At 40.1% G+C, this 144,179-nt stretch overlaps 4 protein-coding genes across 4 annotated transcripts; all 4 read right to left on the reverse strand.

The window, feature by feature from the left end:
* Positions 1-47,235: 47,235 nt before the first annotated feature.
* pdrg1 (p53 and DNA-damage regulated 1) lies at positions 47,236-54,239 on the reverse strand. The gene is made up of 5 exons (XM_061070546.1): positions 54,161-54,239; positions 52,988-53,063; positions 52,511-52,585; positions 51,619-51,699; positions 47,236-48,641 (listed from the first exon to the last, which is right to left on the reverse strand). Exons 1-5 carry the CDS (start codon positions 54,230-54,232, stop codon positions 48,559-48,561), a joined length of 387 nt encoding a protein of 128 aa, XP_060926529.1. The 5' UTR covers positions 54,233-54,239; the 3' UTR covers positions 47,236-48,558.
* Positions 54,240-56,745: 2,506 nt separating this feature from the next.
* LOC133000109 (chemerin-like receptor 1) lies at positions 56,746-57,882 on the reverse strand. The gene has a single exon (XM_061069986.1). It carries the CDS (start codon positions 57,880-57,882, stop codon positions 56,746-56,748), a length of 1,137 nt encoding a protein of 378 aa, XP_060925969.1.
* Positions 57,883-66,353: 8,471 nt separating this feature from the next.
* LOC133000110 (uncharacterized) lies at positions 66,354-69,904 on the reverse strand. Its single transcript, XM_061069987.1, has 4 exons — positions 69,792-69,904; positions 69,428-69,515; positions 67,773-67,840; positions 66,354-67,692 (listed from the first exon to the last, which is right to left on the reverse strand). Exons 1-4 carry the CDS (start codon positions 69,902-69,904, stop codon positions 66,354-66,356), a joined length of 1,608 nt encoding a protein of 535 aa, XP_060925970.1.
* A 2,458-nt stretch (positions 69,905-72,362) lies between these two features.
* On the reverse strand, positions 72,363-96,843 carry aldh1l1 (aldehyde dehydrogenase 1 family, member L1). Its single transcript, XM_061070538.1, has 23 exons — positions 96,765-96,843; positions 95,071-95,209; positions 93,909-94,143; positions 93,661-93,826; positions 92,183-92,284; positions 91,288-91,377; positions 89,870-90,007; positions 80,940-81,065; positions 80,748-80,839; positions 79,824-79,971; positions 79,606-79,725; positions 78,227-78,354; positions 77,590-77,740; positions 77,362-77,432; positions 76,868-76,973; positions 76,667-76,754; positions 76,369-76,462; positions 76,187-76,286; positions 75,565-75,663; positions 74,096-74,261; positions 73,899-74,004; positions 73,592-73,791; positions 72,363-72,820 (listed from the first exon to the last, which is right to left on the reverse strand). Exons 2-23 carry the CDS (start codon positions 95,195-95,197, stop codon positions 72,765-72,767), a joined length of 2,709 nt encoding a protein of 902 aa, XP_060926521.1. The 5' UTR covers positions 95,198-95,209; positions 96,765-96,843; the 3' UTR covers positions 72,363-72,764.
* Positions 96,844-144,179: the final 47,336 nt, after the last annotated feature.

Raw genomic sequence — 144,179 nt, forward strand, 5'->3', positions numbered from 1 at the left:
ATACACAGGCTGGCCACAAGTTATTAAGACCTCAACAGTGTTTGTTTGATTCGCTGGAGAGTTTATGAGACACATATTTACACCCAGGAAAATTTGACACTGATTATTGTGAAGGGACATACCTTAATACTTTTAAGAATGCACAAAGGTTTCCTTGTTCAGTTTACAGCTTTAGTTCTCTGATAATTTATTTCATTCCAGACAAAGTTATTGAACACTGAATCGGTATTCGAACAAATCAAATGAATAGTTAAATAGTAGGTGTATTACTGCGGTGCCAAAAGACACAGTGAAAGCTTTTGGGTGCACCTAAATTATGTGCTGGTGCAAAAATTTGTCTGAACGGTGATACAAAAACATATAAAATACTTGTACATTTATTATATCAGTTATTTTTATGAACTAATTTTTTCCACACAGAATTAAATTATTTATCCTGGCAGCTCTATCCTGATCACCTGGGCACTGGAATGAGATGCAAGATGTTCAGTGATGCACATTCATCCAGTGTGGCTCAGGCTTTACTACAAGTAACTTTAAGTCATTTTGAAAGAAAGATCTTATTTTTTTTTTTAAATAGCTTGTCGATTTTTAATCAAAATTGCATTTCACTTGGAAGGTTGTTTGTATGGTGTGCATGTAGTGTATGACAACTGCTTCAGAGTGACATGGCGCTGTGGAGAACTGTTGGCCTGCCCCCTCACCTCCATCACCTGCGTTGTTAGCATAAGGAGGTTGATGATAACCAAGAAAGTCATAAAGTAGACCTAAACCACATTGTTCTGTGATGATACTATGGATATTATAAGATTTTATAAAGCTCCTCATGAGTCACTAGGCCGCAAAATGTAACCAGGTTGTGTAGTTAAATTTTAAATGAGTCGATGTTGGAATGCCCCATTAAGTTCCAACAGTTTGGTTAAAAAAATAGCGTGTGCGCACATGTATAAGGTGAGAACATGGGAGTCTGGCAGCTCTCATGGGCATGTAAGAGTTGAATCAACACATTTGACTGTTTGTGTAATGCCTCTATCTTTATCCTGACCCTGAGATGCCGTGTGGTTTGATATTTCACACCCTGCATAATGTGCGTGGTGCAAATGTGTGAGGAGAGGTGCAAAGTGATGTCAGTTCCATGCAGCTGGTCTGTTAAAAGTTGTTTTATAAAGCATGGCCTTAGTATTTTTATGGTCTGGAGCACATCCTTGTTCACTATTCTCTCACACTTTAATGTTTGATTGTTTTTATTTTTATCTAAAGACAGCCATACTCAAATATACATGGGCTGAACAAAAAGAGCCTTCAAATGTACTTTAACATTTCCTGTCATCTGCCAAAGTGACCTTGGGGGTGTTGATTTGCTTGGTGTATATCCTCTCATGTATTGACGTTGAGATAAGCAGACTTAGCAGTTTACTATGTTGTGTGTTTACGGCCTATTGGATCCAGCAGCAGTTTGTTAGTCAATCATTGTGTTCAATTGGTTTGGACTTTTCACAGAGGTTAACTATGGTTATTTCTGAGGCTGCAGCCTTTAGAGGTGTTTTACTGGACTCCATTACACTGAAATGTGTTTCCTATAAGCTGGTGGTCTTTAACCATCTTGTATCAAAAAATGCCTTAGGTCCAAAAACTAGAAACACCTCTCAGTATAATTCAGTCCAGCACTTGGCACAGCCTTTTAAAATGTGTTTTAAATCTTTTTCAACGAGAGGGGAATAAAGTTGCTATTTGTGAGCCACAGTCTTATTGATTTGGTTTGCATTAGACTACATATTTCATTAATTCAGAACAGAATCTAGAAGTCTAATGATCACTCAGCACCTGTTATTGTGTCTTTTTGTAGGCACACTGTCCCGTATGGTATGTCCAGTTACCAGGGTTCACTGCGTATGAGGCGCTCCGCTGGCACTGAGGAGCAGAGGAGGAGGAGGAGGAGGAGGAGGGACGTGGAGGCCCAGCGCTGCATGTGTGCACAGCGGAACGACTCTGACTGCAGCAGCTTCTGCATGATCAGGTAACTGTGCCACAGGAAAAGAACAAATGCAATCTTTATTAACAATTCCCAGGAGTATGTGAAATAACTATTGAGTGAGATGTGTTATAATTCAGTGCAGCAAACCATAACAGGAATACCTATTGCTGACAAAAGACTAGTGGCTTTAATCAATCATCAATCAAATTTTATTTGTATAGCCCATATTCACAAATCACAATTCGTCTCATAGGGCTTTAACATGGTGTGACATCCTCTGTCCTTAACCCTCAACAAGAGTAAGGAAAAACTACAAATAAAAACCCTTTTAACAGGTAAAAATATGTAGAAACCTCAGAGAGAGCCACATGTGAGGGATCCCTCTCCCAGGACGGCCAGAAGTGCAATGGATGTCAAGTGTAGGAAAACATTCTCAAGATTAAAGTTTTTAGCAGCATCGATGAGGGTAAACATTTTGAAGGATAACTTTAATACGGTATGTCAAGCAGTCCTGCTGCAATCATAGTCTCTGGTCAGCAGCCAGAAGGATCATGATCCGCCATCCCGATCAGAGGCCACTTTAGTCCACAGTCATTGACCACTACCGCTTATTAGGATCCACCATGGGCTGCCGCCTCGGTCCTGGTCCACCGCCATCCGATGCCAACGGGACAAAGGATCCGCCATTCCCTCTACGATCAGCCCGCACGATATAGAATCCGCCATACTGGATCCAGCATTGCAACCTCTGATGCGCAATCCACAAATCGTAATCCATGGTACGACCACAGAGGCCCTGGCTCTGCGTGAGATAAAGCAAAGGGATTCCGGGGATTGGGGATAGGGATGGAGAAGAAGAAAGAGAAGGGGGAAAGAGAAGCTCCGTGTGTCATCTTTAGTGTACATACATATGCTATATATATTTATAGCATATGTATGTCTACTAAATGGAATTTAGAATGGTTGTTTTCTTGACCCTAGAATCCCCCCTTTATATTAAAATGCTTTATATTTAAATATTTACATCAGGAACAGGTCCTCTCTACGGAGGCTGCCATGTTATTTACAGTCGTTCAAACTGAACAAACTTTCTGTTTGGAAGGGGAGGCTGAGGATTATTCAGCTGCAAGATGCACCTTCACCACTAGATGTCACTACATTTGACACACTAAACCTTTAACTTGTTGTGAATGATTGCTAATTGAGCCTCACCTGATCAGATGTGGCCATGGGTGCATACTATTATATTATATTACATTTTACAATTATGTTTATTTCTATTTGTTTCAGGCAGCAGAGACAACACCTAGAAGAACTCAAAATACACAAGAAGAGAGCACCTCTGCGCAGTGGTCCAACTATGAAACGAACGAACAGCATTTGAAGCGGCATTTCTGCAGACGGACATGTGTCTGTAGTGCGTTCAGTGACTCGTTGTCAGACTGATGGATGAAAAGCCACAAGAGCTGCTCGCACAAAAACTGAAAGGGATCAGGGATGCTAACAGACAGCTCTCTCTGCCTCTGCCTGTTTGACTGGTGCGGATGATGGTTTTCATTGTCCTGTCACAACTGAGGAGGGTTCACAAGGCCAGTTTGTGTCGGCAGTAAAAAGACTTTGGAAGGGCGTGTTGCTCACACATGTTTGTGCCACCCGGATGTCGAGGCAACTTCATGAGCTGCTGACATGTGACTCCACCATATCAACTAGTGTTGTTACAACATCACACAACACACATTTTACAAAACTGTTTACTCCACAGGGCAAACATTTAGCCTGCCTGTCTGTGTCAGCTTGCCGTCACTCCCAGTAACTCAGCATTATTTTAAAAATAATATACATGTGATGGTTTATTATTTTGGTTATAATGTGGCTCCATCTTGACTGGAGATATCTCATCTGCAGCATTTGGGTGAACTGGTTTTACCAGATTTTAGGAGGTAAACAAACTGGATGCAAAAATACTCATTTTACAGTATTTACTCAAATAAGCTGAATCTTTTGAAGGCTTGCATATATATGTGTTTAAATATAAATAGACTATGAATTATATTTTTGTACAATACTGATATGTACAATAAAGGTGTATAATAAGATGTTGTATATGGAATTAAATATGTGATCATGCTAATCACCAGTAATTTGTGTTAAAGAACCCAGTCAAGTAAAAAATAGTGCACCTTGCTATCCATAAAGGGTTTCATCTTATTTATCTTTTGTCTTTCAATGATTGGACAATGAAAACCTCAGGCTACAGAGCATGGGTTGTTGGAAGTTGAGCAATTCTGACTGATGAAGACTTCCCCAGAAAAAGAGCCACATGTGAATCACCTTCAGTCTCTGTTAAAAGGAAGGACAAGGATATCTGAAAGACTTTGTCCCACTTCTGGATTTATTTGATTAATCAAATTGTATTGGTATAGCCCATATTCACAAATCCCAATTTGTCTCATAGGGCTTTAACAAGGTGTAACATCCTCTGCCCTTACTTATTTAAGAGTATTTAAAATTCAGACCTAGGTTCCTTTTACATTCACATATAATTAATATCATGAATTTGGCAGGGAATATTTTTTGGAAGAATGAGGTTCATTTCCCCAGTGTGCGCTCAACGTAACTATGACACTCAAAGTTGTGTTTACCTTTGCTTTGTCACCTGTCTGTATCTATAGCCTCTATTTGTCCTGAATGATGCCAGCATGTGTTAAAACCACTCTAATAACATGACACACAATATGTAGATATGCAGGATAAAAGTAATGCATCCATGTCTTTATACTGTACAAATTTAAAACTATATTTTTAAAGTATACTTGCTTGCACTGCATTCAAACTGTTGGATGGAAATCAGCACACAACAGTGTATTGTATTGTATTTTGTATTTTGAGCACTTAAGGCAGATTTATACCACTGCTCTGGGGTTACTTTTGGTTGCAATCTGGAGAAATTTATAATCTTGATTCAAGCTACAGAGTGTCCCAAGGAATTGTGATCATATGTAACGTCTATGGCATTGTTCAGTAGTGATGCAGGAAGTATTGTGACTTTATGAAGGGAGTAAAGAAGAGTTTGCAGCCCCAGTCATTCAGTTAATTTTGGGCTTTTTTCCCTCAAATCATAAGAAAATGTTGCTTGTAGAGTTTCGGGCGATGTGACTGTGGCTACATCCACACTTTTACGTTTTCATTTAGAGACACATCAACTCTACGGATAAGCTTGGTGTCCTCATAACTTGGAGCCACCTAATCTGAGAAATTTGAAAAGGCTTTTTGCCCCTTGTAGCAGAGGAGCTGTTATTTGAGCAATTTGCGACAATTACTGCATCCAGCAGGAAGCGCAGTCCTTCCTGTTTACACTGGGATGTGCATGCCCAGTGTTCCTGGGTGGTCACATGATATGAATTTTCAGGTGTGTTAGTATGGACGGGGATTATATCTTATATGGAGCCAAAATGTGGACATGGATCGTTTTAGTATGAGAACACCATTTTCAATCGAAAACGTAGTGTTGATGTAACCTGGTTGTGTAGCACGTTGTAATGTCAAGAAGGCGCCAGTGTCCCATATTAGGAAAGAGCAAAGGTCAAGAGTGCATTCTACCAATGCTCTTTACACAAGAGAGGCTTCAAAATAAGGAAGAGAAGGAAATCCATGATCTCAAGGGACATTTTAGAGTTTTATTTAAGTTGTTGTACATGTGTTATGTACTTTTGAAGTCTGTTGTTAATATACTGCTTGCAGATATTAGGTTATCAGTGGTGAGAAGAATGATACTTTCCATCCGCCGCTGTGTGAGGCCCTGTTCTCTGAACAGAGGTCTGTGTAAGCTCTCAGAAAAAAAAAATCTGGATTTTGTTTATGCAGGATCACATGTACTAAGGATGTAATGAACTTCTCTATATCAACCACCGTCAGGTTCACTGAATGCATTTTTCATATAACCACAGAACATTTTGGGTCTAAACCAATCAAATGCTGAGATTGTTCAAATATATACCATTTATGGGTGTTGAGAAAGGAAAAGTAAAGCCCTCCTCTCGGTTCCAGCATTATAGAGGAGATGTAACCCTGAGAGCTAGGATCAGAGGTAAATCTCAGAGGAAGTTTATGCAGAGAACTGAACAATCTGAGGGAGAATATCTAAGAGGATTTAAGCAAGAATCACATCTAGTTTTAGCAAGGAATTATCTATTTTATTTTATCTTCTGTGCTTCACTTACATTGATATTTAATCTTTCATATATTTTATGACTTGTATTTGCTTGCAATGCTCAATAAAACAAAGTAGATCATTTTGATCTATTGAAACACAGACGCTTCTCATCTTTTGGGTCCTGTCACCTTCTTGATCTAGGTCTTCTTCAACAAGTTTTTGGTAAGGCTCCCTTACTAGCAGTTTTCTAGCAATGCTCCAATATGTTAAATATAATAATCTATGACCCACAAGAGACGAAATAGAGCTAGAATTGCCGGGGCAGGGGCTGTATCCAGGTTAAGCCTAGAGGGAGGGGAATGCCATAATTTTCAGAGAGGAGAAACAATCTCGGAAACACACACCAATGTTTAGTTGCCCAACCTAATTGGTAGAAACATTGTCAATTAACATAATCCATGACAGAATTGTCCTGACGTTCTGTCTGGCAGGAAGGTTGATCTCAGGTTTGTTGTTTCAGTTAAGCATGGCTGATCATTGTGCCCTGAGGAAACATCAGGCACTAAATTCTCATTTTCTATTGGTGATCATTCATGAAAACTTGCCAACTAGACTGATTCAAGATTGTCCCATGTAAATTCTCAAATACCCACTTTAAGTGGTTGTAGAGTTAGACCAGAAATGTTCAAATAACTATGATGAATTATATTATGTGAATATAAACAAAATCACTATTAGTTTGTGTTGTTCCTGATATTGGTATCCACTCAGAACCATCTTAACCCAAATAATATGTTAAGACACCTGGGAACTGCGTGAGTCAGCGGTGGATTAAATCGAATCAAGTTGAGCATTCTTGAGCTTTTTCATTATTTTTTCATCTTCTAAAAATGCTTGCGATGAGTCTCGCGTTTGAAGGTATAATGAAAATGGGATTGTTTGTTGTAAGGAATGTGCTGGAAAAAACACACATGCTCTTCAGTAAAACTACAAACAAAGTTGCATTGGAAATAGAATCTTAATCATTTTAGTCACGTTATGTCAGGGTAGCTTTTACAATCCGTCCTAAATATAATTCCGTTAGGTTTACACTCTACGCAAACTGCTGTTGTTCTGGAGACCTCCTTGATTTTTATGATATTCATTGGTATCCTGCCCTAACTGATGCTGAGCCTTTGCAGATACAGTACCATCAGGTACAGTATGATGGTCCCCTCCATCATCCATTACTACATAGGTTTTTGGCCATAGAGGAAATATCTATAATGAGAGTGATTGGTGATTGGCACGTGATCAAAGTTGAGGTACAAAATGCCCCACCTGGATAACACATGTTGTTGTATGTGTGAGAACATGAACAAGGATTCTATGATTTACCACATCAGTGATGTCGGGCAGGCCAAGAAATGGAAACCATCAGCTATAGTTTCATTGCTTATTCCTTTGGCAAGTTCTTTTGTATTCATAGTACAGTACATCAAACTGAAAGTGTTGCAACTGCCCCATGACAAGGAATTTTTTGACAGAAAACTATTAACGACCTAACTGTTCACATTGGTTTTGATTTCTGACCCAGACATGCTTGATGAACTGTGTTGCATGTGCAGCTGAACCAAATTTCACATCTGGACTCACAGAAGACACAAAGTCTAGTCTGCAGTTTAATCCTTTCCTACCCAAGGCTTTGCCATGGCCCCACTCTGACCTTTCTCTCTGCTACCACCGAGAGTTCTGGTACCGTCTGAACTGCTTTGCCCTGCGTGGTAGCAGCCTAAAAGCCGTAAAATGTGAAAAGACAGATGTTCTGTCATGAAACTATCTGTTACTAACTTTGAGGGAACAGTGCAGCTGATTTGATCCCAATTCAGAGAGGAACGTCTGCCTTTTAGTTTGTCCTTCTAAATCAAAAAGAAAACGTTTCATAATTTTTCTATTATTACCAGAGTATGTTTCCAAAGCAAGTTGCATCCCTTAAAACTAAATACAAACCAGAGGAAAAGAGGAGGTATGGCACACAGGCCACTTCATTGTTGCCTACATCTGCATGTGCCAAAAGCATTTGCTGACATTCAGTGCCAAAGGTTTGAGCTGTGTCAGTGTGACACAGATGAGCACGGAGTGAAGTTAAAGAAAAACACCCTCAGAATAATCTGACATGTAACTGATGAGTGGCCATGTGACCGCAGTCTGAACTGATTAACATAAGCATGTGAGTTATAATGAGTCTGTTTAACCCCTTGTAGACGAATGTCGCGAATTTGCCTCAAACACCATTCCGGTCTTTTTATCCCACTAATGCCTGATGTTGCAAATACTACACATACCATGAAGGTATTGGAAGTACTCTGCTTCCATCTAGTGGTCGGAGTGGAAAATACATACTAGCCCCTTGGTACTGTGCAGCAAAGTTATTTTGAGATATTAAGCTGTATTTGAAATACTGTGATGATGGAACAGCAATGATTGTACAGAAACATATGTGCTTATTCAATTTCAAGCAAAAGCAGCATCAGTATAATAATCTACATACCAGAGACCTGAAAATCTGTTAATCACGGTTATGTCCCATTATGCCTAATGTCGCTAATTTGCCTCATACCTAGATTTTATATCTATTGTATATGCTATATTGAAATCAACAATCTCCACTTAATTTAGCATCTGTATGACAGCCAAAAACACAAATATTATTTTTTTAATTATTGGAAATTAATTCAGGCAATAAGGGGATAATGGCTGCAGTGACAGAAAGAAGCTGGGAACTGCGCTTGTTGTTAATTGTTGTCCATGTGACAACAATTAACAACACAATTACATCACAATGCAACACAAGGCAATGCAGGCCAGAAACAGCTAACTAACCGAAAATCAATCAGACTCAAACATCTCTTACAGCCAACAGCTTGGGTCCTGGATATGTCACTTCTAATTCCTCTCTTGTTTGCTGTTATTTTTCTACAAGATCAACAGTAATGTTTTTTATCTTTTTTTAGCAGGTTCTCAACAGATTCCACAGTTTGTTAATGTCTACAGCAGTCCTAAGCAGTAGTAACACTCAATTATATTTTGCCATGCACGCCACTAGGTGATGATGGCCACCACCTGAAACACTACATACATAAAAAAATGAAATACCAACTGACAAACATGCAAGAAAATGGATTTGTGGAGCAGGAATGTTAAAGATGTCTTTCTTTTCTGTACATGATGTTCAAGCAACACCAGCAGTGTCAGGAGTAGTGCTTATAAAACCCATAAGAGTCTCAGTCTTTTAAACGGCCTTTAGGAATGATTTCATTGAAAACCTTAACAGGAAAATCAATTGGCTTTTTGAGGGCTTTAACATGCTCAAATTCTTACCAAAATTTGTGGTGAAAATGTACTTATTCTGGAGTAATTTTAAATGGCTATGGCAAAATTACTCAACGGGGTATTATGAAAAACGCAACTGGAAGCCCGCCATTTTGCATTTAGTGGCCATTTTGGCCATATTCCACATTTTTACTTTAAGGTAGTTGTACCAGGGCTTTCATAAGATTAATTTCAAATTTAGATGCGTGTCATCACAACAACATGGAGATACAAACTAACAAAAAGATAGATTTTTCTTCACACGGTTTGACTGTGGCGTCAAAGTATGATTACGAGCCATCAAAACACGATGTTCTGTATCTCGGGCATACATGGACCATGAATCCTTTGAGGCTAAGCCGTCAACAAGATCTCCAATCCTGCAGTGATCGTGTCAGTGGTCATAGATCAACGGAATCTCTGATGTCTTGCAAAGGTGACATCGCTCTCTCTCTCTTTCTCTCTCTCAGAATTGGGACATTTCCTCACACCGTGTAAACTTTGAGGTACGGCAGAGGTTTATCCTTCGCCAAAGGACATGATGTTGTCATAACTCCACTGTGCATTGTTCTATCACCACCAAACTTCTGTCTCATGATCAGAACAGCTCTATGTATCAATATTTCCTCAGGGTCATAGCGCCACCTATTGATCAGTGTGAAAATGAAATCGTTGTAATATTGTCCAATTGACACAAAATTACTCAAGCTACATCAAAGTCCCTACTTGAACAGATCTATTAGTCTGTATGTAATAATACTGATGGCGCCACCTACTGGCAACAGGAAATTAGCTTTGTTTTACAACTATCATTCAATTTACATAACATTTTCACAGTGTGATGTGCAATTGATAGTGTTGACCGTAATGAGCAATTTGCAGGCAAGGATCAACATCACCTGACGGACGCAGGAAGTGAAGGGTTTTTCCTTGCTTCAGTGCGCAAAACGCATGCACGCTTCAAAATGCATGTGCACGGGCCTGTTCAGTGCTGCTTTGCAGTCCTAGAAATTGTAGAAATTGTTATTTTTATATTTGTATTATTTTTTAGATGCTCTCAGCCAAATATACTTAAAAAATATCTAGTTAATAAAAGCCAAAGGCAGTTAAAGAGTTCAAGCCCAGTGTTTGTATATATAATTTAATTTACCTTTAATTTCTAAAGGTATGGCTAGGGTATGTGTTTTTGTCTCCCCACAGTCACCAAAGTGCCTGCGATTTTAATCATCTTGACCTTAATATCAAAAGTGCCTTGAGATAATGTTTATTGAGATTTGTTGCTATACAAATAAAATTGAATTGAATGGTTTGGGTTGCAGATATAATTAATTGTATTGTCTTTTATTTAAAGGTGTAACTAGAGTATGCTTTATAAGAATACATATATAACCAATATACTTCACTAGAAAGAAAAGACAAAGTAAAATGAAAGACAGCGCAGCAACTTCAATACACAAAACACTGAGAGCTGGCTTCTATGTTATGTCTATGTTGTATTAGGAGTCATAATAAATAGCCTTGCCACATTCACGAGTACTTGTGTTTTCCTGTGTGCAATCTAAGAAAGATGTATTCATAACTTGCCGCTCATCATCCAATCTGGGACTGATTTAGTTGTCTGCTGCCCAGGAGCCAGGCCGGCGCTATGGGATACTCCATCCAACACTCTGCTTTCCCACATCGAGCCAGCGGGGCCGTAGCAAGCCAATCACCTTAGTCTACCCTGACGTGCCTGTTTAAAAAACACACGCACACACACTCCAGGTAGTGTGCGTGTCAAGTGTTTGGAGGCGATACTGTAACAGCGAGGATATGTGCTTTGGCCTGGGGTTTAGAATATCGCCCCAAGAGAGGCTCAGGAGGTGTGTGTGTGTGTGTGTGTGATTGATCTGATGTACATGTATATATTTCTAAGTTTCTGTGACTATGAGAGAGTGAGCGCTGCATGTTTTCCAGCTTGTAACAGAAACAAAATTTAAATTTTGTATTGTACAATAACACAAATGGGCTGTTTTTAACATTACCTGCACTCATCAGTGATTTGTATGTCCTTCATTTAGGGTTTTTTCCAGATCAACCGCAGATAATATTGTAATGACAATTCATGACTTTCTGTAAAATTATTGGTTATCCTGTAATTTAAATACTTACTGAGATGAGGGAATGTGTGTGTATTTTAAAGCGGATTTGTATGTTTTTTGCAGCGTAATACAGAAGAAAACATATATGGAAACTTCTCAGGCATGATCTCTAGTGAAGATCAGTTTTGTTCTACTCAGGAAGCACAGTTCATACAATTTAAGTACATGTTACTGGTTTGTGTTTCCACCTGCAATCTCTTGTCGCAGTTGCAGGAACTCCATGTTGATGACCATCCTCCCTGCCCTGTTTTCAGACTTTGTCAGGGGGATAATAATGTAATTAGGTAATGAAAGACTGTACTCATACAGGACACACTGTGGTTGTTATCAGGCTTGGAATTCTGTGACTTTTGGCGTACGAAGGCCACTTGACTTTCTGGTAAGAAACTATCATCAAATATATCCTACACCTAATTTGTGTCTAACATGTTGTTTTCCTTAAAGCCATGAGATTCTGAAATATTACACATGACACTGGTTGTGGTTATATAATAGCAAAAATAGCTCAAACATTCAACTGTAAATTAATAATAAAATAGAGACATCTTGAGTGGAGGGGGATTGAGATGAGGGAGATGAGTGGAGGATGGCTGTCTGAGTGTGTCTTAGCAGCATGATAAGCAATAACCAAACAAGTGTAACCACATTGTAAACTGCTGTAGGGGTCTCAGAATATGTTACGTTAAGTGGTTCTAAAAAATAGCAGGGTTTGATTCAGCTAAGTTCTGAATAAATCAGCTATCAATTGCTAACAAGCTAACACTGCATGTAGGTAGTTCGGTTGTTGGTTATTTTTCTCTTTTTTTTTAATTCAGCCCTGGTGCTCAAAATCACAACCACTCCAAGCTGCAGGACTGCTGGTGTTCTACTTATGCTTTTAAAGTGACCTTGAGATTTCAACACATAAGACGACCTAAAGGTCATGGAGGTATACAAGGACTTTGTGGTCGTTACAGCCAGCCATGAAAGTCCTGCCCTTCTTTATATCACTATATACTATTACCGACGTGCCTAACAGCCCACTTCAGTGTTTTTTTTAGCCCCGCCAAGGAGGTTATGTTTTGAACCATGTCCGTTTGTTTCATGGTTTGTTTGAAAGCAAGATCATGCAAAACAATTAAACTTTTCTGATGAAAACTTTTCTGGAAAGGTGCTGTATTGGTCAGGACAGAACCCATTGCATATTACATCTGGATCAGAGGAAGATTTCTTTAGTTTCTTCGAGGCTGTCCTTCTCTAGCTGACCAAAAGTTTGACTACAGGAGTAAATCATGCAGGCATTTTATATGATGTGAGAAATCTTGCATATAACTACTCTATTTGCTTAGAAAGTTGACGCAGGTGTTTAACGATGGTAGGGCAGTTTGCTTTTTGCATTCGTACTAAAGATATTTCTTTACCCTCAAACTTGTATCCTTCAGCTGAGAATCCTTTTCAGACATTCCACAGTCCTGCTGATATTTGTTCTTAACCGAAAGCCTCAGCATGCTGTGTGCATGTTCTGCTGTGGACTGACACATGGGCTATGTGTGGAATGCACATGTTGTGTCGGAGACATTCTAGGATGTCTTCTAGGAAAGGTGAGGGTGACTTTTGTTGAGTCATGTGCTTCCACCAAAACCATAAAAGTATCTCCTGTATGTGTGGAATTCCTAGACCAAATGCATTTTGCGTGATGCCACTCGGTCAATCACATCTGTGAATTCCAATGATCATTTGAATAAAACCATAATGCTAGACATTATGATGCTCTGGACATTTGCCTAGACCTTTCTGAATTTTAAGTCATGGTGCGACGAGCAGCAAACATTTATCAGCTTTGACTCCCTCATCCTTTGAAAAGTTCTCCTTAGATTCAAAAAAATGTTTTTGTTCTTGCACCTGATATGGAAAAAATCATTTACATTCTCTTTTGTACAGTTTCTGATCAGAGATACATTTTCAGTGGGCTGATAATGGTCATCATTATCCGTCTTTATCTCCCCAGTGGCATTAGATCCAATTATGGGTTGTAGTTGTTGGTCCCTACACATGATATATCTTATATCAAATCAGATCCTGTGGTTTCAGCTCAGATCCTACAGACAGATTATCCTCAAACAAGTTTGGAAGGGCATTTCTGCGACATTGACCTCTCTCAAGTGCAGTAGTTAATCCTCACTCAATATGTAGCTGATGGGATGGACTTTTTCAACAGATTGAACCTTCTTATGCAACCTTTTTGCATTTTGGTCATAGGTTGTTTAAGATAGTTGGTATTTATACTCCACATTTGTTTTGATTGTTGACAGTGATGTGATGTTGATAAAAAGAGCCCTCAAAGAACACCTCAGACTTACTTGAACATCTAAAAATGTTTGTGTTTGTTTAGTTGGCTGAACTATACCTGTATTTATTTGACATTTTATTGAAACACTGCATTGGGGAAAAAGAAGAAATCATGTTAATGTTTTACACTTTTCAATCATTGCAGTTACATTATAGTCCCTAACTGGCCCTCATCCTAACACACAGTACCATAGTGTTCCATTCATCTCCACACAAATCTGATGAATTGTCATGTAAGAAGTTTTGATCTGTAACAAATGGCCTGCTAACTAGTATTGCTTGTATATTCTGCTATCACATATGTGTTCAGATGAGTTTTAAAGATATTCATCTCCTGAGTGTATATATAGTGGTGGACCACCAGATGAACTGTTGAGTTAGTCTCTGGGAAACCAAAGTTCTGTTTTCATGTACCAAATCATGAACTAAAAATGTGACCTAAAAAAGAGCAGGGGTGATCTTTTAAAAGAGGAGACTGCCTGTCTGACCTGAGAAATAAACTGCTATATATTGTGTACATTTCATGTTGATATAGGATGTCTGTTGAGAAGGTAGCTCATAAACTATAGGAATTTGCTTATTTTACGTTGTCCTCTTGTGATATTTCCCTGAGCAGATCCCATTTCCTTTCTGACATTTGAGTGTTTATAGGGTACCTGGGATACAGAATGACATTGTATTTAACCATCTTAGTTATTGTGAAAGGAGGACAACTTGTTTAGGCTGCATATTGATGCTTCAATATAAATCCTTCAGTTTAATTTGTCCTCAGAGACCTGAAACCTATTTTACTTAAAATAGATGCTTGTTGGAGACATTTTTAAAAGGGAGCATGAGAGCTTTTCCTCCACTCATGTGTGTACATTGAGAACATTGAGTCTGAAGTAGAGAAATCCCGTTTCCCACAAATATAATGTGTATTATTTCTAGTAATGCCTGGCCGATTGAGTCTGTGGGTTTAACTGTGTTATAAATGTGATATTTATTTTGTGGGTGGCTGACCATATAGCTATGAGATCAAGTGTCCAGAGCAGACTCATCCAAATAACACCACAACTGTGCATGATAAAATCTCCCCACTTTTTCCAATGTGGTAAAGCTGCCTCAAGCAACCTTTAAAGAATGCAGAGTTGTGACCTTTTGCCTCGAGGCAGGCAATGATTGTCAAACCAGTCGACTTCCAAGGGCGATGGAAAAATTCCAGCCAAACTTGTCACTCATGTTGAGAAGCAGTTAGCATCCATTGGCTGACACAAGTGTTGAGTTATTATCATGTGTTTTTCCACTAGGTTAGCAGATTGACTCTAAATACTGCCTTACATAAAGGCCTTATGCAAAGAATAAGCTGGTCAGAAGCATTAATCAGAGTTGATTGTTGTTAAGCCCAGCCTGTGGAGAGCACAACAAAGAAGGGAGGTCCACACATCAATCATTTAAATAAACAATGATTTATTGAAATCAACTTAAGCAAAGTGAATTTGACCACGGGCCCAGTCAAGGCCTGTATTCCATTCAAGTTTTACAGTGTACTGACCCTTTAATACTGAATCAAACTAACTAAAGGCCCACAGATCATCTATATTGATACATGCCAGTAAAAGATGGACTGAGACAAGGAATTTCCCCGAGATTACAATAATTTATTCAGCAAATGACAATTTCGACGATATTTAAAGCAGAACATTTTATCCATACAAGAAGCTTAAAATTGTAAAAATGCCATATATATACACCTAAATGTGTGTGTATATATATATAGAATACTTAACAGGGTACATCAACAATAGGAAAGGAGAGTGCTTAAGGGTGATTTGGCTGTGGCTGCTGACAGTGGGAGGACAAAGTTATACTGGGACGGAGTACGTTCACACACGTTCACATACACACACACAGAGAAAAACTTAAACAGAACAGCAATGGCCTTCAGCATCTCTCCTGGTTATAGCACTGCACGCAGCTGTCATAACCTGTTGCACCAGGGGTCACATGGAAAGGGACTGCATGCATAAACTCATGGCTTATATGGGAACCAAAGAAATTAGAAACCAGGAAGTAGGAGGTGCTAAAGGCCGATTTATACTTGGGTTTTACGCAGGCACGCTAGCACGCAAGACCCTTGCGTACCCCCTCTTGCGGCTTGCGTGCGTCCACCAATTTTTCTAACTATACGACAAAGCTACGCAAGCCTCACGCAGCCTGCAAGGCTGTGATTGGTCTGCTAACTACATCCTTTCCGGAGTCGCATTTCCGGTTTCATGCAGAAGAGATCCGAAAGTATGACCACTTGTATAACCCGTCACTGACTATGAAAAGGCTATGAGGAGCAGCAGTGGCGATGTAAATAAACAGTCGACGACGACTGCCACATACAAAGAAGGCGTCTCTAAGGCCGTCTTCGACAAAACTCGTTACTCCGCCTAGTGTCCTGGCAGGGAATTGCTTTGCAACACGCGCAACCCCTTGGGGAACCATAAACCAAAACGAGTCCGTCGATGCAACTGTGTGGCCAGCCGCAGTTGCAGCCGCAGTTGCAGTCGCAGTACTATAATTCGGCCTTAAGGCCTACCGATATCTACAGTAGCCCTTGAGGGACATTTCACTACCGGGTACACTGAGTATGTTTAATCAATAATCAGTAGTGAGGTGTAGTTGTTGGATGATGTGTAACTGCCTGGATGCCCACATTTCATTTTCCACCTCTTAACTTTGTCAAATCAGTTTCACAGTTTCACAAAAGCATTTTTTCTTCAAGCTCTCTTTACCTCAGGCAAGGAGGTTATGTTTTCAATGTTGTTTTCTGACTGTTACAAGGACTAGGCAAAAACTACTTAACTAATTTTATTAAAATTTGGAGAAAAGATGGGACAGGGGGCAAAGGCAAATAAGTTACTATTTTAAAGACAGAGGCAAATGCGGGGCATTCTTTCAAAAAAAAGAAAGAAAGTTTTTCACGTTTTCACCAATTTAACATAAAATTATTCATAGATCTTGATCAAATCAGGCATATTTAGGGGGCTGGTATCTATGAGTGTGTGCAATTTGTTGAAGCTTAAGGGGACTGTTGGGCTTTGGCAGAGGTATGTGCCCAACTGACTGGTGTTGTAATGGTGCAGATGCTGTATTCTATGAGCTGAGGTTGCACAATTAAACATTGTTTACTTCAACAAAGTGTGATAAAAGAGTTTGATGATGATGCTGATCACCTAGAGGCAAGAACTGTTCAACCTCAGAAAAACCTGACAAACAAAAGACTTATCGTTTATCCAGATGCAAGGGACTGCAATCTACTGATGTTCACGTTGATGATCTGAAGAAAGTTAGTTTGGAACCTTAAATGAAAGACATTGATAACAGACAGAGTTGCATATGGTATAAATATCAAATACTAAGCAGACTGATAAAAAAGTCACGGTACAATAGGAAGTGGACATTTGCTTTGCTAGCAACGTGAGATTCCAAAAGCTACATGAATAAACCATAGTGCCAGTTCTGAAACCGAATAGAAAGAAAGCCCAGACTGTAAGCAAACTCACTGAAAGTAAAACCAAAGTCATACGGTGGAAGATTTGGATCTGAACATAGACAGAGAAAGAGTCCTGCACATGGCATGAGATGTTTGGTCACAGTAATTCAGCAGAATACCTAGGATCGATCAATTTCTATTAGAAAAACTGTGCATAAATGTTCACAAGTCACATACATGTGAAAGTGATCAAACATTATGTGGTTAGGTTAACAAAATAGAAAACTTTCCTCACAAGGTCTCTTAATCTTGTCCTGTCTTGTTATTTCCATGAATTGTGTTTTGTTCATAGCTGGACTGAACACATCAAAAGAATAGAAGACCATATGGTTGATGCTGACTGTTATATCTAGGAAAAGACAGTGAATTTGAATCAAAGAACACTTGAAAAATGATGCTTTAAGTTAGTGCAGACTAATTAAATTGGTCCTGGAACCCACCATATTTAAATAGACTTTAAATATGTTCCGCCAGTAAATAATCAAGACTCTTAAGAAGGAACTAAAATAGATGTAAAGTCTGCAAACCCTGGAAAGAGTTGTTACAGAGATGCCCTAAGTGCTTTCAGTTGTCGATGTGAGCCAAGGCAACCATCAAATCGAGCTCTAGACTGTGTATCTTTAACAAGTAAGGGCAATGGTCAGAGGCTTTCCTTTAGGATTTAATCAGCGCTGAAGGTGTTTTGGAGGTGACTGTTCCAGCAACTGGAAGGTCTGGTTGAAGTCGTGAATATGCTAGATGACCTTCTGATGACAAGCCCATAGTAGCATGTGTGGAAAGGACAGGAGGAGGAGTAGGTGGAGAAGAAAAAAGAGATTATGGTGGATTTCAGGAGAAATAAGCCCCTACCTTCTCCAGTCTGCATTAGTGGGACTGATGTGGGAATTGTCCCATTGTACAAGTACCTGGGAGTGCATCTGGATAATGAACTGGAGCTGTCTAACGACACAGATGCTGCTTACAAGAAGGGCATGAGCGGCTCTACTTCCTGAGGAGGCTGTGGTATTTTAATGTCTGCAATAGGATGATATCTATCTGTCTGTCTGTCTCTTTACACAGAAAGAGAGTCAGGTTGATGAAGGGCAAAATGATGCAAACTCAAACTCAAAGCAATCAGCTAATCTGAGTTGGATGTTGAATACTGTTATTCAAAATCTCACAAAAACTTTTCAAAAGTGAGACAAGTGATGCTTGACAAAATTCTCATGACACATATAGTGGAAATGTGTTGAATGGTAGTGCCGCAGCAGACACACTGATGGTGCAGACACACAGGCGAGGGAGCTACACCAGTACAAAGACAGTGTGTTCCAGATGGTAAAGAAACCAGACTTTGTTTGAGTTTAAGGTAACTACATTGCTTTGTCCCATTTCCATTAAATTGTTTTACTTTAACCTTGGGCCGAGTAACAGAAGCTTCCTAACTTGCAGATCTTAACTGGTTGATATCCATCGTAATTAGATTTGGTTTCGTGGGGAAAAAAGCCACTTAAGATGAATAGTTCTGAGGTCAACCTAACTTAAGTGTATTAGACACGCTTCCTTTCTTCCCACAATCTTACATAAACTCTCCTAAGTTTAGAATAACACTTAAACTATCCAAACCTCAACATTTCCACAATTTAGCCGAGTCATTTAAGCCATATGGCTTCTCCTTTATTGCTTGACACAACCAAGGCAACATCAACAGGCAGGACCTATTGAGAGGCTAATGCAAATCCCAAATGTATTGCAGGCCCATGGTCATAATATCAAAGAGTTCAGGGGGGTAGTTTAGTCCCTCCTTTTTAGACATGGGTGTCCGCAAATTTCCATTTGTGTTTATTCTTTGAGTCTAAGTAAATCACTTTGGTATCCCTTAACACCTGCAAAAATACTTAATAAGTTTGCCTCAAGGCAAAAGAATCGGCAGCTCTTTCCAACCCAGCCTGCACCTCAGCGAGTGAAGTGGTGCACGATAAGTGAATTCAGCAGAACTCTGGCCTTTATTTGTATTAATCTACAATTTTTTCTGGTTATTATCTGGTTGTTTTGATTACACTTTTCAGAGAACTCTCCAACCAAGGAGGTGTTGCAGTGTGTTCATTAGCATTGTTTGACGGACACCGGTGGTTACATTCCATGACCCTTTGCTTGTTTACACTTTCACTGAACCACCATGCAAATCCTAGTCTGCCAGGAGATACACAACCAATTTATTATGCATTCCATCCAAGGGGTGGGCATTTCTGTGTTGAGTTTAGGTGGCAGAATTTACTGCAGCTAGCATGAGTTGAAGCAGTTTTTATAATACAAGAAATATTGGGAGCAAAGTCTGTGACACATTCTCCCTCTTTTATATTATAATTTTGGCTAGAAGCGCAATTGTTCAGCAGCCTGTGAGATGAGGACCTCCCTTCAGTCTGCACACAGCTTTCCCATTATTGTAAGTTTGACTCGAAAATTTGACCCAGCTGTGGTCTTTACATACAAGCCGCAGACTGGCAGAGAGTTGAACACACTGGAGGGTAGATAAAGGAAGTCAGACTCGGCTGACAGATGCTTAAACACTAACTTGATGCATGACACAGCCATTTTTACTACTCCGGACATTCAGACTCGAAGAATGTCTTAGTTTAAGACGATTCATAATTGTGTAAACTTTGAGATGACGTGGACCACCTACCATTACGTACCATCAATCACCTCAGCATCTGAGCTGACGTGAGCGGCAGTGTTGGGAATGTTTCCCTCGCAATCAAAAAGACTTATATGCATCTAGCTTCTCTTGCTCTTGAAGCATTCTTCAGATATCTCTATATAATCTTAAACTTGTACTAAATACTGTTGTGAGCGTTCCGAATGTGTTTTTTATTCTCAGAAAGTTCAAATTTGTTGAACTTTGACCTGACCTGAGCCATATCACTGTCAACCCCTTTGAACTGAGAGATGGATGGACATTTACGCACTGAATTTCCAGAACTATACGATGGCAAATTTGAAACTACATGCAGCTGCCACCGTAGTTACAGGAAAACAGCTTGAGGCTCTGGAGCATAATGTCCGCCTGCTGGAAACATTAGCATTGTAGATAAGGTGGCATGTTTAGCACAGCAATGAGCTAAGTCTCAAAAGGGGTAAATACTGCGCCAACAAATATGGATTCTTAAGCACATAACCACAGATTTCAGTCAGTTGCCTACATTTAAACAGGCCACTTCCTGTCACCTTGGACCACTCTCGTTCTCCCTATGCATGTTACTCCTGGTACAAGTCATCAACAGGCGTAATGTTGAAATCAATCTCTACGCACATGACACTGAATTGTACCTTTCTCTTAAACCCAATGAATTCTGACAACTAAACACTCAACAACTGCCTCTCAAATGCTGGATGGCCCAGAACTCTCTGCCACTAAACGTGAACAAGACTGAGGTTATGATTATTGGCCCTGGCTCAATAACACTTGTACAGCTAAACATCTGGCCTCTGCGTCCAAAATATGAATGAAAACTGCAAGAACCTTAAATTGTTTAGCAAACAAACATGTTAATGCAGTTGTCCAGTGATGTTTCTGCAACTCAGGCAACTCTCCCAGATCAGCTAAATTTGATCCAGGAGTAATCTTAAATAGTTGTTATAACAGGATATTTACCCAATTGCATTGATTATAATGCTGCAAGATGTTGGTTCCTCAAAGTTATTTGATAGGTCTTCAGGAAGGGACAGTCAAGGCAACTACATTTGTTTTCCATGACAATAAAGTATAGCTCAGGCAGCCAACATGAGCTGTGCTGCTCTAATCATGTGAGATGCCTCACTCTCTATAATGCACACACCTTCCAATTTGTTGCTCCGACAGGGTTAAAGATGTCTTCTCATCACTCCCTATTATATTATTATACTATAGTAATGAAGTTTGACGACAAACTCTAACTATGTTCTGCTGCTGCAATAAACATTTCAAAGAGAGAGTTTTCTGATTGAAATATGAGTAAAATAATCTAAACAGATGATTGACCATTGTTATGTCCCCACCCACGGGAACCCTGATTTGCCCCTCATAGAACAACAAAGTGCTGCTAATAGATGCACTGTATAAATGTGTGTGTGAATGTAAAAACTGTACTGTAAAGCGCCTTGAGTGGTCATCAAGACTACAAAAGCGCTATATAAATACAAAACCAAAACCATTACCACTGTGTGTACATAGTCCAGTAGTAAGTGGATTTGCCCCTCTATCCACACAGTTAATCAGGAGTTTGGGGATGTATAACTTCTACTCCGGAGCAGTAAAAATGATTATAGAGCTGGTGGGAGAAACAAGTAAGAAATTCTGTCAGGAGTTTCAGACATGTTTTTTGCAGTTAAGAACTGTTCTGCTGCTGCCGTGAATGGCATCATTACACCTCTCATATTTTTATGTATCCGCGCTCCCAGGTTGTTTAAATAGACACATCCCGTGTTTTATTTGTAATTAAAATGTTTTGATATGTGAAGAGGTGTCTAGACCTGTTCCTTGCTGTCTTGCATTCTCAAAGTCTGGACAAGCCAGATGTTTATTTTTGGAGAACAAGAAAGAAATTAATACATGTATATTAAATTCTTAGATGGAAGCATTAGGGAGGAGGACTACTACTGTCTTCCCTCATTTATCAGTAAGATCAAATTGGAATTAACAGTTCAACCTGAGCTAATCTTACTCTGCTTTCATATATACTACTTGATGTTCTGCAACATACAAGTATTGATAATAATTGGAACAAATAAGGAATGTAGTATTGATGTAATTTGTATAATAAACATTTTATTAATATTAATGTTCTTGTCTCATTAATCCAGTGTCTCCTTAATAATTTCCTTTATTTCCGTTTATTTTCCTTTATCTGTGCTCAACGAAACTCCTCTGGCTTTATGAGAGAGAGTGGAGTATCTTGTAGAAACAGCTGTTTGTCTCGTGCTCTCTCTTGCTGACTGTGCATTCCTTTGAAATCAGGACTGAAATTTTCTTGGCATCTGAACCCAAACTTGGAGTAAGTGTACAAACAAACGCGTTGTCATGTTGGTTGTTTGCAGGACAAATTGAATTTAATATAAATTTGATATTACTAGTACGCATAATACATTTTAACCATTAATGGTAAAACAAGGAAATATCTGCATGATTACTCTGACCATCTTCATTAATCAAGGTCATCATCTATCTGCACAACTCTTATAAGAATTAGTGTTTTGTAGTAGTGGAGATCATCACAAAGTCCAAAAACATCATGCCTAGAAGTGTGTTATCCAGACTCAAGTCAGACATGCCTATTATTTGACACTGGGACAGTACAAGCAGTCAAAGGACAACAAGCAGAGATAATGTACCAATGTTACAAATAAAAAATTGCAACGTTACAATAATATTAGTTTTTCTGGAAATATTAGATGTTGTCCATCCATTAGACATACCGATCATCTTTTGAGGGTCACGGGCGGGTCTGAGACAATCCAAGCTTTATTAAATCTGATTGAATCTAGTCCAATACCTCAACCTGGGTTTCCATCTGATTTGTTTTTCCAAGAGATACCACAAAAAGCTTTCATGAAAATAGATGTACCGACTATTTTGGAATTTGTTTCCACAGCTAAATCATAATATTTACTGAATACAGAGCATAAGTTGCACCTGAACTGGACCCCTTATAAAACGATCAATGTGTGGATGTGAAAAAGGGTTTTTAACAGCACCAGTCTGTCTGTATTTTTTTCATCATGCTTACATTCACATGCTGACATCTAACCATAAGACGAACTTTATGTGAGTTTACATGTTCAGCATTCAAAAGATGAGCATATTATGTTAATTGGCAACTCTAAATGACCTGCAGAGGTGTGAGTGAGGGGTTGTTTGTCTATATATATATCATCTCTGATGTATTAACCATGAAAATTATGGATGGATCTTATTTTCTAGAGTGGTAGGACTGAGACACCTTTCTACCTGTGTTTGGACACTCTTTCTGAAACTTCTGCTTACCTGAATTTTGTTGTTGCCTTGCTTGTCCACTGGATTTAAACCGTTTTTTTTAAGTTGACTGTGTAGCATTTACCTCTAATGGGCCAAATACTGGACTAGTTCTAGGTTCTGGGTTTTAAGGAGTGGGGTGAAAGCATAAATAATAAGCCAGAGATCAGGTACTTTAAATTCAAAGCCGGCACTTTACTGAACACACTTAACAAATAACATAATAAATAAAGTATATATCATAAACATAATAAACTTAATAAACATATACACACATAATTCAAACAATAAAGGAGGGGTTAGACGAGTGGAGCTCTTCACTCTTCTTCCCTGTATTCTCTTGTTCGGTGTGATAGTCTTTTCAAAATAAAGTTCCGTTCGAAATCCTTAATTAGTTCAATTCAAAAAAAAGAAAATGTTGATACTCCTACCACTCTGGCAGTGAGCAAAGTCCAATCCGGGCAGTGGCAGAAGTCCAGTCCAGGTGGAAAGGGATGGTTGATTCAGCCCTTACGACCGGAGTCCGCCGATCTTCTCGCTCGCCATCTTGTCTCGGTTGCATGTGTATCCTCCAACACACACACGTGTCTCCTCACAGGTTCCCTGATCGTGGAACCTCTTCAAGCATGTAAAGCACTTTTCAACAAACTCTGGGTATTGCTTTTAAGTCTTAACATATCTTTGTAACACATGGTTTTTAGCAGCCAAACATCTTCGCTCTCCTCTTTCCTTTTGTTTGTCCTTTTGCTTCTCTCGAGTCTCCTCCCTCACTTCCCTTTTATACTCTATTATGTGCCTCCCCTTCCTGCACCTCCACAGAGGGAAAATCTCTTAAAGGGGAAAGCACTCTCACCTGTCTTAAAGGGAAAGCGTTTTTAGTCAGAAGACTTTTAATATTTCTCCATTAAATGATCTTTAACATGGGTTTTAACTGACTTTAACCAGTTTTACTTATTTATTAATTTAATGGACTATTTATCTATCTATACATTTACAATACATTTTTATATTTATTTATATCACATTTATCTATATTGTAACTATTTAATGATTGATATTTAATGTGGACTATTTATTTATTTAGTATACATTGCAATGCATATTTATATATTTCAAGTATATCTATATTATCACTTTTATAATATGGGAGATATTAATATGGGTTACAACTGCTCCTAGGATCATTTACCCACCTAAAGAATAACCAGTTAGCTCTCAAAGTCATTACAACCACTCTAGGATTGTCAATCAATTCAACATACTGTTGCTGTACATGCATCTGAATCCAATTATTACCAAAGAAAAGCTTGGAATCTGCTCCATAATTAAACTTGACAATTCAGATACCTAGTGTTTCTGAGACTACATGTTCTTGTGCACCTACACTTTGATTGCATTCAAACCCCAATTTACCAGCTACTGAGAGTAAGTTAATACCACCCAGGTCCCATTTTTTTTGCCATTTGATACAAGGGACCGTAGCACAAAATGATGTATTTGGAAGATTTGCATGGCTCTACCTTGAGCAAGGATTTGATTTTGTGCAAGTTATTTGGCTAAAACCAGCTGTGAGTAGCATCTCTACAATTTTACATTAGACGCCATCTCATGACACTTGTTCAATTTAGTATGGCAGGCGATGGATTTTTATGAAAACTGGAAGAAGATTCCTCATCCCTGCCATAGACTGTACAAAGAAAATGTAGCTGTTATGTTTCAAGTTTACCAGCACCACAGGTGTTTTACCGCTGTATGTGCATGGGTGTATTTAGAAAGTGGGTGAAAAGTAACAAGTCCACCTGGGTGTCATCAATACAGACTGGTGGGCAGCTCCAATAACAAAAAAACTCACTACTGCAAAGCAATCTGACTATATATAGGGCAGGTGGCTCCCTGCAAACAAAACAGAACAGTATAAACAGTCCACATAAGGTTTGGTGTTCAGTATGATGTTTGATCTTCTTGATGTTCTTTTCAGTTTCAGTTCTGCAAAGCATCTTGAATATATTGAGAATAGCCTTTGGTCTACAGCCTCTTGAATAACTTTTAACTTTGCTCCTTAAAAGTGTTTAAGTGGCAAAACTGCAACAAAATTATCAGACTCTTCTTTTTCATGCTTTTTAGAGTGACAAACAATTTTAGGTTGAGGTTTCTTGGAAACGGTACTGTCATTTTTGTGGGTTTGGCACAATCTCAACCGTACCACATGAGTTTGTCAGGCAGACATTGTCTTCTAGTAATCAACAAAAAATGTAAGGAGTAATGAACCTGTGGGTGAGTAGGAGGATTTTGTATTGTCGATGCGTTGTGGGACGGGAAGCCAGTTGAGATTCTGGAGAATAGGGGTGATGTGGTCACGGGAGTGGGAGTGGGTGAGCAGGCAAGCAGCAGAGTTCTGGATGTGCTGTAGTTTATTAAGTATTTTGGATGATGTGCCCTAGAGAATGCTATTGCAATAGTCAATTCTAGAGGCGATAAAAGCATGGATCAGAGTTACAGCAGCAGAGGAGGAGAGTGAATGGCGGAGATGGGCTATGTTTTTAAGGTGGAAAAAGACAGTTCTGGTAATTTGGTTAACGTGATGGTCAAAAGAGAGCTTGCTGTCAAACAATACTTTGGGGATGCGGATGTGTGGAGAGGGAGAGAGAGTGGAGTTGTCGATGGTGAGGCAGAAGTGGTATCTGTTTTCAGTAAAGGATTTTGGACCGCTGATGATGATAACGTCTGATTCATGTCACTTTAATGTCACAGTTTCATTTTTTGCATCCAGGATTTAATGTCAGTGAGGCAGTTTGTCAGGGGGGATCAGTAGCAGTGGTGATGGATTTAGTGGAGATGTAGAGCTGGACGTCATCAGAGCAGCAATGAAAGAGGAGACCATGTTGACATATGATGTTACCTAGAGGGAGTTAGTAGAGGATGAACAGGAGAGGTCCAAGCACTGAACCATGGGGGACGCCTTGGGTCAGAGGAGCGGTGGAGAAGGGGCCGTTGTTAATACTGATGAACTGTTTGTGAGATATGAATTAAGCAAGAAGAGAGCAGTACCGATGATGTTGAGGGAGGATTTGAGGAGGGAAAGAAGAATTTTGTGGTTGATGGTATCCAAAGCTGCAGTGAGGTCGAGGAGAATGAGCATGTTGTAGAAACCTAAAATGCCACAGATAGATAACTGAGAGCAGGTCTAAGACAAGCCTGGACCGGCTCTAACTATAAGCTTTATTGTAATGGATGTTTTAAGCCTACTCTTAAACGTGACGCAAGTGGGAGATGATTCCACAGGAGAGGAGCTTGACAGCTGAAAGCTCTGGCTCCTACTCTACATTTGGAGACTTTAGGGAATACAAGTAAGCCTGAATTCTGGGCGCGCAACAAGATCCTGGTTAGGACAAAAACTGTATTTTCTTTGAGTATTTAGATTTTGAATTAGAGGAACATCTACACGATTTTATTGCTGCAGCCAATTCAGTTGCTGTGGACATTCTCTGCAATTTCTCCTGCCAGCGCCGTTGTGAATAGAACTGAACAGTCGTATCAGGCCATAATGTGAAATACCAGGAGCGGGTGAAAATGTGTGTGTGTGCTCCCATACAACGCACACAAACACAGAAGCCCCCGTGGCTCCGGCCCCACTCACTCGCTCAGAGCGACACATGCAGTGAGATCAGAGCTCGTTCACGTGAAGCCGGTAAGCACATTTTTTGAAGAACAGTGGAAACAGTGAAAACAGAGTTTCTCTGGTCCCAGCTGCTCAGTGATCAGAGCAGAAGCTGCAGTTGGTTTGTACCGAGCTGGAGTTTCTGTTTCCCCCTCCACTCTGACCTGATCAGTACATGTAGTAACTTAGTGTTTGTTTAATTCACTCCAGAGTTTATGAGGCTGCTTTTAAACATCAGGACAAATGACTCGTCAACATTTTGTTGCAATAACACGAGATGTGACACTCACAGTCAGGACTCAGTGTTAAAATGAGCGGAGCGACATGTAGACACATGATCGGACACCATTGAATAATAACTCAACAGCTGATTGTAAGTTTGTCATCTTAATCATCCCAATAAAAAATTGAACAAATGGCTGTGATCTAGTTCGTTTTGGAACAGTAAACTTACAAAAATGTTACTATGAACCTGAACTATAGTTAATTTTCAATTAAATGAACTGAACTTTCAACTAGTTCTTTTAAGTGTGAGCTGGTACAACCTTTCCCGTGTTTCTCTCTCCCCGTCCATCTTCTGTTCTTTCTGCTGCAGGACGTGTGTGTCGAAGGGGGTGTGGCTGGCTTCTCCTTCTCTGCAGCACAGAAGGCTCACCTACTGTCACTCAAAGTCATCATCCTCCCCATAACAACCTGGTCTTGACTCCACTGCTCTGCCAGATAATTCCGTCTAGTTCGGTAGTTACTCTGTGTGTTACTTGTTAATCTTCGATGCGCTTGTTTTTTGGATGTTCCTCACCAGTGTTTTTCTTCTCTGTTTTGACCCAGATATCCTGTGTGGCTTGCTACTCATCTACGTTTAGTCTTCCATGTGCTCGGCCCTCCTGCCTTTTAGGATTCCACCAGCCAGTCTGCTCTCTGCCTCCACTGCCTTAGTTTCTTAGTTGCTTTCTTTATTGAGAAATAAACTCCTTTATTTATCCTCACCGGTATTTTAGTCTCTGCTTTGGGGTCCAAGGTAAAACAAGACTACTTTCTTTTTAAAAAAAACTAATGAATGCAATAACCAACTTGTCAACATGCCTTATACGTCTATAAACCAATCATTGTTAATGTAGATACATTAGACTACAAAGAGCATAAACACAATTCAAAGCTGATAATGTGTTCACCAGGATACAATCGAGCTTTCACAGCTACAATTAGTTATTACAGAAGATAAACAACAGTAGCTGTATATGCTCATTAACTTTGGTCATTTCCCTGTTTGCATCCATCCTCTGCTGCCTTAATAATGCAGCTCCCCCACTGGTGCAGTATGAAGATAAATGAACACCCCAAAGCTGCAGAGGGTGAATAGATGTTTATGTAGCTGGAACCACTTCAATATCTTTGTACTCTGAGCTTCACCTCTTCCCCAACTTATAACACAAGCATCATGAGTATTTGTGCATGCTGAGCAGGTCTGTATTACAGTGTGTGTATTGAAGTGTGTGGGTTAATGTTGTGTTTGTGTGTTTGGATGTGTATGTGCATATATGTGAACACATTTCTTTCCCCAGAATGTTTCATAATTATCATGGCTCATCCCTCCGGCCTCCCACATATGCACGGGATCTACCGCTCCTGAAGAGCTTTACACTTCACATCCTGACTGTGCTCTGTGACTCTCTGTTATGCTCTTCAAATCTTTTCTCTCTCTTCTCTCAAGTTTGACTTGATTGTAACTCCCACCCCAGATTTCACCTTTTACCCTCAACCTTCAAAGTCACATCAGCTTTTCAGCACAATTATATACATCAACATAAATGTCCCCCAGAGGATGAAGACACATTAATCATATGGAGACACCACCAGAGGTTTCAGACCCATAGACAAATCTGAAGGAGACTCAAGGTCAGATTCAGTTCAAAAGACCCGCACACACGCATCAGGGAAGTGAAACGTTGATACAGACTGAAGAGTCACTGTCCACACAATATCTGAAGCTGTCTGATGTTTCCTTATGTTACGGAAGCTGTTTACCAATAAATCAGTGGGAATAATAAGCTATCCAAATGTGGCTGCAATCACAAGTCACTTGTCTCATGTGACCGTCCCCTCCCTTTCCACATCTGCCTGTTAGCACTGTCAAATATCCTACAGGGGAAAAAACAACAACCTCTGGGTTAGCGCCCTCCACATCAAAGATGACAAGTTATGAAGAGGCTTTGGATTGTGCAATCCCACAGTAAATTAATTTCTTGAGGCTGAAGTTAGTTATCCTGGAAAAGCGAACAAGAAGCAGGATAAACTTAGAAATGCAACCTCAATGGTCGCCAACCCGTCGATGCTGGAGTGCTTTTACTTTGAAAGGGGTTCGGGAAGTGGTGTGAATACGTTTGTGTCAAAGAAAGAGAAACATTGTGTTTCACAGAAGAATAAACAAAGAAAATGATCTTTCACCTGAGTTTAAATATTTATCTGATGAAATTATGTCACAAACATGTATTTTAAAATGTTAAAACCACTTTTTGTTTGCGTTTCAAAATAAAGCGCTCCATGGTCCGTTGACGGAATCCATTATTTTATTTAGTGTATTTTATTGTGATATATTTGCAGGCCCCGGAAGAGGCATGGCTTCATACTGTATAGTAATTGTATTTATTTGAGTACAGGGACTACTTTCATATGAGGAAATAGTCACATTTATGGCCATAATCAAGGCAAAGCACAACTGCCTTTCTTTGTGTATAGTTTTGATCGTACATTGAGCCTTAACAGAAATTGCAAAAAATATTAGGGTGGTAGATCTTGGCTTACGTTTGGAATTAAAAAGTGATCTTTGGCTTGAAAAGGTTGGTGATCGCTGCTCTACAACTAAGCCCGTCCCTTTTGGCCCTCTCGTCAAAGCTATGCATCCAAAACGCATGACACAACTCCGAGAAGCTGACTGGTCACTGCTTCAGCGTTTTATTTATTTGTAGCTCGTGAAGACTCATGACGACCATGCGCAGTGAAAGCAGTGGACAGGGGGCCAAACTAGTGCTGCAGGATATTAGGAAAACATGCGATATGCAATAACGTAAGTTTATTACCCAGACTGAGTTAACACATGTGTCTGATGTGTGTGTGTGTGTGTGTGTGTGTGTGTGTGTGAGAGAGAGAGACAGAGAGAGACAGAGAGAGAGAGAGAGAGAGAGAGAGAGAGAGAGAGAGAGAGAGAGAGAGAGAGAGAGAGAGAGAGAGAGAGAGAGAAGAGAGAGAGAGAGGGTAAAAGAGCGAGCGAGCGAGCTGGGCAGCTGATGAACTGATCTGATGAAAGATGTGGCTCATTGAAGAAAAGTATAGATCATTTGTGATGAACGTGATATTATGGTGGTAAACAAATAAACTTTTAAACAGTAGCGAGTCAGAGACGTCAGCTGAGAGAGACACACAGAGAGAGAGCAGCGCAGTCTGTGTGTGTCTGTGCGCTGTTACTTCACTTAGGTTCTGGAATCATAATCTATACAATTCTTTTATATAATCAACAGCTCATAGTGATGAATTTAACTCAGTCAGGACAAACACAGAAGAGTTTAATTGGAAGAGGCAGAGCGAGATTTGTCGGAGCAGCCTCACTCAAGTCTCTGTTCTAAAATTCTCTGTTTTCTCTCTTTTTTCTTTTTATTCTCTTGTTCCGAAAACGGAAAAACCTGTCACTGCTCTGAATGTCTTAAATGTATCATCTAGGGCAGCAGGGCTCCATCTGATTGGCCAAATATATTGACATGCATGGCCCATGGAACACCATTAATCACAGTTTTTCCCAGTGAAATCCACTTCTGAATGATTACTACGCTCAACAAAGCTGCTTTCAGACATGTACTGAGGAGGGTATGTCACTGTTATGAACCCGTCTGAGCAGAGAATCTTCTGCTTCATTGTAAACATGTGAAAAGCCAACTGCAGAGAAAGTCCGGACTCAATCCTCCGCAGATCCTCCACAAAGTCATGCAGGAAAACAGCTCAAGAAATGAACTACAAAAAAAGCTGGTCAGGCTGAATGAAGCATGTGGAAAAAAAATGTAAAGTGCATTAGCGGCCCTGAGGCTTTGAAAAGCACAATGTGTTACCCATTAATAAGCAGCAGTGGTCAAAGACTAACCACACATGTCACACGTCAGATGTTTACTCTCCATCTGCCTCAAAAGAAAAAACTAAAAAGAGCTAATCTGAGATATTATATTTTGTGGGTGTGGGTTTACATGCACTAAAACATGCACAGTTCTCATTTGGAATGCATCCAACCATGTGTGTTTCTTAAATCCTGCAGCAGCACAGGTGCTTGACCTTTTGTGGTTGGAAAATATGAGATTCGACGAGTTACGTAACAACATGAAAGTACATCTTGAACTGCTCAGGAATATTCTCTTGAATTGAATGTACCTTAAAAAACACATCTTTCAAACATGTCAAAAATAGTGAAACTGTATTTTCTGAAACAGAAGAGTAGATATAAATATATAACGGATTGGGTTTCAAGTAAAAAAAAAACACATAGATACACTTTATGAAAGTGTGTGACAATGGGTGCTATGAAGTGTTTTGAGTATTCATCAAGAAAGAAAAGTACTATATAAATGCAGAGCATTGAAAATACTAATGTGCTGCTAGTTGTAAACCTGTCTGTTTTGAACGGGCTGTTTGCTTGGCCTGTTGTGATGCTGGTGGCAGCTGTCTTTCTGAAACTTTAAAACTGACCTTCAAAATGTGCTGGGGTAAATAAAAACCAGCTGCTGTCCACAGAACCCTGACGCTGCACAACTGCTGCTGTTCACCTGGTTATTCAGAAGCTCAAGTCAGAACACAGAATCCCAAACTGGAGAATAAGTTGTCGTCTATTAATATTGAATTGTGAGTCCAAATTGCATCAAATTTGGCAGCCCCAGAGGATCACATTTGTCCCTGTTGCTGCTACTGAAGAGGACAAATGGCAAAATATAGGACTCAGGACTATTTGTGGGTCAACTCAATTGGGTGGTACATCTGGAGGTTGATAGCAGTTGATACCACCCAGCCAGGGGCTTGAGGAGCCATTCATCACCATGAACAACCTTGCAGAGTTATTGCACCAGCTTCTAGTAAGTCTACATGATGATCCTGTGTGTGTAAGCTCTCTGAGTATGCGGATGGATGTTGTCAATGATTCATTTTCTCCCCGTGTGAAATCGTGCTGAGTGAAGTGATGGAAGTATGTCGCGAGTCTAAGCTCTGATAACAAGGGCTGTGAGGTTCGTTCAGTACAGCCGCCATGGCTGAACCTGCTGACCTCCATAAGCACCCAGGTGTCACCAGCCTGGACGTGCACAACAACCACCACAACCTCAGCAGCTCAACTTTGGCGCTCACAGGGAAAAGATGCTGCCTTTTGGGCAGTTGCCCTTCACCTCAGAGAAGGCTATAACAAACCTGTGAGGAAAGGGAGCAAGAACAAGGGTTAAAAAAAAACATAGGTGCATTCTAACTATTGTGTATGGATTTTTCTATACTTAAATACTAAAAGGTACTTAACTTTTGAAATTGAAGCGACTCACAGTATGTAGAAGCTCAGGACGTGCCAGAGGATGGAAATGGAGATGGATTTTAATTTCATCAAATAACCCCGACCCCTGTCATATGCTGCATGTAACCTTCTTATTGAATATCACATATTAAAACCTATGACACAAACTGACACTTTACTGTGAAACAATACTAATGACTAATAACAATGCATTATTTCCTAAGTGGCAAAGCTGCTGCTCTGCAATGCTCCAATGATATCAAGGTTTCGGAACCTTCTGTCCAGGCTGTCCAGCAGGTCATCTAGATAAGGTCTCATTACCTAAACATGTCACATTGCTAGCCCAAACACAAGTACCAGTGTTTTTGACCAGGACCAGGGCATTTTTCTCCTCGTCTTCATGAGTGATGATAGGGCACAGGGTTATCCAGGTCATCATGAAACCATGCCAAGAATGAGCCATCTCCTGCATCATTGATTGTCCTCAGGCATGCCTCTGTTTCTGGAACCTAATAAAGGGACTAACAGAATGCTTAACATTTTTCCTGTTGGCAGTGAATACTGATTGAACAGACAAACAAGTCAAAATTTATTGTTTCTTACAATGTACCTCCCCTTTGATGGCCAGGTAATTAACATTTTCTCTCTGAAATATCATAGACATCATCTTGCAGATAGACTGCTTTGACAAGGTGGGAGGTAGAGCAGCAGAAACCATACAATGTATGCCCTTCATTGTCCATACATATATTAATACACAAGAATTAATTGAAAATATATGTATTTAATCCAGTTCAATCATTAGCTGTTACCCTCTCAAGTGGGTAATACTAGATATGCAGATCAAGCTGCCACGGAAACTTATGTGCTTTCTTCCACCTCTAGCCTGATAGCCACAGAGGTCTGAATGTCTCAGAGGATTAGTTCCTCAACCATTGTGGCCAAAATCGGATGTGTCTTTGTGATGGATAGATTAACTTGGATTTTCAAGCAGAAAAACATTGTGTGTGCTTGCATTCTGTATTATTCACATTCTGATATTTAAGTATTTTCATGCATTATGTTACTGTCAAAGGGTTCAGAGTCATTCCTAGCCGATGTAGTATAGTAAACATAGTACAGAATGTGATGCCCTAAACACTCGAATAACACAACCACATGTCGGTTACAATACACATAGGCACATTAGCTTTCTATTCACACTCCTCGGTTGTTCATTTTATTCTTTGTGCTAAAATAAAGGGATCTATTTCGTCTAGAGGAAAAGGCTAAACCTTTGGAATTGATTACGGTTGTCAGCTGATTGATCAGTGAGCTGCTCAAATACTACAGGTTAAAGGAGGTGTCAGCAGTTTATTTGGACCTCTATCCATCCTGAATGCACCAAATACTACATAGGCAATGAGTTGATAGTGAAGAAGCTGAAACCTCATTCAGAGGGAGTATCGGTGAAGGAGCGTTTGTTGCTGCTGTGAAGCTGCAGGAACCAGAAAAAGTAAAATTGTTCTAATGTGTCAGTTTGTTCTGAAGAACTGTTAAATACATATATACATACATGAAAGATACTGAAAAAGCACTGGCAGATGAAATAATCTCTGATCTGCAATAAAATATCTGACACCTCATACAAGAGAAGCACTTACAGTGAAGGTAATAATTATTTGATCCCTTACCGATTTTGTTAGTTTGCCCAATAACAAAGAAATGGACGGCCTAAAATTGTAATGGTAGGTTTATTGTAACCTTGAGGGACAGATTATCGAAACAAAATCCAGAAAATCACATCATATAAAAGTTATAAATTGATTTGCATTTGATTGTGTGAAATAACTATTTGATCCCCTAGCAAAACATTTCTTGGTGGAGAAACCGTTGTTTCTCCACCGTTGTTGGCAAGCAAAGAGGTCGGTGGGCAAACTTACTAAATAGAATTGAACTGTCCCAAGGTGTGCTGTACAGCCACAGACACCAACATTAGTAAATTGTAGGTGGCATTGCTTTGTTATTTTAAACAAAAGCTAATTCGGATCTCTCATAAATGTACTGTGCTTATAACACTTTTTATAGTCCTAACATCTGCTCCAAGAAGTACACATTCACCTATTCACACACACATTCTTACAGTGCAACAATATGCTGTGCTTATTACTCTTTCACGTAACCAAGTACATTTCAGCATTCAGAGTGGGGGAGCTGGGGATCAAACCACTGCCCAGACTCACCTATATTTAACCTGGGTATGTAAAAACCCAAAGTACAGTGAGGGTGTACGTTTCTAGACCGGCATGGTGTGGAGTAAAGACAACTTATGGGAAACATATGTATTCCCTATGGGTTTAATTATATGTGGCATGTTGAATTATACAATAAACTGAAGCGGTCTGTTTTATGTATAAATGTCTTTTCAAGTTTCATTGTATGGCTTCATACATTACATTACATGTCATGAGGTGGACGTTTTTATCCAAAGTGGCTTACAATTAGTGCATTTAATATATATGAGGGGCCATTTAGGGGTTCAGTATCTAAGGACAATTCGACATGCAGATGGGTAAGACTGAGGATCGAACTGCCGACCCCTCTAACCTTCAGCCAGAGCCGGCCAATGCCTATGAAGATGTAACAATCCTAAGATTACTGCTAGTTATGTCATACCAGAAGTTCAGTAGAGGATGGGACATCTGCCAGAATTCATGCAGATTTGGGAACGGATCGATTAGCTTCATGAGAGACATCTTGGACAAGCAACTGTCATCAAGGTAAGTAAAAGGTATTCGTATATATCTTTCAGTTCCAATGTGGGTGTGTGAGTGTGTGTGAGTGTGAGAAAGAATAACCCAAGCCTTACAGAATCCCACCCTGCGTCATTTATCAGAAATTTTAAAGCCAGCATTTGCAGTAAAATAAAGTCAAGCTGAGGACAGCCAGAGAGCACGGGGAAGTTATCCAACATGTTTAGTACAGCAGATTTAGCCGCGCTCCTAATCCCAAGATTGTCACTGAATAACCATCACAGAGTTGCTGAAGCTTCAAAAGATGATTTTGGAGTTTGACTAAAATGAAGAGTCACTAAAGGTAAAATTATTTTTCAAAGTATCAGTAACACAATGTGGGTAATTGTTTGCTGCACATCGACAAGCGCTGGCTCGTATCACCACCGAATCTCTTGACATGTCCGTCAGTGTCTGAGGAGTCACCGAGTGCGAGTGGGGGGGATGCTGAAGTTTCTAACATGACAGATGCGAAGATGAAATAAACAGAAAGAACACAAGTATGAAAAATCAATGCAGTATACATAGAATACACTGACAAAGGTGTCAACAGAGTTTGTGGTGATGAGACCTGAAGTCATTGTCTATGTGCTGTTGTCGAGGGAATTTCACCCAGACATATAACAAATGCTGTAAGAACTCACTGAATCATACACCACACATAAACAAGTACTTAGTTTTCACTTGCAAGGGAAGTCCGTACCTCTGAGAAAGGTCTCAGCCAACTTCAACGGTACTTCCTTAATGCAGGGTTTTTATTCACATAGCTCAGTATTACAACTAGGGTTGCAAAATTCCGGGAATTTTCAAAGTTGGAAACTTTCCATGGGAATTAACGGGAATTAACGGGAATAAACTGGAAATGTTGTGGGTAATTTATACTAACTGTATTCACCTTGTCATATACAGACATAAATATAAACATTTTGTTGTGTCATAGGCTGATTTGAGCCCTGAGGAAACTTTGGGCACTTGACTATATGCTTCTGCATCTTTGTGTCATTCTTAACATAGGTCTTTGCACAGTATTTGCAAATGTACACAGCCTTTTCTTCTACATTGGATGAGGTGAAATGTCTCCACACATGAGATACTGCACGTGGCATTGTTCTGTAGAATAAGATGAGAAAAAAGTTTGTAAAAAACACTAATGCAATGCCAGAGATATAAATAGTTAGCCAAACAATTGGAATCATCTGTAAACATATTTTACAATTGATGGATAAATGAATGGAAATAGGCTAGATGAACAGATGAACAATCCTCAATCAGCATGCTAATATATTTTTCCCCAGTAATATCATCGAAACTTACCTGAATAGTCCTGCACACTACAGCAGGCCTCAATAGCCCTGCTGTAGAGTGAAGGATGCAATATATTATTGATAACTGATCAGAAAATAGGGGTTAATTCAAACAGTGTTGCACAATGATGCATTGTATGAATTGTTAAAAAAAGTCAAATTAACAGTAAAATGCTTTGACTGATCATCAAGAGTTGTGCTATATAAGGGCAATAAAAGCAAGTTGTTTCATCTTGGAGAACCCTAAAAGAAAAGGTGAGTGAGTGTGGATTGATTTAATGAGTGTGTTGTAGCAGCCTTTTCCCAGACCGGCAGAATCAGTACATTTCCACTGAAGAACTTGAAGTAACTGTTAAAATGAACATGAACTTATTTCATCACAGATGTAAAGTGCATTTATGAAACCATTAGGTAATGTATTTTTGCATAGGCAAGAAAAATATTAGTAAGGACTGAAATGTTACTTTCAAGTGTCTTCTCCCTCACACATGGCTGTAATTTAAAAAGAACATATACAATGGCCGTAATAACAATGTTAGATGAGGCATGGACTAACACCATGTTACAGTAGAGGTGCAGAAATTAATGTCATGCTTGAATGAAGATGAAAAGTAAGGAAAACATTTCTGTCTTCCAGTTAGTGCTTCGTAATCTCAGCACTCCAGGAAGCTTTGGCTTCAAGTGACCGTGCAGAGCTGTTGTACTACTGCTGTATTACGTCTAATTAACACATCATATTTGAAGATTGGTTAATGATCCTATGCAAGGACAAGTTTCCAGCACCACAAAAAAAAAAACCTCAACTGACACAGGGGAACATAAAGTATATAGTGGCTGATCAAGCCATTCAAAACACAAAAGGGGGATAGACTTAGACATACTAACATTGAAAACAAACGACAGCCACAACATAACACACCAGTACAAGGCCATATAATTTGAACTGATGAAACCGAGACGACTCCAGCAGCAACCCCAAGGAACTGGTCACTCAAAGAAAACCCGATTAATTATCACAGATAAAAAGATATAAATACATCAAGTATGTTTGATGAACCCAAAATCTATGTGTCCAGGTATTTATCTGTGATGTGGGTGCGTGTGCAAAGAGAAACAAACTAAGCAAATTAGGAATTAAGAAAGGTTACCACCATAATACTGAATTTCATTGCGTAGTTACTTGTTAAGGTTTAGTACAGGTTGGACCCCAAAGCAGACACGGAGAGTGGATAGTATGGAGGTAACGGTGTTTATTGGCAGACAGGAGCGGCAGGCAGCTGGCAGGTAGCAGGCAGGTAGCAGGTAGGTAGCGTGCAGGTCTCCAGCAGGTAGCAGGTAGCAGGCAGCAAGCACGTAGTAGACAGAGTACACGGCGAGTCGCAGATCCAGGTGGTGAAGCACAACAGAGTTCTGGGTTTGAAGAGAACACAAAGGTTAGCGGAAGTCAGGGTGGCAAGAACGTGGCGAGACTAAGCTATATACTAAATACCATCGAAGACGGAATAATCTGGCGCCGAAGTGTTGAGAAGACCAGGTATATATGGAGGCGATGATTAGGTTAGATTGAGTGCAGGTGTGCCTCGTCTGCATCAGCCGGAGCCAGCCACGCCTCCTACCACAACACCCTACCCAGGCGCATACAGAAAGAGGGGAGGAGACACAACCAAACAACAATACCACACAATCCTGACAGTTACTGGTGCGTCCATCACACTGTGCTTCTGACAGGTGCATCACCGTTGTTGAGAATCCAAGAAGAGACAGATGGAAATAATGAAAGAAAGAAAGACAGAAATTCCTCCATTTATCAGATCCCACCAAAATTGTAATTGCAACAATTAATTTCAACCAATCTCTGTAAATTCTTTGTGACCTTGCAATGTTGACCAATTACTGTTTTCTGCAATGATTTCACAAATCATGGTTGTTCCCTAAAACACTGAGCCATACCCATGTAGGCTACGTCGTCACATACACACATAACCAAAGACATGTACGTCTATTGAACTATAGAACGCACAAAACAGCAACACACACATAAGTATTTGAAAGTGCAATCTTATTCAACGAAAGAAACCAAAGAATTACATATTAATCATCAATGTTGCCACTGTTATATATAAAAAAATAGGCCTGCAAATAAGAAAAACAGAACTGTTCAATTAGTCACACATGCACACAAACATATCAGAAGAAATTAAAAATCTAAATTAAGTTTCCTTGCACTTATGTCGCACTAACATGTAACACTTATAGTCTGGCTTTTTGAAGCCAATTGTACTTACTCGATTCTTGCTGTTCTGGGTTTGTACCCTCATGGTTGAATGCACTTATTTTAAGTTGCTTTGGATAAAATCATCAGCTAAATGATATATAATATAAAAATGTCCCTTTTCAAAGTCAGTATATATAGAAAAACAGAACTGTATAGTGACTAACACAAAACAGAAGATAAGTTACAAAATAGACAGTATATATTCCATTACAGACATTTTCAGCAGTTGTGGAATGTTCTACAGTACAGATGCACACGTTCTCATTTCATTCTAAGGCAGGGACCCAGGGAGCCATGCACAGCTCCAAAGGCCCGGAGAGGAGACGCCGCAAGCAATGTGAGAGAAAGTGAATATGAAAAAGGCACCAACACCCCACCATGCCTTCGCCCAAACCTACTTCACCATCCAACCTAACCCCTACCTCCAAACAACAAGAACTGTTACTGAATCTACCTGAACTCGTTTTCAATGTGCACTTGTCATTTTAAAAGAAAATATAAGTGCATAGTGAGTTTTTTTGTCTTACACTTTACATTCTAATAATCTAATACAGTGGTATTATTTTACTTCAAGCTCATTAGTCACCGTATAGTGTATTACTGATGTTTATAAGACAATATTACGAGTAAGAAATGTATATTTTATAATCTGTATTCATACATTAGAGCTGTTCTCTGTGTTTTTATAACTGGCTTAAGTTACTGTACTGGTAATGTGCTGTATGTCATCTTTTACACTGCCATCACTGTAGCACTGACATAACGTAAATGTGAATGTAGGTTGTAACAAACATACATCTTATGATGCACTTCAACACATCTTCAGTGGTTGTACCTGGGGTCATCTGGTGTTTCGGGTGTTTTGACGTTGGACACCCTCACCCAGGCGACCCGACCGGCCTGTGTCCAAGAAGCAATAGCCCACCTTTTGTCCCTCCTGAACCAGAGCTATTGTGAAGTTCGTTCTGCTGCTTCTAAAGCTCTACTTATGGCTCCATGCAGTGGTGATGCCAAGGAGCTTGTATGCTTTGCTTAATGGTCTTCCTTCAAAGCCCCTTGCTCTCACTTCAAGAAGAACACACCATGCACACCACCCCTGTCTGCGGAATTCCTCCAGCAGCTCTGCATACTTCTCCCTTTTTCGCTCTCGTTGGCCTCCTCCATCATTTCCTCCCATGGCACCATGACCTCCGGTACTTCCACTTCCTGTCTATTGCAGCACTCCCTGGATTGGGTAACCCTGAACACCTCACTGAGGGTCTCTAAGTTTTAGCCTGATCCTGCTGCTATATAGGGCAATGCTGCTCAGGCTTCATGGTAGTCCCAACCACCTGCGAAGGCAACCATTTATCCTCCTTTCTTATCCCTCAACCATGGACATTGGATATTCATATTCCAGCAATGGCCATAAAATGTACCTGGTATAATGTACCTGCCATCAACCATCCTTCCAGGTCTTGGTTGGTCACTCTGATGGAAGCAGCATCCCTAGGCTCTTTATAGGATTTGCGTACCTCGGATAGAGCGATGTGGAACCGATTTACTACTTTCCCTCTCTTTGAACCAGGGACATGGCCTTCATGGCTTGAAGCACATCTGAGTCCAAGTGAAGAGTTTCTCCAATGAAGATCCCTCTGTTGTACACTAGGTAGAATTCTCCACTAGGTCCGGTGCACTGATGCCATTCTCTTTATGGTAGTCATCAAGTCTTTTCCTGGAAGTCACTGGTATAGTGAAAATGGCTGTAAAATACATCTTGTGATAGATCTTATAATTCTTTATAAACTTTATTATACTGTAAGTTGGAGTACTTGTATCTAAACATTAAAAAGCTTTACAATTATGTTAATTTCTTGTGAATTTTCTTATTATACATTAAACAAATAATCAAATGACTTTCATATATTGTTATTCTACACACCAAATAACATATTTTATATAGATATTGTACTTGCCATTTAATATTTACTTGCTTTTAATATTATTAACTTACTATTTTGCCTTGTCTGGAAATGATGTCAATTTGCAATAATAGTTTACTATTGCACAACAAATATAAATATTTCCACAAAGAAAACCAAGTTTGCTCACGTCATGTCAGTGAATCCATTCCTCAAAAGATAATTGTACTTGAACCCTGGCAACTAGATCAAAAAGCTGATATTCCAAATTCAGGAATATGTCAAAGAAACAGTTACCAAATACAAACAGGCCACACACACCATCTGTAAAACGAGGAACATACGTTTATCTAAGAGAAGCGCTTCGTAAGGACATTGTAAACTACTCAAAATATTGTTTGCACAAGTGTAAAGTGGTTGCAGATGTCACACCCTGTCTGCTGATGAAGGCCAGAGGTGAGAAGCAGAGCCAGGGCTGGCGTCTCTCTACAACATGACTGAAAGCTGGAGGAGCAGCTCTCCCTGTGAAACACGCAGGAGAGATGGCGCGCCAAGAACAAATTGTCATGGTTTCTGCAAAATAAATCATTCGTATTTGTTCTGGAGAGGCTCTAGGGTAATTTGGCATTGTTTGTGAGCAAAATCAGACTGCAGTTGAATACCTTCATGTCTATGGTGTTCTGACAAGATGACAATATGAATTCGTTTCCGTCACCTTGTCATCTGGCCTTGTATGTGGTCGATTTTATCACGGTATCGGGAAGATAATTACTTTTCTATTTCTATTCTATTGAGTGTTTGGCCAGGCTTGATTTTTGTAGGTTGCTTTTTCTAAGATACCATTGGGACAATGCCAATTTATACAAATCAATATCATACCACACATTGTGTAATATGTGCCTCACACATTATTTTTTACAGGTTTTATTTTCAGGTTTATTTAAAATTGGGTACCCAAAATTGAAAGAATATAAACAAGAGCACCTTTTCACAGCCTAGTCTCTTTACATCACCTCCAGTGTCTATTATAGTTGGGCAGGTGCACCATATAGATCCCCACACATTACTCACACCAGTTTTGCATTGGACCCCTATAACGCTGTCAGACAAATATCTTCAGACAGTTTACAGGATCACAATTGATGTAGCAGAACCAGAAATGTCATATTTATTTATTCCATCCATTTTCTTCCTTGTCCAAACCTGTCACTTCTGGCCTCTAACCTGAAGCAGAGACAAGGGGCGAGCTCCAGATTTCTGCTAAACTCCCTTTTCAAATAAGCTCCAGATTAGTTTAAGCTAACTCACGTTACAATTGATCTGACTTGGACCCTCAAAAGCCACAGAAGGCTTTAAACAACTTAAATGCAGTACTGCTCCCTAAGACGTGTAAAGAGACTTTGATGTGAAACATTAGTAGAGTTCCATTTATCTGCCTCCATAAATATTTCTCCTCTTTTGACAGGTTTCTACTTATCTTTTGGAACCTCTTCCATCAGATACCCAGATGTAGACAGACAACACGTTTCAACCAGAATCGAAGAGTGATGTGTTGTACTGTCAATACTGACAATATGGGGGGGTCTTAGGTAACTGCGCCACTTGGCACTGGTAACCAATGTATTAAAGATTTGAATTATCATAAACACCTGAGACCTGAGTTTGTATATAAAGATAACTTGCTTCTTTTTAACAGAATTTGATTTCCCTGATCCTAAACATACGTACTCAGTTCCTTTACTTAAGTAACAGGTGTCTTCAGGAGATGATATTTCCCCCTGGCACCAAAAAGCTTGACAGAGCAGATCACTTGGTGCTATCGTAGTCTTACTGGGGTCAGACGATATTATATCATTCCAATTATAGCCTGACCCCGAAGACATGAAGCTCCAGGTGAATTCGGAAACATTAAAATGGGCATCAGGTGTGATGATCCTTTTATTGAGAGTAGAGTGTCATAAAGGGCGACAACCAATGCAATAACCTAACAGAAAGAGGGGCATGTTTGTTTTTTATAACCCTCCATGACAGCTATTGTTGACCAATAGGAGCACAGTTGACAGTCTGCTTGAAGAGATGAAATGTAAACATGGTGAAACAAAGTGGAATTGTGACACGGAGCAAAGGTTTTTTAAGCTTTTCAGAGCACAAGGCCAACATCACAATATCATTCACATTGATTGTTCAACTTCTTGTTCCCAGAAGTCAGTCGTGAGCGCGGACTTTCCACTAATGTCACAAAGGAGAGTAGATGGTGTTCGGTCAGGAAGGAACATACAATAAATGGTAAACGGTCAATATATTTATATAGTGCTATATTCTTTTCTTGATGACCACCCAAAGTGTTTTACATTACAGTTTTGCCATTCACCCATCGACACACACATTCATACGATGCATCTGTGTGCAGCACTTTCTCAAATACACATCCATCGCACACAGAGGCAATTTTGAGTTGAGTGCCTTCCGAGGACATTTTGGAAAGAAATTATGATTCTATACTCATGTTATACACAGTGGCCATCTTGAAAGACAAGATTACTTTGTAGTCTAACCCCAGCAGTACCTGAAGTTCTCAAACCCAGAATATCAAAAAGTACCACTTCAATAACCAAGAAACATTTTTGAAAGTTGATGAAAAATAGTTATTACAAGAATAAAAGTATATCTGTGTTAAGTACAACTCCTACATTTTAAGTTCTAAAAGCAAAAGAATTGTCCCCTTTAAAATTTTGAAGCATCAATATCCATTTGAGTCCAGTTGTTCCATTTGTAGGCGTCAGGGTCGCTATAAAAATGTCAAGGTCACATTCATTCGAAATGGGCGCCAACATGTGTTACTTTTGTGCAGTGTCGGTTTTTGTGTTGATGTTGTAAGATGTCCAACCAGCCTAATACAATGGAGAAAATCAGAACACTTTAAAAGAATAAGAAATCTCAATAGTTAAATGTCTCTATATAGTATTACATATTATTATTGTTCTATACCACCTCCCACCATAATAAGGTTTCATTTCATAGGACATTTCAAGGCTCATTCCTAAAGGGAGGAAATTAAAACAGGGAAGGGGGACTTAAGCTGAATATCCTTCAGCATAAGACCTGTATTACTGCATCCCAGGAGAAATAATATACTTTCTTTACATGGACTTCAAACATTAACTGTGAGTATTAACTGCCCCTAAATCAGACATTCCTGTAGAGCTGTGGAGCTGAGGGCTCGTACCAAACTCAGCAGGGAGGAGAAAAGAATAACAGCAGCCGATTACTGTGGGTGTGAATATCTAGTCAACGTTATATATTATAAGAAGATAAATTAAGTAAATTATTGATCCCTGTCGGACTGTTTAGTTGTTGAAGTAGCAAAAAAAGAGATAAGAAAACAAAAAAAGAGAGACTTAAAATCTAACACATGCAAAACTGCCTCTGAACATTTATCTTAATGTCTTTTTTTGTGCCATTTGATTGACATCCATTTCCTGGAGGGTTGTTTTCTATTAAGCGCGTTGTTACACTGTCTTTCATCATCCGTCTTTACCTCGTATGTGTGGATGTGTTAGCGAGATCAGAAGGTTAGTCAGAAGTCAAAGGCTTCATGAAAAGGAGCTACGGTGAAGTGGGACTTTAAAAAGTAATAAACAGAAGGAGTGAGTGCCTGTTTTTTGATTTACATGTTGTACGCCAGCAGTGTTGTTATATCACAGCTATCAAAAGCCTGTTGAGTTGCCAGAGAATGTGAAGTATCTGTACCACAGACACCGACTAGGCCTTCAGACATGATCATCAGACAAAGGAGGTTTAAATGTTCAGCTTCATAGGTTCTCATGTAGATATCAAACTCCAGTGCATCAGGTAACACTGGTCTACAAGACAGTGTTATGTCATTGTCCACTTGCACAGAGAATAGTTTGTCTTAATATTTGATTGAATTTATAATCAATCCCAGGTAGCATACAGATGTGGGCCACTTCCGGCAATGATGCTACACATCTGGTCTTCTTGTGACCCCCACAAAATGGATTGTGAGCCTAAATTTGTCTTCTTGTAAAGTATAAATCGTGGACCTCATATCCTAAAACAAATGGCAAACATGTGGTGCTCCAGACAAGGTGTAATCTGGATGTGAGCCTTAAGTGGCCCATGTGGTAAATGGGGAACATGGTCAAAATAGCACAAAACAAGTTTGGTCCTCCTTTGGTTGACATTATTGCTATGGCTTAATTGTGGTCCATTTCTGGCAAATAGGAGCAGACCAGCCTAGTGCCATGTGTTTCACATGTGGAATGAGCCAAATCTGTGCCCAAACTATTTTGCTATATGTCGTGGGAGACTGTTTCTAGAAAGAGAAATCGCTATAGATGTCAAGGTCACTTGTATCTGTAGTGACAAGGTGGCTAAAACAGGCCTATGCCATTTAGTACCAGAGATAATACGATACCCTGCACTCTGATATTACAACAGAAAAAGCAATAAAGCTTAAGTCATATATTTTCTTTGCACACTCTGGGACAATACAATGTAACACACTACATGAGCTCTGTAACCATTTTACACTGCTCTTTTAGGTCTGTTTTGGTCTAGTCCAGAAAAAATAATAAACCCTCATTTAGCAGCTAAAAAGCCAGATATTTTAAAGTTTCTTACACAAAATCACTGTCTACACAGGATGAGGAGTGGTGAGACTTATGCCTAAAAACAACACAGTGAACTGAGCGAAGCCACATGGATCCGTAGAACTTACGCCCTGCACAAACTGATGCGGATACTGTGGCAAACAAGCTTGTTCCTGTGTTTGGACCTCTACACCACATGCAAACGGAATTTTAAGTCACTGAAATTGATTTTTTACAAACAATTCCCAAAGTGCAGATTTCCAAAGATTTGTATCCGTGTGAACATGTAGAACAGAGCGTTTAGGAACCAATGACAACACAGCATGAAAACTGTTGCTTTGTGTTAGGGTTGTGTTACCAGTTTCTCTACGTTAGTTTAGCACTGGGTCTAATTCCAAGTTAGCAGTTAAATTTATCATCTCATCACGATGCCGACATTCACAAGCATCTGCCTCACCCACTATTACGTGGATCACGGCGTTCTCTCGCATTTTGTCGGATCGTTGGTGTAGAATTTATCGCCACCTTCTGGCCCAGGATACTACCGTTCGCGTAGAAGAGGACAGAGGGAAAACAAATATTATGTAGTGCAGCTTGGAGACGAGAATGAATCGGAACAAGCAGAGATAACGCTGTAATTTTACGGTTATTTGGGTGGAGTGACATTACTGGGAAAATAAAGCAATGTAAATCAGCACTTACTATGGAGCTAAACTTTGCACTCTCTGACTGACTAATTTGGGAACAACCCTCTGCCAAGTCTGTCAAAACCAGACACTTATTTCCTCACCCTTTGGCTTCACCTACACCTCAGCAACAGAACATACTCTGAGGTTTCTGCGCTCATAAACAGCCGATAACTTTCAGTAAATCACTGCTGCAGCTCTGCAGATTATGATGACATGGGAATGACAGCTAAATGAGATCTTTGTTCTAGAAAGCCATTAAATAAGTCGGTTTCACATGGAACCATAGCCACACACACACATAGCTAACAACTCAGAGCTCTCCTCGTGTGTAGCAAAGAAATTGAAATTCAAGTTCTCTTCCAAAGGGTGACAGCCGTTGGGTGTGTTGATTATACGGCTTGTTAATCAAACTGTTGCAGCAATATCGCTTTCTGGCACACATCTGACCTTCACACTGTAATTTGATACGTCAATATAGCTGAGATACAATTCGAGCCGTATATCTTTCCTTTGATACCTTTCCACTTAACACTGTCAAACACACTTTAATTACACATAGTTTATGGATTTACGTTTACTCTTCTTGGATGTGATTAATTTTGCTCTTGTAGTCGAGTGAAGGTAAACAAAATCACTGTTTAATCAATCATCGCTTCATCATGTCTTGATTTCGTTTCCCAGGTGGAAGGTAAAGTGAGTTGCGTCAGTATGTAACTCTTAGCGTGTCCCAGTGTTTGTTATAATTATCTAACATTTGATACGATCAGCAGGTTCCCATCCTTTGACTCATAAAGTCATCCCTCAGAGCTGGTTCCAGGTCTGACAGCGCTGGCACGCAAGCACAGTCTGAGCGTGAGCCAGAGCTACTACTGTATCACCAACGCCTCCACACACACAAACAACCTACCCATACCTCCTCGGTGACTGTCCCTCCCTTTCTCTCGCTGCCTCAAGCTATTCATGTCTTCTCATGCTCGGTGGCATGTCAGGCTGGCAAATTATAAAGCAACAACAACTATTTTGCAGTGAGCACAGTAGTTGTTTATCACAGATGTGACTGTGGTGTCTCTGTGGTATTTATTCAAAGATTGGATGGTGAAAAAAAAGAGGACAAAACATAAAGGCAATATAATTCCTAACTTTCAAACAGGATGCAAACAATGTTTTACACAATAAATAATTTTTTCACACAACAAAATCAAATCTTCATTTCTAAATTTCAGTCAATACCTAGCCACAGAACTGGTGTGTATTACATAATGTGTCAGGCAGTGCAGTGATACTCCCAGAGAACAAAGACTGGTTGTGAGGCTGTGGAGGCAGAAGGTGATATCAAGGCGCCATGTTTGTGCTGTACACCTTCACTGCACTGCCATCTTGTGACTAGGAACCAGCCTGTATTGATTTTTCACTGGACCACAAACTCTATATATATTTTATTTAGTCAGTTATTCTGCTATGTTCCATTGTTGGTTATACCATTGTACTTACAAAGGTTACCAAACACCATCAGTTTACAAACTGATTTTGATCTATTGTTGTGCACACTGTGAAATGAAGGGTTATAATGACTGCTAAGGGTGAGCTCACGTATAGTTTGCAGTGTGGAGCAATTTATCTATGTTGACGTATTTTTGGTTATGTATCCTCCTGTTATGTCATTGTTGGCTAAAATGACACTAACAGTTGATGGAAGGCTTTCGACATCGCAGTGTTTCCACTCGGTAGGTGCCTCAGCATCATCCAGGTGAGATTCCGAAGAAGCACCCCCACTGCAGGTTTTTCACACTCGTCAGTTTTTACAGATACAGGACATCACTTTCTGTGGTTAGATCAACCTTAGATCAACCCTAAGCTCATATAGCTGGTTGATGATAATGTATGTAAAATTATGATGACAATAATTATATATTATATATAATAATATTTATGTTCGTGTACTATTATTGTAATACTGCTATATATTGCAGTATAAGGTCAACATGACTTTTTATTTCTTGGCAAAAATGTTGGTTATTTTATTAATTCATAATTTCCCTATTTAACTGCCTATCAATTCTATATAAAATCCCATATCTGGTGATATGGAATTAACTAACATTGCGCATCCACAGTTTGCATAGAACCTCATCAAATAAGAGAGAACATCTAAATGTACTTTCAACCTTAAATGATCTTTGTGAAGTTTTATAATGAGAATACGATGTTTGACAGAAGCTGAAAAAAGGTTGACAGGATATACAGATGTCAGGATGTTGTGGCTCCATCGGGATTCTGATTTACTGTGTCATCACATCATCCACAGGATAAAGCATTACAGCTCAGAGGTAGCAGGTGAAGCTAGTGTCCTCAGAAAATCTTCACATCTTGAAAATGCTGTTCATAGCTTTGATTTCACCAGTGGACAGAGGAGAGAGATTGAAGCCTCTCAGCTCAGGGTTACCTGCAGACAAACACAAAGACAGATATCTCACAGTACTGCTGGGATGATCCTGCATTCAACCAAAACACTTCCACTTGCACTGGATGTTATTGTGGCCGTGGAATTTTTCCAAAAATAACACGAGGGACAGGAACTTTATCAACTGTTTTACCAGAGGAGTAATTCTTGAATTGAAACCCCTCCCTGTTTATTCCTCCAAGTCTGCAGCTATCTGACTGAACACAGAGCAGACTCCGTTCCCCTCTCACTCTTCCAACAAGTGGACCACTGGGAGACATTTTTGTTTAAGGATACATCTGCATTAATCAAACATCTGGAGACTGGACATTCCTCCTATGGAGATTGCAGAAATATTTCACATGTGATGACAGCACTTCCCTGTTTGCTTTTCATTTCAACTTTGATGGGTCACAAAATTTCAAGGGACAAAGGTTAAAAGATGAAGGGTTACAAACACAACCACACATCATCCCTCTAGAGCAAGGGTTTTCAACTGGTTTTGTCCCAGGGACCACCATTCTGACTGGAAAGTAATCCGCGGCCCACTGATGTGCCTACGCGTGTGTGTGCGTGCGTGCATGTCGATAGAAGGAAGTTTTAACATTTGGTTTTCCATGTTGGTTTTATTTAAAAACCTCAAAAAAATCTAGATACATCTACTTAAAAACCTCAAACAAATCTAGAAATATCTGTGTAAAAAACTACAAAAACAGTTGATTTTCGGTGCTTAAGAATTCAAAACAAAATTAAAATGCAGTTTATAGTTGAACTGCATCTCAGAACCATATGTACATCAATATATAACGTTCATGACTTAAATGTACAGACATGTAGTTGATATGTTGAGAGAACGTTAAAGTAACGGTGATCAATAACAATCAACATAAACTGGGGCTACAACTGAAGAGGGAAGATGACAAAGTAATGCAGAATATGTCACAAATGATAATCATACAATATCACACAAACAATTGACGCCTACTTAAGTTTAACCTCATGATCTCCAGCAGCAAATCCCACCTACTGCTAGTGTTGAGGGGAGGGTTGGGTGGCTATTATGCCAATTTATTTTTCTTATTACAAAGTGTTTGTTTTTCGCTGTTTTGTTTTATTTAATATTTTCATTATTAATTCTGCCCTTTTGGGCCTTCTTTTTGGGAAAATAAAAATTCCCATCATACAAACTACATCTCCAAGACCTCCTGAGAGTTTTTCTACCTAGCTCAACCGCTCTTCTACATCTACCTTTAACACGCATGCACGGGGGAAAACTACTGGCAGTTTCTAGCCCCAAGCCGGTTTCAAGGTTCCCCTCATCACCATATTTTTCTTATTTTAGATATTTTTCACGATATTCAAGAGTAATCTGGAAATGTGTTGAAATATCAAAGCGAATTTTGCGGACCCCTGCAATGCCGTTGCGGACCACCAGGGGGCCGCGGACCCCCGGTTGAAAACCCCTGCTCTCGAGCTTATCTAAACATCCTCTCTGTGGAGACACTGATTTGAGCTCAGTCAGCTTATGTGCAGAGATCCAATTAACATGATGCGAATGGTACTTGCGAATGATACTTGCATTGAGATAACAGGTCTAAACTGCACCACAGGTATTAAAAGAAGTCCAATCTCTTGTAACACTAATTGAATAACCATGTTAAAGCTGGATAATTTAGCAGCACACCACCATCTACAGCCTTAAAACCACCTTGAAATTATTATATTAGACCTCAGATTTAATCAAAACAATCTCAAAAGTGAACTGATTATTGTTGAATTCTGCAAATGAACTTACAATAAGATATGCTACAAACACCATTATAAGATCACATTCATGTATTCAATTTTAGAAAGTAGGGTTTTTTCAGAGTTCATGAGTCATCTGTCAGACCTTCTGGAGTGAAACAAGTTTCCCTCTAGGAGTTATCCGTTAAAAGGCAGAGTGAGTGTTGACACATAACGCTATTTTAACTAGTTTGAATACAAAAAGGAGTAAGACATAAAAATGCCCCAGAAATGAAGACGTGTTGATTGCCTCCTGGTGGCTGGCTGCAGTATAGGCCATAAACACTGCTCCCTCTATGCTTGCAGATTGGATGTTTGCCAGGTGCAGGGTTCTAAAGGGTTGTACTGAGTCTAAATAATCATGGGTTTGTTTCAGTCGTAACAGGCAATCAACAAATTTGAGTGCCACCTCCCATTCACTCTGAAATAATTACTATTATTTTCCAGGAAGTAAAAGTGTGTAGTGTACCACGTGCCCGCCTATGTAAGTGTATGTTACCTACCGCTTCATGATTTACCTTTAAAACAATAGGGTAATACTGCACCTGCACTTGCGTCATGCATGGCGCCTTCTAGCATCCTCCTCCGTCACAACTTTCACCATCACTCCTCTCAACAGTGACAGAATGTTTCACAGAGGTGTATAGTCAAACCAGTGTGTTGATATATCTATTGTCTCAGCTAAATCTTGACTAATTGACTAGGAATAACGTATTGAATGGCTAGGGTTGCACTGCATTGTGCAGATGTTCACTGTTCACATGTTTGTGTCTAAGTTAAAAGATAAAATGTTTAGCTGACCTAATTGCTCATATAAACTTCAGACATGCATCGAACTCTCCTGACATCCTCCAAAGGGGCTGTATGAGACGGGTTAGATGTTTGAGTGAGAGGGTCCGGAGCTTCTCTTGCCAGCCCCCTAGTGAAAACTCTGGATAATGTCTAAAAGAGCCCATGTGAGAACACAGCAGGAGATCATCCGCAGGACATTCCCTATAGTTCATGTCTGAAAACGGCTATAAAGTGGCAAGAAACTGAGAAGAATGAGTGAGATTTAAATTAAATTCCTGTCTTTATACTTAGCTTACTGCCTCCTGTCTTTATATTCTCAGTCATGAGTGTGTTTCTCAAAAAATGATAACTTTTCCTTTATCACGTTGTGTTGCCAGCTGAACAGCGAAGATGCTCTCCATACCTTGCATCTCATTGAGACGGTTGACTTTTGCTTTCAGTTCTTTATGAAGGTCGTTAATCTCCTTCTCCAGCTGCTCCTGGTCTATGATGAACAGAGACCAGAACAGGTTTGGTTGATCACATTTTGCAATGATACAGCTGCATGTTAAGTTTGGGAAGATTTCATATTTAGCTGATATTGAAGTGAAAAGAAATAAATACAACCCCTGCAGCAAGTCCGCCTTTCTTCAATTGTTACTTATTATTTCATGAACTACAATAATTAACTACAAATAAACTAATATTAATTGCAACATGTGTAATGTTTGGGCAGACATCCACCGAACCACTAAGAACTTCACTAATAATAAGTTGAACTTATAGGAATTGCCAGTTGATGATAGTTCAAGAGCCATTTAATTCTGACACTTCACAATTGCAGCAACAATCAATGACCATAGGCTTGTGTAAGCTAATTGCTGCCCACAAAGAAATAGATTAGAAGATACTTTTACATTTATTTTTAATGTATTTTAGAAATGCCATGGAAGGAGAACTCAGATGTCAAGACAGCACATGTGTGCATGTAGGAAAGCAGTAAACACTTTCTTAACTCATGAATAGAAAGACTAAAATAAGCATGTGCAGGACACATCAGCACAGGTAGGGTACTAAGCACTGACTGAGAAGGGTCTGCAAACTTTTACTCATACCACAATTGTACTTTCTTTGTTTCAGTCTATGAAATAAAAAGTATCGAGGGCATTACTGTGTGAAGAAAGGCTCATTGTATCATCTATTGCAGGGTGTGCTCCTTCCTTCACTCCAATACCTGGTATTTTGCCCAGAAGTGTCCAAACTCAACTCATAATATGCGTTGTAGTGAAAATGATATAAACTGGTGTTTTTTTTACCTTTCTCAATCATCTCTCTCGTCTTTGACTTGGGGAATTTGATGAACATGTTTCCAAAGCAAACCTTCACTTTCTCTGAAAAAGAAAGCAGTGGTTCATTTAATGTTTGGTGCATCTACAACCAATATTACAACTATAGACCTGATTCAAGATCAAGATACTAAAGTATTGTTTCCACTTGGGGCTGTTGCAATATCCCAATAGAAACAATTATCATAATACAAATAGTCAAAAAATAATTATTGCTATAATATTGTGTAAATCAATGTAGCACTGCTGAAATAATTAATGTTTCTTTCTATCATGATGCAATAACTATGTGGTCACATTCCAAAATAGCACGTATTAGTTATTATTTCTACCCTATGTGCTGAGAAAACACATCTCGCTACAGTGGAGACACAGAAACAGCTGATTGAGGCTAAGCTGCAACCTCAGCATTACCAAACCTTCTGTTGATGATGAGGCGTCACTCACTTGAATCAGCCATTTCAATTTTCAGTGCGGTCAGGGCCTCTCTGTTCTTGTTTCTCTTTGAGTCCAGGTCCACAATCTGAAACAAAACAGAGCATGGTATTTGTCAACATTACACAAAAACAAATGCTGAAATGTCTTTGTGCCTTTTCGTAAAGAAATCAAGCTTATGAGTTAATGAGTAGAACATATATCACAGTCATGTTAAATGGTATGCTGTATAAACGATACATATGTAAAATTGTCTAGTGTTGCTCTTTCAAACATCATCTCTATAAAACAAAGTTTCAGCTCTGACACATCAGCATGTCTGTGGAAAACGTGTTTTATCATTTATCGTTTCTGGTATTTGTGCTCCTTCATATTGAGGTGGGGCAATTATTTGACACAATTTCACCATAATACAGTTAAACAAAGTTAGTCAGAGAGGTTCTGAACACAATAATAGCGGTCTCACTCTGAAATTATTGGGCAAAGTCTTTATAAAGTACTTTGAAATATCCAGAAATGATGTATTCCACAGTAGAAATGTTGGACTTTACTTTGAAAAATCTCTTAATCTGTACAGTAAAAGTGTCTGATATTCAGTGTGTGGGTAGCCTGAGAGGTTCTGAACACAGGCATATCAGTCTCATTGGGCAAAGTCTTTTTATAGTACTTTGAAATATCCACAAATAACCTGCTTGAAGCTACAAATGTGTGACTTATTTAGTAAAATCTCTTCATTGATACAGTAAAAATGCTATTCATAAAAATGACACAGGTAAGACGATATATACTTCTTCTGAATACAATCCAATACATTTTACTTTCAATTATGCATTTTTTATAGGCTCCATGTCAACAGTTTATTTTGAAAACCGGACGTAGGCCCACATGTGTTCTTCCTCTAACTTCGAGTACTCAGCTACCGTTCCCGGTCTGGGCAATTTGGATGCGTTTACCATAAATGTCAGTATAAGAGTGCAGTAGAATTTCTGTGTCGGATGATTTGACCGCAGTTGAGACATGTGGCGACAAACATTGTACCTGTGATGGCAGCTATTATAAACAGACTGTTAACCAAGCTAGTTAGCTTAGCTGCTAACACTGTGAGTGGATCCGGTTCTGGTAGCTGGTGTTTCCGCCCCCTCAGAACACCGTGCTCTGTCTATGCAGCTGTACGTGTTGGGCTACCTGTTGTTTAGTGGTGAGGACGTCCTCCGCTGCTTCCTCCACTTCTGTCAAGTGCTCTACAACAGCGTCCATGTTGGCTGTGTCGCTACAAAAATACGTCCGGCGTGAAACAACGACGCTTTACCAACGCTCCCGCTGTGGAAGTAGACCCGCCCTGCCCTGTCTCTGACTGGCTTTGGTTTGGTAATAAAGAGTGATGATTGGTTAGGATTATTGAAGGATATCAGGGTTAGCCAATCATAGACCAGCTGCCAGAGTGCTGCATAGTAATAATTCCCCAAACATTAAAACACACAACTCTCTAACACACGACTCCACGGTTGTAAATGTATCATGGTTGTTAAATAATGTCTAAAGAAGTGATTACTTTACAAAATCAAAGCACAGGACATCAAAGGTCAGGTGAGACCCTATTGAAATTGTAAGGATTATTTTTAGGGCCCGAGCACTGATCAAAGGTCAGGGAGGTCCCTATTTTTATTGTAAGGATTATTATTAGGGCCCGAGCACAGACATCAAAGGTGTCTGGTGAGACCCTATTGAAATTGTAAGGATTATTATTATTATTATTATTATTATTATTATTCATTTTTATTTTTTTTCTTCTTCTTCAGGCAAATGAATTGGCTTTTTGAGGGCTTTACCATGCTCAACTTCTTACCAAAATTTGCAGAAAGTTAGAAAGTGGTGAAAATTTACGTATTCTGAAGGAATTTTCAATGGGCGTCGCAAAATGGCTCAACAGTGGCCCATGAGACCCCCGGAAGGTGTTCACATTGACCGGTCTTCACAAAAATCGATATACAGGTGTATCATGACCAGACAAACAAAAAAGTCTTTAGTTGCAATTGGAAAAACACAACAGGAAGCCTGGTATTTTGCATTTAGTGGCCATTTTTCCACATTTTTACTTTGATACACTTGTTCCAGGGTTTTCATTGGATCAACTTCAAATTGAGATGAGTGTCATCACAACAAGATGGAGATAAAAACTGACTGACGGATTTTTTTTTAGGCACACGGTGTGACCGTGGCGTGGCGTCAAAGTTTGATTACACGCCATGAAAACACGATGTCCTGGATATTAAAACACGATGTTCTGTACATACATCGACCATGAATCCTTTGATGCTGAGCCGGTCAAATATCAAAGGAATCTTTGTTTTTTTATTATTTTCAGGCAAAACGCATAAAACGCTTCAAAATGCATGTGCTCGGGCCCGCCCAGTGCTGCTTTGCAGCCCTAGAAATTTTATATATTTTGATACTGTATTTTTGCTATCATATTTTTATTTTGATGTTGGATCTCTAGGAATAAGCTAGTTATTATTATTATTATTATTATTATTATTATTCAGGCAAATGAATTGGCTTTTTGAAGGCTTTAACATGCTCAACTTCTTACCAAAATTTGCAGAAAGTTAGAAAGTGGTGAAAATGTATGTATACTGAAGGAATTTTCAATTTCTCTTGTAACTTAAAACGATATGTAATGTCATGCCATAAATCAAAAATACATTTTGGACTAATGATAGATGAACATTTTAATGCAAATGTGCATTTGGTCGAGTAATGAAAAACACAAAAGAGCAATATGTACTTCATGTTGCTTTATTTGTAGTTTATTTTAAAAAGGTTTTATATATACTTCTCTTCTCTGAGCAAGGTTCTCCGCTCTTGCTACAGGGTCAGAATTAACACACTGCATATTTTGCTTGGAAGTGGCATCTGGTCAAATAAATGTAAACTGTTATAAATAAAAAAACACATAAATAAATAATAAATGACTAATAAATTCAATATAACCGAGATAAATTACATGTTACATTTTTGGGGTGGTATATATTCATGATTTTGTACAAAAATTTAACATAAACCGTTGTTTCTGAAATATTAGAAAAAAATAATACTCTAAAGTACTTTATGTGTATAAATCATTAATCGAATTTAAAAAAGCCCCAAAACTCCCAATCTAGGACATATATCTATCATGTCAAACATTCTGCAATGGTCGCACCACATTTGGTCGAACCACATGATATTTTTCTAGCTCAGTAAAAATTTAAGGCCACAGAATTGGCCTCATGAAGAAAACAAACTAGGTCAGCACAAAAGGTCACTATGACATTTAGAATCAAAATATGTATATTTTGAAATAACTTAGAATTTAAAGGTTTTTTTAGGTCATACCAGATGATATCCAAATGTGGCAACTACATACCAGCTGTGAAAAAGGTTATTTTTTTCCAAATTTGAGAGAGAGTTACAAACCTGTTGCTGCTTCCATGGGTCCTTGTATTTACTATGTTATTAATATATTCTAAATGATGAGCCATAAACAACAAACATCATCCTCTATTTTTTTTAGAATTTGTCACAGGATGCATCAGAATTTGCCGTGCATGTGAAAGACGAAGAAACTAAGCTCCCTTTTCTCGCACTTTTTCTGTCATTCAACCATACATTTATGTAATACATATTTTGCAATGCCTTCTGGGTGCCTTTTTGAAATTCAAGAAGTTTTGGTGATAAGATCCTATTTTCTGTAAAGATGAACATGTGCTTTCTTCAGCAGAATTTATACATTATTCTGCTTCGTCGGTATTACTAGCTTGCTTGTCTCTGTCTGTTGACTTTGTGTTAGTGGAAGGGTGTGTCTCTTCCTCCTGGAAGGCAGTCTCAAACAGGTTCAGGATGGACTTGCGGACTTTTTCCTTAAGATCTTTGCCCATGAACACATACAGCAGCGGGTTCAGGCAGCTATTGAGAAAGGCCAGGCTGGTTGCTATAGGGTCACCGATAGTGATGACGTGGCCCAAGGTTTCACTCCGGCTGATCGCAGTGTAATAAACCAGCTGGATTACAGTCATGCTGTAAAACGGCGCCCAGCACAGGAAGAAAGTGGTGATGATGGCAGCGATGATCTTGAAGGTGCGACTCGATTGGCTGGCCAGGGTGCGGTTCCTCCTGAGACGATGGATGATCACAGAATAACAGGAGACGATGACAGTGAAGGGGACGATGAATCCCAGGAGGAAGCGAGTGATGGTCATGGTCTGATATCGAAAATCTCCCAGCTGTTTCACTGATGGTGTTTCATAGTCGTCAGAAAGGGTAAAGTTGTTGAAGCAGTAGATGGTGTCTTCATTGTAAGGGTCTGACACAGTGTCCCTGAAGATGAAGAATGGAGTGCTGAGAATCAGAGCCAGTATCCAAACACCCAGACTCACGCAGGACGCCTTGCGTACACTTCGGTGGTTCTGGGCCCAGACGGGCCACACCACAGACACACATCTGTCCACACTGATCACCACCAGGATGTAGATGCTGGCGAACATGTTCAAGGATAGTACAAGGGCATTGAGTCTGCACATAAAGTTGCCAAAAGGCCAGTGGTTACCCAAAGCCATGTACGTCACACCCAGGGGCAGGAACGCCGTGAAGAGGAAGTCGGCCACAGCGAGATTGAGGAACCAAACGGTGTTAATTGTTTTCTTCATCTTGAACCCGGTCACCCAGATAACCACTCCATTCCCCAACACACCGAGAACAAAGACCAGGCAGAAAATAATGAGAGTCATGATTTTGAGGGACTTTCTCAGCTCAGCGTGCTCGTCCTTGTAGTCATAACCTTCGTATTCTTCGTTCAAGGAGCTGTTTCTTCCAGTGATGTTTGATGTGTTCATGGCGTAGAAAGGGGTAGCAGTCATTAGCTCCAGCATTGCCTTTGAACCTGAATCATAAACAAAACATTTAAAGGTTAACCGAGAGTTCAATAACAATCCATAACTAGGGCTACGTTGTAGCACTTGCGGGCCCGAGCACCTGCACGTTGAAGCCTGTTGCAGTCGGGGGAGAGAGCGGTCGATGACCAAACGCACGTCTCTGCGTTGGATGCGTTTTCCTCTCTGTGGCAAGGATAAAAGCTTCACTTCCTGTAGCCACCAGGGGGCGCTGTGATTTAAAGTCATGATTTCTGATGTCATCAGGCTGGGACTCTTGTCTTACATGTCTAGTTTGGACTCAATTGGACAATAAACGCTTCACTTCCTGTAGCCACCAGGGGGCGCTGTGATTTAAAGTCATGATTTCTGTGTAGATGTCATCAGGCTGGGACTCTAGTCTTACATGTCTAGTTTGGACTCAATTGGACAATAAACGCTTCACTTCCTGTAGCCACCAGGGGGCGCTGTGATTTAAAGTCATGATTTCTGTGTAGATGTCATCAGGCTGGGACTCTAGTTTTACATGTCTAGTTTGGACTCAATTGGACAATAAACGCTTCACTTCCTGTAGCCACCAGGGGGCGCTGTGATTTAAAGTCATGATTTCTGTGTAGATGTCTTCAGGCCGGGACTCTTGTCTTATGTGTCTAGTTTGGACTTGATTGGACAATATATGTCCGAGATACAGAACCTCGTGTTTTGATGGCGTTTAATCAAACCACGGCGAGTTGATGAACTTTGACGCCACGCCACGGTCACACGGTGTGACGAAAAATCAATCCCTAAATCCTTTTTATCTACATCTCGTTGTGATGACACTCATCTGAATTTGGAGTTCACCTGATAAAAGCCCTGGGACAAGTACATCAAAGTAAAAATGTTGAATATGGTCAAAATGGCCACTAAATTAAAAATGGCGTACTTCCTGTTTGGTCTAACACATCGGTCCAAGAGACTTATTTGTTTGTAATGAAAAGACACATGCCATACTCAATTTTTGTACAAGTCGGCCAATCGTAGTGCCGGGGCTGCCCTTTAGGGGGCGCTAGTCAGTTTTTTTGCCACGCCCATTCCTTAAAACCATATGAATATCTTCAGGGGGGGGATGTTAACACACATATGTAGTTTGAGTGAGATGGACCCATGAACACTGAAGTTATAGCAATTTCGTGTTTCGCGGCGAGTTGATGAACTTTGACGCCACGCCACGGTCAGACGGTGTGACGATGGACAAATCCCTAAATCATTTTTTATCTCCATCTTGTTGTGATGACACTCATCTGAATTTGAAGATGATCTGATGAAAGCCCTGGGATAAGTATGTCAATGTAAAAATGGTGAATATGGTCAAAATGGCCACTAAATAGAAAATGGCGGGCTTCCTGTTGCGTTTTTCATAATGCTCTTAGAGGCTTTTTTTCATCATTCGTCACGATACACCTCTCGCCTAACCTAGCGGCTGGGTTCCAGGGGGCGCTGTTGAGCCATTTTGCCACGCCCATTTCCAAATACTCCAGAATACTGTCATTTTCACCAAGTTCTAATATACTGCAAAGTTTAGCAACTTTTTGAGCATGGGAAAGCCCTCAAAAAGCAAATTTAGGATAGTGACAATAATAATAATAATAATCCTTACAATTTCAATAGGGCCTCTCACCATTCGGTGCTCGGGCCCTAATTAATACATGAGATTAAAATGTACCTCGTTTGAAAACTGGAACTCAAGATCAGGACATTCATTCCACAAAAAAAAAGGCTTCACTTATGTCAGTTCCTCTAAAAGGCCTGGGGAGGATGCTGACACCAACTTCCACACGCAAGAAAAGAAAGAAAACAAAATGTTTGTCTCTGGAAGCTTCCCACCAAATATAAACTGCCCGCCAGTTTTTCCTGAAAAAACAGAACCACAGATAATAAAACAATGTAAAAATCAACTTCATTATATTTAAATAACACCTCTGTCGCATTTGAACAGATAATTGCATATAAAGATTCCTTTTTGATGCAGAGAACAACATGAGAAAAAGCTAAGGGTCAAACTTGATAACCTGGATCCTTCTATAATCTTCCTTTCAGCCTAACACACAGGCACGCACGCACGCACACACACCTTACATTTGTTTCCTGGAGACTTACTCTACCTTTTACCCAACTAGAAACATGTCGTCGCCACAAAATTTTATATATTTTTTGGTCTCCATAAAGATATTAATTCCCCGCATTTACAGACAGATACATACAGCAGTCTTTATATACATAAATGTATATGCAAACAAATCTTTTTTCAAAGTAATTGTCAAGCCAGAAAGGCATACTAAATTCAAAAAATAATGAATGCTTTATTATTCAAATGCAACGTTAGATTTTGGTCTTGGTCTAATAACTTGGTCGTGATAGTTCCTTTTCACAACTTAAGCTCATGCGAACTGGCAAGTTTGTAACGTACCTTTCTCTCAGTCCTGAGGTCTGTTGAGGATGAATCTGCAGCAGAAGTCTCCCCGATCAAACTCTGACAGGTCAATATAAACTTCCCTGTGTTTTGTAATATGTCACTGCCACTGAGGAGGAACCACAAGTGGCACGCACACAAGAAACTCCTCCCAACCATCAAATCTCATGCACACGCTCACACTTGCACGGTTTTCGCTGTGTAATTGCAAAAGTCATGTCGCCAAAATGAGTGTCTTCACTGATACATTAGCTGTATGATGTATATTATGTTAATCTTACAGTTCTGCAACTTAAAATACATGATACTCCTTGTTGTTTTGTGTTGAAAGTGTGAAACAGCGTCTATGTAGTCTTACATCATTTACTATCCCCTCACTTCACCTGCCCTGCACCTCTAGAAATTCACATCAGCATCTGTCAGTAACTCAAGGCTGCCAAACAGTTGGAACAGAAGCCGACTCCGTGTTGAAGCTGGACCTGCAGACCATCTGTAGATCCATTAATGACATCTGAAGTCAGGATATATTTGACACATTCTGATGAGAGCAACTGCACACGTGTTGGTTGTCATGCATCCTGTTTTGCACTGTTTGTCAGATATGAATACATTATGCTGTCCCTGTATTCCCGGAAATGTTTCACTTGTTATTGTTTTATGATCCCTTGGAGGAAGAACATACACACAGGGTTTCAACCAACTAATTTACCTACTACCATCACTTCCTTGTTCAATGAAATAGCTAACTTCAAGGGTTAACTTAACTCAAGTCCTGTCCACAGTTTGCACGAGATCAGACCTTCCCATTATTCACATTTCTTCTTGACTCCTCTCTTTACTTGTAAGCAGCAGAGCTCTGCTACAAAAATGTCTTAAGATCATATTTTACACCAACATAGAATTTATAATGATTTCACAATACTCTCCAAACACCTATAAAACAATATTTAAACAGGATCCAGAAGAATCCAGGTGTTAAAAGTATTTCCTTGTTTATTAAAAATTGTAAATTAGTCTACAAGCAAATAAAATTGACATTAATATGTTAACTAATTTATTAATAATTTGCCTTTTTTGCAGAGAAAACATATGATATGCTCATAACCCATTAACACAACATCATGCAAAAGGGTAATCATAATAAATGATCCCCGTACAAAATGCTGATTCTTAATATTTATACAAATGACTGATGATTTGTCCACTTCCTAAACACATTATAGCTACTGATTTGCAGCCGTTCCTAATACAAACATTTATTTCAGTTTTTAAGTGATTATGAGATGAACGTTACAAGTGAGAAAAGTCTAAGTTAAGTCTAAATAATTTTTTAATAATAGAAATAATGGTATACAACAAGTTTCACAATAACAGTCATCATCATTTATGGATTTGTGAAAGAGTTTTCCACTGTAGGGTTAAAAAAGGCAAAAATAAACAATTATCATTTAGATTGTACACATACAAATTGATCTTTGATACAGAGGTTCAGATTATGTCACAGAAAAATGTGCTATTACACTTATTTCAATTCAATTAATCTGCAACAACTTTGAGAACTGATTGATTTTTGCTTTGGAAATGTGAGTATATGTATTTTTGAAGGTAAACTGACACGATGCATTTAAAAACTTGAGAGGTTAGCACAACACGCATGACTCAGGGTGGGGGGCACACACATTAAAGTATCCCCTCATAAAAAAGGGTTAGGGTTAGGGTCCAAAGATATGATCCAAAGATCAAACGAAACGCTACAATGCAAGTTCAAAATAACCACAACAATCTCATGGTAATATAGTTCTTTGTCAAGCCCTGATGAACCAGTCCTAATGCTGAATAACATGTTAACATAGCCTAGTGTGAGTTCGGAAAAGCTACAGTTACCTACCTGGGAAAGCAGGTTGGTCAGGGACAGGTACGGCCGGTGGATGTAAAGGTCGCAGCCATTGTGTCTCTGCAAGCTCCCACCACTAGGCGTGAGCTTAGGCGTTTCCTAGGTATGGCAGGATATTATCGTTGTTTTTGCAAAAACTTCTCGGTGGTTGTTTCTCCCCTTACCAAGTTGTGCAGTTCTCTGGTTCCGTTTGTGTGGAATTCAGAGTGTGAACATGCGTTTAAATCTGCAAAGTCTCTCCTCTGTAGTACCCCTGTGCTGGCAGCGCCGGACTTTTCTCGGCCTTTCCAGCTTGAGGTGGATGCCAGTGCCACGGGGGCTGGTGCGGTGTTGTTGCAGGACAGTGGTGGTGATGTGTGTCATCCCGTATGCTACTTCTCAGCCAAATTCAAGCGACATCAGTTGAATTATTCAACTATTGAGAAGGAGACATTAGCCATGCTCCTTGCCCTGCAACATTTTGAGGTGTATGTTGGCTCGAGCTCCTCCCCAGTGACAGTCTACACAGATCATAACCCTCTTGTGTTTCTAGCACAGATGTACAACAATAACCAGCGCTTGATGCGTTGGGCACTCCTGGCCCAGAACTACAACATCAACATCAAACATAAGAGAGGAACAGACAATGTGGTAGCTGACGCGCTGTCGCGTGGGTGAGATTATACTGATTGTGAAAGTGTGTGGTGATTGGTGTGATATGAGTGATTAATTACCGAGTGGGAGTTCGTTCTTATGTGAAGGGGTGTTACGTGCCGTGTTTTCCTTTTCTCTCTCCCCCTCTCTCTCATCTCCTGCAGGTGTGTGTGCTCCAGAGGCACATCCACCAGCGCAGCTGATGCCACTCTGCGATCAGGGAGTGGCCATAAGCACCGTGAGGTGAGCGTCAGGGAGAACGCCAGTGAACCAGCGAGGAGCATGGCAGCAGTGCCAGGGAGCCAGTGAGCCGAGTGGGTCAGTGTTGTCGGTGCTGTTGGTGGGCCAGTGGATCGAGCGGCTGGCTGGGACCAGACGTGTTGTGCAGACGTGGTGTGTGGACGTGCCGGTGGCTGCCTTTTTCCCCCTTCCGGTGTGGGAAGGTTGTTTCTTTGTTAAATCCTAAGTTTCCGGCTTCCTTGTTCAGTGCTCGGTTATTATTTACTAATTGTTTGTCCCCCCATCCTAGACAGCTTGGGGGACGTAACAGTTTTTCTGCAAAGCATGCAGTTGACATGTAGGTCTAAAGTCAGCTCTCACACACATGCACACACAAACACACTGTCAATGTATTTGATCATGTACACAAGTAGTGGCGTCAGTGGGTTGGGTACCAGGGGAAAGTTAGGAAATGAACATTCTATAATCCTCAGTGATGGGCCAACACTATTTAACACTGTAGATGCTATTTTCAGTTAAATCTGTTCCATACGTCCCTTATTAGTATGTTTTGTAGGTCGTGTGACAGCGTATTTAATGATGATTTATTATTATTATTATTATTCAGGCAAATTAATTTGTTTTTGAGGGCTTTACCATGCTCAACTTCTGACCAAAATTTGCAGAAAGTTAGAAAGTGGTGAAAATTTACGTATTCTGAAGGAATTTTCAATGGGCGTCGCAAATTGGCTCAACGGTGCCCCCCGAGACCCCCGAGACCCCTGGAACGTGTTCACATTGACCGGTCTTCACAAAAATCGATATACAGGTGTATCATGACCAGACAAACAAAAGTCTTCAGGTGCAATTGGAAAAACACAACAGGAAGCCTGCTATCTTGCATTTAGTGGCCATTTTGGCCATATTTTTCTTTGTTATCAGAGATGGAAGAACCTGCTGTAAGGTCAACCATCTCAAGAGCAATCAATCAGACCATGACGGTGTCTACTGGACCAGCATCTGAGTGTCAGTGAGGGACCAAGTCAAAGACCAGACCGACACCCCAGATCCTCTGTGGAGAGAGACCTGGAGAAGAGTTCTGAAGACACTTTCCATTTCAACCTGACAGAGCCTTAGAGGAACTGACAGAAAGAAGGGCATAAACTGCCCAGATTCAGGTGAACAATGCTTGTAGAGACGTTACCTATACGGTTAATCTAAGCTGTAACTTCTGCCAAAGGGCCTTCTACAAACTAGTGAGTTAGAGGTGTGTGTACTTTTGTAAAATAGGTTTCAGATTTTGATTTTCAACGAACTAGTGCAGTGCCCGTTCTAAACCTGCCTGTTTGGAATAGGCTGTCCTCTCAGTCTGTTCAGAATGATTCCTTGTCATCAGTGAGTCCTCCTCAAACCGTTCTACAATATACTGACACTCTATTATATAAATATTTGCACCAGCACCATAATAAGCATATTTGAATATTTGCACTACTGCACAAATTGAACATTCATCTGTAAAGATATATATTTAGATGTATATATTTTATTTTCTATTTTAAATTTTTGATATTCTATTTCATTGTTATTCTATTTTATTCTTTTTATTCTATTTTATACTATTTTTATTTTATTTTTTTGGGTTGAATTTACTGAGCATTGCTTAAAGAGAGTGTGTGACCCAAGCATTTCATTGACAGTGACTACTTCATGTTATCTCTGTTCATTTGACAATAAAAAATCTTGAATCTCTTGAATCTATAATGCTTGTGTGCAGAGCTTTCTAAAAAGCCTAAGATGCAGAGTGAAGTTAGAAAACTTTGTGTTTATCCTAGCTGGTTTATCTGCAGTGAAGATTTTTAATAAAATCTGACTGAATTTGTTTCATTACTTTTCACTTGTGTGGCTTATATATACATTTGAATGGTTTAATTCAATTTTAATTGATGCTGTTATTTTTTTCATACATTGCATGTTGAAATACAAGCCCTGTAATTCAGCTCAATAAAAAGCATTGCAGCAACCAACAAACATTGTGCTTTAACTAAAGACAAATTGGCAAAAAGGAAAAGAGTGTGTGAATGCTGTTGCCATGACGGAAATCTGCACCCGTCACAGTTCAGTCCTTCACTGTCTCAGTCCGATATGATGAAATAAAAACCTTAAAATAATCTGTTGGGACAGATATTATAGGTCACAGGCTGCCATTTGACAACTGCTGCTATAGTTTATCCAAGTATTTAGAGGAAGACACGTTCAACTCGGCCCACTCACTGACGGCCCTGCTCTGCCCCCCCACTGACTGCAACAGAGCACTGGTTGCCTGTTTATTAGAAGTCTATCAATATTGAAGTATTGTGCGTCCAAATTGCACCAAACTCAGCACTGTACTTCCCTGGGCAATTAACGATACACATGCCAAGTGTGAAGTCATAATAGTTGAACAATCCACATGCAGACAGAAAGACCTTTGTGGAATTAGGAGGTACATTTTCAAAAAAAGTCACACATTTTAACTTTTTCATAGAGGATTATTAAGTGTAGACTGATCTGGGATGAAAATAGAATTTAATGAACTCTTCCCTCCTATTCACGACAGCGACAGAAGAGATTTTAGTGAGAACATCCGGCCGATACAATCAAAGAGAGGGTGACAGAAATAGAGCAGTACATGTCCTTCCCCTTCCCTTGATTGATCCACAAATGTCAGAGATAAATCATTTCATAACCAATCAGAAAGCTTGAGGAAAGGGATGAACAAGGCCTACATCATTCATTTCCCACATTTTATCTGTCCCTTTAAGAAATTGCACCAGTCAATCATAATTTGTCAGTAACCTTTAATAATGTTTGTGTTGCTTTTCTGTTTGTTGAGTGGCAGCTTATTCATTCACATCACAAGTAAAACTGTAAAAACGTTCATACAAACATACTTAATGTATTGTGCTGACGAGGGCTTGCTTGGTTAAATTAAGAAACTATAAAAGTATTGATATTAATACCCACATGCACATAAGAGGTATGTAACAACAAATAGTGCCGTACAGCATTGGATTAAACATATTTATGTATTTATAATAACCTGAGAACAGAGAAATATGGAAAAACATCATATTCTCAAACTAAATCTTCAACGTCATCAGCTTGCTACTCTTTCCATCAATACATTCAAACAATGCAAATTGTAAACATTTGTAGGGTGAAAATAAAGACTTACAATCAAATCCTAAAAGTGAGGACTGTAGCTTTCTGTGTCAAACTACACAACTCTTGTTGTTAAGTAACAAATTCAACATGTTTTGTTCTGTTTGGCCTGTGAACAGGAGGGAATTTGGACCCAGGTAAATTGTCCATTATTGCAGTGACAGCATCTGGTTTTATTTCTTCTTCATTCAACTCAGCTGTTCCCCTTCGCTCGGTTCCTCCTCTCCTACACTCAGAACCACTCCGTCTTTTCTCCCATCCATTTTGTTGTCTCTCTACTCCTCCACCTCTCCTCTGCTCCGAGTCACTCCTTTTCCTTGACCCCCCTGTCCTGTTATCCAACGCATCCCCCCGTGCTCCAACACTCGAGACCCTGTCGGTGGAATGAGGCCTAGTGTTAGCACCTTGAGCCGGGTTGCGGATGTTGCCAGAGGCTTGCATTCTCCTCAGGTGGCTGTTGGCCCTCACAGGGCTGCTTGACCTCTGGGCTTGGGAGACCATGTTCCTGTCTGAGGAGTGCACCCGGCTCTCACTGTAGCTCCTCTTTGGGAGCGATGCAGCCCCTCTGGGCTCCGGCGTGGGGCTCAGTCTAGAGGGACGGGTGTGGCAGTAGGTGGAGCGGCAGCATGACGTTTTACAGGTGGAGAGGCGGATGCGGCACAGAGAGCAGGCACAGCCGGAGAGCAGGGTAGAGTGCCCGGCCAGGGTAGAGAGAAAGGTGAGGGGGAAGGAACGCTGACACTGCAGGATACACTTTGGAGAGCTGAGGCGTGACGAGGCAGCAGCTGGTGACCTGTGGCAGCTGGACGTTGCATCTGCCACAGCAGACCTCCCGCTCTCCTCCTGGACACTCTGGATCTGACGCCACTCCAGCTGCAGCAGCCTCTCCAGGTACCTTTCCAAACATCCCACTGGCCTGGGCCGAGACGCCCCCAGGCCCTCCATGTTGTAGAAGAGAGCCAGCTGACTGAGGTTCCATGAGTTAAAAGGTGGAGGAAGGAAGTCTGGGAAGTCAAACCCTCTGCTGTCTTGTAGTGTGGGCCTGTGGCTGCGAGCAGAGCAGTCTTCAGCCTCTGGAACATCTGGCCTCAACTCGAGCTGTGGAGGAACCCGACCAGAGGGCAACACAGGAACTCTCTCTGACTCTGACAAGTCGGTGTCAGTGTCACTGTCACCGTCTCCGTGGCTGCTCAGACGTCCCACCTCTGGTTTTGGTGAGAGTCTGTCCAGATCGGGGCTGGAGTTCGACAGGCGGTGGCAGGGAAAGGCTGGTGTGTGTCTGCCCCCTCTGAATCCTGTGCGCTTCTTCTCCCTGTGGCCGGAGCGCTGAGCAGCCGGCCGCACCTTGGGCTCCATCCTGTCTTCTGCAGAGGTAGGTGGATTGGACTTTGAGTCCAAGGTTCCCTGAGCACTATAAAATAAACATTGTTTTAACCCAGCTCTCAGGAAAATAAGAATGACATCATATTTAGAAAAAAAAAAAAATCTCACCTGTGTTGAAAGGTGTTGCATTTAGTCTGGGGGGGAAGAGGCTTGTGCTTTCTTCTTTGCTGCATTCTCTGTGATTAGAGAGACACTGTTACACCTGCACACATTTGAACAATTCATTCAATACAAGTTCAAACTAAGGCTGCATGATAAAATGTTAGATTATTATGTTTCCTCTGCATTTGTTTGTTAGAAGCATTATGCAAAAAAATACTTTAACAGGGCCTTTAACATTCAAAATCAACATTTGTCAGAGAAATATTCATAGTTCATAAGGGGACTGTATGACCTTAGTGGAGGTTTGCACCTGAGGGACATTCTAGTTTTCTTTGTAGATGAATCACATGATTAATTTCTCAATGAATCTCTTAAGGTGCTTTCAGACATATCTGGATATTCTCCAGAAGGGCTGTATCTGATAACTCAAATGTCCCAGTGAGAGCCTCCAGACTTCCTCGGAATTGTCTCTTCCCAGTAACTGCCAGAATGTCCGAATGAGCCCATCAGAGAAAACAGCAGGAGATCCTCCAGAGTACTTACAGTTAGCAAGTGGGTGTATCGATGACGGTTCTAACACACCACAGATATAATAAGAAAATTCACAAAAATAATACAAATTCTCCAGATGAACAAGTGGTGCCATACATTTGAAGACACCGACAAAGAAAGATAAGTTTTGGTGATGAGGGCAGACACCGGTGTTGATGCATTGTAAAGAAAAACACATGATCTCTGCAGCAGATTTAATATATCACATCCTGCCACTGCCTGCTGCACCTGAACACTCCAGAGTTTTCTGTGAGAATCTCCTGCTGCGTTGTTTATGTGTGAAAAGCAAACTTCAGACAATGTCCGGGAACTAATTCTGTTGACACTCTCCAGGGGTCTGAAAAAATCTAAATATCACATTGGAAAAGCTGATATGAGAGAATCTTTTTTCTGCCCATGATGAATTATCCAGCTACAACCTCTGCTTATGCATTGTGCAAGCACAGTGATAACACAATCAATATATCTCTCTAATCACTGTTTGTGATTCTCAGCTCATATAAAAGATCTTCGCTCAGGAGCAAAAATCTGTCTTTAAACTTAAAATAATAATGTGATAATTGTCATAATTATTTATATTGCATGGTAGGAACATTTTCATTTTGATATCAATCAATCAAATTGTATTGTAACCCTTACCCATATTCACAAATCATTAAATTTGCCTCATTGGGCTAAACACAGTGCAACATCCTCTGCCCTTAACCCTCAACAAGAGTAAGGAAAAATGCCCCAAATATAATTTTGTCCATATCGCACTGCATTGATGTATTGTAAAGAAAAACACATGATCTTTGCAGCAGATTTAATAAATCATATATCCTGCCACTGCCTGCTGAACCTGAACACTCCAGAGTTTTCTGTGAGAATCTCTTGCTGCGTTGTTTATGTGTGAAAAGCAAACTTCAGACAATGTCCAGGAACTAATTCTGTTGACACTCTCCAGGGGTCTGAAAATGGCTTATCAATACATCACATTGAAAAAGCTGATATGAGACAATCTTTTTTCTGCCCATGATGAATTATCCAGCTCCAACCTGCTGATTAATATTCTTGTAATTCACTAAAGAATAATGGAGCCATATGTTTTAGCTCCACTTCAGCCTCACCTTCTCGTTGTTATTCTCCTGACTTGGGGACATATACTGTGGCTGCACTGACTTCCTTTGTGGCTGGGGCCGTCTTCCCATTTTGTTGCTGTGGAAACAAAAAAAACCCCTCATGTATTAATTATTAAACACAACCGCTGCTTAATAAAAAAAAAAAAAGAGAAAAAAATGAACGATAGTAATGAAATCCACAAACATGAATGTTTACCAGAGCCGCAGACATGGCGGTGATGTTCTGTAATAACCTTAGACTGTATATAAATAATAACACTCCGGATGAGGAGCAACGAGCGGCTCGACAGGAGCTCCCGGGTCTGTCTCCACCATGGACGATAACAACATGTAAGATGATGGAAGACTCTACCTGGGATCATGAGGCCTGTTGTTGCTCTTCTTCCTCCCGCAGCTCTCCTGCACCTCCCTCCTCTCCACCCGGAGCTGAGGCTGTGGGAGCCGCTCCTGCAGCACTGAGCCCATCAGCACCAATGACGAGAGCCGCAAAACACGTCGGTGCTGATGATGCCAACGTGTGTGTGTGCGTGTGTGGTAGGGGCTGTGATAAAATCCTGCATTAATTATTTGATTATTATAAAATTCAGCTGCCGTCCAGCAGAGGGCGCCCCCATCCAGGAGAGTGGTGCAGGGGCGGACATCTCATCTCGTTGTTGGAGGGAACACAGATATTTCTCAAGTTCCTGAGGGGGGCAGTGTTTCCAATAAGACAGTTGTTCACGTATGCACAATAGCAACATCCATTAAGTAAAATAATGGTAATACTATTAATTAGATTTAGTTTGATACTATTTCTATTTTTTTTTTTTTTTTTTGGGTTGAAATTACTGAGCATTGCTTAAAGAGAGTGTGTGACCCAAGCATTTCATTGACAGTGACTACATGTTATCTCTGTTCATTTGACAATAAAAAATCTTGAATCTTGAATCTCTTGAATCTTGATCGGAGACGCACATCTCCACTCTAGAGCATTATGACGCCTACCAGACACTGAACATGTACAACAGCGTTTGGAATTTATACACTAATACTTCCCTATGGCAGCCATCTACATGCAGTAAGAAAAATATTATCTAATTACTTTGTGTAATATAAAAGAAAAACTTTAAAAGATCAAGACTTTTGAAACCAGCTGTTGTAAGTGTAACCAAGCAATCTGTATGTGTACCTGTAACAGCAGATTGCCTATAGGACGGGTTAATTAGTATTTAAGGTGATACATAACATATTAAAATGATAAATAAATAGATGATTAAATTAATTAATCAACATTTATTCTTAGACTTAGCTTTCAGTCATCTAGCCTATTGTTACTTTCACTGATCTATGACTAAGGGCTTTGCGATACAATTGTATCAATTAATTATTGCACTACAATTTTCAACATTAGCCATACAACAAAAGTACAATATATATTGTTGTAATGCTTATGCATGTGCAAGCACAGTGATAACGCAATCAATATATCTCTCTCATCACTGTTTGTGATTCTCAGCTCATATAAAAGATCTTCAATCAGGAGCAAAAATCTGTCTTTAAACTTAAAATAATAATGTGATAATTGTCATAATTATTTATATTGCATGGTAGGAACATTTTCATTTTGATATCAATCAAATTGTATGGTAAGCCTTACCCATATTCACAAATCAATCAATTTGCCTCATTGGGCTAAACACGGTGCAACATCCTCTGCCCTTAACCCTCAACAAGAGTAAGGAAAAACTGCCCCAAATATAATTTTGTCCATATCGCACTGCAGTTGTAGGATGACTATTCAGATCTTGTTCTAAGTATCAACACAATAGTACAGAAATACTTTGTTACAAGTAGAAGTCCAGCATACTTACAAGGATTAGGATTAAAGAAGGATAAGTACAAGAGCATTAACATCAATCAGTAGTTATATTATTTATTTTAAGGCAATAGATACTGAGGCAAGGCTGGCTTGATTTGTTGAAAACCATGTTGCATTCATCAAACCAAGATGATGAACATGGAAAAGGGGAAATAGTGGCACAAGAATATGAAATCAGATCTTGTTCTTGCAGTGTACAAATTATTCATACACATAATGGTACTGTACAATAAGCCATACACTAACCTCATATTTATATTTATATATGTGTGTGTGTATATTTTATATATATATAAAACTTTACTAACTGCACCTTCATATTTCTTAGGAAGAAGTACTCATTTTGAATGAGTAAGATGAAACAACAGTAACGACACCCATACAAAAACGACACCAGGGCAGCGGAGACGCCTGTTGGAGGCTCTGTGGATCTATTGGAGCCAACCACTTCCATATTTTCTTGGACTGCCAAGCAGGCCTTACTAGGAAGAGATCCACAAACATACAATGTATTTAATGTGAACATCCCATTAAATGTGAAACTTTGTTTTTGGGCAATATATTGTCTGAAACGTGGAACATAAAAGACAAAAAACTGCTCGCTATACTGTTGGCAGCTAGTAAGATATGTGTCACGAGGAAATGGTTAAAAGTGGACCTTCCCACCATTGATGATGGATTGAAATTGTGTATGAGATTTGTTATGGAAAAGATCTCTTTTTCCCTCAAGGTCGAGAAAGACATTTTTTATATTATAATTATTATTTTATTTGAATATACTTGTGTTTTGTTTGATCCTCCTTTTTTTTTGATGTGAAGGGCGCTCCCCGGTTGGGTTCTCTTTACCTCTGTTATTGTTCCTACCTGGAGTAGTTTAGGTCCATAAAACAAAACCCCAGAAAGGCAGTATGAACAAAATCACCCAAACTTACTACATCCATCCTTTCTTATGTCCTTGACAGACTAAATCTGTATTTAATGTATGTGATGGAAATGTGCCTTTCGAAATAAAAAGAGAATTTCAAAAAAAAGAAACAACAGTAATGAAGAGGTCCACAGCAGCAGTGTGCTCAGCAGTTTTCATTGATAAGCAAACATGATTAGAAATGTTACATTTCTTGAAACTCTTCTGACCTAATGTAAGCCATATTAGAAATGCATACAATCTGATTTTAATGCCACCTTGTTTCTCAGACACACTGATGATGAAACAGTCTCGGGAGTTACGTGATCTAGCTAGAGACAAGTTTCATTTGCATATTACACATGGCTCAGTTTCATTAAAAGGTGTTAATGTGAACAATTAGCATGTTAAGACTTTAACTCAGTCAATAGTCACTAGTGAGGGAACAAGTCAGGAGACATGACTACAGGTCAGTGCTGGTGACAGATCTCCCTTCTCTTATTATGTCAGTGTCCCTACACACATGAGTGCACACAGGAAGCTGGTGTCCTCTATAATGTGGTTTAATACTCAATGGTCACTGCCTTTGTCTTCAGGTATTCGTTGAGAGCATCTTGACCTGTTGGAGAAATAGAGACTGACAGTGAGTATGGATATGAATCAAGAAAGGCCAGTGTCCGCTGTCCTAGCTCAACACCCCACAACAGCTTTCATACATATCAACAATAAGATGCAAAGAAATTAGGGGCTTATTTGTTGGATAGTACAAAAACTTAAGGTTCCATGTAAATTCTTGTAAACGGCACACAAAGTAATACATTCCAAGGGCTGAGAAAAGCTGGATCAACCCACTTTTTGGTTGCAATGTTATAACCCGCTTCATCTTTCAGTGTTGGTGCTTAAATCGCTATGAATGTTTTTGTACGTTTTTTACATCTTGAGAACAACGTGCAACAGCTATTTCTTTCTGTGCATCGTGCAAGATGCAACACTGGCAAGACAGCAAGGTGAGAGAGCTTTTCAGATTCCTGTGTGTTTGTGACATGGAAAAACACAAAGGCAACTCCTCCACTGTCAATGGGAAAGAATTTTTACCCACATTTTAAAAAATTGTGTACAGTTTGTATGAAAGGGGAATTAGCATTTCTCACTTTGGTTTTTTAACATTGAAGAAAGAAATAGAGCGGAAGTTAAAATGAGGCTTCGGGAATGGATTTAAACAAATTAAGTTAGCATCTTCCAAAAATGTTCCAAATACAATTTCCTCTTTTCCTGGACTATGTTCCTTTTGTTAAGGTGCATTTCAGGGAGTTTACATTCTATACAAATTATGTACATACAGTAAAGGAAAGCACTACAGCTACAGAGAAACAGCAGCAGTTTTTCTTACCGAGGTCTTTACCAAATCCAGACTGTTTAAAGCCTCCGAAAGGCGAGGCCACATCAGTCTTGTTGTAGGTGTTGACAAATACTGTGCCAGCATTGAGCTTGTCACTGACGTACAGAGCTTTGCTGATGTCTCGCGTGAAAACACCCGACGCCAGGCCGTACTCTGTGGCGTTGGCCCTTCTCAGGACATCGTCCACATCACTGAGACAAGTGGACAGAGAGGAGACGTCACAGTGGAAGAATTAGAGCAGAGAAGAAAACACTCAGGTATAGTCTTAATGATTAGAAGTAACTTGAGTTATCCTTACTCGCCCTTGAACTTGGAAATTATCATGACAGGGCCAAATGACTCCTCTTTTGCGATGTACATGTGGTCTTGAACGTCAGTGAACACCGTGGGTTCAAAGAAGAAACCTTTAGGAAGGAAACATATTATAAAGACAGCACATCATCCAGACGCATGGAGACTGTATCTCACTACACTATCGATCTTTTGTTGTCTCACCTGGTCGCTGTATCTGCTTGCTGCCACAGATCAGGGTGGCTCCCTCCTTCACACCGGTCTGACAGAACTCCACCAGTTTGTCCAGGTGGGCTTTGTGGTTCTGAGGGCCGTGGTCGGTGGATCGGTCCAGTGGATCACCAATCTTCATCTTATTCACCTCCTCAACCTGAAAGAAAAAACATCCAAACTCTAAAGTCCAACTGACATTCGTTTTAGTCCTCCCTTTTACTTTCAATCATCAGAAAGTAGGTATCTGGTGGAATGGCTCCTTTTCCTGCAGCTGGTGTTTCAGTGCTTGATTCACAGTAGCAGGGGAATGACTGTGTGTTGTGTGCCACTGGTAGGTCTGTGTCTAAATACATTCAACACCTGAGTATGAATGCAATATGACCCAAGTATAAGTAGTCCAGGCTCTCTGAACTTGTGGAACATCATCCCTGTTGTTGTGAGGCAAGAGGGAGAAAGACTGAGGAAGTCATCACTTCACAGGTGATCGTCAGAGCTCCTGTCATTATATTCACTCTTTGCTCAGATTCGTCCTTTGAGAAAGAAAATAAACCCAACTAGAAAAAGGATATCATGTGTCCTGCAGATCTCTGCTGGCAAGGAAACTGAAGCCGAGCTTGTTTTAGGAAAATCTGCAATCTGTAATATTTATGGTGTTAGATGACAGTTTTGGAATTTCATTCAGGAAGTTAAGTACATTTGTCAATCTGTCAGCCCCTTGGCTGCAGAAGAGTTTATTGTATAAGTGCAGCCAAGTGGAAATTATTTACAGAGGCTTTAGAAAGTATTCAGGGAGACTTCAGAACTGAGTGCAGCCAAATATTTGAGAGTGCAGACGACCTCAGACACAGGACACACAGCCAAGACAACAGTGGAGTCTCTGAATGTCCTTGTGTGACCCAGTCAGAGCCCACACGTAAACCCCATAGAACATCTGTGAAGACACCTGAAGATCATAGTTCAGCTCGCTGACACTTCCCATATAATGCGTCAAGCTGGAGAAAATCCCAAAGGAAGAAAGCGATAAAAAAAACAATCCGGCAGTACAAAGCATTTAGATTTAATCAGGAAGAAACTGGATGCTTTAAATGCTGCTAAAGGTATTTCTACAAAATAATATATTAAAAGGTCTCAACACATTTGCAAATGAGAGATTTCAGTTTTTGAATATAAATAAATATGCTAAAATGTAATGTTTTCACTGTACTATTAATTATCTGGTGAAGATTGATAGACAAATACTGCAATTTTATTTTAATTTTATTTACTTTCCTCATTGTGTGGTCTCCACATACTAACCCTCAGTTTGCTCTGGTAAACCCTGTGTATGTTTGAAGCTCAGTGTGAGGTGTGTGTGACAAATTAATAAAGAGACACTGAAGCAGTCGTATGCTTTTCAGACATGTGGGGTTGAAATCTGAAATGAAAAACATCAGCAGTGTGAGATAGATAAAGACACGTACCACTCTTTTTACAAACTGGTCATGAATGGTGTCTTCTACAAACAGTCTGCCGGCTGCAATGCAGTTCTCCCCCTTGTTGAAGAATACGGAACTCATGCCCTGAAACACACATGCACACACATTAACATGAGACTTATCACATCTCATCCTCTCTTCCGCTCTCCACCAACTTTGTCTCCATAGAGAGGAGAAGCATGTTCACATTGTGGAGAGGATTGAGGCTCACTCACAAATAAATATATACTGCTCCCTGTCTGCTTAATGAGTCTGGGTCCCAGTTCCCAGTATTATTCCAATGTGTCTGTTGACAGTTCATTATCCCATATTATTTGCCAAATGTGTCAAAAAACTATATAATCTTTTTTGTTTGTTTTTACTTCTCATTCTGTACTAATTTTGTGTCGAACAATACTGCTTGTTGAATTTATTAAACTTCCTTAATGTGACTTTATATTTTACATGTCAGCAACTGGAGCACATGGACCTACACTGTCTCATCTGTTAAATCTGAATGTGTGTGAGGGTGGTGGTGAGAAATCGTCATTAAGTGACGTGACATGTTGAGCTGCTAGTTACTGTCAACTCTGCCACAGGGGGCGTTACACATTCTGTAAGAACTTACCATGCGCACAGCCTTGTCCATGTCACAGTCACTGAAGATGATGAGTGGGGATTTTCCTCCGAGCTCCAGAGAGACTTTCTTCACGTTACTGACTGCACAACTTTGAATGGATAACAGCACAGGTGAGCAACAATGATACGTTCAGTTTGGATCAGGCTTGGTTAATCCACTTGACCTCTCACCTCTTCATGATGTGTTTACCGATCTCAGTGGAACCCGTGAAGCCCAGTTTGCGGACATCGGGATGGTCAGACAGACGCTGACCCACCAGAGCGCCTTGAAGAAACGCACAAGTTTAAAAGCAGCTCACGCAGCCGCAGCAGTCAGCCTGCAGCTCATAGTGATGCTTGGTAAGAAAACAAGTGGCTTTCATGCTTTGCTGAGCTGCTCATATTTGAGGTTAATTTGAGAAAGACCTTTAAACAGAAAAATCATTAAACATATTTGCTGTTCAGTCAGGCTGAGTGTGTGGGCTCCCACCTGCACCAGGCAGAATGTTAATGACACCCTTGGGCAGTCCTGCCCTTGCTGCCAACTCAGCAAACTTCAACGCTGTGAGCGGAGTCACCTGCAAACACACATAAATGTTTGCAAATGTGTTTTTTAAATCCACTCAACAGTATTTACTACAGGCTGAGCAGACATTTTCATTTAGGCTTGTGCAGATGGAGCCTGACTGACCTGAGCAGGTTTGAGGACGATTGTGTTTCCAGCTGCCAGGCAGGCGGCCGTCTTCCAGGCCAACATCATCAGAGGGTAGTTCCAGGGAATCACGATGGCACACACTCTGACAGGAGACACAAGGAGGACTTCACTGTTTGTCTCTCTTAATTTATTTATATACTGAGGGAAAAAATGCTGGTTTGATTCAAGTTTATGGTGTTCGATAATATGTCTTGCTTCTGATCAGCATTGATTTAGTCATAGTTATTTATCTACTCACATAAACATTTGTGGAGTGACTAATATTTAATGATCCAGATGGAAGAATGCATGCTGTGCTAAGGAACACCAGATAGCCACACAACAGCACCAACTACCAACTAACTAGTATATGGGTAGAATCTACAAGTTTAGAGTAATCTAAAAGTTGTGTATATTTGTGAAATATAAAAATGTAAGCTGTAATCTTGAGTAACATATTTTATGTCTAATATTTTCTATGTCATTCTCACCCTATTGGCTCCTTCTTGGTAAAGGTGAGGTTACGATTGGGTCTGGCCTGGTTGATGGGGATGGTGCTGCCCTGTGGAAAGAGGACACAATTTATTTCCATGTATTTCCAACATACTTTCTGCTGCTTATTAGCCATATAGGACTGTTATTCAGTAGCAGCATTTATCGAATGTCCATCTCATATTATGAGGGACACCACTATTAGGCTTTAAAAGCGGATGTCGTACTTGGATCTTGTCACACCAGCCAGCAAAGTAGCGGAAGGTCTGGATGGACATGCCCACGTGAGTCTTGAGGGCCAGCGTGTAAACAGCTCCTGAGTCGATGGCTTCAATGGTGGCCAGTTCCTCCTGGTGCTGCTCCATGAGGTCAGCCAGCCTGCAGACAGGGAGGAAGAGTCACTCACGACATGGAACTAATAAAACTGCAATTCCTTTTTCTTCTCAGTGGCACAGAATGACAAAATATTGAGCTGATCACATTGACAGTGTAATGTAAACACAAAGTGAATATAGTGACCCCTTTATTTATGATTACCTTCGGTTAATTCAATATGGCCAGAGGAAGCAGCTACATTTTGTCCTTATTAGATTATACAACCTGAGACCTTAAAGTATGGACTTGAAGACAAATCATCCACTGATTCTCACACTATTCATTTCCTCCTTTTTTTTCTGTCAAACATATCAACTTAACCAAATCAGATTGCCCTGTTTATTTACATGATTTCCTTAAACTGAGCCCTGTACAATTCAAACCAATGAGAGGAGATCAGTGAAATAAAGAACTGTATACATTATCTGTATGAAATAACTAAAATTGTATCTCTGGCAGAAAACCTTTGTGTTCATATGGGTTACATACTTGTAGATGAGTCTGCCTCTGTCTCTTGGGTTCATTTTGCCCCACTCTCCCTCCTCAAACGCCTCTTTAGCAGCAGCCACCGACTTGTCCACATCACTTATCTGGGCCAGAGACACTTCACAGATGACCTGTGGGACAGAAACAGGTTTAATATACGTGAGTGATCACTTGCACTCCAACCCTCCTCTCCCTGTGGAATCAGTATGGTAGGATTGCGATACAATATACGAACAATATTCTGTGTAATCATTTTCTTTTTTTTCTCATTTGTATCCTGGTGATGAAGTCTGTCCTACCTGCATTACATCAAAGTTAGACCCGTGCAGACCTTGTATTAACATGCATCTCGAGTGATCAGATCACATTGGACAAGTTCAGGCGTGAATACACCCAAGAGAAACATGAGCCCACATTTTAAGATCCCATCACTCAGACTAAATTAGTGGTCCAGGTCACATGTGGCAACATTCTCTTAGATGTGTGATCACACTACATAATGAAGGACTCAGCTGACATCCTCTGACTTGCGTTATGAACCAATAATATATTACATGTGGCCACTGCTGCCACAATATTAACACTAATCCCCACATATTGATTGATTTTATCATTTCTGAAGCGAAGAAGAGTAAAATAATGAATCCTTTCACAGTAGAGCTGTGCACAGTGCATTGATTGAGTCAGCTACACCTGATCCTGCTGCCTCGCTCTCGTTGCATCAGTGCACCACAAGGCTGCGTGCTAAGAACTCTGCTCTACTTTTTTCATATGTCTGCACTGGCAAACACCACTCAGACACTTTTCTCTAACTTGCAGAAAACGCAACAGAGGTAGGTCTGATCTTGATGGAGGTGAGACAGCCTACATAGACTGCAAACTGGCATTATTGTGTATGTAGACATACACATGGTTGTATATTTTACATTTTTTACTGGGCAAAATGCTATATATATATTATTATTATTTATGTGGTTTCTTCTTTTCTAAACAGTACTCAATTCGGAACAATTGTTACAAACAGCACAGTTGTGGTGGAGGTATTCAGCACTTCTACTACTACCACTGTGTAAAAAAATATTTATTACGAGTACAGCTCTTAAAATGTTATTACTTAAATGTATTCCAAAGATAAAGCACTAACAGCAAATATAAGTATCTATTCTATTTTATTCTCTCTATCACATACACACACAAGTACATATCTGTACAGTCAAAATGGCTTAAAAAACACATAATTTGGTCTTTGAGAACATTATCTGGTCTTTGTGAAGATGTAGCTCTATATGAGAGCACACATAGTCACTCTGTGTGGTTCTGTGTGGGGAAGACATCACTCTTCCACACCTCTTACATAATGTGACGGTTTGTCTGTCTCTTACTGTGCCGTCAGTCGGGTTGATGGTCTTGTAGGTCTTTCCTCCCTCAGCATCAACAAACTCTCCATTGATGAACAGCTGATGAGGCATTTTTATGGTCATATGGTTTATGTCCTTCTCTACCTGAGGAAGTAAAAATTGTACATGATCAACATGTTGTTACCTTGACCAACCAGTGATAAGTATCAGTGCAGTTCTAGGTGATTTTGAATTGCTCTTACATAATCAACGACCAGCTCCTCTTCACCGTCCTCCCCTCTGAGCTTCCTGACACACATCTGGATGAAATCGTGGTATGTGGTGTTCATGTAGATGTCCTCATTCTGCAGCTGGCAGCTGCTGGTCCGGAGCTTCACCTCTTCTACGAGCCTGAAAAAAAACACAGAAACGAGAGAGAGCAGAAGTAGTTATTATGCTTTGATCTGATTGGAACCACAGCCTTTTGGAAACAGCCTCTGGAGGCCTTCAGCGGTATTGTTTATGAGTATGTGTCGATTTTGATGTACAGCTAATGGGGTTGATAGTTATTTTCTACTGGGAAAACTTGACCACACAGAATCACGTACAAAGAATGTGTACATCTGCATTTCTTTGTTCACAAAGAAACCATCTTGTTAAAGACACTGTCTCCTCTCCTAGAGATGTAGTGCAGAGGTCTCTTGTGTTTGGGGAAGTGCAGGAGCCATGGCCAAGGCCAAAGGACAGGGCTGCTTCACTCCCTAGACACCACAGATATGAAACTGTGTAGTCATGTTATACTGTCCGAACATTGGAAAATCATTTACTCGTTTAGGAACTAGCAAACCAATAGACTAAATGATCTGTAGGGCTTTAAAGTGTGACCACAGGAGATCAGTCTTCAGAATATGAGAGGACATCATGCACGTCCAACCATTGATCGGTAGATTTTCCACAACAAACCTCTCCAACTAGCTTTGTTTTTGTCTTGCAAATGTTATTTGTAAAGTTCTGTACATAGAACCCATAACTTTCAATTTGTAGTTGTTAGCACTAACATTCTAACCTCTGCATCCATTACTTTTGGATGTTTGAATTCTGGTAATTGTGTTCAAATAACTGCAGCTCAGTTTAACAGATAAATGAAGGTAACAAGAGCAACACACCATCTGTCATAGTTTCAGTACCTGACCACATCCATGGAAGTAGCACCAGACTTGAAGAAATCAGTGGACTCTTCAATATGACTCACATTGCTCAGAATGCTCTGCCACACTGCCTGTGAGGAAACATGGCCAAAAGTCAGTTTAAGTTCTCTTTTTTCTTGTTTTAATGACAAATCCACATTTCGTGGCCGTTACTGAGCAAATATGACCCACCCTCATCTGCTCAGCAAAGGTCTTCTCCTCCTCTGTGAGCTCCACAGCAGCGCTGCTCCCTGAGCTGAAGTACTGTGCTGCAGCGATCATCTTCCCATCCTCAAACTGCAGATTCTTCACCAACAGCTGCAGAGTCACAGAGAAGGAGGGGATTATTAAATTATTAGATTAACAACTAGATATACATATGTGACACCAGTTTACCCCCAAAGCACTGTTAAAAACCATCAGACCAGAAGGGGTATACTGACAGCCTGTTTATTTATTGTGTCAGCAGGAGAAATCATCTCAAGTCATGTGACAGAGTTTCTCACAGTTTAGATATGAGAAGATAAAATAAGATAATCCTTTTTTTAGTCCTAAAATGGGGACATTTCCCATGTTACAGCAGCAATGGGGATAGTGAAAGTAGTAAAATCTTGAAAAAGTTAAAATATAAATGGCACATATGTGTAAAAGAAATATTAGATTAGATTAGATTCAACTTTATTGTCATTTGCACAGTACAAGTACATTTGCAACGAATTGCAGTTTAGCGTCTAACCAGAAGTGCAAAAAAAGGCAGTAAAAGTGCAGAGTATAGTGCATATTAAAGTGAAAAATATAATAAATAAGATCTGTACAGTAGAAACATAGTTGGAATATTACAGTATTAAAAGGAATTGTAAGATATACGGACGATGAATACACTATGAGCAGGATAAAAATAAATATATGTAAATATGAATACACTATAGGCGGGATAATACAGTAATAAAAAACAAAGTAACAGTCAGTGCAATGTACGAATGTTCAAATGTTCAGTGGTTGAAGGAGGGCGTGTGACAGTCCAAGCCAGGGTGGAGGGGGGGAGTATAGTCAGTGGAGAAGGTGTGTGTGTGTGGGGGGGGGTGGCGGCTGCTATCGCTGTGGTGCAGAGTTCAGCAGGGTGACAGCCGCAGGAGTGAAGCTGTTCCTGAACCTGCTGGTCCGGGAATATATGCAGTAAACAAAATTGCACATATGCACAGACAAAAATTAGTACTGCACAGTTATGGAGTTAAGGTGGATTTGTTCCTCAGTATCAGAATCTGGTACATTTTGCCTACTGAGAGCATGGTGACCAATAGCAGCAGATCTACCAGACAATCACAAGTGACTTTTCGTTTCAAAGGTCTGTGGTTTCATCCAGTGGTGAAGTGAGATAAGTTCTCACGAGCTATTTCGCTTCGATTTATATGCCAATCAGATCACACCTTCGCTCCGCGTCTCCCGGCGGCACTTCCCCCTCCCCAGCCCCCCTACTGGGTCTGTTTCTGTCCGTTTGGGTCCACTGAACTGGTCCAGCAGACCATTACAGAGCAGAAGGCTGAAGCCCACTGCACGAGCAGATACAGTCTGCTCTGGGATCATTATTATTCATCTCCTTCCAGTCTGCTTTCATGTTCATCGAATGTGGAGGCTGCAGCGTATCATCCGCTCTGCTGAGAAGGTGATCGGCTGCAATCTGCCATCTCTACAGGACCTGTTTGCCTCTAGGACCCTGAGGCGTGCAGGTAAGATTGTGGCCGATCCCTCCCACCCGGGTCACAAACTCTTTGAGGTTCTTCCCTCGGGCAGGCCATCAGGACCAAAACCTCCCGCCACAAGACCAGCTTCTTCCCGACTGCAGTGGGCCTTATCAACAAGGCCCGGGACCCCCACCTGACTCGGACTTTTATTCCACCCCCACACCTCTAGGATGTGTTAAATTAACACATTATATCATATCATATTATATTATACTGCATTACATTGCATATTGCAATATGACACTGTTAACTGTTTTGCATTTAGCATTTCACTTTTTATATTTTTTATATATTTTTATTCAGAAATGTTTATCTCAAAATAAATGTTACTTTGTATAAATATTGGTAAAAAGTGAGTAAATAAGAAGTAAACAGTGAGTAAATATATACTGGTTTCCCATTTTTTATTGCTCTCCTATGCATGTTGTATTTATTGCGTTTTTATGTTTCTATGTTCATTGTTTGCACCAATAACCAGAGCAAATTCCTTGTATGTGTGAACGTACTTGGCAATAAAATACTTCTGATTCTGACCTGCTTTACTGAAACGTTGAGTCTCCTAAAGTTAAATTCGGCACACTGGATTTATTGGTGCTTCACACTCCGGGGCAGAAGGTGGCGCTGTAGCACATTTACGTTGTTGGCCAACCGCCAGAAGAGCAAGAAGAAGCGGAATAAAGCTCGCTGCAGAATCTCGACCAGACAGTGGACCCTAGCACAATGGCAAACGCGACGCTTCAGTCGTTGAACGTGTTTCTGACGGAGAGGTTATCCTCCACTGCGCTGGACATCTACGGGTTCATGGAGAAGACTCTCACGGACTACCAGGAGGAAGTGAACCGGACCAAGCAGGAGAACCAGAGGCTGCAGCGGCTGCTGGACCTGATCTACAAGCCGGAGATCAGACTGCACAGGGCGGGTAGGTGTCTGACTGTGCACGGCACCTTTAGCGAAGCAGCACCACGTTACAGTACACGTTACAGTACACAAGTTAAAACGCACGGTGTTCTAGCTGGTGGCAGTGGGCGTGTCCAGAAGGATTACCAGCCTTTGCTACTTCCGGGAAATTTTCTAAATAATTTTAAAGCTTTTAAATTCCACTTGAAATAGAAGGTTAGTCATACAGTTCCGCTCCAACATTTAATAAATGGTTCATTTCTAAATTCAGCAAAGTCTTTATATACGTTCTAAGCATAGTTACGCTAATTAGTAATGTTAGCCACTCATTTAAAGCAGAACTACACTTCCGGTTTTATTCTGAAAAAGGAGGCAAACTGAAATATATTTTAGTGGTAGCCTATGTGCTGGCCCAATACCTGAATATATACTTACTTTATGTTGGTTATTCCTTTTACAAATCACCAGTCTGTCTGTTGTCATTATTTATTTGATCCCATAAGCAAGTTTATGAAATAAACTTTTTAAATTAGTCCCTTCCCAACTTAAAATATGTTTGGTAGATGAGTAACCACACCCTCTTTGCACTGGATGTCCTTCACCCACCAATAGTAACTTCCTTGCTGTGTTTGCCCTGAATGTACACTTCTGTAAAGGAGTGGTTTCTGAAGCTGTGGTCTTGGTTAGGGAGAAGTTTTGTCTAAGACACAAACTCTACTATGACATGATATAAACAAGGCCAATGAAAGAAAATTATGGCCCACAGCAAGCTCTCAACGCTATCTGCTCCGGCTCTTCATACAGTGTATACGTTTTTCAAATTCTATTGTTTTTACCCATTCTCTGGTTAAATGTGTCCGATTTAGGGCTCCGCGATATAGCAAAAAAAATTAAAATCGCCATATGTTTTTTATAAATTTGGGCTTCAACACGGTGTAAATGACCTGGTTTTGCCTTCTGATCATTGATCAGCTGTGGGTCATACAGGAAACTGTGTTTTCACAAAGTCACTGACCGGTAGCTTCACGTGAAGGCGCTCTGATCTCACTGTGTAGTGGAGTGTGTGTCTGTGCTCGGAGCAGGTTGGAGTTTACACACACAAGCCTCCTCTCTCGCTGGAGTGAACGTTGGTCAAGTTCATCATTTGTAAACTGATTTGTTCGGTTCAGCGTTCAGAATATGAACAAACGGACAATAATCGTCTCTGAACTCTCGTCAACTCGCTAGGATTCTTCACCTCTTTCTCTCTGTGCACTCTGAGTCTCTACCCTCCTGATACAAAAATATGCTTGGGCGCAGGAGTTTTCTGGATGGGGGGGGGAGTGAGAGGTCTGTTGTGAGAGGGGCAGGAGAAGAGAGAAGCAAAACTTTCATGCTGACGGCTTAAAATTTTCACGTGACAATTTATACTCAATGGTTGCAAAATAGTTATTTTATACATCGCTGGTGGAACTCTGAGTATATTATATATATCGCCCAGACGCCCCCCCCCCCCTAGTCTGATGACACGGTTTGTGTGTGTACGTGTGTTTGGATATCTGCGTGTCGGAGAGAGAGGAAGAGAGCAAATGAATGCACACGCAGCTATTAAGGCAGATTCATCTCATTTAAGAATAATATTGATCAGTGTCGTTATTGTGGCGTCATTTCAGACAAATCAACCTTTAAACTAGTCAGCTGAGAGAGAGGGGGGGGCGGGGAGCGGATTAAATGTGTGTGCGCCATTACCTTTCCTCCAAGTTCTGAGACTATCATACAGAGGCTACGTGAACTACCATGCTGCGGTAATATGTTGCTTTATTACCCCTGCGAGACAAAATACATATACCATCACAGCCCTATGTCTGTTGTGTTTTCTAATGTGTTCTTGTATTCGACTACTCTGCTGCTGTTAGGATGACAGTTCACAGCTGGGTTCATTCAAGTATCCAAACATCTAGTTCATGTGTAATCAGAGAAATGCTTTACCCAAAAAAAACAACACAAAGAAAACGTTTTCCTATCCACTGTTACAGATTCAAGGCAGATCGATTTGTCCACACTGGAGGTTTGTGTTCAGGACGAGCAGACACAGACGGAATCTATTCCCAAGGAGGAGCCGGATGACACAGACAATCTGACTCCAGTAGTCACAGTTGGAGAGAATGAAGAAAATCAGATGCCAGAGAGGCTAACTCAAGTTGAGACAGGTGGCGAGCACGGTGAATATGCAGCGCCACACAACCGGACTCAAGTCATCACAGATGGAGAGCAAACAGGACAGGAGGAACGGTCACAATACGAGCAGACACCATCTTCAGGATATACCAAGAAGAAGAACAGGTTTTATTGTAATATCTGCTGTCTGTCTTTTTTTAAAAAGGCAGAAGTAATTTGCCACCTTGCAAATCATGCGGGAAACGGATTACTGAAGTCCACCAGTACAGGGCTCGATTGCATTGATTGTGGCAGAAAATTCAAAAGCAAAAGTCAAATGATCATTCACATGAGCACACACTCCGGCGAGAAATTGTTTGCCTGTTCCATTTGTGGCAAAAGATATAAATTCGAATGTAGCATGAAAGTGCACATGCAGAGTCACAACGTGGAAAGGCGGTTCGGCTGCGACGTCTGTGGGAAACGCTTCCACCGAGCTTTCTGCCTGAAAAGTCATTTGAATAACCGTCACAGAGACTACAAGGCAGATGGGAGCAGCAAACGCTTCACGCAAGAGGAAAGCCCACAGCATCTCCTCTGCGGACCACTGCTAGATGGGCAACTCTGAGGCCAAAGAGTTAAAACCATCCTTTCTTTTATCCTTAAGATATTTTTTTCGGCTTTTTGCCTTCATTACGAGTGTTAGCGTGAAATGTGGAGAGAGGGCAGGTAAGACAAGCTGAAGGAGGGCTCAAGCCTCTGTATGGTGCAGAATTTATTCTTTTTAGGATTGTTTAAATATTTGAAGTTGACAGGCTTCCACAAGATGGCTTAATTTCATAGTTAACAGCTGTTAAAGTGTGGAAAGCTGCAAATAAAAGGGATTACAAGGATTACAGGGATTTACCTTTTTACATGGGCTTTTTAGTTTAATTGTTCTTTAAAGAATTTTACTGAGTTGACTTGACCTTCATTAAGTTCTGACGGTTATCAATGTGCCACTCTGGTCTTATTGGCTAGAAAACTGCAACAACAATAATAAGTAAATACTGGTGTTCTATTGAATTTGTGTATTTGGGTGTTGCAAGATTAAAAAAATGAGTGATATATTCAGATTTGCCAATAATATGCCAATGTGCCAGTTGTGCTTTAAAGTGACCTACAGTGCTTAGTGTACTGATTTGATCTTGGACTGCACTAACGCGTTTACAAATAAAGTTTGATATATTGAACATGTGTACGTCAATAAATAACCGTTTGTTACCTTAACAATTCATTGCCTTTATGCTATTAAGAGGTGTGATTAGAGTACAAACATACTGATTAGGTATTCGGCTGAAGTAACTCATCTGTCCTAGTTCATATCGGTCTAACAATTGCCCATGTGACTTTTACTCAACAGCCTTCCAGCATTTATCCCTTATTTTTGAGGGTGGGAGGGGCAGACCACAGTTTATCTAGAGATCATACTCGGGCGATCCCTCACCAAACCATTCGATAGGTTGACGAGTAGGCACAGTTTCAATTGACCAAGATTTTCTTTGACTGCAGCTCTTATGGAAAGATGAGGCATCGCAGACGTGCTCAGACATGATTTGAAAAGAGGTTAAGGTTGTGCATCCTATCAGCTAACCAGAGTTTAATCTGTGTATAAAATAAAATAATAAATAAACACTAAAAAGCCATTCCCGTGGTCAAATTTGCTGAAACACCATTTGGTTAAAATCTGCATTCAAGCATATTGCCTCTGAGACGTCTGATTCATGTTCTGTACATGATAGAGGGTCATCACAAGAATATACATTTACATAACCAGTAACAGATAAACGTATCCTTTAAATTCACTCGTTAACACCATCCCATTTTGTTTCACACATTCACACATTTCATTTGACTGCTTTGTCCCTTAAGAAGATGGTATGACACAGAGGCGCTGATCAAAACAATCTCAAAGGTAAAAGTCCTGATGGGTGTGGATTAATGGAGCACTATTTAGCGCTGATGACTTTGTTGCGTAGCACACGGATAATGCATTTCTGCTTCCATCCTTGCAGATGCCAAACAGCCAACTACGCCTCCAGCCACGGCGGAGATCCACCCTACACAGAGTCTGAGTGGGCACCTAGACGAGCCAGGACCCTCCCATGTTAAAGAGGAGCATAGGGAGGAATTGTGGATCAATGGGTGCGAGGAGCAGCCTTCAGCTGAGGACAGTGATGATGAGGATGCCTTAACAAAAGAACTCATCAAAACAGTGCAGCAGTTAGAGGACTGCAGAGCTGCAGAGGAGAGCCAAGTTCAAAGAACTGAGGAGGATCCAGAGCCCTCTGAGGAGAAGACCAGCACTACCTTATACCGCTGCCACATATGCAACTACATATTCACCAAAAAGACAGTGCTCACGTGGCACCTAAAGACACACGAAAGCAAGTCACATGACGGCAAGGGAAACTTTGACTGTCACATATGCGGCAAGCACATCCCCTGTCAGAGCAATCTGCAGAACCATATGAGAGTACACACAGGGGAGAGACCCTACAGCTGCCACTTCTGTGGCAAGTGTTTCAAACTTAAAGGACACATGACAGAACACATAAGGACTCACACCGGAGAGAAGCCTTTCAGCTGCCACATCTGTGGCAAATCCTTCAACAGAGGCTCCACTCTGAGAAAACACGTTTTAGCCAAACACAAAGAGGAGAGGCCGTACAAATGTGAGGATTGTGACGAGTTATTCACTGAAAGACTGCTAATGAAGACGCATATGCGAAAAGTTCATGGTGTGAAATTATCCGCAAGTCTAAGTATGGCCTAAGACAATAAGACATAATTTATGATGCATACTGTCTAAACTCTGAGTCGAGAATAGGACTTAGTGCTAGAATCAGTGAGTTTCTGTAATAATAACATTATAAAATAAAAAATCTTTCATTTCATATGAAGCCAAACTTCTTAAAGAACATAGATTCAGTAAAGTGGTATTGTAAATACTGTGCATTTATTTGTGAATTAGACAACCGTGTTTTTGCATTTTGTATAAAACAGGAGGTGATTAGCATAAAGGTTGCAAATAGGGCAAACAGCTAGCCTGACCTGTAAACGATTCAGTGTGAATCCCACATTCTGAATCTAGTGGTGAGGTTGCAGATACAATCAGATGAATATCTCTTTCTTTTTAAGTATGCAGAGGAATTTACAGTGGCCTTCAGTTAGCATAAAAATGTTAAAGGTCCTCTCAAGCTCCAGCGTTTGGTCTGTCCATTCAAGGCTACAGTAGGAAGAAGGAAGAGGACTTGTGGCCTATTTAGATTTCCAGGGCTTATTCTGAGGTAACAAAAAACGATTCTTAGTTTCAGGTGATTATATTGAAGATATTACTATGAATATTACATTTTTTGCTGTTATAAATCCTCCTAAATCCTGCACAATGGGGCTTTAAAAGAAAGAGGAAAAAAGTACTCTAATAACAAGAAAACCTTCCTGGGGTAACATTATCGACTCTGACGTTTTGGAGTCTTGTTGTAGAATAATATTTGTTTATCAATGTACAGTATATAGAATAGAATATATATACGACTTAAGGCTACTTGGAAAGAGATTTGGAGAATAAAGATGTAAGCTTAGCAGAAAAAAGTTGTACATTTACGAGAATTAAATCGTAATACGAGAGAAAAGGTGTACATTTACAAGAATAAAGTTGTAATATTACAGTAATACAATTGTAATTCAACAGTATAAAAGTCATAATATGAGAATAAAGAAAAAAAACACCTTGAAAAAACAAAACAAAGCAGCGATGATAACTCGGTCTCACCGCAATTTTCATCCTTCTGGATCCAAAATCTTGAATCAAACCATGTTTCTCAAGAAACTATGAAATCCCTTCTAATAGAACAGATTAATAGATGTAACCAGTGTGTGTGGTTCTTTCTTCAGAATAAACACTATCTTTCAGTCTTACAAGTCCATACACTTTTTAACAAACTTGTTAATTTGCTACTTATTCCTCTACTATAATATTACAACTTATTGTGTAAATTCTTGACTTTTTTACTCCAATATTATGAATTTATTATCAATGTTTTTCCACCCTTTGAGTGGCCCTAATATTTCTGCATACTCTTCTACTCTAGAGGGAGAGGATATCTACTGGCCTGAATACAATACATTCTAATTACCTTTAAAAAAGTAAGTGTCATCTTCCATTTGCACACATGATAATCTAATGTTCATTAAGCATTTATCTGAGCCCTCCAGAGATTCGTGGGATAAAGTTAGATTTGTTATAGGCTGCTGTTTCACAGAGCTCTGGTACATGTGCAAACAAAGTTTAGGAAGCTGACTTACTGCCTTGCCATCGTTGCCAAACAGCACCAGGCCTGCTTTGGTAACGACGCCGGGTCGGCTGGCTCCGGCAATCTCCAGGGACTGACCGTCCATTTTGGTGCCTGCATCCACCAAAGAGGAGCCGTAGAAGGTCACTTTCTGCAACAACAGAGACACAGAACAGAGTTTAGAGGAAACAAGGTTTAACAGAACACGCAGAGGATGTTTTCTAAAATGCCACTAAATCCATTTTCAGACATGATCCGGAGGATGTTTGCAGAATTGGGCATGTTTGCCTTACACATGAGCAAAGCAGCAGAAGATTTTCCACTCAAAAACATGTTCACAACAACACAGAAAACTCCACCGTGTTCATGTGAAGGGTGGTGCAGCCAGCAGAGGAAGGATGTAATGTATAAATTCTGCTGCAGAGATCACATGTTTTTGTTTACAGCAACACCGGTGCCGGCCCTTGTCACCAAAAGATCTTGTCTTTTTCTCTCTAAAATATTTGTTCTTTTTGTTATTTTCAGTTTCGCATCTGTAGCATCACCAACATTATTAATGCCTACTGTGTATCCTGCAGAGAGACTCCTGCTGTTTGCTGACATAAGTTAATTCGGACATGCTCAGGAGTTTTTACATGGAGGCTGGCAGGAGAAACTCAGGGGCCTCTCTCTTGGACATTTACGATCTCACATACAGCTGTCCGGAGAATGTCTGGAGATTATCTGGATGCGCATGTGTGAAAGCTCATGTAAATAACAAAAGTGTTTCAGGCAGATTGTTTTCCTCCGGGTGGAAACTAAAAGGTGTATGGATATCCAGTAGCAGCATGTCACAGATGCTCGCTGCACTGGCCACTTCACTCCTTGTTTAACTGGCAGCAAAATTCACACTGAACCGTAAAAGAATCCTTAACATCAATATAGAAACTTTTTACACAATAATATTCAACTTGCAATGATGAGAAATCTCCAGGAGCAAGTCATTTCACTGCATGATATGACATGATTCATACTTTGTGCTCTAAGAGGAAGGATGCCTTGTGAAAACAAAGTGTACATTTCTGACTCATTTATTCTGAGACCTGCCAAGCTTTTGTGTTGGTTAACTGTTGGTGATTGTCCAGGAATATGAGAAGATGTTCTGAATAAAGTTTTCTTTTGATATTAATGCTTAAACCATTGTTCTCTCAGCCCACAGCCCTGTCAGTCCCAAACATCATATTATGTATTATATACTGTTTAAAATTGGAGCAGCTCAAAGTGTGTTAATTGTCATTGTAACATGACAAGCTAATACTCTAATACCTCTAGACTATACTTCAGAATTATATGAACCATATTTTTCATTTCTAAACATTAACTTCTGGTCCAGGATAAGAGAAGAGAAAATATAGTATTACTCAGAGTCAGTGTGAGACAGTGACGTGTTACCTGTCCATCCACCTCTGCCCAGGCACCAGGCACTTTGTCGTTTCCTCTGATCCAGTTGTGGAGAGCCTCAGCCGCCTGGTTCCAGTCAATCTGTCAACAAACAGAGACGACTCTTATGACCACAGAGATTACTCCTCATGTGTCAATGATACAAAATTCATTCAATCATCAATCACATTTTATTTGTATAGCCCATATTCACAAATCACAATTTGTCTCATAGGGCTTTCCAGAACAGAAAGAGACTCAACATAACCACAACTAACATCGCTGTGTCAAAAGTACACTTTTATGACTATTTCAGGTCATTAGGATGCTATGAATGTATCATAAGATGCTTTGTGTCAGAATAAATGTATACCTACCCCTTCCTACTTACCTCCATCATTATTATTAATATTACAAAATGTTCTTGAACAATTAGAATTGTATCACCTTACTTGGTACTCATAAATATGAAATTTCATATAAAAAACCTCGGCCACTTTATAGCGGTTTGTGTACTATCCAGATGGTCAGCGGTTTGATCCAAGTCTCCCCCATTCTGCGTTCTTGGGCAACATACTGAACCCTGGTGACTCAGCGTAAGTGATAATACTGCACATAGAGCAGCTGGACTGTATCAATGCGTGTGAATGGGCGAATGGCAAAACTGTACTCTAAAGTGCTATCAGTGGTCATATAAATAGAGAAAATAGCTATATAAATAAATACACAACATTTACCATCTTAAAATAAAGGAAAAAATGCCCAAAAAGTTTGAATTCATCAGATCTTTTTTGTTCTAAAATCAATGATTGCTTGCTCAAACATCAGCACAGAGGACTCCACAGCCATTGGTGAATTACACAGACTCTCTGCCAGCAGGACTGAGTGACCTGTCCTTGATTATCACCTTAGCATTGTCTTTCTTCTGGATGCACTCGTACGTGGCTCCCTCCTGTGGCTGCGTGATCCTCGGGGCCTTCCCTTCTGCAATCAGCCTCACTGCATCCACCTAGAACCAGAGCAGTGTGGCAGATACATTAACGCAATCACTGTGGACCTTGTCATCACAGTGCTCGTCAGGTTGGGAAACCGTCTGCAGGCATCTGGACAACGACGAGCAGGAGGATCCATCACATGATGTGGATTTAGTTAGCTTTACCTGTGAGTTGTTGAACTTTAACCAAAACCTTAAGAATAACAATAAACCAAATGATGAAATGATGAGAGACTTGAGTTTTTACCATAATAAATTGCACATTGAAAGTCTAACAACTTATGGAAACCCACGACTGCTTGAAACCTGAGAAATCTGAGAATACACTAGAGAGACAAGGTCCACATTCGGGGGGGGGGGGCTGTTGTGGATGGATGGGTCAACATTACACAGGACTTTGACACAAACTGAGATTATGTTTGTTTCCTCTTTGATAACGACAGTCAACATTGTAGTTTAGGTTGAAGCAAGTCATTGATAAAAGAAACAGTAGTTTCCTAAAGCAAACCACAAAGTGACACATGGTAAGTTATTGCACAAACTCACCATGTGTTAATTATCATTACCGTGATGAAACGGGTCTGAATAGCCTGCTCCTAGTGTACTCACGGGTAGGAACAAGTGACCTGTGTGGTGGTTTATTTTGAAGGACTTGTTTGAGCTTGATATTTTTAAACTGCACTCAATATTTGAATGTGAAAAATCCTCGGACAAAGCCACTGTGCACTAAGCTAAAGGACATAGTGGTGCACAAGACTTCTGAAGAGCGACTTAATCTGAATGGAGACAAAGAAAAAAGGTAGAATGATATAATAGCTACATTTGCTGGTTGGCCAGAAACATCATTCAAGATGAATGCTAATGTTTCTGCACGCCACCTGCGTAAATAGGCAACAGTTAGTTAATATGTAAGCTAAATCACATCCATATGAGACATCACAATAAGTCACACGTGTGTGATTTTCATGATGCTGAGCGAAAAAAAAGATTAATAGAACATTTAAAGTACATTCAATAAGTAATTATAAGTAAAAGGTAAAGACGTCAATGCTCAGTGACCCAATGCAGACTTAACTGCTGATGATGGCTACGTTTATACAACAAAAACTCTGGACTACTGACCGACTTTAACCTTGCAAGGTTCGATAGCTAGTTAAAATGTAGCTGTGGCAGTTGAGAGGAAGGACACAGGTTTGTGAAAAAGGACTGGAAACCTTTTCTGTGTGTTCACATTTGAATTGTGATTTAGTTTGGATTTAGTTTCAATTCATTATAATGATTGTGTGTTTCCTATGCACAGCCCTGGGTCTCATGTCACTGCTGCCATATTCTACTTTATTAAAGCAGCGAGCTCATTTTCCCACAATGCTTTCCCCCCTCACTACACTTACCGTGCCCTTAATTCCCTCTGGAAAGAGGAACCTCTTGTAGATAGTGTTGACGGTGTCATTGGGTTCAACATCACACTCCCTCTGCAGCAGGATTGGTCCGGTATCCAGTCCGTCATCAGCCCAGAACACTGTGAACCCGCCCTTTTTGTCCCCGTGGATCAGGGTCCTGTGTGGCCCGAGACGACAGGTAAACAACACGTCACAGCATGACCCCCAGCACCAACCTGATGGACATGAGCATCACTCACCAGTTGATAGCAGAGGCCCCCCTGTGGAGAGGCAGCAAGGACGGGTGGTAGATGATGGAGCCGTGTTCGGGGTGGTCGATGACCTCCATGGGGATGAACTGGGAGCAGAAGGGCAGGACGTTGAGCTCAGCACCCGTTGCCTTGTACTGAGCCACCACCTCGGGGATGGCCTGGCCCTTCAAGCGCCAGCGAGGGAACTTGAACACAGCTACACCATCCTTCTCCGCCTCAGTGCCTATGGAGAAAATAAATAGTGTCATCAAACTCTTAAACTGTTCACAAACAAACTCTATGAGCTCTAGATTTAACCCCTTATTGCCTGAATTAATTTCCAATATATACAAAAATTATTATTTGTGTTTTTGGCTGTCATACAGATGCTAAATTAAGTGGAGATTGTTGATTTCAATATAGCATATACAATAGATATAAAATCTAGGTATGAGGCAAATTAGCGACATTAGGCATAATAGGGCATAACCGTAATTAACAGATTTTTTTTTGTAGATTATTATACTGATGCTGCTTTTGCTTGAAATTGAATAAGCACATATGTTTCTGTACAATCATTGCTGTTCCATCATCACAGTATTTCAAATACAGCTTAATATCTCAAAATAACTTTGATGCACAGTACCAAGGGGCTAGTATGTATTTTCCACTCCGACCACTAGATGGAAGCAGAGTACTTCCAATACCTTCATGGTATGTGTAGTATTTGCACCATCAGGCATTAGTGGGATAAAAAGACCAGAATGGGGTTTGAGGCAAATTCGCCACATTTGTCTACAAGGGGTTAAATGTGATATTGTTATTATAATTAATTTGATTAATTTGTTGGCAATCACAGTTTTTGCAGTCCCCATGAACCATCTCTGTAGTTGCTGCAGTTAGATTCATGAGTCATGCAACAGCTGCAGTGTGCGTGGAAATGTCATAACCCCTACAGCAGTTTAAATTAAGCTTGGCAGAATATCAGTTTTATGGATTTGTCTAGCTCTTCTCTATTCTTTGAAAATGTTGAAAATCCAAATGTAGTTTTGTTATATAATATACTGCCTGTTTTGTTCTCGATGTGACTAAATATTCAGATACATCTTATTGTCTGCCATGTTTTTGAGGCAAAGCCAGTTTTGCAGGTCCCAGTCAGTGACGTTCTCACCCAGTGGGTCAGCCTTGCCGTCCTTGTCGGGGATGGTGAACACTCCTACGATGGTGTGGCCCTCCTTCCTCAGCTCCTTGTACACCTCCTGGCCGAACAGGCTCTGACCAATCACTGCAATCTTCATCTTCACTGCTCACTGTGGAGCATTAACACACAACAAGGTAACCAGACAATAGGTCTCTAAATGTTATAAGCAAACAAAGTATATAGATTAGGTTCACATATGAGAGAAACATTTTAAATGAAAAATGTGAGGGTTTTCTTATATTTTCAAATGTAGGCATTGTTGTACATTTAAGTGTATAGTTGTATCTGTGAATGTATGCCTATAGATACATGTATACTCATATATATTAAATATATTTTATATTTTCATGATGTACAGACATATTTCTGTTTGAATGAAAATAAATTCCTCTTATATTCAGTTGCCACTATTAACAAACTCAAGCTCATTTACAGATCCTTTTTTAATCACAAACTTTATTCGGTGCACAGACTGACTGAATATGGATGGAGACATGTATCCACATGTATCTCGTGCTCCTGTCAGGTTAGTATGTGTGCACTGCACACGTGTTTTCCCATGAAGCTCCATGACTCTGGTTTGTGTGGACAGAAGCTCCAAGCAGTTACATGACGACCCTCACTCACACTTTACGCAACCATGTTGAAGTCTTCACTGTGTGACCAGGTCCAAAGAGCAGCTCTGTGTTGTTTTCACCTCATGGAAGTGTGTGAAGTAAACCTGTCACTTTATTAGGTACACCTGGCTAAAACGTATGCAGTCTAATACAACAGGCCTGTAATGAACAGTCTCTTCATAATGAGTTTCATATTAAGAGTTGTTGATTCAGCTATGACGTTCCAAAATGTTGATACCATTGTCTTGTGTAGGAAACTACACAAATTAAATGCTTCTGAACTATACAGGTTGTCCAAACTTAAATGTACATTGGTACTTCTCCCAATTAATTTATTTAATATTATACCTAGTTTAACTAATGCAGATCCATTTTCTTAGAGGAGGCTGACATTTATTTGATCAATTTGTAGCTGGTGCAGATGTCCAACAGTCTGACAGCTTTTTAATTAAACATGTTTTTGAAACTTTTAGCCTGTTTACGGACATATGACTTGTTACTATCATTGCTTCTGTTCTGTAATATGAATACAAACTCACACAATTATACTGATATGCTGACAATCATCAAACCATCATGCAGTTGATCAGTCAGAGTAAAGTTAAATTGCTCAGTAACCATGACTGACAGATTATTGACCCTGGCCAGGCAGGGGGCGGGGCGGCCCTGCTGCCAACCTGCTCCAACCAATCACGTATCTCGGGGCTGCTCATACCGTTGGTGTTGACCAATCAGACGCAGAGACACGTAGGAAACGCTCGATAGCCCATTGACAGATCTTAAACTCCTGCTCTGAAGTTAAAGTTAACTCCTGCTCATATTTATTCTTACTCATTATACATGTTAAACAGTCATGGCAATATCATTGCAGCTGTAAAACAGCAATGTGTGTCTGCGTGTGTGAGGAGCAATGTGCAGTCTGCCAGCACATAAATAAGCTCCGTGCACCGTGCAAACAAACAAATATAAAACAGATAATAAAACTCCTTATGACAACAACAATAAGGACAACAACACAAATAATAATACAGTATCATGTGTCCTTACCCTCCTGCTCCTGTGCTCGCTTGAAAAGAGCAAGTGGACGCGCACTGGTACTTATTCATTTGCACTCTCAGCCACCCATGCAAGCAGCCCAATTACGTCACGTAAAAACACAGGAGACTGATTGGTTAGGGCGGGCCGCGAGGCAGCAGGGGCCGACCAATCAGCTGCGGCCTCTGTCTCTGAAGGAGAGCAATCACTCAGGAATATTGTCAACAATGATAAATCACTACATCATTACTGTACTGAAAGACACTTGTTGTACCACTTAAAGACTTTATTACTCCATATCAACGCGCTTAACTTTGCGATATTAGTTTCTGCCTGTGCAATTCAATGGCTTATGTGCAATCCCTTTCACACTTTGTATTTTTTTGTACTGTTAATATTAGTTTCAATTTCATTTATATTTCTTTGTAATTTTTAGATTTGTATATTTCCATTTATTCATAAGAGCTGTATGTAACTTATAACATTTCCCCATTGTGGGGCTTATAAAGGACAATATCTTTTACTACTCTTATCTCATCAAAATCACGACTGTTTGCTGTCCTGGCTCCTAAATGGTGGAATGAGCTCCCACTCGACATCCGGACATCTGAAAGTTTACACATCTTCCGCCGAAAACTAAAAAAACAGCTCTTCGGACTGTACCTTGAATAAAAAAATAAAAAAAACTAACCACTTTTTGAAACTAACACTTTGGTAGCACTAAAATGGCAATTACTTATAGCACTTTGTAGTTTTACTTTATTTCAAAGAAATTGTACTGTCTTGATTCTTGTTGTTCTTGGTTTGTACCCTCTGGGTTGAATGCACTTATTGTAAGTCGCTTTGGATAAAAGCGTCAGCTAAATGAAATGTAATGTAATGTAATAAAAATAATAAAGTAGTGTGTGTAGTGAGTGAACTGACAATAAGAGTGAGATAAGGTGATTGACATTAAACCTGATTAACTTTAAGATCCCAGAAAATCTGACTCAGTTCAACCTCTGCACACAATTAAATCAAGCACAATACAAACAGTGCAGCAGACACACAAACAGGTTGTTGTACCACACAAGTTGTCATGCCATACCTGTCAGTGCAGTTAATCTACTGACACCCAAACACACAAACCTCTTACACATTAGTATATTTATTTTTCTGAAATAAAATACACTCAGGAAACAAGGCAACTGCAGGTCTGCTGCAACTTATTCTTTTAGATCAATGCTGAAGACTTTATTTTTGCCATCACCTTTTATTAAATCAAATCACCACTCATTCCTCACACTGCACAGTAACTTTGACATTTATTTAATTTCTTATCATTGTATCTAATCATTTATTTTTCTATTGAACTCTTTAATTTTGCTCTGAATGCTTCTTTTTATGCCCTGTCTTTTATCACTTTTACAATGTTTCCTTTTATATTTCCCCTAACGCACTTTGAATTTACTTGCTGCTGAAATGTGTTTATCGATGGAGCCTAAGGTATAAGTTGCTAAGTCTGTTCTCTATGATACAGAGTCGTTTAAGTAATTTCCTTTCCTCTTCTTGCTGACACTGACTATAAGAGGTAGTTTCAAGCAGTCCAGAGATTTTTATCGACCAATAAACACTATCTCCATTTTTTTCTATCAACCCTAACCCTAAAAAAATGTTCAAGGAAATGATTTAGAATTGCCAGACCTGTAAAATTAAGAGCATAAACAGAGGATGGTCATTTTACAGCCACAGACTCTGAAGTTGGATTAAACTATGTCGATCTTCCTGGTCCATGACAACCGTTGCACAACCTGTTCTTAGATAAGTTGAAACGTCCCAGCAACACACACACAGACCATTTCCATGTGATATCAGATATTCAGATTAGTTTTAGCATTGTCATGGCACTGATTAGATGAACTGAAGCATTTACTCTAGCTAGTTGGTAGTTTCATTGTCTCTCCACTTTAACGAGGTCTGCTTGCTTTTGACCAACTGCAATTTGTTGCCATTTCAAATGAATTCAATGGATATCCCAGTCAATATTGTGTTCAGGATTTATTTATTTTTTCTTTATTTAATCGTTCAAATCAGTTTCTCAAAGCAGACCTGTCCTAGAGGGAAGACAATTTTATCACAACAGCAAATACAGACAAATACTGTCACCCACCACAGGAACATACAGCGGAAAGGTGATAAGACTATTCATATATTCAGTAATGATGAAATAAATGATCAAAGACAACACAAATTTCAGATGCCGAAACTGGCACAATACTAAAAAATGATCTGAATAACTGATATCATGAGGAGAAGATCTGCAACCTCTGACATCTTCTTAGTCAACTACAGTTAGTATGAATAATACATTTAAAAGCTACAACACTAAACGATATGACTGTTTTTTCCACATAACAATAGACTGAAATTCACCATCAGCTCTGACATGTTCATATCCTTCTCTCCATTGTTGCGTGAGAAACATTTAAAGGCTTATAAAACTCAGGCCACAATGCACATTTCGTTATATGCACATGTTAGGAGGGAGGAGACTGAGGATAATTTGATTATCATATTCACAAATACAGGATGGAAGTAAAAATATAGTCGTCATACTGTTTCTTCAAAATCTTAGATACTAATGAAAAAAACATATTTATGTTATTAATAAATGTTATTTATAAATTTGCAAAAAAAGAAGAGGAACTTTAAACACATTATCTTTTCACTTCTACAAAAAATCTAAATCCATACTCGACTCTGTCACAGTATTACATATTATTATAATGAATCATATGACTATCATCATAAGAAACTGAACGTTTATATGAACCCTGCTAGGAGAGTTTATCTGTTGATTGACTCATTTTAGATAGAATTAGAGTTTAACCAGCATAAAACAGAAGTATTGATCATTAGGTCAAAGGATCAGAGAGAGAAACTGTTCTCCAATCTAAACACATTAGGACTCAAGCCAAGAGGAGAAAAATCTAGTAGTAATTTTTGGCTAATGTTGGAGGTGTCACAAAAAACGCGTGAAGTATCTGGAGAGACTCAGAGAGACTAATGTACGCTTTCATAACCAGTAGGCTAGACTGCCGCAAAGCTCTCCTCTCTAGTCTACCAAAAAACAGAACAAATCAGATACAGTTCATTTACAATTATGCTGCACAAGTGCTGACTAAGACCAAAAAGACCCAACACATCACTCCTGAGTCCTTACACCGGTTGCCTGTTGATGTTGGTGTTTGTGATTTTAAAATCCTCTGTCTATAAAGCACTACATGGCCTTGCACCTGACTGTCAGAGATGGGCCATGCAGGGAGGCACTTTGAACTGCAATGAACTAGTATGAAAGGTGCTGTATAAACACTGTTTGAATGATCACTTGATCAAGGCGCACATTCAGTAGGTCGATAGTGATTTACTCTCTGCTCTTCACCACCAGTGCTTTTATAACTTTAATTTGTGGTACTGTTCTGTCATGAGTTGTGACCAAGTATCAAAAATCATCTACTCAGACAAGAAGAGAAAGATTTAGCTGCTGTCACTTTATCGGCTGTTTCCTTGTGTTTGTTTGTCCTCAGTAATCACACAAGTCAATGATCCACTCACTGACCTCACTGTCAGACCAGCAATGCTGACAAGGTGATTGGATGTTCTCAGAGTGTGTGTGTGTGCATGTGTGTGTAATGCATGTAAGCAACATTGACTACCCTGTGCACGATATGACCAAATCAAAAACCATAAATCCACTAAAAAAATAAAATAAAATAATCTTGAATTTAGTTTGAAATGTGTTGAGTATGAGAATAGTTCTTTTGTATTTCACATCACCTCCAAACTGGCTGTTACACCAGTATCATGTGGATGGATTCTGTCATATAGTTGTGCTATTGTAATTCTTGTTTTCATACACAAGAGGTCGCACTTTGCTATAAAACAGGCTCCTGACCACGTATCAATGAGATCAGAGGAACATACATTCAGCTGTCACAACTTTATAATGTTCTGTTTTCATTTGAACTATTTTGTGGTTTGTGTGGCTGTTGAGCTGTATTGTGCCAGGAAATGTTCCTATCGTATAAGGGTGGACAAAATAATGGAAACATCTGTCCATATAACATAATACAACAGCATAACACAGTGCAGCCTTTCGATCAGAAACACAGATTCAGCTCCAACTGATGAGTATTCATTAAAGGACTGCTGTGCTTGTGTTAGACTGCACGTAACACGTTCCTAATAAACTGTTTTACACTGTCTGTTAATGTCCCTGAACATGATTCATGGACGTGGTTTTTTGAATAAAACTTTGCCTAATATTATTAACCAATTAATCAATTACTGACCTCAAAATTGTTTTGTAGTACAGTATCCTCTGAAGAGTCAGCTCTGATGTTCTGATCAGAGTTTACAGGTTTTAGACTGAGAAACAAATTCGAAACGCCTGAGTTTGAAGGGTCCATGTGTGTAATTAAAGAGGCTTTTGGCTGCATTGTGGGAAATATAGCATCCAGGATTTTTGGAGCTCTACCCATAGAGACCTGAAGCCCCCTGCTGCTTTGCTTTCTTTTACACAAAATCCATCACGTCAAGTCCCCCATACTTAGGGAATGTGCAGTATTTAAATACGATAGGTCACCTTTAAAATGGAAACCTGGACAGAAATGTCAGGCTGCCAAGCAACTTTACAAGTTTGAAAATTAAAAAGTCAACTTATTCGACTAAAGAAAAGGTGGTCTACTAATCTTCCAAGGATATGGATGGAAATGTCATTAGGTTTTTACAACTTGAACAAATTTAAAATTGTTAAAACATATTTTGGGCTGCCAACGACCAGACTGCTGATCACTGTTGACTTTGTACACAACATGATGGCAATGAGTACAACGCTTTGTACACTGCAGTGCAGCCAGCAGCTCCACAGATCCATCATACAGATGATAATTATAACTGTGAGCGTGAGTGTGGATGTGTGTGTGTGGGTCCTGATTGGCTCTCTGTTGGAGTCTCTGTTGTGTATCCTGCAGACTGAGTGTATTTTCACACTGAACTCAGGCACCACACTGAGATTCACTGGCTATAAATACACACTGTGAAGAGTGTGTCCTCCTTCAGCTTTCCTGGAATAAAACTTAAAACACCTGCCCCCTCTACACACACACACATGCACACACACGCACACACACACACTCATTTCACCAACTCTCTCACAGCTAAACTGCTATAATAAGTAAGAGTGGGGACCTCATATTGCCGTGAGTTACTGTCCATGACTAAAAGAAGGCACTATTTTGGTATATTCACAATGTGTGTGCATTATACAATACAGTATGTGCATGTGTTTATGTTGGCATCACATGCCCCTCTGTCTAAGGCCTGGTCCAGGCCGGCCATTTTCACCTTGGCTGCTGGACTGGCACGGCTGGCAGTCCCTGAAAGCACCACGAGGTATAAAAATAATATACAGCCTAGTTAATAAAAAATCCCAGGACGGTGCCAAGGGTTCAGACCAACCACTTACATAAGTCCATCCAGTCACGGAGCCAAGGGGAACAGAGGCAGCGTTGCGTGCTGAAGGTACAAGGCCTGAAAACTTTTACTGAAATGAGATGAGAAAGTGGGAACATTCTAAAGTAAAACTGCTGATTCAATCTGAGTGGCAGCTTAAAGGTGCACGCCATCAATTTTACACATCAAGGTCAGTTTAGCAGTCCTATTCAGCCTGATAGGAAAACAGTTATATATATATATATACACAACATATGATATGTTGTCTGGCTCTACACAATTGTCTGGTTTCTAGTGAAACTTTGACATAGCTGTCATACTGGAGTTATTGGAGTACAATGTGATGGAAGAAGCTTTTCAGTTGCATTATGGGAAATGCAGTGTGCAGTGTTTTGGGGGCTAAGACCAATGTTGGGGACTCAAACAAGACATTTGTTTTTATTCCATACTAAATATCGTCCAAATCAGCTGAAGGGGAAAAACTATGCTAAGTTATCAGTAATAGTGGTTTCTAAGAATTTGCAGGTCAAAAAATATCATGTATATATTTATCTTTAGCCTCTTCTAAATCTGGTTTATTTGTATATAAAATAAAAAAGGCAATAAATTAGAAACTTAACCTAAGTTAGCAGATGTGATAAACAGATATGGTTGTGAAACTGACATACTCTCCCATTCTGACTTTGTGACTCTTCTCCACAATTTACAGTCACCATTTTTACTATGGTCATTGTCACTTGTGGTTTCAGTTTTTTTCTTGTAACTATGTTGCAGAGTCTCAGTGTAAGAGTGGAATTCACGTGGCTGATGGCTCTGTCTCGACAATGGAGTCTTAAAGGTTGGAGTTTTCTGTTCCCTTTGATTTTCTTCGGTTTGACTGTAAATCATCACACAAACACACAACTGCAGAGTACTGATGTGACCACACAGACACTGAGGGTGTGGACCTTGAGTTAAAGTGTGTGCTTTCACCTTTAGTGACCACTGTCTGCCATTGACATTTCTCTTGCTGAGCTTCTGCCCTCTTGTGGTGGCTGAGAGAGCTTTAAGCGCAGGGGAAAGCAGTGGGGCCAGGAGTGTGCTGATAGAACTCTGAAAATGTCTATGTGTGTTGACATTAAAGATGTAGATTTGCCCTCAGACTGGTCCCACCCTGTCTGGATGTTATTCACAGCCGCTGTGTCTGCCTACTGTGAATCCCAGCCTGTAAACCTATACAGTGGTGTACTGATGGTGAGGATGGGTTGAGGATTTTTAATTCCATCACAACCACCATCTGCAAACAGCATGGTCACTTTCAAACCTGATACAGTCTTTACCAAACCACATATAGAATAAATGAGTCTGTATGTGAATGCAGTCATGTTAAATGTGCTGAACCATTTAAACATATTTTCAGAATTACGAAGCTACTTAAAGGAATAGTTCACCCAAATATGAAAATTCACTTATAATCTACTCCACTATGCAAATATGGAGGGCTGGGTTAAGTGTTTGAGTCCACAAAACACTTTTGGAGTTTCAGGGTTAAACAGCGTTTCAGCCGAATCCAATACAATTGAAGTGTATGGTGATACATTTTTCAAACGTAAAAAAACAACAGAAAAAAATCCAAAGTTCCTCCATACTGCTCATGTGGTGTCATCCCAGTGTCATTTACACCATATTTTTTGACTAAATGTTCGCTGTTATCCTTCTCCAGAGCCGTGTTCCACCACAGAGGACATTTAGGCTAAAACACAATGTAAATGATGCTGGTTCGAGTTAAATTAGAATGTCTGGGCTAACGGACAATTGGATGACACAATGTATTTTTACGTTTGAAAAATTGATCACCAGATACTTCAATTGTATTGATTTAGCTGCAATGAGTGAGTTTTCATTTTTGGGTGAACTATCCCTTTAGGTTAACACTTGATTACCAGCATATGCAGGTTAGTCCGATATGGTGAAATAAAACTAATAATAGTGATGTCAAAACACAAAACTACAGTACTTTTTTTCACCAATTCCCTGCTCACACATTTTCACACACACATTACCACATGTAGCTTAAACTTCTTACAGAGGGCGCGGGGCTCAGACACATCAAACGTGCGTCAGCCACCTTTATGGCAGCATGGATTTACACTGCTAATCCACAATCTCCCCTCCATTACAGAGCAGGTGTTTCCTCCGCAGCACTCCCACTGTGTCCCAGTGAAAAGCCGTCCCAGCTGTTTGCTCTGTGGTCGGTTTCTGTCCGTCTCCTCCACACTCTAAATCTCCTCCGTCATAACATGCAGATGGTTACGACTAAAGAAATGAGTTGTACACGTGTTGTATTCAGGCTCTGATGACCACATATTACCCAAACACTTACCCAGTGAAAAGCAGCTGTTACACAATGTAAAGCTATAAGTTTGTTGAAAGACAGTCAGAGAAAGCAAGGTTACCCAAAGTCTATGAGACATTGTACCTATTTTAGAGTGCAGCATAAATCAGAAACAGATTGTGTTGGTTGCCCTGACTCTTTTTTTTTAAAGAAAGGATTGTCATGCCAGGTACAATTCACTTATTGCTAGAAGACTGAGCCAAGAAAAACCATTAGAGAATGTGACGTGGAAAAATGAACATCTCCTGAATGCAAATTATCTCTAGGATGCAGTAAGAAGTTGAGGGTGGAGCCATTACACCACAGACAGCAGGGGAATGGACTCCCTGTCCAAGCTTTGTGCATATGGGTCTTTTGGTGAGACGGAGGTCTGGAAAGCGTGAACTTTACAATCCATTGTAATATTAAACATTAAAACACAAATTGTATGATGTCTGCACAATTGGGTTCGGACTTACCTGGAGTTTTCTTTTCACAACAACACAGAAATCTCTGGAGTGTTCAGGTGAGGGGTGCTACAGCAGACAGAGGCTGTATCAATTTTTTTGTGTTCTGTTGTTTACAGGACATTGACACTGCCATTTGCTCTTATCACCAAAAGCTCTCTTGACATTTTGTCAGCGTTTTTTATGTCTATGGCACACATTTTTCATTCTGAGATATTTGTATCCATTTCTCTGTTAGAAACGTCTTCATCGTGCTCACTGTGAATCCTACAGAGGATCTCCTGCTGTGTTCTCACATGTTCTCATCCGGACATTCTCCAGAGTATTTAATAGGGGGCTGGCCGGGGAAAACTCCTGAGTAAGTCTGGAGCAAAACACCTTATAAGTAAAGAGGTGGATGTAGGAGTGATTCAATTCAATTTTATTCAATTTTATTTGTACAGTGCCAAATCATAACATAAATTATGAATATTGAATATTGTCGAGACCTTCAAAATTATACAGAAACACAACAGTTTATTTTCAAATTGAACAAGTACTTGGCGACTGTGGACTGTGAAAAAACTGAGGGAAACTCAAAGTACCACCGAGTGATGTGATGTGGACCATCAGTAGCATCAAATACTGGGACTATTAACACAGGGCCGGTTGGCTCCATGGATTCATGCTGTTGACTCCAGATTGTGATTCTATCATCTGCAGCCTCAGCAGAAATCCACATTCATCATACCAGGCAACATTTTTCACAGTTGAACTGTCCAGCGTTGGTGAGCTGCAGCTTCACATTTCTCTTCTTGGCTGACAGGAGTGGAACCTGACGTGGTCTCTGCTGTTGTAGAACATCCACCCCATGATTGTATGAATAAGCTGGTGCATATGGATTATGTCGAGCGAATATGCCTTTTTTTATACATCCAGCAGTTACAGATAAGCGTGTTTACATGTTTACATCGTTCTAAGGAAGTCCAATATTCCCTCTGTTTCTGTTGTTTTTGGTGTCTACCAACTTCTCGAAGAAATATCTGGCTCTTAAGCTACTAATCACTCTTCTGTGTTTAAAAGCTGGTCTCTAACTGAGTCTGCCTGCTGTTTTGTGCTGAGCAGATAGTAAACTGTTTGATTTTAGAGCTTTAAATACTTGTTTGATTCTGTAAAAGTATAGCGAAGTTGTGAGTGTGACAACATAACAATGAACTGAAACCGAAGGAAGCTCGAGAATCATTGAATATCTTTAATAGCATAATTATAACAAGTGATTCTGTTTTTATTTTGAAATTTTATGTATTGTTTAGGATTAAAGGTTAAGATTGCAGAGGCTTTAAAAAATGTGTTACTAACTTAACACGCATTGCTACTCTACTGGAGCTGCCATGAATCCAAACTGACCTCCACATAGGAGCGATCTACAACCTTTTTGAGAGCTGCCTTTCCAGAGGGGAATGAGTGCGCTGCCTGCTGAGACTGAGAAGGGGACATTGAGCCATTCGTGGTTCACCGGAGGCCTGTTGAAGAAACAGCGGCCAGACATTCCTGGCTTGCATGATAACTCCTGATGAAACACTCGGCCTTTGCGCTGCTTAAGAAGCGCGGTGAAAATACCGTCCCATCATTTCTCCCTCAAATTCTACTTAGCTACAGACTGAAACTGGAGCCATCATTGAAATTAGCTAGTTCCGTCAGAGTGGTCTATCAGAGAGCAAGGTTCAAACTACTAGGTCGGTTCATCGGGAAAAAATTACTGTTCAAATTATTCGTTTCTATTTACAACCTGAAAAAAGCCACTGTGTGAGTGGGCAAATACACACGTTCACAACCAAGAGCCATCCAAGTTATAAAAGCTGTAATTGAGGTCGGAAAAAAAGTCAAAAGTACTTTCTTTTTTTTATAAAGTATAAAAATATGAATCACTCTGCAGCAATTGTGCATATTTTGAATAGACAAGTTTGAAACAATGTAACAATATCCAATCAAAACGTTGTTAAACCATACTGTCCATGTCTTCCTGGGTAGATGTGAGTCCATATACATAGTACCTCTGTCTCTATACATTTTTTCCACCATGTTTCTGTCTCGTTAGTATTGGAACTTGGTTTCTTTGGTGGCCTAAACAAACATTCCACAGAGGAATAATGGGCCTATTTATAAACACACACACACACATACACATGCACGTGCACATGCACATGCACATAGGATTTATGTGCTCGAAGTGTGAGCACACAAATTGTGAGCTTTGGCTTGACACTGCAGATAAGTAACTCATCCAGTATGATTTGGAATTTAACAACATTTCTAAAATTGTATATTCCCACCTATACATATTTGGATGATTTATATATTGTCTTATCTTATCAACTGATTTAATTTCACCTTATTCCAACTTCCTTCGTCTAATCATAGCGTAGCTTAACTTAGCCAAGCTTAGTTTTTATCTATATATGTGAAACTCCATGTATGTCCGTCTCTGTATCCCTTTAAATAGGGGCCCTGTATATTCTGACTGGGCTGGTGTGTTCTCTTATGCAATTTAAATGCTGTGTCATCCATCATGTATCACAAATATCTATCCTGTGTTAGTGTTGACACACAGTGAGAAAACAGCTTTATAAATGATGTAACACATTCCTGGTTGGAAGCTGTGAGTTTACAAAGCCTTAAATAACACCGTTGGACTGTGGTCAGCTGCTGGATGATTTCAGTGCACATATCTGTGGACAGAGGCTTTGCTTAGAGCAGTTTTTGGACTGGAAACTGGTCTTAAAAAAAGCTCTGATTCTAGCCTCGCTGTGATGTGTTCTCTCTGCTTATTTTCTTGGCAGACCCCATGAAACCAACCTCGATTTCCACGCTCCAGATTTGACCAGATGTTTTTCCAACTCACCTGGGGCTTGTTTTCTAAACCAGTACTCCACCACACTCTTAGCACTGTTTATTATTGAGATGGAACATATCACAAGTCCTGTCTGTTTGTGGATCCAAGATGGCTCTGAGATGATAAAGAAAAGGATTTGAAGTGAGAAAGAGCACAGTAACTTGTGCAAGCGGTGGACTACTTGTGTGATTGTTTGAGGAAAGTATGCAGGGCTATGCTGTAAATCAACACCAGAACATTAGTTGCTGGGCAGGGATTCAAACCCTCAACCACCTGCAGAGTCGGGAGTTCATTAACTTCTCTGAACATAATATGAGCCCCAGGAACACTTTTGCAGGCTTCCTCTGGAAGCACTTTGTCAGAACCTTGAGGAGGCAGAGGAGAAGAGGGACAACATTTGTTGTCAATTTAGCTCTGGCTCACATGAAAGCAGCCCGCTGGATTTATGGCACCTCAGTACGCGCAGCCATGTGCTGGAGGTATGCTGCATCATGTGGATGTGAATACTGAGCAGGCGTTCACTGCCTTGGCTTCCTATTTTACACAGCTGAGCTGCGCAGGGAGTGACCTGTCCGTCACACAGACTGACCCACCTGCCTCACCCACTCTAATGTGTATTTTGGGAGACTCATTCAATGCCTGCATCTGTTTCAGTTCAAAGTCTGTGAATCCATTTAAATATGACACCACAGCTGCAAGCTATGCTGGTTATATTCATTATTTATTGTGTCCATTTTTTAAAGAAAATTGTAGGGAGACTCTGATACAGATCTAAGATTTAATATCCTGTTTTGACACAGATCAACTTCCCTTTTACCAGTAACCTTGAAACAGCATCTAAAGTAAATTCAGCTTGAGCTGAAAACGAAATGAGACAAAGTAGTGACGATAATTTATCCACAAAACATACATGCACGTGTCATATATTACTATTCACACCAATAAAGCTTGCTTGTTTTCCATTAAAAAGATCTCTGTCCTCAGATATTTTTACAAGCATGTTTATCAGGTTGTCAGCTGCAATGACACATCATTCAGATGCAGGCATTTAAAGATCCAGTTTTTCTTCTAAACTTTTCAACATACTGCCCCTAGTGTTCATGTCTAAGTTACACCTTTCAGACATGTAAGTTTGTCTGCGGCTCAATTAGAGCTGACCATCATTATTATATCTGTAAGTTAAAATACTAGCTGCTGCTTATATTATGGCCCTGTGTGTCACACGCCATCCCCCTGTCCATCTCTTATATTAAAATGCAGTCCTGAGCCAGTTGCTTAAAATGGCATGAGCGCAGAAGGGAACTGAGAAGTGGAAAGTGACAATCTTGTGATTGCATCACCTGATGGATGTTAAAGCAGGTATGAACATGTCCTAGCTCCTATGCTACATAACCACTGATAGTGGTTAGTTTTAAAACACAGTTTTAAAAAACAGTTTTTTAACAGGTTAGATAGTTACATTAAGTACTGCAAAGGTGAAATAACGATGGTAAAAATTGAGCAGGGTTTTCCTTTTTTGGACTGATGAAGAGCCGGAACTTTTACTGGCATTTTGCAAATCATTGCTGGCAGTTAACTCAGTAGATCTCAGATAGGTTTTTATCTTTTCTTAATGGCAGAAGCCTAACTGGGTCGTGTGGAGTCCTTGTGTCTGACTCCTCTCAACTGGGATCCTGCAGGGCTCAGTTCGGGGGCCCCTTTTATTCTCACTGTATCTGCTTCCCTTGAGAGAGATTATTAAAAAAAAGGTATATCAAGTATCACTTTTTCACAGATGACATCCAACTCAAATTATCATGCAGGTCTAGTGAGATATTTAGGTTATCTAAGCTTCTTGAATGCTACACAGCTACTGGAACCGTGGTAAACTCTTTCAAACTTGATACGCTGATAGGCAAATGGTCCCGATTGTTGCTACAGATTCAGTCATCCCTCTTGCCTGGCATTCAGGTAATTAAAGTGTGCCAGGCAGTGTTGCCAACTTGGCGACTTTGTCGCTATATCTGGCGACTTTCCAAAGCCTCATGGCGACTTTTTTTGTCAAAAGCTACTAGCGACAAATCTAGCGACTTCTTCTGGTGTTGTTGGAGACTTTCTGGTGTTTTGGAGACTGACGTGAAAGCACGTATCGTTCTGCAGTTACTGTCCTCAATGAGCAGCGGGTGCTGCCGTGAGCCCCTCCGCCGTCCCAGATCACTCACAGGCGGTCAGTCTCCCAGTAGCTGCAGTCACAGCAGAGAGGAGAGCAGACTGCAAATGAATTGCGCATGCGCAAAGCCGCTGCTGATCCTGCCCAAGCTTATAGAGCAAGATGTAAGTATCAATGTATCTTCACTGTCACTGGAAAACATGAGTCATTGAGTTCAGTCTCTTCATCGATTCAGAGTCCACATCGTGATGCATCGAAGAATCAAGACATTTCCACACCTCTAGATGGTCTACTTCAATGGCAAGATAAAACAAAAAAAACAAAAAAAAAACAGAAGAATACGGAAGCGTATAGCATTCACTTGACAAAAAAAAAAGTTCTGTTTTTTATTTTATTGAGAACTTATCTCAGATAACATAATTATCAAAAAAAAACAGAATTTAGTTTTTCAAGTGAATGCAATACGCTTCTGTAGAAGAAAGCTCATTTGTAGTTCTAAACATATTAAAGGTGTTTTTTCTCACTTTTTGTATGTCCTACAGCGACCATTACAATTATGCAAATTAGGCGATGACGTCATTTAGCGACTTCTAGCGATTTTTAGGACAGCCAATAGCTACTTTCCTTGCTGAGGAGTTGGCAACACTGGTGCCAGGTATGTTTATTTATGCACTTTTCCCCCTTTAAAGCACAAGACAAATGTTTCTGTCAAAAGTGCTATATAAATAAACTATTTCAAGTCATGACTTGACTAAATCCAGAAGCGAATGCAGCTGCCTGCGTCATAATTTCCGAGCATCTCCATTTCTGCAACACAGCAGCTCCAGAGTTTAAAAAAATAAAACCAAGACAACAGCATTTCCAAACTTCTTAATTTTTGATGTCCTAAAAAGGTGGGAGCTGCAGCAATTAGATTTTAAACTGAAATGTGTTTTACATTATGTGGAAACACAAGAGGAAGCCAGTGGAGCAGAGAAGTACTGGCTGAAGTAACTACAACTGCTTGGTGTATTTGTTGTTGAAAAGCCGGAGAAGCCAGGGCCGTTTTGTTGGTCAACAAGCCCATCCGGAAGCGTACACATCTTGAGGACTTTCACCGGCTCCTCCAAGAGCTGTGTCTGGATGACTCTCATTTACAGCGCTACCTGAGGCTGACCAATGACTGGTTTCACCCTCTAGCTCTGAGTCCTGTAGTTTCAATCTCAGCATTGATTGGCTTTCGCAACACAAATTTTAAGTATTTCCACTCCGGCATTAGATCGAAAATGTGCGTCTCTTCATATTTTTGCATTGACTTAGTATGTAATCTTGACATACCAAAAAACTAAAAAAACAGTTTATCCAATTATCCATAGTCGTTTTCACTCCCAAAGCATTTTTGTCATTTAAGTGCACATTGACGATGAATAACTGGATGTGGTACTAACAACACACTTAAAACTATTATTTGATAATCATAAAACAAAATGTTCTGCCTCTATCTCCCTTTACAAACTTCAGAGCTCTCTGAATAATCCATAAATAGAATGTATAACTTTGGAAAACTCATAGGATTGTGTAATCTGATTATGCAGTGCTGTGTGCAGGCATGCTTTTGTGGATTTTGGTACCACAGATCTGCTATATCTGTTGACCATCTCCTATGTTAAATGTGTCAGCTGCGTTTAGGATAATGACTCATGCATTTTCAGTACAGTGGGAGCTTTATTTGAATGTTTAAACCAGCCAGCACTCAGATGTCAGCAGTCCTCGAGCTGAGCTAGAGCAAGCAGCCAATGTTCATTTCAATCAGGCCTGTAATCACTCACAAGCACCAGCGCAGAACAATGAAATCCAAAGTAACAATCTTGGCTGTGAGTATTTCACCAAGATATAGAACTATCACTGACCCTGTGTCCTTCCACTTCCCTATTGTACATATGGACCGCTGTGGCTGAGGGGTAGAGTGGTCGTCCTCCAACCTGAAGGTCGGCAGTTCGATCCCCAGTCTGACCCATCTGCATGCCGAAGTGTCCTTGGGCAAGATGTTGAACCCCGAAAGGCCCCCCATAGAACAACAAAGTGCTACGAATAGATGCACTGTATGAATGTGTGTGTGAATGGGTGAATGTAAAAACTGTACTGTAAAGCGCTTTGAGTGGTCATCAAGACTAGAAAAGTGCTATATAAATACAAAGCATGGAGAATATAGGCTCATTCAAGATACACACACACCTGTGGTGCACTAACATGCATCACATATGTTTGTACCTAAAGACCCTGTGCTTTCCCTCCTCCTGCCTCTGCCAACTCATGACTATTTTGTCTGCTTCCAGTATTTGGATAGATTATATAGCATAGTACAGTATGTGGTCACATTAGTCATCCTCTTGTAGAGAAGTTAATATCAAATGTGAGTGTGAACTGTGCACATAATGTTTAGTAGTTCAGCTCTGATATTGTCACTCCACAGAGAAAATATCTTACCCTAATACCGATGACACTACAAAATAAATCAAACTTGAACTCAACTGTACAAGCCCACAGGCTCCCAACATTGGATAGGTCGGTAGATCTTGTTGAGCTGGTCATTTCAAGAGTAGCTCACAAGCCTATAAAGTGTGGGCACCCCTGATCTAGATGAACATTCATTTTAATTTTGTACAGTCGCCCGGCGAAAATAAACATGGAAGACAGCTGTGACCGAGGTAGTCAGTGGAGGGGCAGTGAGGTTTTACAACTCACAATTACTAGGGGTGAAACGTCTGTACAAGGAGGGGTCGTCTCGTAAGCAGCGTGTGTTTGAAAGCAAGAGAAAAATTTAACTGAAAACGGTCACATCTGGCCTCCATGTTTATTACCGGCTTCTTTTCCTTGTTTACATCTGTACACAGCGTGCTGGGTGTTACTACTTGTTGATCTTCTGCTCATTTGAAACACATCAGGGCCATGACCAGTTCACATTAGAGTCTGATTCTGTCCACATTTGAAAAGTAATAATAAAATGAACTCCTACATCACAAAATCAGATGTTGAAAAAAATCTAAATTGAATACTAAGGCTTGCAGTGTGAACGTAGCTCAATCCAAGTCACAAAGCTCTGCTGCCACAACATGACATCACAAGGTTTCCATGGTGAAACACACAAGGTGACGCACTACTCCGTACATGCAGCAGACCATACACACACTGTTTTCTACCAAACAGACAAGCTGGTCTGCCCAGTCTCCAGTGCAACGTCACCACAGACCAACATAAACCCAGTTTAGTCGCAGCTTTTAAAGCAACGATTCATCGTGGCCACGGTTCATGTTGGGTAAGCGGTCCCCAGTTGCAGGTCTGTGATTAAAGGGAAACAGCAGAGTGGTTCTGTGAAGGGAACACAGAGCCCAGTCAGGTGGAAGACAAACCGCAGAGTTTGATATCAGTGGTAGCGCGGACGAGCCCAGCGCTCAGGCTCAGACAAACATCAGGCTGATCTTGGAGTTGCATAACAAACCTCCATCTGTTTCCTGAAAAGGCATATGTGCATTTAAAACAAACAAGTCACTGTATAGTATTTCTTGGGAAAAACCACAGGTCTGTCTATATGTTTACAGTGGGTATAAATATATGGTGATAACCATTACTGAGAGAAAAAATGTACCTTGCCAACAATGTAGAGAGTAAAACGCTAATTTTCTCTGAAACCCCTCTTCATGTGATCGAGTGAAATGTTTCATTTCTCATCTCAAGGGGCTTTTTTTGTTCAGTTCGCTGTCACTGTGTTTGCCAGTTGGCACAGGCGCAAGTCAGGAAAAAATCACAGAATTTGAGGAATCATGTCAGTACTCTGCTTCAACTGTGCGAGAGGATGAAGTTGGCTGACCAAACTTTCTGGCATGTTGTAATCGGAATGTCTGTCTGCCAGTCTGGAGTAATGGCTGCGCTTCCCCTGTACAGCTCCTAAATGGTGGAATGAGCTCCCACTCGACATCCGTACATCTGAAAGTTTACACATCTTCCGCCGAAAACTGAAAACACACCTCTTCCGACTGTACCTTGAATAAAAAAAATTAAAAAAAACTAACCACTTTTGAAACTAACACTTTGGTAGCACTAAAATGGCACTTACTTATAGCACTTTGTAGTTTTGCTTTATTTCGAAGAAATTGTACTGTCTTGATTCTTGTTGTTCTTGGTTTGTACCCTCGGGGTTGAATGCACTTATTGTAAGCTGCTTTGGATAAAAGCGTCAGCTAAATTAAATGTAATGTAATGTAATGTAATAATGTAATGTACACTGCACAGCAAACGACACACATCGAAGCTGAAAAAACTCAGGAAAAAATAAATCGGGTGAAAACAACAGCCTAACTCGTACAATGTATGGTTGGCTTGAGAGTAAAATTCTGCAGGGGAGTTCATCGGTAAAGCTGTAAGAGACAAAAAACATTCCTCCACTAATTTAGTGGGAACATGTTGAACAAAGTTGACCAAAATCAATGCAACAGCACCAGAATATGTCACCTTTTTAATTACATGCATTCTTCTTCCTTGTGTTGTCATCTACATTACCGGCAATGCAACTTTATCAGCAACACTTCTGTTTAGAGGTTGATGTTATGCATGAAATGGTTAATTCAGCCTAGAGCCCCTGTGCTATAAAGAGCAGACTGCAGAGGTCTGGTACACACACATCTTTTTAACTCCAGTCCAAGGCATCTGTTTGCTGTTGCCAGGTGACCGCAAAGACCACTGTGAACGGTCACAAAGCTACCTTAACTAATGACATTAGCTAATGCCACTATCTAATTAAAAGCAGAGGAAACAAAGCAGCAACTTCAAGCTTTCCCTAACTTTACAGAGCTGAAGAAAGGCCTGGCTGTTTCCATGTGATGGAGAAAAACCTGCTCATTATTGTCCAGCTTTCAGCTTTGAGCTCTCACTCGGCTTTCCATGAAACACAACACACATCAAGTGAGTAAAAGCGTGGTGCGCATGGCATTTAGGCACTTTAAGAAACAGTTAGAAAAAAACACTGTATTGTTACGTATTTAAGGATTTCAGGACCCAAAATCTAGGCGGCGTCCAAGGCAGGTAGGTGCAGTGAAGAAAGTATTTAAAAGGCTTAAAAATGCACAGATTGGGAGGTAGCAAGATATGAAAGCAAATAGAAGATCCAAACTGAAACATAAGAAAAACAGAGCAGAGACTCAAGCAAACTGCAGGGAACAGAACAGTAGAAGACTGGGAGTACAGAGGCTCTCTTCAGACCTGCTTTGTCTCTGGTGATCTGATCACAAGTTTACAGCTCTATGTACAGGTGTGAACTGATACACATATCTAACTATTCCACAAAAGTCTGTCTGTGTGATGCATATTTCATGAAGTGTTCATCCTGTCACAGGGAATAATTCTAAAGTAGCTCTGGATTAGTAAACACACAACTGGAAATAAGAGGTAGATCATGAAATTCACTGTATTGTCTCCTAAAGCTGGTTGCAGAGTAAATGTAATGTATCAAATTAAAGAGTGTAAATGTCATAGGATTCTGATGCAGTATATCTAATAGTTTGCACATTGTGTGTATAGTTCCATGTAAAATCTCGTCACTTTATGTTAGCGAGACACTGTTACGTCTTGTAGCCCATAGCCTAATGTTTAAGACTGTTAAACACAGACTATTGATGATTCACAGATTATATAGAAGATTGACATGGATTCCTCACAATGTGCTATATTTATATATGACAGAACTTCCTGTCTAAGGTAAAATCTCGAGTCACTTGTGTATCCTCATGTCACAACCCAGTTCAAGGCTGGACAAAGTAGGGAAGTTTGCTCCCATCAGGCTCCTGCAGGAAGAGGCCCACTTTCCCAGGGTCATCACCCTCATCATAAGCAAAACAGTAATAATAGTAAAAAGTCTGCTGAATGATTTTGCTCTTTATCAAGCTGAAACTTAAGATGTGTTTGGAGTTTTTTTCTATATAAAAACACAGGAAAGAAAAAAAAGATTTGTGGTTCAAAAGCTAATAATGTGCAGCCAAGGCAGCACTGTAATTATCAATGAGGCATAAAATGACTAAGTAGACCTATCTAAATCAGAGCTCTGGCTTCTCTTGGCTCTCTTGGTTAGCCTCGGTCTATAATCTGTAGTCGACTGAATAAATGGACTGAGGTTGATGTTTTACCTCACACCTAAAGAATGTTTTATCTATTGTTTTCAGATTATCCTCCTGTTTTCATATCAAAGTTTGGACCAAGGAGGATGATCTCAGAACACATATCCTATAACAGAATCAAGGCAACATGAAAGAAGGAAGACAACAGACAAATGCACTCTTTTGTGTGTGGATATGGCTTCTTTTTGAAGAACCATGTTTATCTGCTACCTAAAGTCATCCACTATTAGATGGTGAACTGAGACAAACACAGTCAGTCTACAGTAGCCTACACACTGATCAGCTTATCTTTGAGTACAAGTGAAGAGTTCTGCCAAGTTTGAATAAATACATTGAAAGAAAAAAACAAAATTTCCAACAAACTGGGTCCTATTTTTGTTTTCTTGTACATTATTCCATATCATTTTAACCTGGAGGCTCAGTTTTTTGGAGCAAATGCTTGAAGGAGACTCAAAACGTATTCCTATATCTTATAATAAATACATTGTTCTCAGTAAGTTCATGACAGAAATCCATAAAAGTAGACGTTCACATTTACCTTGCTATGGAGTAATTCGAATATACATTTTAAAAAGGCTAAACTATGAGATCCAGATCTTGCACACTGTACAGGTAATAAACTGTCCACTCACCAAAAAGCAAGCAATGCATGTTTCCTTCTTGCCTGTCTGCTAAGAAAATACACACACACACACACACACACACACACACACACACACACACACACACACACACACACACACACACACACACACACACACACACACTGCTAATAGAACTTTGCCATTTATATTACTATGATACCTCTTAAAGTCCTTTTGTTATAGTCTAATGATATTTGTGATGTGTTTGTGTGTGTTTATGTGTGCATGTGTGTGTGTGTTTATGTGTGCAAAGATCATATTTAGACACCAGTGTTCATCCTACGGCTTCTGGATATTCTTGACATTCCATTCCATTACAAAGATTTCATTTCCAGTTAAGTTGCTAAGATAGCGAGGGAGAACTTTGCATAAAACATGTTGGATATTTGCCTTAGTTCCTCTCCCTTCCCTTTACTTTCTAGCCTTGAAACCACAGCATGTCTGTATAATGTCTAGTGGGAGATTCAAAAGGTCTCAGTCCAGTTTTAATTCCCTGCTACAAATAACGAGCTGAGAAAAAACCTCCCTGTCAGGAAAAATAATTCTTCTCTCAGGTTTCTCACCGGCCCTGGGACGTGGAGGAACGCAGCAGAATGGAATGGCTTGCAGCGCTCTCCTCCGTCTGACTTCATTTATACAGATAACATGTGGTTTGTTAGCTTTAATATCTGGACCAGATTCTGCTACAATTTTTTCCAGATCCTTTTGTGGATACATACAAACACAGAGTGGCCATAGTGTAAGAGCAGGAGGTACACACACAAAGTAATCACTCTCATAAATCAGAGTCACACTCCCAAACAAGACTTACAAGGAATTGAACCAATACATTTTAGTTGTATGTGGCATTCCCTTCTTATTTCATCCATCCGTGCACTTTGTCTCAAAGCTGAGTTTGATCCGGAGTTTGTCCTCGCACCCGCTTTCACTGGTGCATTTCTCCGTTGCATGACCTGTGGCTTGCTCCAGGGAGTCAGTCTGGGGCCCAGAGAGGAAAAAACAAACATCATTACCAATGTGGTCCAAGTCCTGATGTGAACCTTGAGGAAAAAGAGCTCCTTTCTTCTCAGTGACTGATTCATCTGCAGGGACATTTAAAGATGTAGCACCTGGAAACCAGGGGAACACAGACTGTTCACCACAGATCCTCCTGAGGACCTGCTGGGCTGTGTGACTGCTGCAATATGGACTAAATGACGGATGCGAAAGACGATTGGTTGAATTTCTATTGCCACTCATTGTTGGGTTTTTAATGATTAGCAATGTTGTTTAATATGACTGCGAAATAAGGACATGGTACCTATTGAAATGACATTTTATTGATTTATGATTGATTTATGATAATCTTTGAGAAAAAAAATGGAAAATGTATGACCTTATAAGCTGATCGCAGAGATTCTGAAAATTTTGAGCTTTTAGTTTTGCAACAGAAATCCAACGGTTTTGAAAGGCACTGATAAAAGTCTAAGGGAATCCTGCTGGCAGGTGGGTTTAGACTGATGTTTTTTTCAGTTGTCGGGTTTTGGTAGATGTGGCAAATTGTAGACTTGTTTCCTCTATCATGTGAGACAAAGGGTTACATTTCTTTATTCAGGATAATCAGATTTTCGGAATAGGCATGACGTTATGTCTAAAAACAACAGCAGTCAATCAAATAACTCAAACTTATATATAAACCGCACATGTGAACAGTAATGGAGCTAATTTGGTTTAATTTTATGAAAAATAATGACTATAAATCTTCACTGCAGAAAAACCAGGTAGGATGAATAGTTTTCTGACTTCACACTGCACCATAGACTGTTTGTAAAAAGCTGTTCACACAGTGTTCAGCCCTGAACAATACAAGGCGGCAGTATATTGTAGAACTGCTTGGGGAGGAACCAAACAGGAGCATTAACACAGACAAGGAGAACATCCCATTACAAACAGGCAGGTTTAGAATTGGCATTGCTCTAGTATGTATTGTATAAACTGTCATTTGTCTTGACTCCAAAATGCAATTGGAACCAAACTTACAATATGAGATGCATGCACATGTGAACTTACAGTGATCAGATTGGACAGTATTTGACCTAAAGGTGGAACTACAGCAACTTGGTTGTGTGTCGTTTTTCTTCATTGCTGTAAAAAGCTCAAATGCCAGATCTCAGAAATCATGATCCAGCCTGAGTGACTGCCAGTCATTATGTGTGTTTTGGTGCCAATCCAGATGTAGATGAAATTACTTTATATTTTCTAAGAGACGATTGTGTTGCTTTGAATGTGGTGGGCTCTCTCTGACTGCTGTCTAGGTTGATTTAGTAGGTGGGAAGAAAATTAGGATGAATTAACAATTTGGGTTTTGAAGCAGCTTCACAGAATCATGAATCAGAAACTTTACTGTAAATAATGAGGTGTTTCTGAAGTGTCTTTAATATATTTTATGCGTCAAAGGTCAATCCTTGTCACCTGTCACAGGTCAACAATCAAGAAGCAGTTATCCTACACACACACACACACTTTTATGAATATGGTGAGACTATTCTGACATTATTTGCGTTGCTTTGAGTTAGTTGAGTTTGTGGGATAAAGGTCCCATACTTCATACAGATACAAATACAGAAAAAGTATATTGACATCCATAAAAATTATATTTTTCTGGCTATAAGAACCAAAAACCCTGTCATTCTGGAGTTCTAGCAAAAACAAGTAATTTCTTGTGTCAGTCTCTGGGCCCCTCTTCTGATTGACTGTTTGATGAGTGACGCACAGCAAGGCCAAGCACAGGTAATGGGCTGAAGCTGAATACTGTAGCTTTTTAAAAGTGACCGGTACATGGAAATGGTGACGGGCACTGCTGAGGAGCAGTCAACACTGAAATGAGCCAAAATGTCAGACTAAAATGCTCCAGTATTTCAGAATAAATGAATTGTGGCCATTTAGCTCAAAGAGCTACTTTTACAACTCAGACATGTATGGCCGAACTTTGATGGACCAGACACATGGTTCAAAAGTCTCTTAATTATTAATGGGTGTCTTGCATCTTCCTATTTAGGGCAATAACTGTCTTGAATGTGTGCTTCAAACTACAATAAAATACTGCTGCACTGATTTCAGGCCAGATTTTTATTGGTCAAAAGAACGCCTCAATTTCAGACCAACAGACCATGAGGGCACAAGAACATTTGTTATCGAAAACAATGTGGGTGCTGACAACAGTGTTGGTCTGAAGGACACACTGTTGTGGAAACATTTGCAATTATATGGACCAATTTTCAAATAATGCAGCACACATCCACCTCCTATCACATGTTAGCCCTGTGAAGTCCCCATGGTCAACATGCTGGACCCCTGATCTGATCCAAACACATTATGTTGGTTTCATCTGACCAGAGAATGTGCTGCCATCAAGCTTCTTTTCTTTTGTTTGGTAAAGTTTTGCAGTTTCATGTCATTTTGTAAGCGATGGCCGTCTTCTTGGACGCCACTCGTAAAATTTCATACAGTCTGATCAATCAATCAGTGACACACATCTGTAGGAGCCATATTAACCTTTGTTATCTTTCTTTATTAGCCATGCGTGTGTGTGTGTGTGTGTGAGAGTGACACTGTCTGTAGGTGTTTTTACCCCACCTACAGGACGCCTGAACTGAACCTGAGAGGCGAAGGGTGGAGCCAAGAGGAAAGGCTTAAAGAGCCAGCCACAAGAGCATCTGGGCGTGGCTGAGCGAGGCAACACTTTTTTGACCATGTTTTGTGACGTTCAATGTGCTCTACGAGAGACTCTTTAGTTGAATGTATTTAGTTTGTTTCAAGCAATTTGTAAACCATCTTTTTTCTACAATAAATGGCCAAAGGGACCAACCGGACAAACCTCTACTCCTCATCTTTTATACATGTGTCAGGATCAAACCCAACTCAGCCACCAGTAGCAGTAAAATAGAAATTGCTGCTACAATTAGTCAAAAAAGTGCCTTGGATGGATGACCTTGGAAAAAAAAAGCAACATTGGATGGATGAATACTGGAACAAAGGAGGTTGAAGTCTGAATTCAGGTGCATGTGCCACTCGGGAGTGGTGGAGGACCAAGATTGAATCCAACTGAATCTGCAGAAATCGGTATGTGTATGAAGAAACTTTAAAGGAATCTTGTTTATTGCCTGAAGAAGAATCATTTTTGTTGAATATTGATTTATATTTTTGAAGAAAAAAGGACTTTGAGTTTGTCAAGTTGAACAAAGAGCTTCAGTTTCCAATATGGCTGACCATGCTGATATTTCTGTTGATTCTGAAAGGCAAAGAGAAATGTTTGAGTTTGAGAAAAAGGAAGCAAAACAAGTTAGAAGGAATAAATTGGCTGCTTTGACTCGCAAAATGAATAGGATGACTGAACTCATGTCTGATCCAGCAAACCTGGAGCAAGTAAAGAAGAACTTGCAGGAATATATATTTATGTTTGAGGAGTTTAATGAATTACACAAAGGATATCAAGAGCTTTTATCAAAGGATGAATGTGTTACAGACACAGGAGAGTGGTATGAACCGAAGAGGATTCATTTTGAGGAGTTTAAGACAAGGGCTGAAGAATGGATTCAATCATGTCCTGTTGTTGCACCTCCAACAGAGAAAGATGATGAAATTAGTCCCAAAGACAGCATCTCTTCAGTTAGTAGGGGATCTAAAAGGTCAATATCAAGTTCAGCTTCAGCTCGTCTGGTGGCACAGGCTGAGAGGGCAGCACTTTTAGCAAAGGCTGATGCTATGAAAGAAAGGCAAGCTTTAGAAGAAAAAGGAGAAAAAATTAGAAGGCAAGTGGAGACTTTGACTTTTGAAGCTGAATTGTCTGCTACAAATGCCAGGCTTGCAGTGTATGCTGGTGCTGAGGAGCAAGTGGCTTCTACCCCAGCTGATGGCATGAATGTGTACTTCGAGGAAAGGAACCTGGAACTCGACAACATCGACACACTGCAACAAGTGGCTCACACAACCAACATATTTGAGGAAAGGATTGTTCGACCAAAGGATCAAGTGAAACACGTACCTTTGTTTCAAGCACGCAGCAGACAAGGTGAACTGGGTGACTATAGAGGACACTGGTTACTCCAGGAAACCCCAGAGGCCGTGGGTCCAGATCAAAGGTCACAGTCTACATTGAATCTACAGGCAGATCGTGCAACTCAAGGAGGTAATGATGTTCTGAAACTTATTAAGGAGAAATCCATTGATCACTCTGACAAAGTTGAGCTCAGTACAGAATACAGACCGCTGGTTGATCTTGTAAACTCCGGGAAAGACATGGCAGGTCCTATGCTGCCTGAACAAGGGCAGTACAGGTCATTACAGGACAATGTAGATCCCATTAGTCTAATTGCGATCTTGAATAGACAAAATGAAATCACGTCTATGCTTCTCAGACAGCAGCAATTATCTACATTGCCACCTAAAAGTGTTACTGTCTTTGATGGAGATATCTTAGAGTTTAGGTCATTTATGAACTCTTTTGAACATAACATTGAGAGGAAAACAGACAATGGACAAGACAGATTGTTTTACCTTGAACAATATACAAAGGGCCAAGCTAGGGACCTAGTAAAGAGCTGTCAGCACATGGATGGAGATCAGGGTTATCTCAGAGCCAAACGCTTGTTACAGGAACATTTTGGCAATGAGTTTAAAATTTCCACCGCTTACATTAAGAAAGCTCTTAATTGGCCTATCCTGAAGCCTGAAGACCCAAAGGCATTGAATGACTATGCTCTGTTTCTGAAAGGATGCTGTAATGCCATGACAAAACTGGATTACATGAGTGAACTGAATGTTGCATCTACCTTGAAAGCCTTAGTCATGAAATTACCCTACAAGTTTCGGGATAAGTGGAGGACTAAAGCTCAGGAGAAACTGGATGGCAACAGCAGGATAACATTTGCAGATCTTGTACAGTTCATTGAGAAACAGGCAAAGATATGTTCCAACCCAGTATTTGGAGAAATCCAAGATTCAGTTGCTAGTAGGAGTAAAAGGCCAGAGGAAAGCAAGCCCATGTTTAGGCCCAAGGTTAATTATGCAGCTAATGTGGCGGCAGTAACCACTCCAGTGACTTCAAAAATGGACAGTGATGTCAAATCCCCATGCCTCTGCTGTGATGGTGCTCACAGTCTGGAGCACTGCTCTGACTTCAAGAAGAAAACACACAGGGAAAAGTTGAATCTTTTAAAGGAAAAGGCACTCTGTTTTGGATGCTTGCGTATAGGACACAGAAGCAAAGACTGTCATGCGCGTCTGTCATGCAACATCTGCAACCGAAGCCATCCCAGTGTGCTTCACATCAACTTTCAGGTCAAAGGTGAGACCTCAAAGTTAGCAGAGTCACCAAAGAATATCAAAGAGGTGAAGTCCAATGTTTGTCGGCATAATGGGGCCGGGAACTCTAAATGTGCACTTTCAATCTTACCTGTTCAAGTGAAGTCTGTGAAAGGCAACAGAATCATTCAAACTTATGCTTTTCTCGATCCAGGCAGTTCAGCAACATTCTGCACGGAGAGGCTGGCGCAGAAATTGAGTCTGGAAGGGAAACCAACAACTGTTTTGCTAAAAACAATGGCACAAGAACGGCCTGTCAAGAGTTTGTTGGTGTCAGGTCTAGAAGTGTGCGAACTGAAAAGTAACAATTTCTTTCCTTTACCTGAGGTCTTCACTCAAAGGTCTATGCCAGTGACAAAGGACGACATCCCAACACAGGCGGATTTAAGGAAATGGCCTTATATCAGTGAAGTTCAATTACTACAAATAGACTCTGACATTGATTTACTAATTGGCATGAATGCAGCAAATTTGATGGAACCCTGGCAGGTGATCAACTCACAAGAAGATGGGCCCTATGCTGTAAAAACCCTACTAGGATGGGTAGTCAATGGTCCATTGGGAGGATGCAGTAAAGGTGTGGACAAGACCACAGTGACTGTTAATAGGATCTCCCTGGTTAACCTGCAAGAACTTCTGGTGAGTCAATACAACACTGATTTCATTGAGAGAGCATATGATGAAAAGAGTGAAATGTCAGTAGATGACAAGAAGTTCTTGAACATTGCCAATGAATCTGTTAAAGTGATAGAGGGTCACTACTGCATTAACTTACCTTTTAAAGCTGATAAAGTTACGATGCCTAACAACCGTGTGATTGCAGAACAACGCCTTTTGAATCTGAAAAGGAAGTTCAAAAGAGATCTGAATTATCAAAAGGAGTACAGAGAGTTCCTGAATGATGTCACTCATAAGGGCTATGCTGAAATGGTTCCCCCAGCACAGGTGAACAGAACTCATGGGAAAGTTTGGTATATCCCTCATCATGGGGTATATCACCCAAAGAAGAAGACCATCAGAGTAGTGTTCGATTGCAGTGCAACATTTCAGGGGACATCCCTCAACTCTGAACTACTCCAGGGCCCAAATCTGACAAGCACACTGATAGGAGTGCTCACACGTTTCCGAAAAGAGCCAGTAGCACTGATGGCAGACATACAGGCCATGTTCCATCAGGTCAAGGTCACAGAAGGTGATACAGACTTCTTGCGCTTCTTTTGGTGGCCACATGGAAATGTGGATGATGCTCCTGCAGAATTCCGAATGACTGTTCATTTATTTGGAGCGGTCTCTTCACCCAGCATTGCAAACTTTGCACTCAGAAAGACTGCAGAGGACAATGCAGGCAACTTCCCTCCTGAGGTAACAAAGACAATATTGCAGAACTTTTATGTGGATGATTGTTTAAAATCTGTGTCCACAGAAAAGGAAGCAGTAGAGCTGATCTCAAACCTCACCACAGTCTGTCACCGAGGAGGATTTCATTTATCAAAGTGGATAAGCAACAGCAGAGCTGTCCTTGCTACTGTTCCACCAGAGGACAGAGCCAAAGAGGTAAAGAAATTGGACTTGAACAAAGATCAATTGCCCATGGAGAGAGCCTTAGGACTTCAATGGTGCGTGCAAGGTGACTCCTTTAAGTTCAACAGCACAATCAGTGAACGTGCACTTACCAGAAGGGGCATCCTATCCATGGTAACGTCAATATACGACCCCTTAGGCTTTCTGTGTCCACTTACTTTGCCAGCTAAACTGTTGTTGCAGGAACTTTGCAGACAGAACTTTGGATGGGACGTGACCATTCCCCTCACTCTATCGGAGCAGTGGACAAATTGGAACAGCAGTCTGTCAATGCTTGAAGGCTTTGAGGTACCACGCTGTTTCAAGCCAAGTCATTTTGGTGAGTCAGTGCACAGCCAGATCCACAATTTCTCTGATGCCAGTGAGCTAGGCTATGGAACAGCCAGCTATCTCAGAATGACTAACGCAAAGGGAAAAGTTCATGTAGCATTCTTGATGGGCAAAGCGAGAGTAGCTCCATTAAAAAGGCAGACCATCCCGAGGCTGGAGCTAGCCGCAGCAGCTTTGTCAGTCAAAGTGGACAGAATGCTCAAAGCAGAACTACCATCAACAAGAGATAAGTCAGTGTTTTGGTCTGACAGTACAGCTGTGTTAAAATACATCTCAAATGACCACACTCGCTTCCACACCTATGTGGCGAATAGGACATCTAGGATTAGGGAAGCCACACAAGTGTCTCAGTGGAGACATATTAACACAAAGCGAAACCCTGCTGACGACTGCTCTAGAGGTGTGAGTGCAGAGAGGTTCATGAGGAATCAAAGATGGATCTGTGGACCAGAGTTCCTCTGGTCATCAGAAGAGGATTGGCCAAATGAACCAATAGACAGGAGTCAGCTTTGTATGGATGACCCAGAGGTCAGAAAATCTGTAACAGTTAATTCCATCATGCAGACATGTGAGGAAAGGCCCACAGACAAGTTACTCAATTACTTTTCAGATTGGCTGAAGTTGAGAGTAGCTGTTGCATGGATAATGAAAGTGAAGAATGCATTGAGGAACTTGGTGCAGAAAAGAAAGGACTCAAAGAAAGACTGTCAGTATCAAAAGGCAACCAGAATAAACACAAGGTCAGTTAAGTGTGACATGAAAGAATCAATAACAGCTGAAGATCTAAAAAGAGCAGAAAATACAATACTTACCTATGTGCAGAGACAAAGTTTCCCACAGGAAATCAGCATGCTGCAAGAGGGAGCATCCTGTGTGAGAAAAGGCAGCAGCATCTACAGACTGGATCCGGTGCTGGATGGTGGCATCCTCAGAGTGGGTGGGCGTCTAAGGAGATCAGCAATGCCGGAGGAAAGGAAACACCCTGCCATTCTGGCCAAAGACCACCACGTGTCCACTCTGATCCTGCGCCACATCCATGCTCAAACTGGACGGGGAGGAAGGAACCATATGCTATCCCAGGTACGAAAAACATACTGGATTGTAAAGGCAAACACTGCTGCACGAAAGGTTCTCTCTCACTGTGTGACTTGCAGAAAGAACAGAGGAAAACCTGGTGAACAAAAGATGGCTGATCTGCCAGGGGAAAGACTTGTCACAGACTTGCCACCATTTACGAATGTTGGTCTTGACTACTTCGGCCCTTTTGAGGTGAGAAGGGGCAGGAGCATGCTGAAAAGGTATGGCGTCATCTTTACCTGCATGACCAGCCGAGCAGTACATCTGGAGGTGGCCTGTTCTTTAACCACAGACTCTTGCATCAATGCCATCAGACGTTTTTTGTGTCGAAGAGGCACAGCACAACACATGAGATCAGATCATGGCACTAACCTTGTAGGTGCAGAGAGAGAGCTGAGAGAAGCACTTCAAGCCATGGAACACAGAAAGATCCAACAAACTCTAAGGAAGGACGGAGTTCAGTGGAGCTTCAATCCCCCCACTGCCTCTCACCATGGTGGGTTCTGGGAACGCCTCATCCGAATGATAAGGCATGTCTTATGTTCAGTATTGAAGCAGCAAACTTTAGATGATGAAGGCCTAACCACTGTTTTCTGTGAAGTAGAGGCAATTCTCAACAGCCGGCCTATAACAAAGGTATCTGATGACCCACAAGATTTAGAAGCCCTAACTCCCAATCACATACTTCTGTACAGAACTAACCCACTTCTGCCCCCTGGAGTCTTTTCAAGTTCTGACCTTTACCACAGAAGACGCTGGAGACAGGTCCAGTATATAGCTGAACTATTCTGGAAGAGATGGCTGCTAGAATACCTCCCCCTCCTCCAGGAAAGACAAAAGTGGTCAAGAACCAGAAGAAACTTCGTCCCAGGCGACATTGTACTAATAGCAGATAACAACGCTCCTCGCAGCTACTGGCTACTGGGAAGAGTCTTAGAGGCCAAGCCTGATGCCAGAGGCCATGTCCGCGTGGTGAAGCTGCAAACAAAGACGAGTGTACTGGAGAGGCCAGTGTCCAAAATCTGTTTACTGCTCGAGGGTGATGACAGTTCCTGTAAGGAAAATCCTGAACACCAAAAGAGTTCAAGATAAGTTCATTTATTCACTTTGAGTTCATATTTTGAGATTATGTTTAAGATTGCCAAATGATTGAAAATAAGTAAACTGCAAGTAGAAATGGCTCATTTGTAATTTAAATAATTGTCTTTGCCTCTACAAACACAATTAGGGGCCGGTATGTAGGAGCCATATTAACCTTTGTTATCTTTCTTTATTAGCCATGCGTGTGTGTGTGTGTGTGTGTGAGAGTGACACTGTCTGTAGGTGTTTTTACCCCACCTACAGGACGCCTGAACTGAACCTGAGAGGCGAAGGGTGGAGCCAAGAGGAAAGGCTTAAAGAGCCAGCCACAAGAGCATCTGGGCGTGGCTGAGCGAGGCAACACTTTTTTGACCATGTTTTGTGACGTTCAATGTGCTCTACGAGAGACTCTTTAGTTGAATGTATTTAGTTTGTTTCAAGCAATTTGTAAACCATCTTTTTTCTACAATAAATGGCCAAAGGGACCAACCGGAAAAACCTCTACTCCTCATCTTTTATACATGTGTCAGGATCAAACCCAACTCAGCCACCAGTAGCAGTAAAATAGAAATTGCTGCTATAATTTTTCTGATCGCCAGTCAGAGGCACTTACCCGTCTGGTATTAAATCTGGGAAGTGCCGCGCCTGTCCTCAAAATGCCTGTTTGGATTGGACTGACAGAATGATTCCTTGACATTAGTCAGTCCTCCTCAAACAGTTCGACTATTTACTGTCACATTGTTTTTGTGCTGGTCGTTGTGTGGAGAGCTTTTTATAAATAGCCTATGGTGCAGAGTTAAGTTGGAAAACTCTGTCGTTATCCTACCTGCATTTTATAGTCAATGTTTTGCAGAAAAATAATCAGCATTTTCTTTATTACTGTTCACATGTGTGGGTTATTAATTATGGTTGAATGATTTTTTATACTTCATATTATATAAAATTTGTATATTTCAGAAGGTCTATTTACCAATCGGCACAATGTTGGCCCAAGATCACAACTTTACAAAAGAAAAGCTCTGTAATTCAGCTCGATGTACCGCATTGCAGCAATAAAATCAATGTTGTGCTCTTACTTTGAAGACAAATTGTTAAATACAAAGTGATTCAATGAATGTTGCTTGCATGACCCAGTTCAGCACATCAGTGAATGTCTGTGTTGTCCAATATGGTGAAAATAAAATAATGAAATTATCCAAATGATCTGAAAGAGGTTTAACCAGTTGCCGTCCTCTTATTGTTTTATCAGAGGATTTAAAAGAAGACATGGTCAACTTTGTCCGTGGACTGAAGGCACAGTTCTTGCTGGTTGCCTGTTTCATCAATTTCTAGTATCACGTGTCCAAATCGCACTTTATACAGGCCCCAAAAGTACAATCACAACTAAAGTCTGTATATATATATTTATTTATTTATATATAGTTGATGGCAGGTTATCAATCTGTTTGTGCAGTGCATGTTAAAGAAAAATATGTGGATAAAAAAGACACTGTCAATGGGACTGAGGGCTGACAGTTATGTAAAGAAGTACAATTATCCTTAATCATGAATCACTTCCGTCAGCTGTGTACACTAAAAGTGAATCCAGGCTGAGCCTCAGCAGCTGGGTTCTTGTGTTCATCGAATACTGAACTCAACTTCCATCTTAACTGGATCTGCACCCAGTGAACTTTTACAGTCTCATGTCTCAAACCACAGTTTTGTGTTCAGTGTATGTGGGTGTGTGCTTTCCGCAGCATTTTTACAGATCCAGCCTGACTGTGGATGTATTACCAGCCTCCAGACAGAGAGAGGAGACACATGTTATGGAGCTTCACTGGAAGCTGACCCACTGGAATCAGCCAGCCATCACAAAGGAAAGGAGGATATTCAGAGGACCCTGATATACACCCTCATCTCAGCTACCCAAATGTTTTAAGCGTTTCAAAAGATGTTTCCATTGGTTGTAAAATAAACTGTCCGATCATGAAAAGGGGGATATACTGTACTCAAAAATGGCTAAGTTGGAACCGTTAAAAGAAGATCCAGGCAAAACGTTCAGCTAGCGTTTCTTTTCTTTAGAGTCTACCATTTAAAATCTGTGAGTGTGTGTATTAGTAACTTTACAAATGTTAAATGGTCTTCACCATCGGGGATATTTATAAAGTTCAGTCCCCATCTCTATGTTTCATCTTGCATGTTGTTCATGTTTAAGCCTAAAAGGTGTTGTACTGATAAATGGAAGAAAGGTGAATCAACTTAAAAGAATAATTTGTTCATATTGTGTGTTTCCAGCTCCTCAAAGCTACTTCACTACACACAATCAGGCAACAGCAAAGGGGAATATTTGAACCTTTGTCACAGGTAAGTGGGAGCAGATGGATTGTCTTGGATCAGATTATACATAAGATTAAAAACAAGCTCAGACAGAACACAATGCAAATTTTAGAGTGAGAGTTAGTGACTACATATGTTGTACACTCCTATGCCCCAATATTACTAATGTTTCCTGAAAGAGTGCCCCTATGGCAGGAGGAAGTATGGCATCATGAGACACACTTAAAGAGCCACGCAGATTGGGTGCAGTCACATCTATTTCTACTTTAACATTGATGATATTAATTTTTAAGGCTCACTAAAAGCCTTTGTACTAACGTTCATGTTTTACAGAAAAGAAAAATCTACAGAGAAGAAATGGATTTTAAAATGTGCTTCTTGTTTCCAGCCAAGGAAAAAATAAAATCTGTAGTCTAAGCTCTTGGATGGTTTTCATTTCATCTTTCTTTCTGCTTCAGTCTTTGAGAAATAAAGGTTTTATAGAACATAATGTTTTTTAGAAAACTCTCAGGTTTTAGGAGGTTGTTTGTACACAGTGCTTTGGTTTGGAGGATGTCTTTGGTCTTTATGGGTTATTACCAGGCATAAACAGAGCCACTGTTTCCTCTGCAGATGTGAGCAGAAGAGTGAGCACTCAAGGACATATCACAAGTGTTTGCAATGGAGTGAACTGATGTTTTTGCATACAGGAACTACGAATATGACAAAAGTCACATTGTAGGTAAGAAGTAACTAATACAACACAGTAAAAGTTCACTAATTTCAGTTTGTAGTACAAAAAACAGGAGCATTAATTGTCTTTTTAGTTAGCCTCTCATTATCTGTGGTGAACATTGACTGTGTTTTAGTTGCATAAGGTTCTACGCTGACCTTGGAAATGGTTTGATAACTATTCACTCTACTTTACTTTATTTAAATACCTATACATAACTTACTACTACACTTAGATGTTGTGATGAGACAGTACACTGTCTGACCACAGCTGGTTAGTATTAGGACAGTGGGGGCTCACCTATTCTCTACACACACACTCACTCACACACACACACACACACACAATCTTCGTGGCTGAACAAAGCAGTGCTCTAACCTCCACTGACAGATGTTCAGAGTACACCACCCATCATGGAGTCAGCCATAGCATCTGGTTGGCAGGTATACAGTGGCCTTCATCATTGTAGGAAAACACTTAAATCATTATTGTGTATGAGGTAGGTTTTTTTTCTATTGATGACCATGTGCTACAATAGAAAAACTGTGCAGAAAGTGTGAGCTGAATGAACTTTGAGCCCAAGCGAAGAGAAAGAATAAGAGAGAGAGAGAGAGAGAGGTTTTCAATAGAACATTTTTTGTGAGTCGTCACCGATGTCCCCTTCCTCTTTCACTTCCCAGAAAGTTAGAATACCCTGGATACAAATGCCGCTAACCTTATAGCCAAAGTGCAGAGTAGTGATCGGGGGATGAGGCCGGGGTAGTGAAACCCCATCAATACGACGAGCCACTCCCCCTGTTTTTAAAGTATCAAATAACTAATTTTAATCAAACTTAACACAATATTAACACAATCTACCTAAAACGACGAAACCATCTTTGGGAAAAATGTACTTGATATTTAGTTAATTTGGTTCATCTCCCATCAATTAACATGGAGGAGGCAGGGCTTATGACCATTACTGTCGCCAGCTTTGGTTTCGCTTTTTGCGTCAAGAGGAAACTGAGTTATTCTTGAGAGTCTGTGACAGATTCAAAAGTACAATGAGCTGTTATTCTGAATGGTTCACCGTAAGAATAGAGCCATAAGATTTGGCTCCAAAGACCTATAATTCTCATCTCTACTTTAACCTCAACTCCCCAGAAAAGCCCTTTGAGACAGTAAATCTTCACAAGACAATGGAACACAAATCACAGCATCCTAAGTAATATCATTGTGTCTCTTTAATTACATATGTAGGATATCAGGACATTAGGTTCACAAGTTTGTATTCTAGACAGACTGCTGTTACGGATTTTATTTATTACATTATTCTACTCTTCACTTTACGCACAAAATTTGTGTAGACTCTAAACATGAATTCCCTCCCAGTTTATATTTAAAGCTCACTCACTGTCATTATTCTGTATAAGCATTTCAAAAACACCTGCAGGAATAAGACACATCACTGAAATTCAATTCAAATATCACAGGTACGGTTGTAAATGTTTTTCTTTTTAACATTTCGTGCCAAAATGTTTCAATCACTGAAAACAGATTTTCCTTTGAGACTGTATTGGTTTTAACGGCAAAATGGGATGGACATGTAGTTTTTAAGGCAACGATAATAACATTGGTAAGACATTAGCAGCCATTTCATTTATTTCAGTAAGGTTTCATTTTTCAAATAAGCTGAACTTGGCTCTAATACATCTGATGACACATTGTAGAAGCAGTTGATATGCATCAGATGTGCATAGTGATTGTGTAGGTGCGTAGAAATGGAGAAATCTAGACTAGTAAAGAGGCGCCAAGCCATTGAGGTATTTTTTACAAAAGGAGGACTTAAAACTGAATGTGTTATTTAACTGGTTGCCAGTGCAGTTGTTGAAGGCTATGAAACATGCGTGGCAGAGGACTCATCTTAATTCCGTACGTAAAGTCTATTCAATTTCTGTGGATACACCAAGGAGAAGAGCATTGTATATTCGAAGATGTGACATTATAAAGGCGTGAATGAGAGTCTCTGCGACGGGATTGGAGAGAAATGTTCTTCAGATGGAAGAGGGCTGTTTAGTTGATATTTTGATATTTGTCGAGAACAACAACTAGATTTTTCACCTCAGCAACGGAGGATGTAATGAACAAAGGGATCGCGAGTGTTTTTTTTTTGCATGCTGTGGGAGAAATTAAGTCGGCTTCATTAACATTAACTTCATGGTAATTCAAAGTTATCCATGCATAGATAGCATTTATAGCTACTGTGGCAGAGCATCTGAGGGTGTGAATAGTGGTGAGTGGTGTGAATGTAAAGTTGTGTGTTGTCAGCACAGTAGTGAATATTGAGGCCAAGTCGACAAATTATGTCCAAGAGGTAGAATGTAAATAGTGTGCAGTAGCCTAAAGGTCAAAGAACTGAGACCTGGGGGACACCAAGGGTATGGGGGGGAGGGGCATGGGATCAAGTCAGTAACAATAAGTTCAAAGAGGTATTAAGCTGTGTGGTGTTTTATTGTCTCATTGAGCCATTATTCAAACTGGACTTCCTGGACCATGTTCTCACAAATACCTGAAACAACATACCCCCATGGGATTTATGTATGCAGCATCGAACCCCTGACTGCTCTCAAAGGTTTACAGTTCAGCTGTTCACTGCTACATATATGCTCAGTGCTGCTCGTGTTAAGCATGGTTAAGTAAGGTGTGTGCTCATGTGTGTCTGTGTGTGTGTGTATGAAATACAGCTGGACAATAAAGGTTTCTTTTTTGGGGGTTTCAACAAACTGGATGTAGTCTGTTTCGAAATAAATTATGGACGACACTTACAAATAACAGATACCAAACAAATGAATTCCAGCTGATTCTTGTTAAGACCTTATTTAATTATAAAGGTAGTTTTTGTAAAAATTGTGTTTACACTCATATTGTCTCCCTAAAATGCTTTGTGTTTACCCTTGAGCCCTCACAAACATGTAAACATGTTTCTTCATAAAACATTTGCAAAGCTAGTTTTAAAAACTATTTGAGAACTACATTGTTAACATACATCACAGTAGATATTAAAATGCATTTTAGATGATCAGGCTGCAATCAGATGAAGTTTGACCACATCAAATTACAAATGTGAATGCACCTGAGATCCATTGAGGACAGTCTATGTTTTGTTTGGCACAACCACCTCTGGAGCTGGTCAGGGACACATTGTCTGGATGCATACATAAATAAAAGAAAGAATTAAAGATAGAACTTATAAAGTGATATTCTGTTTCCTCCCCCTGCATCTATTTCTTTTAATGACTGTAGATTCAGTCGGGTTAGACTTTTGTTGTGCAGTGAAATGAAAATGTTGAATGTAATTAAAAGCCTAGTGTGAAAGTTTGACAACATATCAGGGAGTATTTAACAGCTTATTGGGCTGTACTCAAATCTAATGTCTATGGACTTATGGGCATTCCTTCATGCATTGCGGTGAATAAACCCCTGCTTGTTCCCCCTGAGCCCCCATCCAGCCCCCAACACCCCACCACACACACAGACACACACACTGCTCTCCTTTCTGTTACATAACCAGTGCCCCATTATCACACACTTGGTTTTAAAGCCAGGGGGTCCCCTTTCCCAGCAGCACCCTAGCTCACATACCTAAGCATGCACCGCACATGTACCATGGAGAAAGAGAGGAGAATGTGTGCATGTGCGTGTGTGTGTGTGTCTGTGTGAAAACTGCTTGTCTACCTACAAGGAAGACACTCGATTTTATTTTCTAAACACTCATGAGGTCACACACAGCCAAAACACTCATATTTGTAAAGTAGCATATAGTAAATGTGTTGTACACGATTCCCCCTCTCGTTTCCTCCTCCCCCGATCTCTCCTTCTCTCCCCCACTCTTGCCTTGTGTTGTATTTCATTGACCTGGATTTCCTAATGTCACATGTTGAGGTTGTTTTGCACTCTCAATGCCCTTGCTAGCATGAAGTGTAGGGAACGACAACAATGGCGAGTGACTCACACACACACACAGCATGACAACGGCTATTTTGGTCATTTATATGAGCTGCAAACATATTTTGAGGCCCAAGAATTTGAAAGTCATGCATCGTATGTGGTCACCGAGTGTGTGTGTCACGTACACATGCAGCAAACAACACCTTATATCTAGAGCCCACAAAAGTCAATTCATACCTGTTGAAAAGAATATCAGTCCTCATACTTAAATAAGAATTAACATCTTATCTCGTTATTCTCAAAAATTACCCTACAACTTAAACAGTTCAAATTAACATTTTTAAATGTGCCAATTTGTTCAAGTCTTACTTGAATTACAGAACTCTCTATTTAAAGTCAATAATCATTGTTAAATTACTATTTCTCACAGGTCAAGGCAGATGGCCGTCCACATTGAGTCTGATTTTGCCAGAGGTTTCTTCCATTTAAAGGGAGTTTATTCTCTCCACCCAGTGTTGCTCATTCTGGAATTGATGGGTTTCTGTATCATACTGTCTTAACCTAAAAATGCCTTGAAACAATGGATAATGGATGTTGTGATTTGGCGCTATAGTTAACTAACTCATTGGCTATCTAGCCTACCAATTAGTTCAAACACGAAGCTGTTTTTCCAGTCAGTCCATGTGTTACTGCCCCGAATAAAATGTTCATACACAAAGTTTAAAATGAACTGGTTGATTGGCCATAAGCACAATTACATATGTTGTCATATATGCGCAAAACATCAAGAAATTGCATAATGTACAGATTTTCAGTACAGATTGAGTTTGACTGAGACTTCCCCCCCCACTCTGGTGGGATTGCTGGGAATAGTGTCACTAGAAAAGCATAACAGTAACCCATATTATTAGTACAATATTTGTGTCAATGTGCAACAGTTGTGTGTGTATGTGTGTGATCAGCACTCTCTGAAATATCTCAACTCTGCTTCCATTCCCCTAGACAACAACAAAATAAGAGGCATTCCTAGAAGTGCAAGTGTCCTTGCCTGAGCTCTATCTTTTAAGATAATTAACTAATCTGGCGTACATCTCTTTATACAAATATTGACTTTTCCACAACTTGAAAACTGTTAAAAAAGTTGATTCTATGTGTGACAGGTGAGTAAGCCATCAGTCATTACACCCTGAGGGAGGAATCTCACCTTGGCCATATTCAGCGTCTCACACTTAGTGGCAGCTAAGTCAAACAACACACACACACCAGACACACACATATGGGTGTACATATTCAAAATACTCACATACTGGTACATACAGTACATAGCAAACACAAGCACTTGACAAACACATGCTGTGTCTCTCTCAGTGTTCTTTTGGTCACTCTCTCGTTCCCCACCCAGAGGAATCCAGAGCTCTGACATAAACAACGTGCCAGCCCAGCTATCAGGCCCTGGTGTGGACTGACATGGAAAATGTATTGAAGAGGTGACCTCCCCAAACTGCCCCTGTGTTATAGTCGTGACACCTTGTACCTTGAAGCTGCCATAACATGCCATGTATATGATGATAGAAGTTTGACCAGTGATAAATGTGAGATCATTCAATCTCATGTCTGTGTAGATTTATATGACTCATCTGACTGTTACTATCAGAAAAACATATATATATATATATATATATAAACTCCAGCATCTCTTTCTGACACAAGTGCTTGAATGCCACTGAAAAGGGTTCGGAGGGGGGGTTGGAGGAAAGGCGGGGTCCCACATCCCACTGCTCCTCCTGCTTCAGTTGTAAAGAACACAGTGCGGCTCGGGGGGATTTCTTTGTGCAAACCTGTCAGAGATAAAACTAACCCAACTGGCATTCTCTCTTTTTTCTCTGAGCAGTAAATATAGCCTGCTCTGAGTTTGTGATACTCTGTCTCCTCCCAAGCATGCTTATTGCTATAGATATTGTAAAAAAATCAGGGGGAGTTGGCTAAAGGTTTCACTGACTCCGACTAGATTTCCAGCCCATTTGAAATCTGTTTGGAGTTGGTGAGCTTCTCTGAATAGGTCGTTGAAAAATTCCCATATACCAATGGGTGACTGGGGGCTTTTTTGGGCTTTAGTCTATAACTTGCAGAACTCATTGGCTACTAGCAAATCGGGCTGAAAATCTTGAAGTGTGAACTAGGTGTAAGGTCTCATTTATTTAGCTAAATGGCAACACTAGCATGCTAACAATCTGGTAATGGCATCAGCATCAAAAACCATCAGGCAAATGTATCCAATAAACACAGAGACTAGAAGCAGGTGAAAAAACAAAGCTTGTGTAGTTACACAAATAATCACAGCAGGAGTTGCTGGTTTAAGTTTACAGGGAACTGATGAGATGAACTGGAGATGAGGGAAGGAAAAGCTTTAAATACACAACTGAACAGACCCAAGTGAAACTAATGTGGGTGGAGCAAACAATCAGCGTGGAGTGGTCAGTAAGACAAAGACTGGAAGTAAAACAATTTAATACATGAGACCTGGTAAACAACATAAAATAGGAAGTAACTGAAAATGTGCAAAAACAACAACAATCAACCGCTTCACTTAACTCAGTAGGTTGTCATTAGCAAGGCTACAAAAGATCAGTGAAAGAATTTGATAAGAAATTTGCAAACATATATAGATATATTTCTCTCTCTCTCTCTCTCTCTTTCTCTCTCTCTATATATATCTATACATAGATATAATGTTGTACACACAATTGCTGATTATTGCCAGATGTAAAGGATTTAAAGCAACATCACTTGGCTTACACAAGCAGTCAGGGGAAGGTCACATTTTTAAGACATTTGGGTAAGTTTTAGATTTATAATAGAGTCTAAAATTCTTAAGATCGAAGATTCCCTGTAGAGTTTTTGACTTCTGCATATGTGCACAAAGCTACAGGCTTTGCATAGTCATTTATTTTACATTATTCTGGGGATTCATAATTGGGAGAGTAGGCAATTCACCAATGTGGTAAGACTTTCATACAGAAAATACTGATGAGCAGGATTTACTATATTGAAAAAGTTGCTTTGCAGATGTGATGAGTTATGAGGAATGAACTCGCTTCAACATGAGCTCATGGACACTGCACTTTAGTGAGGAACACTGCGTCTACACATTACTTTTCTTGGCACCTTCTAATCTTGGAAAAGACCTGCAGTCCAGTCTGTTTCTTCAGAGGAACTTCCAAAGAAAACAGGTGAAAACAGTGAAGTCTGTAAATCAACCACAGTAACTGGTCTTTGACAGTACATGGTCTCATATTGAAAAAGTCCCAACTTCTTTCTGTTGTGTCCCTAAGTCAGTGTGAGGTGCTATAAAACCAGCACTGCACAAGGCCAGAGGTCTGACAGAGCAGCAAACTTACTGACTGGATGCACTCAACAGTGGGAAGTCAGTCACAGAAACAAGACATTAATTAATTTACAAAACCTCCAGTTACACAGGCAGTGACATTATGCACTGTTCAAATAATCAAATGTGTATGATGCAGAGGGAGGTTCAGTAAAAAGCCAAGCAGAATGAATAACTGATTCCACTGTCAAACTATTTGCATCTGCTGATTATTGTTATTTTTTCATTAGTATTTGACAGTGTAAAGTGCCCAATTCCACACTGACCTGCTTGTATTTTGAAATATTAATGTATTCATTTTTCACACAAGGAGATTTCATGCCCCATTTACCTTCCTGCTCTCTCCTTTGTGTGTAGTTTTTGTCGTTGTGTTTGTGTGTGTGTGTGCTCAGTGCAAGAATGTGCACATAAGCATACATAAAACCAACTTCAGTCAAGGCCTGTGTGTGTGTGTGTTTGTGTGTGTGCCTGCGAACGACGATGTGGCACTGTTTGAAGATACACTGGTGCACCCATTCAACTCCATGCACATAAATAATGATCAATACATTTGTGTGTTTGTTTGTCTCTCTGTGTGTGTGCAGGCATGTGTGTGTTTCCTCTATATTGGAGAGCAACTTGCTGTAGGTACATCAAAATTCATGAGGAGACTCTTTGCTATGCTCCATCAGCCATGTGGCAACCATTGTAAACACGTCCCGGATTTCAATGAGTGTGTATGTGTGTCAGTGTCTGGTCTAAATTTGTGGCTCTGTTTTGACCAAACCAAGCATGACTGGGTGTGGGTGGTGTGGGTCTGTCAGAGCAGCAGAGGTCAAAGGAGCATTGCAGCCCCATGTAAAACCGTGCTGCCAACAAGGGGCCAACTATTGCTTCGTCATTTGTTTCACTGTGTATTTTTAAGATGTTTTTTTTACCACTGTACCATTATCCTGTAGCATTGTGTTCATGTTGACCTTTATAGACATTCTGAGCAAAAGCATGAATGTTGACATCTATGATGTATTATCCAGCATATATATAGTAAGCATTAGGGAGGCAGGTTTACAAGAAATACAGCCAGTACTGAAAATACACAACACCAATGAAAAGACTTGGTTGAAGATTTTTACAAAATAGAGTCTCCTCCAATGAGTCCTGTTTTAATCTCTTTCATTACATGGAAACTTAGCAAATAAAAAGGGTAAAGTTATAAGTGAATCTTGATATAATAGAATCTTCTGTTGGATCCACATACAGCATTTAGTACATTTCACTGAAAAATGCTTTATGCTTTAACAATAATAAGAATAATCATGAAAATGTATAAGTGTGTTTGTTATGTGACTATATTATATAAAGATTGATCATTGTTGCCAATTTCCATGTCAGAGGTTCTTAAAAGAGTCAACACAGAATATTTGCACGGTTTAATTTAGTGGGCATTAATTTGGAATTCAGTTTTGAAACTGATCACCAAAAACACAGGTAATGCCAGGTGGGAATGGGGTGGAATTTACATAGATGCAGACAAATAGTTGTGTAGAAAAAAATGGGCCATGACCTTGTGTCTTTTTCAATTTAAGGAAACAACGTTTTTATTTGCCAGAGGAAGCCAGAGAGCTGATAATTAACACAGTTCATACAAACAAACAACTTTGATGATCAAACTTTCTTTAACTGATGTTGCAATTTGAGCTTTTCCATCTTCACTTTTGTAATATAACCTGTCCCATCTCCGAAGACCCGAGGACAGGGAGGTACAAGAAAGTAAAACTGAGGATTCAATTATCAGGATTGTGAAAGTTCGTCACAACACCTGAAAGCTGGCCATCACACAATGTATTCTTTTTTTCTTGTGGGATTCTTGAAGCCAATCAGAATCTGGTCATATTTCCTCTTCATTAACAGTTTTTTCTTTACTCCTCTGTGAACTCTTTCTCTGCTTCTCCTGCTCCCTTCCTCCCACCAAGCAAAACCACAGTGTGTTTTTATGACCGTAAAATACTGACCTAGGGAAAAGGGGCCCAGCTGAACGACAGCACTGTTTTCTCAGGAGACCTGCAAGACAGAACTGGTCCAAGGGATAATAGTATCTGCACAATATGCCAGCCTATTTGTAAGTACAACTGTCAGGCTCCTTTTCAAAATATAAAATGGGGTGACACATGATTACATCTGTACTGACTGAGAGGTTTCTGTTTTCACACTTCACCTTAAACTTTCACTGCTCAGATGGAAGATAATAGTGAGGTATAAAGCCTAATTCCTCCTTCTGCGTCGAAGCTACTACAGAGCCCCCGCAGAGCCCTACATCCCCAAAATATGTATATATATATATATCTATCTATCTTGAGGCGACGCAGTCTGCAAGAGCTGGGATTGGTAAGCTTGGAGGTATTGCATTTCGGGCAGACTCCGCCATTTTCTAATTGAGTCGAAGGAACATACACGGGCGACGTCTTTCTTTTTTCCGCTGAAGTTCTTTTAGAAAAGTGTATGCCCTTCAACATCTATCAGCCCTAACTCCAGCACAATCCATTGTTCTGAAGTTAACAAAGACACCAGAGAATTTGTAAATAAGCGGACCAGAAACCGGAAGACACAGTAGCATAGAAACTCTACCAGCACTATGATTTTGCAGTGTAATTGCAGCGGGACTCACACACAACTATGTACAACTTTGAATGCTTGGCCCGTGTTTAGGCTACACATGTACCCATGACATAGCTTTGACAAAGAAACATGAGTTGGGCTTAAGGGAGTTTCAAGAGACATAACACTTCCCTTTGGCCATAATAATTGTACCAAAATGGGATAATTAGACGCACAAACAGAAAATCAAAGTTCATCTTTTATTTGCATTTATTTTTAGTGGCTTCAACTAACATTATAAATGTAGTTATTTGATGCATATCTGAAGTAAAAGGCGTCTTTCAATGAGAGGGATGAGAGCTTTCTGAAAAACAACATGGTGTGATTGTTTGCTTGCCAACCGATCACAATAATGGCCAAAGCAGTCGGCAGAAATGTTAAAAAGATTTATGATTATCGATACCAGAAATGTGAGAGTTAAACAATTCATAGACCTCAGAAATCTACCTTTCTTTTGAGTCAATACTTTGTATCACAAACTCTTCCATATATTAATATTTACGAGTCCTGCTAGTTGTGATATGTAGCTTATCATGACTGATGTTAGCAAATATTGTCTTATGAAAACAGCTTTACTTATTCAACTGCTGAATGTGGCACTTATACCTCGTTTACCCCGAAATTAGCAGGTACACGTGTACACTTTTCAAAATGCCGGTAAACCTTCCAAAATAGGCAGTTGACTCATTTCCCTCTGTCAGTTGAGGAGTTTCCATTTTTGTTTGTTTTCCCTGATGCGTCATGTTCAACTTCACAAACGCACTGACAGCTGAGGCTCTCCTTCAGTTCATGCAGGTCTCACGTTTCCATTGCTGCCAATCAGAAGGTGGAACCAATTAAAACCCTTGTCTACGAAAGTCATTTGACCCGGGAGTGAATGCTGATTAAATCCAGTCCCGTTGCAGACAAACGTCAGGTATTAGAAAAGCTGCTGTTATTTAAAAAAACATACATAGATGAGGGTTTGATTTACATTAACAAAACCGCAAACAGCATGACACAAAAGTTAGGATCTTAGAAACTCAGTAAGGCATCTGTGAAAGAAACTGAAACTTAGTAGATATTTTTTGATGATCCACTTGCCCACCAAAGTGAAGGCTCTCAAGGTTTTGTCTCAGTGTGTCCAACCAACAGTTCCACTAGATGCAGGATCCAACTTTGAAGACTCAGTATATGCTACATCCTTTAACTCTCTTCACTCCTTCTATTTGATTCGCAAATGGGCGACACGAATGCAGACACATGCTAACAGACAGTAAAAGTGCCTCCATCCTTACAAACACTTTAGACAAATTTCAAACTGGGAAATATATCTTGACTGCCCATTCAGTTTTCTCAAGATCATATAGCATATCTCTGCAGTCTGACATGCTATCACATTAGTAAAAAAAACCATTGCACCTCCCATGAGACCTCATTAAGGCCCTCTCTGCCATACTAACAAGACAGAATGGGGTTCTTGCTTTGTACGCTGAACTACACCACTACCTCAGGCGGACAGAGAAAAAAACTGCCCCAAGAATAAAGGGCCATTGTCCCATTCCTGCTTTGCTACCACTCACTGTGTCACTCTTCATCCTGCCACAAGCCAAATGCCAAATGTTCCTGGTCCACTGGGCCTGGGATTCTGGCAGCAAGATTACACACTCAAAACTCCACTCCATTTTTCACAGATATAGTAGTGCAATAACTGGCATATAATGGGCCCTCGTGAGAGCAGATGTGGAGCATCTGATCCACCAATCCAAACATTTCTGATGGATTAAATACAACTTTGTGCCAGTTAAATCTGAAGCCAATGCACAGTAGCAGTCCTCTATGAAAAGTTGAGGAAAGTGACTATTGGGCAGTGAATCATACTTCTAATGCCAAACTATGTTTTCTCAAATTTGAATGAATTGTTGGACTACTACTACTACTCAACAAATTATCTTGAACAGTTTGTATGCATTTGTGTCAGTGTGTTACAGTACTAACCCATCCCATGTTAAAATGTTTACCGTAGTGTGGCTTTTAATTTGTAGGTATTCAGATATAGTTGAAGGCTCCACAAGTGATTCCTGGTGGGAAATTTTGGATGTAGGGAAGATGCCACGAGCTTCAGAGCACAATACCTCCATTTGGGGAAGTTCTCCATTGTCTATTCAGTTAACCTCTGGGCAGCCAACACTGATGATTTTCTCAATACTGGCAGTTTGTTTAATGTTGTATTTTGGTCACTCAGGGTGGATGATTTTTTTTTTTTGCCCGATGGAACAAATGCTAAGGGTACAAATATCAATCCTGCACACCAGTTCCCAAGAGCCCTGCCAGAAAGAACTGGAATGTGGGACAATAGCATCAGCACAATATGCTGGTCTGTTTATAGGTGCAGCTGCCAGGCTCCTCCCAGAGTATAAAATAAGGTCACACATGATTACGTCTGTCCCAACTGTGAGCGCTCTCTGTAACTGCATTATCATGAAAAACATCTTCATAACTAACATCATTGATCAATATTCAGATTTAGGTTAATAAGATATTATTTATATAAATTAAGATATAACAACTTTACATCAACTTCATCCAATCTACAATCCATCACATTCTAACATAAATTATATAATGTTCCAATTTTTAGTCTCACTTAACCAATTTTTTACAGCCTGAGAAAAAATACTGATGAGTTTGGGAACCAAGTTACATGCAATACTCTTTCACAAACACATAGTGTATAAATTAATCCATACCATCAGTGTGGGGTTAACTGGTTTTCCAGCATTGATGAGCTGCACACTAACTAGATTAGTAGAAAATAGGGCACTCTGGGAAATAAAAGAAGGTTCAGATTTTGAATTAAATCAAAGCCCTGGTTCCATGACAAGATGCACTGGTTGGATCGGAAATAAAAAGACTTAACATACTCAATAACTGCAGCAGGACCCTGTGTGCTATGCTATACTACTTTCTCAGCTTGATGATGAACTCCTCTCGTAGAGAGATGCGATTGTTCCGAAAGCAGTCAATGATTTTTCCATTTGTCTCCATTTCCGTGTAGGCAGAGTGAATATGATAGCCAGTGTACCTCTTCAGTGTCAGAATGTGCTGCAGTGTAACTGTATAGCGCAGTCAACAGCAAGTAAACGTAGCATGATATGCTGGTACTCAGACACAAGCAGTAATAAGATACAACACCACGGAAACTTGAATGCTTTTAACTTCGTCATCTCTGACCAGCCTGGATTAAAGGTCACTGCGCTCATAGCTATACTGAATAGAAATCATTATGCAAATTAGGTACTAATAAAGTACTTCATTAGTATCATGATTTATAAAATGTGCACTCCACATTTCTGTGTTATTATTGTTACCTTTATTATTAGTTGTAGCAGTAGTGGTATTGGTAATGATATATATTTTTATCATGCTGTACTCAACCAGTCCTGATCTGCAGTGGTTTGGCATATGTCTTAATGATTTGTGCTGTAACACACACCACTAGTTATGTAAGGAAAAGACAGGGGGATCATTTCCTGTCTTGGTGTGTGTGTGTGTGTGTAAAGGGAAGAGAGAGAGAGAGAGAGAGAGAGAGAGAGAGAGAGAGAGAGAGAGAGAGAGAGAGAGTGTGTAAGAGCAGACAAGCTGGTGACTTGGCTCCAAGCTGTGTGAGCTTTAAACAAACCTGGTTCTAGGAATAAGCCTGAGGGACTGAAGAGGGCTAGAAGGGGAAAATGCATACATGATCACACTCTGCCTGAACAGTAAGAGTACACAGTAGTCCTCTCAAGGAGAAGCTACACGTCTTATTGAACTCCAGCATCCTCCCATGAGGATAAGCAATTTCTTTTCAGTGTCTTATTCCTTTATTACATGTGGTAGAAAGTAGACATTTTTCCAAGGTTTAATTATTGGTAACATTTTAAGTTGCATTAATAGATAC

The sequence above is a fragment of the Limanda limanda genome, chromosome 4 (genome assembly GCF_963576545.1).
Source record: "Limanda limanda chromosome 4, fLimLim1.1, whole genome shotgun sequence".
In the NCBI taxonomy this organism is placed as follows: domain Eukaryota; kingdom Metazoa; phylum Chordata; class Actinopteri; order Pleuronectiformes; family Pleuronectidae; genus Limanda; species Limanda limanda.

Bases quoted from the DNA above. Each gene is read 5' to 3' on its own strand.
- pdrg1 (XM_061070546.1), bottom strand. From the start codon at position 54,232: ATGGACGCTGTTGTAGAGCACTTGACAGAAGTGGAGGAAGCAGCGGAG. The intron at 52,586-52,987 runs GTGAGTGACGCC...TTTCTTTTTCAG, and splicing joins AATTGAAATGGCTGATTCAA to AGAAAGTGAAGGTTTGCTTT. The intron at 51,700-52,510 runs GTAAAAAAAACA...TGTTCATCATAG, and splicing joins GAGAGAGATGATTGAGAAAG to ACCAGGAGCAGCTGGAGAAG.
- LOC133000109 (XM_061069986.1), bottom strand. From the start codon at position 57,882: ATGCTGGAGCTAATGACTGCTACCCCTTTCTACGCCATGAACACATCA.
- LOC133000110 (XM_061069987.1), bottom strand. From the start codon at position 69,904: ATGGGCTCAGTGCTGCAGGAGCGGCTCCCACAGCCTCAGCTCCGGGTG. The intron at 69,516-69,791 runs GTAGAGTCTTCC...TTGTTTCCACAG, and splicing joins AACAGGCCTCATGATCCCAG to CAACAAAATGGGAAGACGGC. The intron at 67,841-69,427 runs GTGAGGCTGAAG...CTCTAATCACAG, and splicing joins AGGAGAATAACAACGAGAAG to AGAATGCAGCAAAGAAGAAA.
- aldh1l1 (XM_061070538.1), bottom strand. From the start codon at position 95,197: ATGAAGATTGCAGTGATTGGTCAGAGCCTGTTCGGCCAGGAGGTGTAC. The intron at 90,008-91,287 runs GTAACACGTCAC...CTGTTGTTGCAG, and splicing joins GGGCAGAGGTGGATGGACAG to AAAGTGACCTTCTACGGCTC. The intron at 72,821-73,591 runs GTAAGAAAAACT...TTTCTCCAACAG, and splicing joins TGGATTTGGTAAAGACCTCG to GTCAAGATGCTCTCAACGAA.